Genomic DNA, 132550 nt, shown 5'->3' with positions numbered 1-132550 from the left:
ACAGTCCTCCTTCAACTTCCTACAAGTGCTCAACTTAGCTTATTTCCATACCATTTTATGAATTGCAATGTGGTGGCTATACCTCACGGGTACTTTCCCAAACGTAAACACAACCAGACCATGCATGGTGGACATGATGGAGTCAGAATGTCATAGCTGGACGCTGGAGTACATGTCCATTCAGAAAAGTTAACCATGGTTTTCCCCATTTGGATTGTGAGAAATTATTTCCTAATTGTTGTTAATTGTTGTTAATTGTTAATTGCGATCGAAGGTCACAGTTACAGTAACTATGGAATCGTGCATATGATATGTGTCGAGCACCATATATGGTGCCCAGGTCTCGTGACATCATCAGACATCATCAGGGATGAAGATGTGGAGAACCTGATGTCCTAGTAAATGCGACCTGCTGTCGCAGTTATATGGAGATCCCTGATGTCATCAATATTGCTCAGCAACTGATCACCTCAAACGCTTAGATCTCCATATATGGATAGAAGTTACCTGTTCTGACATTCCATATATTGATCCTTCCCCATCCATCCTTCCTCTTCGATGTCTAGAGTTCTCAACAGGCCCACCTGTCCATTCAAACTCTAGACGGGCCTGCCCCAAAGTTATTAGTGCAGCCGCACCCGGCAGCCGTTGAAAACTACAGTTCTCAACAGGCCCGTAAATTACGGCCCGGCCCTACCTGGGCCCTCATCAAACCCTGTAGTGTACACTCAAGAGAATGTCCCCGCTACCACCCTTAGATCTCCATATACTGTATGGAGCTCACCTGTTCTGACATTCCATATGTTGACCTGACCTCATCAAACCCTGTACACTCTGTACGCGTTTGGTTGGTTTTCACAACCAAGTGTCACTGTTGTGCAGCCTAACACATACACACACACACACACACACCTCACACACACATTAACTGTGATGATTTCGGGTGTGACAGTACAGTACAGTACAGCACAGTACAGTACAGTACAGTACAGTGACCCCCTGGGAACCCCCAAATGACAGGTAACCCTGTCATTTCTCGTCCGTTTCAGACGTGGGGTGGCTCGCTGGAACCGGGCTGGCACCTTGCATGGAGTTCCGGGGACGCCCACACAGAGTTGCACCACTTACTTCACACGGGTGTGATTTTATTTGGTTATTTGAGTATTATATAAGTGGTATAATTATGTAATATCTCATATAATTGCTCCTCACTAATGCTCATTATAGGATGGCACATTTCTGTGCTCTTTAGAGGTGTGCTCTTCAGAGGTAGGCGACAGTTCAGAATTTAGTCACTGTGTGTACACCTCGCTGATAGATTTTTATTTGTATCCCTGACACAAAAGAGGTAATGAAAAAGAAGAAGAAAAATAAAATGTGTATCATTATTGCCTTTTATTTTAAACATCGGTATCGGTATTGATATCAACCCAAAATGTTCAAATCCGTGCATCCCTCTCATACTGTCTCTGACTATATGGGTTATGAGTGCTGAACATGTCTATTGACCTCTTGCCCTGACATGACACATGCCAGAACAGAATGGGTGATGGTGAGAATGCAGAGAGAATGATGATGGAGGGGAGATCTCTTTCTCACAAAAACACAGAAAAATGATCTTGTTGAGTTATTGTCGATTAATTATCTAAGAACAATTATCTAGCTTTCGGTCTGTACAAAGCAGTATCAGTTTCGTAACCTGCGGTTCAACTCTCAGCTTCACTTTTGATTTTGAGCGACGGTGACAGTTAGCTGGAAGGTGATGTGTCAACAGTCCACGAGAAACAGAGACTGGTTTGGTGAAACACGTATTGAAAATATTTTAATATCTTATGCAGATATTAGTCATGATCTAGTCCAACTAGTCTAACTTATTGTTGCCAATTAAACATACGTTAGAAAACATCTTGGTCATTTGCCATTTCCAATGAAGCCAATAAAACTGTTTGTGCAAAAACAGCAGTAGTAATCAGGATTATGGGGAGATATTGTTGTCCAGACAGGATCCAATGAAGAGCTCAGATAAGGATCATCTGACAATATTATTTTCAAAAATTACCAGCAATCTCTCGCACACACACGTGCGTGACGTGCGTGTTTTTGGATGAGGAGTTTTTGGATTGTTTTTGGATGAGGAGGTATCCAGCATTACACTGAAACCTTGAACAATACTGTAGTTTAACAGAACATTCTTCTACTTAATAGCTATGTTATACAAGTAAAAGTTTTCTTTGTACTGTACTGATCTTACATTCAATAAATAGTACAGGAGGTTTACAGGGCATTTCTAATTTATTACATTACAACAATGAAAAGCCAAATAGATGGTAATTAGAGAAGGGAAGGCAGTGGCGTGCACAGATAGACACTAGGTGGTGCTAGAACACCTGCCCTTTGCAATCTAGACACTAGACAGCATATGTGCCCTTTAGATACAGTGTAAACTGTACAGTATGTGGACCATGGTGACATTGATCAATTGTTGATACCGGCCGGTTCCACGCGCTGCACAAGGTGCCCTTTTTTCACATGAGCACCTGCCCCTCTAAATGTCTGTGCACGCCACTGAGGGAAGGCCTGCCACCCATCTCATTAACTTGATTTATCACACAATATCATGAGAACAAAGAACCAACTTATTTTTTCTTCAGAAACCTGCAGCAGTTAGGATAGTCACTGGAATGCTGTAGCAGCAGTAATGGCTACATCTAGCCACCTTTTTCACCAACTCTTGCTTCTTCCGCTGTCAGTTTGTTGAACTCAGGAGTACTAAAGTCAGCCATATGCTCCATCAAATGATGTCCACTGTTTTATCACCAATACACCATAGTTTATTTTATTTATGCAGAAGAATATGTCTGTGGTTAACACAAGACAAATAGCGTGTCACCTTTTGTTCTATTCAATTAACACCCTTTAATTAATCTCAACAGTGAATTTTGAAGCCGTTATGCGCTGTGTTTAAAAAGTGATGTCGATTTGTGAAGATTATCTAGTTGAACAAATAAGCCATTGTTTGTTTTCCAACTGAAAAATTCCATTGGAAATCTGAGGGATGGACCCATAGCGGAAGTACTTCTGTGTTGGCCTACAAAACAACGTCATCACTTGAGTCGTCTATTTGGTTAGTCTGTAGCTCTCTTTGGGATAACAGGCCATTTTTAAGCCCTCTTTATTTTCTCTCTCCAATCTGTTTGAAGAGAGAAACCCCTTACGAGTCTTCATGTGACTATATGAAGGGCAGAATAACAGAAGATTAGATTAGTGCGTTAGTGAGTCAGGAAACAGGATGGGCCACTACTTCATGCAGCACGCACGCACCCAGCAGCACCATGAGGCAGAGCGTCCATGTGGGAAATCCATCAGCCCAGCAGAGACTGGCTGAACCAGCTCAGATCTTTTGAATAATGCAGTGTAATGACAAACACGATTCAGCGTGGGAAGATGTTACTACTGCTGTCGTACCAATCATGTCACCTCAAAAGACCTTTGTTTGAGGATTTTCTAAATTATATATCATATCGTTGCCATCGGGCAGAAACCTCTTATCTCCATATTGTAACTTTTTGTGTGTTTTCTTTATTAATACCCTACAACTTGATCACACTACAGCGTCACATAAAAGCATCAAAAGTAGCAGAACTGCACGAAGAGACGCGTTTGAGCTTGTAGATCTGCTACGTTTCAATTTGAATCCTGAAAAGTAGCAGTTTTGGACATGCAAGGTTTCTGCTCGACAGAGACGATATACAATGCTTCTTCAGTACTGTCTGTTATCATGATTTGCTTTTTAGCTTCAAGCTATTTTCAGATTTTGTCCATATGGTACCATATAATTAATTTATGAACAGATAAATACATTGTCTTGCAATTCTTAGTAGAAAAATTCACACCTGTGTGAACTGAGTGGTGCAACTCCCCTCTCTCTCTCCCCCCCTCCTCTCTCTCTCTCTCTCTCTCTCTCTCTCTCTCTCTCTCTCTCTCTCTCTCTCGTTAGCAGGCAACAGTGCAGCACTATCTCTCTCTCTCTGTTTCTGGCACAACATCGCCTCTACTGGTACTCATAGTCATACTGGTGCTCATTAACACACACATTAACGTCACATAGGTGAACACGGACATTGCTGTTCCTTGGAGTGGTTGCACCACTCAAAAAACACTGCTACTATTTGTCATATATATTTCTTCAATGTAGTGCAAATACACGTACACACGCACGCACGCGCACATGCATGCGCGCGCGCGCACACACACACACACACACACACACACACACACACACACACACACAAAAGCTTGTGACATCTAGAGAGAGTCGTATAGTGTTTTATGACCGCAGCAGACGTGTGGAACGGTGACACTGCATTGTCCGTGTGGCTGCAGGGCAGGACTGTACAACAGCCTTCACATCTGGTTACACAGACTGACCACTGTCTGGCTAATTACTCTGGCCACAGGACAGTCACCTCTGTGGCCCCTCGCCTTGTGACACTTTCACCTCCCATCCCCCCCTACAAAACGCTGAGAGTCTTTATTTGTCAACTAAAGTAATGGAAGAAAACATGCAAATGTTTTACTGAAGTAAAAGGATCGATATTGCAGTGTACGATATACTCTGTTACAAGTAGAAGTAGTAGTCCCTTATTAAAAATGTAGGAGTAAAAGTACAAAAGTATCTAAAGTACCAACAGTAAAAGTACTAATTGTGCAGAATGTCCAATTTCACAAGTTCAAAATGTATATGAAAAAGTACAAAGTAACAAGTAACTAAAGTTTTCATGTAATTGTAGCAGAGTATAATCCTCTGAGATGTAGTGTTTTCTGAGAAAAGTATTGAAAATTGGAAAACAATCCAGTACAAGTACAAATACATCAAAATGGTGGTACTTAAGTACAGTACTTGAGTTAATTGTGAACGCAGTGAGCACATACTATGAGACCTAGCAGATCATGTCTGTCCGTGTGTCTGTCTGTCTGTGTGTCTGTCTGTCCCGCTTTTGTGCCCATATATGGAGCTGAGTGATTTGACTCAGCCATAACCATATAAGGACTCCCCAAAGCAGCTATACGTCCAAATATGGAGTGTGTTGCATCAATCACAAACAAATCAGCTCCATATATGGGCACAAAAGCGGGACAGACAGTTGCGTTCGCTTCCCGCGTTTGCGCGTCTTACTGGTGTACTTACTTTACACACTGCTTTTTATTCAACTAAACTGAAAATCTGGCTCTGGCCTGAAACACGATGAGGAAACAGTACAGCAAACATCCCAAGCCTCTTCTTCGGTAACACACGGTAAAAAAATCACTGCCAGGCACACAACAGCCCTTGATAGACATTTACTGTAGTGAGTGACACTAAACCTCCCCTTAGGGTCCTATCAGTACATACATCAGCACAAGGCCTCGTTCAGACCTCCATCGCCTTATCACACAGCTATCAATCACATAATATGTAAACGTGTGATCTAATCAGAAGTCAATTGCGGTTTCCCTTATGTTATCTGTGCAGTCTGTGCTTTTATATGTGCCTACAAACACATGCATCACCCTAACGAGACCAAAATAAACCCCAGATAGTGCTGTTGTTTACACAGTGAAGTCAGACCTCTCTCTCTCTCTCTCTTGGCAGGTTTTAAGACGTTCACAAGTGTGCCGCTGTGCAAAGCTGAGTAATGCATGTTGCTTCATGGTAGCTACAGATCAAATATACAGGCTCAATGACAATTAACATCCCCATTCCTAGCTCAAAAACACACCGGCGTTTGATGTTCATAATTGCAAGCAAAGTTGAACCAACCCAGGATCTGGTTCTCATGGGACCATTTTGCTTTTCAACCTTTTGCAAATGACACTTGAAATAACACGTCAAGTTTTCTTCAGCGGAATGTGGTGTTATTGCAGCAATTTAGCTTAGCCTTCACTGTGCTTTGTCAAAGTCAGTGCATGCATGGGTGCTTTAGGTTCTGTTTAATAAATGACCTCAAAATGCATATTGAGCCATGCAGAGTGAACTTTATTATGTGCTTGGTGTTGCTAAAAACACATTTAAGCCGTACCTGCTGCCAAGATGCTTGACTTATGGCATATGGTCCCCATGAGTAGGCTGTCTGTGCAAGCTTAGTCTGCAACATAAATTGTAAAGCGTAATGTTGTTAATTGTTGTACATCCTATTATCTGCTCCCACTACACTTCCAATTGGGAAACAAAACAGAGAAGAAATGCTGTTGTGTATTTCTGTATGTTTCTTCTTCCCACGTGAACGAAAGAGAGAGAGAGGCCGGCTCTGCCAAACTAACTTCCCAGTACAGCTGTAAAGCTGCCTTTCATGTCGCAGACTCTGGGACTGTCTTTTGCGTGCTTGCAGCTGTACCTCACGCGTAGCATTACGCAGGGTGAAACCGCAGTCTTTAGTGTCAGTGAATATGCATCATCTGCGGTGGGACCTGCCCTGCGCTGCTGTCTCCAATTAGCCTCCCTAAGTTCATTATCACACCGGCATGCGGAACACGCCTTTGGCGGAATATGAGGGTGAACACTGAGCCCCTTTGTGTGTGCCCACCATACCTCCTCGGCTGCTCCAGACACAAACTCCCTAATGGAGTTGATGTGATCACATGGCGCTCTGGTTCTGCTGATGCTTGCTACCTCTGCTGGAGATTCTACAAAGCGTCCACTTTTAGAGTGGCCATAGCCGAGTGGGTATAGACTGGCCGTCTGGGAATCAGACGTTGGCTGGTTCAACACTCAGCTCGGCCCTGGGGTATGTGCAGAAGTTTCCCTGAGCAAGACACTTCCTGTAAACCCTAACTGCTCCCGGCGCCGTATCAATGGCATGCATTGCTCCTAATAGTTAGGGTGGGTAAATGCAGAGGACAAATTCCAGATTTGTGCAAATGCACATGGCTCCCTATAGCTCCCTCTCAACTTCTCCTGCCCTGTGTTGTCTCTCCACCCTCTGCCCTCTGGGGACAGTCTCTGGTCCACCACAGATGTGGAACTGCCCCACAGAATGGTATTTCACCACCAAAATAACTCCCCAAAAATGAGCTGTGGATACTGGATTCTGACAGTTAAATGATGTGTTGAATTCATGTGGTCAAATTACTCAAGAGATGCTATCTTTACCCCGCTTGGATTGTGTGTGTGTGTGTGTGTGTGTGTGTGTGCGTGTGCGTGCGTGCGTGCGTGCGTGCGTGCGTGCGTGGTTGCGTGCGTGCGTGCGTGCGAATGGGGGTTTCCCTTCACAGCTCTGGTTGAACAGCAATGCTTAAACTGGTAGAAGAACACGTAGGAAGAAATCCCAGCCAAACACTTATGCCACTTCAACCTGCAAGGTCAGTGTGTAATGCAGAATGCTGCTCAAATTAAAGGTTTATTACTGGTGCTTGGCAGATATAGGGGCATTGCTACTGTACTCCAAATCAGGATATAAGTGCACTATATACAGTCGACAATATTCATCTGCAGGGAGGGGAGTAGGGGGTAGTTAACCACTTGAAGCCCAGGCCAGTATATGTCTATTATTCTGGCGGGAACATTTGTCAAACATAACTGATCCACAAGCTCAAAATTCATCGCAACATGACAGTTTTGAGCTTGTAGATCGGCTGGAGATTTGGTGTAGCCTCTCCGAGTATACAGTACAGTTGTAACTCAAGTGCGTTTTGCTGAGACTGCAGGGTTTAAGTGGTTAATGCACCAAATAATTTGAGGAAATGCACCTCATAAAGAATGAACAGAAACAAGCACAGCATTTCCCTTGGAGGACTTTATGTCGGCTATTATTTTGAGTATTCCCATCGTCTTGTCACAGGTTCTACCTGTTCCAACAGCCGACCGACTGCACTGAAGAGGCTGTTAGTTGAAACATCTGGTTTGAGGTGATGCTCTTTGGTGCTTTAACGGCCTCGGCAAGGGGCCACATCAATGGCAGCGACGATAAATCTGAACAATGAGAGGGCCAGTAAAAGGAGTCAGCAGGGGTGCCACGGCGCAGGCCACAGGAAGTGTGCCTCCTCTTGACCCCTGACCCCTGAGGTGAGGTGTGCCCTTCAGCATGTTCTCCACAGTGTGGGACCCCTTTAACACCCACCTCTGGCTATACACTACATGGACAGTTTGGACACTGCCATCACAGTGTCCAGTCCCACGGGACGTGTCTGCTCATTTGGATAATGGACTGTACTCAATTGTGAGGTTGGCAGATTTTTACTCACAACCAATTAACATTTTGTTTTGCTTTTTGCCTTTATTAATTATCATAGTACAGTGAAGAGAGACCGGAAACACGAGGGTCAGGGATGATCTTGTCATGACAGAAATCTTTTGACTGCAGACATTTGAGGCAATCTCCAGCAGTGAAGTGAACCCAGGCAGGATTCAGTGGCCTCTGCTTCATATGCTTGCCATCCTCCATGCCATCAGAGAAAGAGATTCCCACTCCCACAGACATACTCTGTAAGTGAGCTGCAGAAGTCAACACTCTCTTAACTAACTCACATAAGGCTGTAACCAAGAACAAAAGAACCAAATGCAAGCAATGACCTGGGCAGCTACGTACATGTACAATAAAATACGCACATAGAAAATAAGAACAAAAGAAGAATAAAAGCACTCTCAGGCGGCTGTCACTAAACAACACTGGAGAGAATTAGTTTCTTACAAAAGTCAGATGACTGGGCCGGCCGAAGGCTCTTTCAATTTCAGGCAAAATAAAAGCAAACCTCTTCCAATTAGTTCTGAACAGATGCCACAGTTGTCGAGAGAAGATCAATAGGGTCGGTGGTGACAGCCTGGCATTTTACAACACAGGGACAGGGACGGTTTAGCCACCAGGACTTTCAGAATGCATGCCGATATCAAAGAGAATGAGAACACAGGGTCTTCTTAATCACTTTCACAAAATCAAAGAATCTGCATGTGTAGAACTGAAAGGGCCTGCAGCAGCCCCTTTGACCTCTGGACCCTGAGAGTAGCCCTCTGAACCGGCTGGTCAGTCTAATGCTGTGAAGAAGGGAGAGAGATGCTGAGGAGGATATTTACTACAGCCAAGCACTCTGATGATCCAGGTCTAGGTCTATATAAGGAGAGGACCGCGCAGCCATCGCAGTCTGCTAGGGTTGAAAGTATAAACAGCATAGTACCTTCTGCTACTTCTCTCCATGTGCAGACGTTTACAATGGCTTGTCCAAACAATAGCATGCAAGGAGGCTTTCCTTTCCACGTCCAATACCATATTTGGATAAATGTGACAGCTGTGGCTTATCATACTGTTTATGATGGAATGTGTCAAGCCGCGGGAGTGGGAATCATAAAATCAAACTGACAAAACGGAAAGAGCATAAAGTCAAGATATTCATCTTTATGCTCTTTAAATTTAAAACCGCAATTTAAATTTAGAACCATAGTATGGTTTCTCCACAGTTGTGTGTTGGGAGTGAATCTGTATTTTATGGGCAAACTCGGCCATAACATAAAACAAAGTGATCGCTATAGACTTCCTTGTACAGTCTGGGTCACCATATGTCTGGACTCTGGAGGGGTTGATATCGCAAGTGCTTTTGCCAAGGAATCCTATCCTGACTGCTGACTGTGTAAAAACTGTCTATCTCAGCTGGGGAAGCACCAAATGGCTTCCAATTCCCATCAGTTCCTCCATGTGGCCTGCACACCTGATGGTGTCTTCTCTTCAACACAGCGAAGTAATCACCCCCACACCACAGGCTGAGAGACGCCCGCAGCCCTCTCCAATCTGGATAATTGGCACCAGACCTCAAACTATAAAAGCGGGGACCGGCCAGTTCCCTCTATTCTGATCTCTTATGTTTTTCTGCCTACACATACATACATCATGTCGTAGAGCGAATAGGGGAAGGGGATCAACGTCACATGATTCCTTGTTTGACCAGCCGGCAAAAACCCGGATGTGTCCCGTTATTCTTTTTTCACAAGATCAGTGTTACCTACTACAATATTATGTGTTGCGCTGTGATGAAATAAAAATCCCATAGACAGCCAATTCAGCCAAAACAGAAAATTAAGTCCTCTCTAATTATATTAAACAATGTCAAAATCACCAACATTGCAGCTGTAGGGAAAGCTTGAATTATCCTCTTTCAATCTGTAAAGTGTTTGTTTCATAAAAATCCACCGTAAACATTTTATGAGCTACTTCCTGTCAAGAAATTCCTTGCATGTGATCTTTTTCTAAGTGCTGGAGTTTGGGAGTGTTTGTTGAATATCACTCAACGGCCCATGCATACCACCTGTTTTGAATGTGCACATAATGCAGGAGGCAGCAGGAGGTTGCTTTACTGATAACGAGCGCTTCCATACTCTGAAAATAATCATCTGCAAGGAAGTTCTTGACAGGAAGTAGCTCATAACATGTCTACGGTGGATTTTTATTAAACAAAAACTTTACAGATTGAAAGAGGATAATTCAAGCTTTCCCTACAGCTGCAATGTTGGTGATTTTGACGTTGTTTAATATAATTAGAGAGGACTTTTCTGTTTGGATGAATGGGTCTGTCTATGTTTAGTGTCACGGTGTCACCTAGGTATCACCTTGCTGGCATTAAAGATGGCTGCGGTCTGAATATGGAGAATAGTCCCACTTCTTGTCTATAAAAAAAATTAAATGCTAATTTCCAAAGGTGACCTGTGGTGTAATTAAGGTACATTAGCGGGTTGTTTCTCCAGCTCTGTGTGTGGCCCTATAGCTCTTCATGTTTACAGAGAGTGGCAGGGGTCTAGAGCCTGATGTTAAATGACAGCTATGACCAAACACTGGAGGGGCCTTGGCTCTGCTGGGCTACAAACATGGTTAGAAGGCTACTGTTGGAAATGGCACTTCAGTGCTGCTGAGCATTAAAATAACTAATTAATCAAAACAACAAACGTTGATACTGAGATGTAACAATCAAATTGAATGCATGAAGCTTTTCTTCAAGGCTCCTTAACAGTGACATTGCACAATTCTTCTGCTTTGATATACTGCTGATAGGAAAGAAACCAACCAACCCTTTGAACAACCATACTGTAAATGTAGTCGGTGAAATCATTATTAAAATCTTCTGTGTTCATGAACCCAAAGAAAGCAACAATGTTTTTCACGCTCTTTCTTTACACATTTCTTACACTGAGGACCGTACTGTCACTGTGTTCTAGTTTTTTCAGCCAGTAAATAGTTAATTATAACTCAATAGGGCCCGGCCCCTCACCTGACACACAGGTGTGAAGAATCGTTCAGTGCGGCCTCTCCCTGGACGCTAGCCCACATAACGTAGGTTACGTAGGTAACCACGGTTATGTGAGCGATTGGATCACTCCAATATATGATAGTTCCGTCCGCAGGCGGAGCGTCGAGCGGACTTACCGATGATCCCGTGCTAACAGCCACGGGAAAATGACGTGTGAGTGAGGCACCGCCTCCCGAGGTTACTTTGCTCGCACACGTCATTTCCCCTTCCTCGTACCCTTTCCGAGGCGCGATAGATCACCGCGACTATAATTGGAGTGATCCAATCGCTCACATAACCGTGGTTACCTACGTAACCTACGTTATGTAGCGCTATATTGGATCACTCCAATATATGATAGTACACTACCAGATCAGTCGGGGACCTATCAATGAGAACAAGAGCCAGGCCCTCCCGGTGGGAGTGGCCAGCCCCAGCTCAATCACAAAGAGGGGCCCACTGTCTCCGAAGGAGCAGAGGCCACCCCTAAAACGGCTTGTTCCAACCGGTTCTCAGGGACCACATTGACGCGGTAGAACCTGGTGAAGGTACTAGGCGACGTCCAGCTGGCTGAGGCACAGATGTCCGAAAGGGGGACACCCTTAAGCTGCGCCCAAGAAGTAGCCATGCCCCGAACCGAGTGCGCCACCACCGCGGGCGGCAGAACCTGCCCCGCCAAGTGGTAAGCACAGGCAATTGTATCAACAAGCCAATGTGAGAGTCTTTGCTTTGAGAGCCCTTGGCCCAAGACTCTATCACCATAGCATACGAAGAGCTGATCAGTCAGTCTGACCGCCTTCGTTCGCACGACGTAGGCGTCCAAAGCCCTCACCGGGCAGAGGACGTGAGGAGCCTCACCCGAGCCCTCCCCACTCAAGGGAGGGACATAGGCAGACAGGTGAAGATGCCGATTCACATGTCCCACAGACAGAACCTTCGGCAGAAAGGAAGAATTGGGTCGCAAAGTAATACTCGATTTACCGGGACCCATCTGGAGACACTCTGCGCTCGTAGAGAGCGCATGGAGCTCCCCAACCCTCTTTGCAGAGGTGACTGCCAAGAGAAACGCAGTCTTCCATGAAAGGTGCTGAAGAGAGGCAGTATCCAGGGGCTCGAAGGGAGGCTTCCCGAGTGCTGAGAGCACCAAGCCAAGGTCCCACGTGGGGACCTGAAGAGCCTTCACTGGGTGGAGGCGCCTTACTCCTTTCATAAAGCGTGACAGCAATGGATGGTTACCCAGCCGTCCGTCAAAGCCATCAGAATGGCATGCAGAGATAGCGGCCATATACACCCTTAGAGTGTTGGCCGCCCTGCCCTCGTCCAGCAGTGACTGCAGAAAGTGTAGCACAATCTGAACATCACAGTGCTCCGGGTCAGCACCACAGGTCGCGCACCAAGTGCGGAACCGGCGCCAACCAACCTGGTATGTTGCAACCGTAGACGGGGCTCTGGAACTCTGCAACTTATGTAGAACTCCCTCTGGGAGACCTAGACCCGACCACCTGCGCCTCTCAGGGGCCAAGCCCATAGCTGGAGGCGATCGGGGCGGGGGTGCCACAGGGCTCCCTGAGCCTGCGAAAGCAGGTCGGGCCTCTGAGGCAACTGCCACGGTGTCCCCGCGACCAGAGACAGTAGCACCCTGAACCAAGGGCGTCTCGGCCAGCGTGGGGCTATCAGAAGCAACCGATGTCCCTCCCCCTCGACTCTGTCCAGCGTAGCCTGGATCAGGGGGAAAGGAGGGAAGGCATAGAGCCGCGTCAGCGGCCAGTCGTGAGCCAAGGCATCCAGGCCCAGAGGCCCTGGAGGTTTTGCCAGTGAGAACCAACTGGGGCAGTGAGCGGTTTCCTGGGAGGCAGGCAGCTGTTCCACAGCTGTTGCACGACCTGAGGGTGGAGACGCCAGTCCCCCTCTCTCGGTCCGTCTCTGGACAGCATGTCCGCTGCAGAGTTCTGGACCCCCGGGACATACGTGGCCCGAAGAGATGGGAAGTGAGCCTGAGCCCAAACTAAGAGCTCCCGCGTCATCTCGTGGAGACGGCGGGATCTCAACCCAGCTTGATGGTTGATGTAGGCTACAACCGAGGTGTTGTCTGACCGCACCAACACATGCCGGCCTTCCAGATGCCGAAGCGCCAGGCACACAGCTCTGAGCTCCAGCACATTGATATGTTGGACAGACCATGGCGGACTCCAGCGGCCGCTGGCCGCCATGCCCCTGTACACAGCACCCCCAGGTGGAACCGGTGGAGAAAGGACAGAATACTTTCACTGCTCTGTCTGTCCTGGCTTGGCCGGCACCTTGGAGCGTAAAGACCAAGTGTGCAACATAGGAGCCCAGCAGCATGGCTGCATTTAAGGCGGGCCACAGCGGCCAGGACATTAACGTGCCGTTCAGGAGCTGGTGACTTGTCGACTCGTCGCAGGTCCCAGCAACCATCGTACTTCTCTACGGCGTCTGACAGCCGGAGTGCCCACAGCAGGGAGACTGCCACCGCCGGTGGGGTCTTGCCCATAACCTTCCACACTCACAGGTGGGAAGCGGCCATCCCGGTGCTGCACCGTCCCAGATGGGGGAGGCGATTGTCACCAGGGAAGGAGCCTTGTGGGTCGACGGCCTCTAGCCAGGATGCATAAAGCGAGCCAATAGAGCCCGTCAGGTCGCAGGCTCGACAGCGCAAGGGGAAAGGTTGACTACCTAGTCACCTCCCTACTAGGTCACGCCTAAATGTCGTCGGGATCGGACTCGAGCCCGCGACACGCTGTCGGGCCGGGATACCAGCCTAGATGCCTGGACCACAAGGCCGGCCCAGGCCAGAGTCCTGCCACCACTGGGTGTGCATGCTCTAGACCCAGGCAACAAAGCAGACACAGTGCCCGATGGGCTGTGGCCAGCTCTAAGCTAACAAGCAGCGAAGGCTACCGCCAAAGCTAGACTGTATAAACCTGCATCACACGTCGTATATCAGCCTTCGGCTCATACGGGTGACAGGACAGAAATATAATATGTACAGTATATTATATATAAAGCTTCATCGCACTTATTCAGGCGATAGGACAGAAGTATAATATACACCGTCACTGGTGTAATGTAACGTACACATACACATCAGACTTCACCACACACCGTATATCGGCCCTTGGCCTATACGGGTGACAGAAGTCAGATATATAGCATTTAAAGCTGCATCAAACACTGCATATCGACCCCTGGCGTATACGCATAATAGGGTAGAAGTATAATACATAGTTACTGTGTAACGTGCAATATACTGGCAGATAAACCTCAGCACCCACCGTATATTGGCCCTGGCCTATACGGGTGATAGTCTACAGACAACAGTCACCTGTCAGCTGTGCAACACAGGAACACATAAAGCTGTATCCCACACCGTACATTCGCCTGTGGCTTATACGGGTGATAAGACATTATATACCCGGTTACCTGTGTAACGTATATAATATACAATATATGCTATATCACACACCATATATTGGCCTAGCTTTAGCTCATATGGGTGACAGCACAGAAAGAGTTAAATATACAGATAAACAGTTACTATTGAACTCACAAATGTATAAAGCTTTATCACACCGTACGTTAGCCCGTGGCTTATACGGGTGACAAGACAGAGAATATTATATACCCAGTTACCCTGTAACGTATATAATATACAACATATGCTATATCACACACCATATATTGGCCTAGCTTCAGCTCATATGGGTGACAGGCAGCACAGAGAGATAAATATACAGATGAACAGTTACTATTGAACTTGCAAATGTATACATAAAGCTTTATCACACCGTATATTGGCCCTTGGCTCATACTGGTGACAGCACAGAAAATATTATATACGCAGACACCCGTGTACGTATAGAATATATAGTATAACCATATCACACACCGCATACTGGCCCTCGGCTCATACGGGTGATAGAATACCAACAAGAGTCAACTGTGCAACGTATAAATATACAAGGCTGTACTACACAGTATATTGGCCCTTGGCTCATACTGGTGACAGCACAGAAAACATCATATACGCAGACCTGTGTATAGAATATACAGCGTAGCTATATCACACACCGTATACTGGCCCTGGGCTCATACGGGTGATAGAATACCAACAGGAGTCAACTGTGCAACGTATAAATATACAAGGCTGTACTACACAGTATATTGGCCCTTGGCTCATACTGGTGACAGCACAGAAAACATCATATACGCAGACCTGTGTATATATAGAATATACAGCATAGCTATATCACACACCGTATACTGGCCCGGCCTGGGCTCATACGGGTGATAGAATACCAACAGGAGTCAACTGTGCAACGTATAAATATACAAGGCTGTACTACACAGTATATTGGCCCTTGGCTCATACTGGTGACAGCACAGAAAACATCATATACGCAGACCTGTGTATAGAATATACAGCGTAGCTATATCACACACCGTATACTGGCCCTGGGCTCATACGGGTGATAGAATACCAACAGGAGTCAACTGTGCAACGTATAAATATACAAGGCTGTACTACACAGTATATTGGCCCTTGGCTCATACTGGTGACAGCACAGAAAACATCATATACGCAGACCTGTGTATATATAGAATATACAGCATAGCTATATCACACACCGTATACTGGCCCGGCCTGGGCTCATACGGGTGATAGAATACCAACAGGAGTCAACTGTGCAACGTATAAATATACAAGGCTGTACTACACAGTATATTGGCCCTTGGCTCATACTGGTGACAGCACAGAAAACATTATATACGCAGAAGACCCATGTAATGACGTACGTATATACAATATAACTATATCACACACCGTATACTGGCGCTTAGCTCATACGGGTGATAGAATACCAACAAGAGTCAACTGTGCAACGTATAAATATACAAGGCTGTACCACCCAGTATATTGGCCCTTGGCTCATACTGGTGACAGCACAGAAGACATTATATACGCAGACCCATGTAATGATGTACGTATAGAATATACAATATAACTATATCACACACCGTATACTGGCGCTTAGCTCATACGGGTGATAGAATACCAACAAGAGACAACTGTGCGATGTATAAATATACAAGGCTGTATCACACGCCGTATATTGGCCCTCGGCTCATATGGGTGACAGCACACAAAGAGTTAAATGTACAGTTTCCATGTTAACTTCATAATATGTGTAAATAAGTATAATATACAGTCACTTAGTTGCAATGTATAGTATAGAGAAACTGTGTCACACCACTTAGTAGCCTTGGGCTTTACAGGGGTGACAGAATACAATTAACCAGTTGCTCATGAAACTTACAAATGTACAAAGCTTTATCACACATGATAAAAGCCATATGATATACAGACACTTGTGTTAATGATATAGTATAGGAAGACCTTATCACACACCGTTTATTAGCCTTTGGCTTTATACGGAGGGACAAGACAGGACAAAACAAGTAACAATACTTTGTGTAGTGCTTGTGCAACTGCAATGTGAATTAGCACCGCAGCCAACTGAGCTCTCGATCTCAGCTGTGCCTGGTGTACTGCGTCATGTGAGCGGTCGATTTAATACCCGCGCTATTCTGACGGATTTAAATCACCACAGCTCCTCACGGAGAGCGAGTCACAGTAACGAGACGGGGGGAGCAGAGAACGCGTGGCGTCTCCTTCTTCCCCTGGGAGACGAGTCACTATAGCTGCCCAGTGGGCTAGCGAGACACGCTGCGCACAGTCTATAGGGAAGGCGTCCGTTCCCGAAAGTGAGAGCCGGGAGGGTAGGGACCGGCAAAACAGACAGACAGTACAGTCAACGAAAGACAGCTAGTCCAACAAGGGCAACCTCCTGACGCCGCGGCACGGGCGACCGGCCCGTGCCACCGTAGCACGGTGGTGTTTTTAGCTAGTAGCTTCCAACACACTGATACAAGAAGGCAACTCTGAGAGGAGCCAAGCTGGCTGCTCAAAAGGAGTTATACGCTTCTTACGGTAAATACCTTAGTCCTTACCCATCGACGACGCCGAGGAAAGAAAAGAGGAAGGGGAAATGACGTGTGCGAGCAAAGTAACCTCGGGAGGCGGTGCCTCACTCACACGTCATTTTCCCGTGGCTGTTAGCACGGGATCATCGGTAAGTCCGCTCGACGCTCCGCCTGCGGACGGAACTATCATATATTGGAGTGATCCAATATAGCGCTACATAACCATGCATTGACGCAAGCTGGGACAAGATTCTGTGAGATGGGAAGACAAGATAGAAAGTGCAGAGTAAAGAACGTAATATTAATTTAACTCTGACTTGTACTAATGTAACCAAATGACCTGTAACGATAATGATGTGAGCATCCACACGGACAAATTATAATGTGACACTGCCACATAAATGTGTGCAGAAATGTATTTCCAGTCCTGGTATGAGTATTGAAAGAAAATGAAACATAACATACTGGGTGATAACAAGGGAATATATTGGTTGAAATATATATTGTTGAATATTTAACCCTGAAATGTTAGTGTACGGAAAATAAGTTTGATCATAGGGGGAGCTGTGGGGAAAAAGCATGTTAGCAATTGTTCCAGGAAGTGAGGTTACAGGTATCAGGAACATCTATAAAAGTGCGAAGCTTCAAAAGAGACTCTTTTAAGGCCATTACTAAACCATATCACAAATTGATAAACCACAGAGTAGTGGGGCCAGAAAACAGAAAAGTTTGGTCAATGAACATTTCTAAGGGTTTAGCTCTGAATCAATTCAGAGCTTTTGGACCAAGAGTACAAAGAGGTTGACTTGAAGGTTGGGTGAGGAATATAAATTTTTCCCCCTTTTTTTGGTCTGCAAATACAGTATAAAGAACTACTGATGCAGGTACAGGAGCATTTCTTTTTTTTTGTTCTTTAATGTAACTCTCTGAATGTGACGTAGAGCATCAGGCCCTGTACTTTGATTGAACTGACAGTGTTTCTATTGTTCATCAAATCGCTTTGAAACTGATGCCAACGATATCTTTGCTCACTGTCGTCGTTATTTTAGTTGTGGTGTAAGTTTTCTCTCTCACGCTTCAACGACATATTCATACTTACGCTTATAGTTATCATTATTTGTGTGGCCAGCCCATAAGGGTTCATTTTGTTACATTTGTATGCTCTTACAAATGGATAAATTGACACTGAGGACTTTACTGTGTGAGTGATGAGAAAAGGAGAAGAGAGTATAAATCTGAATCAACTGAATGAACTTGTGGACCTCTGTTTTTCTTGCTCCGTTATGTTTGCTTAAAAGTGCTTGAAATGTTATGCTTACATTTGCATTGCTATTCAAAACAATTCATTCAATGCATCAATGTGCATCACATGACGCGAGATAAGGACAATCAAACATCGTTGTGTTTTCATTGCAGCGCTAATAGTCGCGAAACCTGTATTTGCGTAAACAATAACCACTGAAAAAATATCAGAGCTTGCACTGACGGCTACAGAGCTCTTTGCATACACTTCACTGGGTCTCAGCTTCTTTGTTTATTTTGCTCCTAAGATTCAGTTCTGAAAAAAGTACTCAAATGTTTTTACTTAAGTAAAAGTATCAATACTGCAACATATAAATACATATAAAAGGCCAGAATTCAAAATGTACTTGAGTAAATGTACAAAAGTATTGGTATAAAAATTTATTTAAAGTAGCAAAAGTAGAAAATACTCTATTATGTAGATTGTAGAATGTCCCATTTCACAAGTTTTCACATTTTAAATGTATCGCAAGTTTTTAAGTATAAATAGCTCAAAATTGTATTTAAGTACAGTACTTAAGTAGGCCTAAATGTATTTAGTTACTTTACACCACTGCTAAGATTAGTCCCGTCCCGTCCCCCCCTCCCTCCGCCCTCATCTCCCACTGACCACAGAGAGCAGTTGTTCCAGATGGAGGTCAGTTCCCAAGGCCCAGAGCCGTGGTGAGAGGGAGCCAAACTGGCCAGCATGCTTCTTCACCCCTCTGCGTGTGTTTAATCACCGGGCCACGCCAAGGAAAACCTCCTCTTGCAACCCTCAACAAAGCATGCTGGTCTACCATAGTGGAGATCCTCATGTTCAAATATAGTCATGGAGGAATATTGGCGAGAGATGACGTGGGACCAAAAGGCACAACATACTTTTCCCAGCAGCCAGTTGCAGCACACACCCCTGCAGCAGCGCGGCAGCCAAGGAACAACGTGCCGTTTTGGTGGCGTGGCACATACTGCAGTGAATAACATCATCATCATCTATTTTTGGAAGATTTTGACAGTTAAAGTGAGAGTGGTTAAACTTATTTTTCATTTAACCAATTAACAAGAGATTGTGACTAAATAATAACTTTCCTGAAATTTCCGGAAATTTTCCGGTTTCTACCTGTCACAGCGTAATTGGAGTGAGACCTCTCTCCCACTGACCTCTGTTTTCAGACCTCCTTATATTTGGAGGCATGTGCACACCCTCGTCCTTTCCCACACTCACCAAGCAGATGCACTGCTTTCTCCTGTGGTCTCTTTCATGCCACACATGTACAGTATGACGTGTGTGTGTGTGTGTGTGTGTGTGTGTGTGTGTGTGTGTGACGTGTGTGTTCCCCCTCCCCCCATACACACACACCCCCAAGAGACAAGATGATTTATTTGTAGTCATTATTATGCTGTTATTGAACTACATATGGGGGTTGGGAGGACTTTTGCCCTCTTGAAAATCTCAAGTGTTCATGACCACCCATCTGACACAGTGACACCAGCCATTCGGCTGCTGTGTTAAACGGTCAGATTGTTGGGCCGTGTGCATGTATATATGTGTTACCAATTACCATTTTAATGATCAATCAATCGATTGTGTTCTGGCTTGGATCAATGGAACATGGGGCCGGGTCTGAACACAGAAGAGTTTGGCGTGTCTGTACAAAGTAGCATTATCCCTATCCGATCACATGATCAAAAAAATTAAATGATCGGAATCGGATGGGGGGCAAAATAAAACATTATTGGGACATCCATAGTATCAATATTATATCCATATAATCATATTAGACAGGATATTATACTATTATGATATGATATAAGTCTTCTATAAAAATATAAATATCAGAATGGAAAAAATCTGTATATCGGCAGATACTCAAATTAAATCAAATGATTGGAATCGGCTCGGGAGCAAAAAACTAACTAACCCTATAGAGCGTTGCAGTCCCTCCCCCTTTCAGAACGAGTGGCCCAGGAGATAAATCTCAATGCATTTTTCCCATAGGCATTTCTTAAAGTATTTATTTAAAGACGGTTACGCTGCGGACAAAGCCAACTCGGATCGTGACAAATCATGACAATGAACACAATGTTTTGGGCCGATCAAATAATTTATAAGAAGAAAAACAAAACAAATAGTGTTGTCTCCTGCCTTTATTTTCTTCTTTCTAATGATTTGATCGGCCCAAAATATTGTGTTCATTGTCATGATTTGTCACGATCCCAGTTGGCTTTGTCCGCGGCGTAACCGTCTTTAAATAAATACTTTAAGAAATGCCTATGAGGAAAATGAATGGCGATTTCTTTTCCGGGTCTCTCGAGGGGGCGGGACTGCGACGCTCTATAGTCCAAAGTTTATTTGGTAGGGAGAGAGATTTTTTTTAATTGTTTATTGGAAGTACGTAGCGGCTTTTAGAGTAACTTAACAGCTACCATATTGATTACTTTAACATGTGACTATGTTTGTGTTGGTGCTTTTAACACACTGGTGGAAAAATAAATGAATGATCCAGGGTATTAAAAGCACCACTTCCATCCCTGTTGGGGATGTACTCTGCTTCAGTGGCTCGAGACCGACAGGGCGAGCTGCAGTGTTGCCGGGCAGATTAGTTGAGCAAAATACCGAGTGGACGGGGTCTGACGTTCAGAACCAGTGTTGGGGTTTTACCCCCCCCCCCCTAATATTATTTTATATTAATGTTATATTATCATTCAAATCTTAATGTTTGGGGGCCCACTTGCAATATCCTCATGGCCCAGCAGTGGGCCCTGGCCCACAGGTTAGGAATCACTGTAAGTAGACAAAAACAGGAGCGAACATGTGGATTCTTTTTCAGCTTTTGTGTGAGTCCTTAATGGTTGTGGCAGATTACAGTACACCCACATCTGCCTCTGTTTCCCAAGACTGATCTCACCTGTCTGGTTTCTGGGACACTCATGGCTCATTAAGAACACCTGGAAGGTAAGGTGAGGCCTATAGCCCACCAACAGGGCAGGACAAAGACAACCAACTGAACAGCGGGACAGAGGGAAATGATGAGGGTAAAGGAAGGACCCTAACTGAGCTGGGGATTAAGCATAGTGAAATACAACACTAAAGGGGACAAGCTGGGAAACACCTATGAGTCTGGCACAACACAAACACAATGAACACAAATTAACGTGTGGGGGAGGAAAATACAATTCCAGCATTCCTTGTGATTTATAGGTTTCACTTAAGACAAATTAGTTCTTATCCTTCATTCAAGACTACTTGGAAGTCGTAAATGTCCAGAAAACCTAATTGAGCAGTGAGCACTTAGCATATCAGATTTCCAACTTTGACATTTGGGTGTTATCCTTATATCATCATTATTAAAATTGGCTAATAGGAGGGCAGCTAAGCCCCAACGATGGCGTGTGTTTTCTAACCTCAACTTGTCGTCATGGCATCAGCCACAAACAAATCAGTCATATGGGCACAAAAGGGGGCCCATATTGGCATATAGTGATGACATCAGATATGGATAAAAGGGACAAGAACTGACGTATAGAGATGTCCGGATGTCCAGAGCCACAAATCTGACCACTATGCCCATATGTGGTCATGCACATATGCTTGCCCCATGGGCCACGGTTGTATATTGCTTTAACTTTGAGAAACTGCAAGGCGCTTGACCTTTACACATTACTCATCGGATGTTTTACGACCCCTTCCCCTGCATCTCACAAGAGTTGTGACATACCCATGTGCAGTCAGATGCCCATGACCAGGGATCTGCCCCCCTGAGACATGACATGAAGTAAACAACAGTCTCCAGGGAAGTAACAGTGTGGCCCCTCTTGGACCCCACATCATTGTGGGGGGTCCCGGGCTGGCCCCGGGCCGGCACACTTCCCCTGACCCGGGGTTATCACCATGGTAATCCTGGCTACAGCCCCCGTGAGAAATGATGTTGGCTACTGGGTAATACCTGGTCAGTCTTCAACACTCAACACAAGCACTTCTGGTTGGATCTAATCTGTGATCTGTGTGAAGGGCTGAAGGCAACATGATCTAATCTGTGATCTGTGTGAAGGGCTGAAGGCAACATGATCTCAGCAAATGTACAATGGATACTAGTGTAGTAGTAAACTATACTAGTTGGTATATGTACCGGTATTAAACAATATAAACAACGTTTAACATTTGTTATTGATTGTACAAGACAATATTCTAACAATAGAAATCACCCTGTCATTCACCTTATGAGAGGGAACTTACCGACGCGACATCACATATGAATCAACAGACACCACAAGCTATGCATTCAAACAATGTAAAACATGAAATGTTCTCATTTATTCATTTCATAATTACAACCCAAAATTAAATCGCAAGGTTGCATTCTTGTTTTTGAGGGGCTTTGAATGCCATTGGCAGTGATTGGCCAGCTTTGAGTGTTTGTGTAAACAGAAACATTGCATAAAAACATTGAAGACAAAATTGAGGACGGAAATTGTGATTGGCCAGATTGAGATGATGTATTATGATGTATGAAGATAGGAGAGCCTGCTAGACCTTAGTAAAAGTCTATTCTCGAAGCTGGGAAGCGTCTCAGGACCCCAGCTTCTCTCTAAAATGCACTTTGTGCCATTTTAATTTTAATTTACAGCAATGTACCGGACAGAGTCATTTCTTCTACTACGGCATTTCCGGGTTTTGCCTGCGTCGATCTGGTTGGATTCATTTTATTTAATGACTAAAATAGTGATTAAATAAGATCGACACCAGCAATAAGCAGGCTCACAGGATAAACTCACAACGTGTTTTGCATAGTTTCAACCGCCCATGTGAACGCACCAGCAGGAACACACTGAAAGCCTGGTGACGCGAGGTTAGGAATGCACAGAGGCAAGCAGTGTTTTTTGATACAGTATGTGCCAGGCGAGTAGGTGATCTCCTCATGTAAACAAAGCCGTTAGACTGGTGGGGATGGGCAACAACGGACCGCATGGCAGCCCACTGAGCCCTGCAGTATCTTTTGCTGTCTGGGGAGTGGGGAGGGTTGGAGTTACTTGTTTTCAACGAAAATAAAAGCCTGGGTACCGAGGCTACTTCTGTTAAAATCAAACGGCACACCTGGCCATTTCAAACGGCACACTAAAGTGCCGCGGCACACAGTTTGGGAAACAAACTGTACTGTACTGTACTGTACTGTACTGTACTGTACTGTACTGTACTGTACTGTACTGTACTGTACTGTACTGTACTATGTGTGTGTGTGTGTGTGTGTGTGTGTGTGTGTGTGTGTGTGTGTGTGTGTGTATTAGGCTGCACAACAGTGACACTTGGTGATGAAAACCAACCAACGCTATTTTCGTGCTCGGACACAGCCAGAGACACACAAAGCTCTGTATAGGAGTGGTTGCACCATTCAAAAAGTGAGGACGCCAAAAGTGATTGGCCGGAATGTGATGATGTACTGTATATGTAGCAGATTCAAATGCCATCAATGCATTGAAAGTGACAAAATCAAGTTCAATCAGCGCGTTGAATGCTGCAGTAGACAACCATCTCCAGTGCGAAACGTTATATTGTGACGTTTTGGAGAAAATAGGGCCACCAGGGTGACGTGGTTAACAAACACAAACGGGGTACAAACTAAACAGAGAAAAAACATTATGTTTATATGGGTGTGAATGTGAATGTTTGTGCATGCATGGTTGACACTGAGAAACCCCTAACTGAGCAGGTTGGTGCCTCGCATGGTTTCCTCTGCCGTCTGTGTGTCAACATGTGTGTGTGTGTGTGTGTGTGTGTGTGTGTACATGATGAATGTAATCGCACAATGTAAAGCACTTTGGATAAAGTTGCTATATGAATGCACCATTGACCATGTAAAATGCTAAGTGTTGCATTCATATAGCGCCCTGTGGGCACTCTACAATGTACAATGCACGTGCAAAGATATGTGTGTGTCTCCTCACGTGCATTCAGCGCAACATTCAAAAGAAAAGCTATGTTTGGGTTGAGTCCAGGGTCAGTGAGGCTTCTCCTGACAGTTTTATATACCCAATAGATGACTGGCTGTTTGTACTCCGAGGCTCAGATATTAACTTCCTCGGTCTGAGGGTTTAAAAGCGTGCCGTGACGGCGTGTCCTGTTCTGTATTTATGTTGGGGGCCGTCGCTGCCCCATCTGCCCAGGGGCTCTGCATGGGACCCCCCCCCCACCACTGTACTGCTGAAGGATCGGATCGACTCCCCCGCCCAGTCAGGATCCCGTGTGTTGACATTTGAAAAGCCAAATAGCGCTCCGCAGTGAAACATGAGCAGCCAGCCAGGCGAAAGAAGGAAACACTGCAGATTGGTGGGGGGGAGGGAGAGAGAGAGAGAGAGAAATAATGAAGGAAATGCCCCACACCCCATTAGAAGAGGGGAGATGAGTTTCAAAGCTGCCCCCACCCACCTGCACCCTCCAGCACTTCCCTCCCTCCCTCCCTCCACCCCCTCCCTATCACAGAGAAGCTGAGTGGTTTCAGCTGGGTCTGGGATCACAGTCAACTGTCAGGGAAAATCTGTTTCCAATATGAGCGCTTCCTGTGAAGGCAGGAAACGTCTCTCTGTACAAAGCGGGTCTGTGAGGCAGAGAGGAGGAGCAGCCTTGTCTCTGCCGCACGCCTCTCTCTGCCCAGGAGCAGCCTTGTCTCTGCCGCACGCCTCTCTCTGCCCAGGAGGAGCCTGCCGTGCTTCACCACACACTGCACAGTCCAAGAGAACAGGAAGTCTTAAAACCTCTCATACCGACCACCCATCGGATGACAGATTTACTTACAGTTTATAGTAAGAAGAATGTGCATCAAGGGTGATAAAACTGGGACTGAGAAAAATCCTATTCCAGCCAGTACCCATGCTCTCTCTAGCATCAGCATCATAATCATCATCATATTGTAGCGAGCCCTCTTTATTCTGCCATCCCCTGTGAATTTCCCCATTGAAATATTAGTTTAGTTTAACATTAGAAATAAGATGTAAAATATAATCTTAACTACTTTCAACCTGGCGTCCCATATAGTTTGGGAATGTCATTATAGGTGAAAACTTTGCTATTCATTGCACAACTAAGTATATAGCGGGGCTTCAGTGATTAATTGTGCAGTTTAATCAGCAAGCACCATTAGACAAATGAGCGTCACGCCTAGTCACAGACATGCGCAGAGCAAGTTCTGTCAGGGAACTCAGTGCAGTTGTTGGCAGACGTCCATTGGGCCGCCTAGGCTACATATCCACATCAACTCATCCAATCACACAAGCTGCTGCTCATGCTTAAGGCCTATTCATAGTCTGGCTTTTCGGTGGTGAGGTGACCACCGCTCTGGTGGTGAGCTGACCATCGGAGCTGAAATAACGCTGAGCGGTGGTGAGTAAAAACAGAGAGAAGGGCTGGAGCGCATCTCGTGACGTCATGTTGTAGTTCGGTGGTCACCTAACCACCGAAAATCCAGACTATGTATGAGCCTTTATGCTGCCGCTCTCACCACTGCTGCTCACCCTCCACCGAGTCCACCACCCCAGCTACCACCTGTTGGTTTGGATCTGCTGTTTATGTACGGGGGGGGGGTCCCTATATGGTTGGGAGTACCTAAAAGCAGATCCAATTAATTGACACACAATAATTATTATATTGCTCATTTTATATACAATAAAAAATATATTCTATCCATTCATGAGTTGTCCTGACTGCAGTGCTGCAGTAGTGTGTGTGTGGGAGTATAAGCTCTATTGGAGCCTGATGGTAGAGAGATCATCACCACCACAGATATCCCCTGTGAATAGGGTCAGCTGGTATATGGTGTTTTGCTGATGCACGTCTTGATGTGGGTTGGAGTTATGTTCTTTTCCTAAAATTACCCACACTCACATTCCGTGTTTGAAAGCAGAGGACGATGTTTCAAATATCCTGTCAGGAAACTACACCTACGTGTCCACTATAAATTGAATCCCTTATTCCCCGATCCCAGTATATGTACCACAGTATCTTGAGTGCTATTTCTGATGTAAAAAGCAGTGGTGTAACACAATAAGCCCAGAGGACTCTCTGGTCATCTTGCACATCACAAAGCCAAACAGCCTTCAGGGCTTTAGCCCAGTGGTTTTCAACCCATTTCATATCAAGGCCCATTATTACTTGCACAAGCAGAGCGCGCAAGTAATGTGGTTTATCCGGCACTTCGATGCGTATGCCGTGGTATTGATTCTGAGAGTGACGTAATGAAGATATGTACCAATGCCGGGAGGACAATAAGCCCAGAGGACTCTCTGGTCATCTTGCACATCACAAAGCCAAACAGCCTTCAGGGCTTTAGCCCAGTGGTTTTCAACCCATTTCATATCAAGGCCCATTATTACTTGCACAAGCAGAGCGCGCAAGTAATGTGGTTTATCCGGCACTTCGATGCGTATGCCGTGGTATTGATTCTGAGAGTGACGTAATGAAGATATGTACCAATGCCGGGGTATAACTGGCTCTCGATGGTGACGTAATAAAGATATGTTTTTTGTTTTTTTTATCCCACGATTTTGTAACCCATTTTTCACCCGTGTCAATGATCTAGTGTGATCCTGGGCTCTACACACCCTCCGCCAACCTGGGGAGAGCAACGGACTTGAACTCATGCTTCATTCATGCATGAGTGTCCAGGTTGCTCCAGGGAGGAGTTTCCCTGGTTGGACGTAGCACGTGGAAGGAACAAACAGTTCCTTTCCCCTCCATCAGGCGCCCCGGCTGGCCAGGGAAGGCAGTTTAGAGACCAGGATTACTGCCTGTATTTTGTGAGGGTACCTACCCTAGGGGACACAGAGAGAACATGCAAACTCCACACAGAAAGGCCCTTTCGCCAACCCCGCCTCGGGTATGGGCACTGATGACGCGGAGGAGAGGACACAGCGTCCTGAGCGGGAATCAAACCCAGGACCTTCTAGCTGTGAGGCGACAGCACTACTGACTGTGCCACCGTGCCCCGTAATAAGTAATAAAGTTATGTTTCAGTGTCGGGTTGATTAACGGTAATGCCTCTATGCATACATGTATGTAATCTGAAACCTACATTTATTACATCACCATCGAAAGCCAGTTATATCCCGTCATTGATGCATATTTTCATTACGTTACACTCAAAATAAGTATACCACGGCATACGTATAAAACAGTTTCCCTCCCTGGTATACTACTTTTCAACTTACAACTTACGTTAACTGTTATCTAACCAATTTTGTTATAACTTTAGTATTTAATTCCAATGTTTTACAGAGAGGCGTACAGAAAACCTATGATAGAGTCATGGAGAGGTTTTACTGGCAGATCTCGATGGCAAGTAATTATGTCACCATTGACAGCCATGCAGTTGACAGTCGACAGTACTTTGCGCACTAGTAGGCCATTTATGGCCTACTTGTGTGCAACGCGCAAGTAGGCACTCGACAAAGTGCAGTTCTAGTTTATTCAGCATTTGAGCCACGGACCACCAATTGATGTAGCCTCTCAGACACAAAACTAAAGAAAAATTTGTTACCATTTTGTCCACAATTCCATCCATGCTGTATTATAATTTTTTACATTCTCTAATAGTGTAGACGTCTTGTAAATAAAGTAATGCAGATGTTTAACAATCATTTAGAGTGTATCTTGAGAGTGTATTTACGGGTCCATTTGGTTTCATTTTACACTCTCAAGAGTTGGTTACCAACTCTCCATCATTTTGCTGGGGACCACCTGGAACCCCCTCAAGGACCACTGGTGGTTCCCCTGACCACTGGTTGAAAACCACTGCTTTAGCCCATGGAGAAGGCCTTTTCACCATCTGCCATGCATGGGTGTAGCTACACTGGACTTCAGATAGTTTTATAATTAAATAGAATGATTCCACCATGAGCTGCAGAATTCCTACTCCATGCAGACTGACCTTCACTACACAATTACACCATTTACACACACAAAGAAGGCAACGCAAACACAAAGCATGCTTTATGTTCACAGTGCTTAATTGCATAGTTTGTGTAAACTTATTATATCCACATCGTATACATGTATACTTACTAATTTCTGCATTAAAATTCAACACACAGAAGTAGTCATTTGGGGCATGTTGGTAGATGACCAGATAATGTGTGTGACCCATGGTTCACCATGGTGAACCAGATAATGGTGACCAGATAATGTGTGTGACCCATGGTTCACCATGGTGAACCAGACAATGGTGACCAGATAATGTGTGTGACCCATGGTTCAAATCCAGCTGCAGACAGTGGTGGAAAGTACATCATTACATTTAAGTAGCCTACTCTACTTACTGTAAAATGTTGAGGTATCTTTACTTTACTGGAGTATTTACAGTATTTCCACAGTCAATGAAGTACTGTATATGACTTCAAGTGGTTAAATGAAACCACGTAAAAACATATCTTAATTTTGTATTTTCATGTAGAGTCTGTTATTAGTTTGTCTTACATGATGCACCTATAAGCGCAACATTATTGCGCGACGGTGTCACTTGACGAAGATAACGCATCCTGTGCAATGAAGTATAAGGATTTACATGAAACAGTCAAACAATCGGTGGCTGAATGCAGAGTTCTTCTACATGACAGATGGATTCGAGGGGCCTCATCCTGTTCATGTAAGACAATGCACCAAGGGAAGGAAGCCTTCTGATGGTCTTCAACAACATTGGTTGATGGACAGTGGGACACCCGTCATCACCGCCTCTGTCCTTCATTAGTAACAAGCCTGCGCCATTAGTGGTCCTTTTCTCTCACCTTGAGGTTTATGGCTTACAGCACTTTGCCGAGTAGTTAACCCTGAGGTCAAGTCCCCGTGGACCAACAAAAACCCCGGCTCCATCCGGACCCTCGTCCATTTAACCCCAGTGTGTGCCGTGTCACCACTGTCCACACAGAAAGAGATTGTGTTGTTTGTCACTCCTCTCTGTCTGCCATCGGAGTTGACCAACACAGTAAAACACACCTCCTTCTGCACTTAAGACAGCTCTGAACGTGAGAGCTCACATGGCTAACGAGCTGAGGGGCCGTGCTCAGCAGTATGTGAGTTGACCAGCTGACACTCTCAGCCTGGGCACAAGAGCAGACACAGACAGTGAACGTGATACACACATTCAACCACTTTCAACCTAGGCATGACATTTTTGGCAAACATTTTCTAAATTAACACATGCGTGCAATTTATGCAAAGTTTTGCATGCATGTTCCTACTAAGCCGATGACTGAATCAAAATTTCACATTGGCCTGTTATAGTGCCGCCAGCAGGTGGATTTTTGCAAAACATGTTTGGAACAAATTTCCCTCAAATCATAATCATCACAATAGCATACCTGACCTGGTGGGGGACCTGTGCTCTGAGGAGCACTTTTTCGAGTTTTATAATAAATTCACCTGTAACCAGATGGCTGACTACCAGGTAAGCAGTGATTCTCAAACCTTATTGTCAAGGAACCCATTTGACTCCCATCTGAAAAGGTTATGTGCCATGGATCCCCCAGAAGTGAAGATTTATGCTTAATTTCTTGTCATTTTCGATATTTTTCAAATATTTACAGAAATAGCATAATGTACACCTGTTACTTTTGGATAGGCAAGATATTTGGAGAAAGTGGTTAAAATGATTGTGATGAACTACTTTTTCATTAGAACCGATGATTTAAAGCAGTGGTTCTCAACCAGTGGTCCTCGAGGAGGTTCCAGGCCGGTGGTCCCCAGCTAAATGATGGAGAGTAGGACCAACTGGACCCTTATAGACCCTTATAGAACTCTTGAGAGTGTAAAATGTTCATCAAATGGTGGTCCGTGGCTCAAATGCAGAATAAATAATGGAATTAGCATTAGAATAAAAGATCCACTTCCTCAGTCGTTTTCTTTGTTTGGTTAGCCTAAACAAAATGTGGGAACATTGGCAGAAATGTGCAGACCTAAAAGCTCATGATGACATGATTCAATTTGTTTGTATGCCTCAACGCCCTTTTGTTCATTCATTCTGAACAGGCACAGTCTTTAAAATCAGAGTATAATACAAGTATAAAATAGGTCATTGTTAAAAATATTCTACATCTTTAAAGTAACTATAGTAACGAAAGCTGTCAAATAATTGAAAGTACACAGAGGTAACTCTTGAGATGTAGTGCATGCATTTATAAATGGAAACACTCAAGTAAAGTAAAAGTGTACTTAGTTACTTTCCACCGCTGGTTTTACAGTAAGACTTGGGTGAGTACCGTAGTTAGTGGCTGGCCATGGTGTCTGGGTGTAAACTGAGAGCCCTATTAGTGTGTTCTGGTCCTGTGCACTATGGACTGCTGCTTTTCTCCTGCTTCATTAAACACTTGGACAGCAGTCAGAGCCATTAAGTAAACATACTATTCTGCTACACAGAGAGAGAGAGAGAGAGAGAGAGAGAGAGTGAGAAGGGGTGGACAAAGTCAAAATATAGACACTCAAAATCAATTCCTCCAATATTACTCAACCACAAGTGAAATAGTTGCTATGATTTATAGTCAGTTCATAAAATATTAAAACATTTTACATCAACAACTTACATAGCAGCTTACAAACTGCTGCAGTAATATTCCAGCTTTATGGAGGCCCTTCTTATATCGTGACCTTTTCTGAGAGACTCTATATGGCTGGCGTTACATTCATAATAAAATGCTTAGCTCAAAGTACTTGTGTCAGATCTGTACTGTACAAAAAAATATACCAGTATTTTCTTTTTAATATCAATGACTCGTTACTGTCCACCACTGAGAGAGAGAGAGAGAGAGAGAGAGAGAGAGAGAGCACTCGTTCTATGTGGAGTGCAGTGTGGAATATCTTTACATAAAGTAGCAGTGTGCGTCCAGGCATGCTGTCAGCCAATAGGATCACATTTACTTTGGACAAATATCAAAAGGCTACCTAATTCTTATATAACGCACGGCTCATGGAAAGATGTAATAATAATAAAAATCCCCTTCACGCTCCAAACGAGAACAAAATGGGGCGGAAAGTGGGCTCCCCTGAAACATGTGTCTCTCAGTCTTTGCATGCATGCATGGGTCTGTGCATGTGCATATGCATGTGTGTGTCTTTGCATGTGTGTCATCGTGTGTGTGTGTGTGTGTGTGTGTGTGTGTGTGTGCATTCTGTGCAAGCACGCACGCACGCACGCACGCACGCACGCACACATACGAGTGTTGGACATTCATGTTCATTCACATGCGTACGCATCTCACTCCATCTGGTTCCTGCCCTCTGAGCACATGTCAGGTGAGTGCACACAGGATGCATGATGGGTAACTGAATACAGGCACAGACGAGGAGCTAACCGACATGTATCTGATCCTCTACACCGGGTCAAGAGACCAGGCCGGCAGGGGTCACACACACACACACACACACGCACACGCACACGCACACACACACACACACACACACACGCACACGCACACGCACACGCACACACACACACACGCACACGCACACGCACACGCACACACACAAACAAACACACTGGCTTCCTTCAGGAGGACCACCAAACACAACCTTACATGCTCTGTTGTTGGGTTACACGCCTGATTTATACTCAGTGGTACATGCGCGTGCATCGTTCTACAAGCTTACACACCGTTGCGGTACTACTCCGGCTTTACGGAGCCCCTTGGCATATTCATGACCTTTTCTGATAAGACAGGCTGCTACCTGGCGTTACACCTCCTAATCAAATTCTGAGCCCAAAGTACTTGAGGTATAGTAAGGGTGTCTGTGTCGGGGGTGGGTTGTGATTGATACGTAATGAGAGCCAGGTGAGTATTGGTCAGGAACCACACAAGCCTTGGTGCAAGGTCACTAGAGAGGTCATGGAGAGGGGTCAAGCCGGCCTCAGGGGGACGACGGGGCATGGCGGGCTGCAACACCAGGGGTCGGGTTTCAATTAAATCACAGCTCAAAGTGTCACAGCGATATATGAACAGCGCGCCGGCGAGCCGCGAGATGAAACTCCCAATCCATCTCTCAGATTAAAGCTCAAAGGAATCAAAGAATGCTCATATCTCTATCAAACACAGACATGACCTCCACTCTCTCTCTCTCATGTTCAATCTATCACAGTCCGTCACGCCAAGGACACATGTTCCCTCTTTCTTTTTTCACTCCGTCTCTTTCATCACACCCAGAGCACGGCCTGGACGGCCCCCAAACCTTCTCCCCAACGTCTCCTAAATTACATATTTTCGCTTCTCTTTGGATGCCTCTTTGAAATCCCCCCCACGCGCACACACACACACACACACACACACACACACATAGCCCACATCCTCCTTGAATATATGGACTTGTGTGGAACGTGTCAACTGATCGGTCTGCGTTATTATCTTTTTGTTTATTTTTACACAATGTACATTTTCTGTACAATATCTGTGGTCAGGGTTCTCAAACCACCCCCCCACCCCTTTTGTTTACTGAATGGCTGGAAAATGGAAATTGAGAGTTTACATAGTACCCATAGTGCATGCATAAACTTTCCTTAATGATTATACCTAGTTTCAGTATTCATTTATTTTCTCTATTATTAATTAAGGTTATGCAGTCAGTTTGTATTGGGGGGGAGGGTGCGGGGGCGAGGGTCGCGAGACATGGCCAAAGCATTTCCGGGGGTCCCCAGCCAAAAACGTTGAGAACCCCTGACATAGCAGATCTACAAGTTTTAGATCAGTTCGTAGCACCAGCGTGCACAACAAAGTACAAATCAGGATTGTTGCCACTGTGTGGATTCTGCTGTGACAGTGTAAATGGTCTGAGATTAAGACAACAAAGGAATGGAAGGGAGAGAGAAAGAGACAAACAGAGACAGCGAGAGAAACAAGAGAAGACATAAACAGACACACAGAGGCCGTATTGAGAAGGTGCTGAAATGTGGAGAAGAGCTTTCCTGATGGATGAGCTCCATTCTGCACGCACACATGTGGCCCAGATGGTGGGCAGGGTCAGGGGGAAGACTCTGCTGGAAGACGCTGGTGATGCTGACACAAGGACAATGGTGGAAAAAGTATTCACTCATGTTATCAATACTGCATGTAGAAGTAGGCCCGGCTGCTAAGAATTGGAAATGCTCAAGTACAAATAGCTAAACATTGTACTTAAGTAGGCTACAGTACTCAAGTAAATATACTTGTTACTTTCCACTACTAGAAGGTGATGATGTTGGCATGCTGATATATGACCAAAGTCTGAGGGTGCTGGTTAAATTCTTCATCAAGGCAAGTTCTGATTACATTCAGTTGTCCACCATGTATAATATAATAAGTATGCATTCATACAATATATAGGCCTAGACAAACAGTATCTGTATCTACTGCATATTCACAATTCACTTTTTGTTTTTCAATACGTCTGTGGTTTGATGGAGAGTTTGTGCACTGAGCTCAACTCAACACAACTATAATCAAGAAGAGGGTGGATTCGAGCTAACAAATGTTAAATCCACATGGGGTTGTTTTCACTGCGGGAGCTCTCATAATCATAGACAATAGATGTGAGTGCATAAGGTGCTCAAGTACTAGGAGGCTAGGACTGTAAAAGAAAGCTAGCCTATTCACAAAGGCTTGCTTGAGAGTCATTTGAACAGCTTGAACCCTATAGCGCTGATGCATTGTGAGCTTGAAGATCCTCTGTATTCGTATAAAGATTTGGTGTAGAGGGGAAACATGTAGAAGAAGGTGGAAGACCCACACACTGCCACTTGCTGGTTCAATGGTGTAGAGGGGAAACATGTAGGAGAAGGAGGGAGACCCGCACACTGCCACTTGCTGGTTCAATGGTGTAGAGGGGAAACATGTAGGAGAAGGTGGAAGACCCACACACTGCCACTTGCTGGTTCAAGAGCTTTTTATTTAAACGTTTCGGTCTTCCTCAGGCATGATTCGTCGCCTACGCACCTCATAAGTAAGTCGAGTGTGCGGAAGTCTTCTCTTCAATGGTGTAGAGGGGAAAAAAGGGCGGACAAATGAGTGTAGAGCCAACTCAGATCAAATGTATACTAAGGGAGTGTTTAAGTGGTTAAAGGGTTTTGGGTTAGAGAGACATTTTAACCATGGTAGAGAGATCGATACATCCTGAGTTGAATACAGATCTGTTGTAAAAGCCCTTGTTAATGACGGTAATAAATCAGCAGTAAACAGGTATACATCTGATGACTTAATGATGGCTTTATGTTGAGGCGGAGTAGGAGGGGAGAGAGGCATCACCACAGCATTTCTCTCATTGACTATTTATAGTCAACTGGTGATTAAGTGTCATGTATAAATTTATCTCAGGATCTTGATAGTGATGAAGTTCAGAAACATACTTTGGTTTTGATGTTGTTGCTAAATTTGGTAAGACATTTTGGCTGAATTGAAGGCTTACACCTGAATTAATTAGTATATCTGAATGCAGCACTGAAGCTTCATCACATCAGCATCTTTATGTGATTCAGTGGTTCTGAAACTGGGGTAAGGAGACCCCAGTTTGAGAACCATCTTTGTGCTCGATCAGCACAAAACAGATGCAGAGCAAGAGGAAGAGCCTATTTCACCCATAACAGATGCAGATGCAGAGCGAGAGGAAGAGCCTATTTCACCCATAACAGATGCAGATGCAGAGCGAGAGGAAGAGCCTATTTCACCCATAACAGATGCAGATGCAGAGCGAGAGGAAGAGCCTATTTCACCCATAACAGATGCAGAGCGAGAGAAAGAGGAAGAGCCTATTTCACCCATAACAGATGCAGATGCAGAGCGAGAGGAAGAGCCTATTTCACCCATAACAGATGCAGATTCAGAGCGAGAGGAAGAGCCTATTTCACCCACACAATAAGCCGGACCATTCTGAGTGAACCTGAACACGCTGATCAATTTTTGCGATGACAAAATATCACGACCATTAAATACTTTCCAGAAAACGTGGGGTGAGGACCGCACTGACCCTTCCCTGCCTTCCCATAGTCGGCTTTGGCTCCAGGGCTCCTAATGGGTCTGGGTCTGGGTGGGGTTAGGGGTGCCTGTGTGGAAGTCACTACATACAGCGGAGAAGTTAGACAGGCTGTCAGCTGAGTGTGCAGCAGGGCCCTGGCAGTCAGTCAGTTCGTCCTCTGGGGTCTGGAGGAGAGGAGTGGAGAATGGGGGAGTGGGTGAGATGTGCAACGGTTTCCTGTGTGTATTTCCTGTGTGTTTAATGTGGAGCTCAGGGCCAGGGCCTGTTTCCTGTGTGTGATGGGTGCCAGGCACAGGATTCAGACATGCAGACAACACAAAAAAAAACCAAGGCCCACCAATCTCAGTAACGGGTCCAATGGCCTAGCAGCTGGTGCTCTTATGTATATGGATGGACAGCCTCAAACGCTTTCACACGCACGGTCACAGGGGTTCAAAGTTTACAGGACGAACAGAAGAAGTCTCAGAGTCCTCTCTCTTTTTCACTCTGATTCTTTATCTTTATCTTAATGTTTAAGCAACACTCCTTTACTGGGCAGCATTCCATTGAATCTGCCTGGGGTCATATACCAGGTGTGTAGCCTTGGTATGAATACCACGACGAACCAGTACAATGACTATGTGAATACATAGCCTAAAATGTTACACTGAGTGACTGAGTATGATGTGGCTCATTTATGACGTGTGAGGGAGTTTGACACTAGCGTGCATGTCTCATTCAGGACGTCTCAGGGAACTGCACGTTTCTGTGTGTTTGGGGCATGTGCTGACGAGGGTCAACCCAGGAGCTCTGGTGACAAAAATCCCCACTTGAGCAAACAGACGATGTTTACTCAGTGTCAGGGAGCAGTGCACTCTGACACACAAGACACAAAAGACCACAACGGACAGAGGAGAGAAGTAGGATAAAGAGCGAGAGAATAGAGAGCAGAGGAAGACCGTGAGGGGAGAGAAACAGAGGCAGGCAGGTGGTGGTTCACCAAGACAAGCACAGACAAACACACTGAAACTGTGACGCACCGAACGGCTGCACTGAATTCTCTCAAGAGTGCACACGGCGCATGCACATTAAACAGCCACAGGTATCATTGTTGTGACGATATCATTTGTGGTCAATTTATCCACTCCAAAAGCAACAACAGGTGAGCCCCCGGTGGCTTAAGAGTAAGTGCATAGCTCATAAATAAGTATTTCTTCCCGCAGCTCGCCCCGGGTTTGAATCCGACCCGAGGCTCGTTGCTGCATGTCATCGTCTCTCTCATGCCATTCCCATCTCTCTTCCACTGTCACAAGGTAATGTATATACAGTACCTTGCTTCAGGGCAAATGAGCAAAGCTAAGCGCACACGTGAGTGAAGGCATACGATACACACACACACACACACACACACACACACACACACACACACACACACACACACACACACACACACACACACACACACACACACACACACACACACACACACACACACACACACACACACACACAGAGAGAGAGAGAGAGATATAGAGTCTGGCATTAGGGGTATATGTGGAGGTCAGCCAAGAGCCAGGGTTAAATCAGTCTATCAGACACAGACAGACTGGCCAGACTCAGGCCAGAAGGGAGGCTCCCACAAAAGAGAGGGGGTGCCAGTCTTCTGTCATCACCTGTCGGAGTAATAGTATATGCTGCACACGGCAGAAATAAACTCCTCTGTATGATAAAACAGAGAAGGAGCACCTTCGGGTTAGTGGCCAGAAGGTACAACCATGCCGGTTTTAGTCAAGTTATACTTGGTCCTCAGCTCTATATGACCCATCCAAACTACAGGAGCAGTGGGCAGCGAGCCACTGAGCAGCTGCCAGGACCAGCTGCAGCTCTGCATTGCTCAAGGGCAGGACAATGTCCCTGACATGCATGTCTCTTTATGGGATGAAACCCAATCGAACACGACACGGGGAGTGTGCAACCAGTTTCTGGTTCTCTCTCTTAAACAGAGTTAACCACTGAGTCAGTCTTGGATGTCTTACATAATGTAATGCTACTGTAACTGCTGACCACAAGTAATATATAATGGAATACAAAGTGCAGGCACTGCAGGGCCTTCAACACACAAGCCCATGGACAGTGAGATAAAGACAGATTGTTGACTTCATCCACAAGGATCTCATTTGTTTTGCCAAGGGATAAACCAATTAGATTTAGAACAGTAACACAAATGAATGTGTGCTGTGGAACTCTATCACTCAGCTACCTGGACAGCCAGCACACATAAGCACAGCCAAGGTACAGACCTCACCATAACCCCTATTATAGGAACCGAAATTACTGTAATATGTACCTGCCGCCACCACCACCAATAGGGGGTGAATTCAAGACTAAAGATAAAGATGCTATTCACATATAATTGAATAGAGAGCCAAACCCAAAGCTTTTACAGGCAAAACTAAATTCATGATATTTTCTTGGACCAGGGACATAACTTACGTACACATTACTATACCTCAAATGGATCCAATAACGGAGCTAGTTTCCCATTCCCAATGACATGTAGGAAAAGTGTTATTGAAGCAGTCTTTCCTTCTGTGTTGGACTCAGGGGGGCAGTCAGACAGTTAATAAATATGGTCATGAATACTTTTTCCTTCCAGTCACTAGTTTAAAGTCTCATTTCTAATGTCATAATATTCTTTTTGGAAAATTATGGTCCCATGTATAAAAAAAATGACCATAAAGTCGCGCATGTTCTGAGGGGCGTGGCTACCGTTACAGTCTATGAACGGGATTCCCCACCCACTCGAGTCAAAATAAAAACCAACGAAGAAGAAGGGGGGAAGTCCCGCCTCGTTGTCTGGGCCAGCCAATGGGCCAGCTGCATGGGCCTGGGCCCGGATCTTGAAAGATGGCTGCCTGCACACATAGAGACAGGCTTCATTTTACATTCATGTTAGACCCGCGGAACGCTTTGTCCATATTTTTTACAGTCTATGGTTGGACTATGGAGATCTCATTAAAGAACCTACAGCTTAAAGTAAACATCTGTTCTCCCATAACATTGGTCAATTTAAGTCTTTGATTGCAGACCTATACCCACAAATGTCTGCAACGGCTTTTAAAATTGTGTATCACACGTTAGCGGAAAGCTTCTGTTTTGTGAAAATGAAATTGTACTTTGACAACACTGATGCAAATGAGTGCAACTTCAACGTCTTTTTGAGAATAAATGTAGCACTGCCCCTTTAAGGGTAGTGCGTAGAATGGGTGACCAGGTAAATTGAGGCCTCATGTTTGGCCAGAAGCCTGATTTGAGTGTTAATGTAAATTGTTGGATACCCTGGAGGCATGAGGTGTACACAGCCTAGTACTTGGTAAGAAACTGAAACAAACTGATTGCTTTGATAATTCATTTTGATTATATGGGGATATATTCTAATTGGTGGCATTTTATATTCAATTTACGGAGTTCGGCAGGTGTGATGTCTTATGAGGGGGAGCTGGACGCTGCCGGAGTCTGTAAAGGGTAAAGGAATGGGTTTTAAGAGGGTTTTTGACGTAGGGACAATGTTAGCCTCATTATTAGGTCCTTTCCTGGGTTAACCATTCAGTGGGAGTATATAATTGACTCGGAATGTTTTGGTATTTTGTTGTATTTTAGTCATTTTGCTATATTTTGTATAATGTAATGGATTTGTATTGAGGGGTAACCAGATGTAATATGTGACCTATAGTAGGAGAACAACTAACCAACAACCTTTTCATTTTTCTGTTGAATAAACTTAAGACTTTTGTTACATCAAATTGGGGAACCGTACCTTGTAAAGTTGCATTGTCCAGCATATACAGTAGCCTATATGGTTAATGCTATATGGTTAAAGTGTTTGTAGGATCCCTCACTCCTACTTGTGAGGGTGGCGTAGTCCTTTCATAATAATAACCCTGCTACAGTAGGCTACATAAAGGTTTGACTGAATGAATGAAGATCTGAGTGGCACGTGCGTGAGTGCGTGCGTGTACAGGTTACATAGGGAAGTATGCATTATACTGCTTATTACAGACCATTGAATTCTATTCAAAGGCCTCTTGAGGTCACAAAGGTCCTCTAAACCATTGAACGGAATCACAAAGCCTTATTACATTTCTAAGAAGATATCTTTATATCCCCATTCAGAGCAGAATTCATTTATGAAAGGAAGGAAAGAAACATGTCTTGATGGGTGTGTATGTATTAGTCTTCAAAATAAAAAATGGATAACATCTATTGATCTGCTCTCACACAACACAGTGCAGTTGTAACAAAAGAACAGTGGAGGCTTAGCTGAGTGAGCTCTACAAGCCTGTGAATGCTATTATGAATGAGCACCACAACTCACTTGAACCCTAGCAAACATTCAGCAAAATTAGCAGATCTACAAGCTCGTAGCTTGTTGATCTGACTTTTTTTTGGCAGACATTTAGTACTAGCAGACCTTTAGAGCCCAATAGGGTTTAAGTGGGTTAACAGACTGAAGTTCTCAATAACATTAGGAGCCGTAGCGAACGGGAATTCCCTAATCCATGCCTTGCCTGATCTATTGCCGCACTTCCTGCGTGGTGACAAGAGGACAGGCCTGAACATGGAGTTGACAACTCAGTGACAACAACCACAGAAGGGCGGAATACAGATGACACTGGAAAGCTTCATCGCTGGTATACCTTCAGTGGAAAACTACAGTAAGACACAAAGGATGGTTGGTTACGTTTCATATTTAGTGCATTAGTTAAATGCAGTGCAGATCATTTTGAGACAGAGCTCATGTGACCAAACTTTGTCAGCTGACATTGGAACAACAAACACACGTCAGTGAGGCTCAGACTGAACAGAGGATAGTTTCAGAGGGTTTAAAATAAAAGGTCAAAGGGCTATTATTGCTTGACCACTGTCTTACATGAGAACAAAAGCTTGTCATTCCACTGAAAGCACTTAAATCCTATGCTGGGGTTAGAGAGTTGAACTTTGACATTTACAGCTGTGGTCAGCTAGGTACACTCACTACACTGCAAAATTCAGAGTAACAATTTAATCCAGAGTGTGAAAATGTACCTATTAAGTGTCAATTTGATTCTATTGTACACTACACGGTCTAGTGTTAATTGGTCAAAATGTGTCCATAGATTCAACACAGGGTGACATGAGACAGATCAAATTGTTCAAGCATTTGCTGCCATCTAGTGGTACTATGTAGTGAATGTGAATATGAATATGAATCTATTCTGAGTGACCAGTGTCTGCTCAATACAAACAAATGAAATGTTTTAGTCACCGAACAATGAAGATTGCATTACACCCCCAATGCCAACCTATTAGTAACCCTTTTGTGTTCAGATTACAGATGCAATGATTGAGATGCAAAAGACTGTACTGTACCTCTAATGTCACAGCTAGCTATAATGTCCATGAATATACTGGAATCAGGTGTTAAATATGTCCTCCTGGCTAACACTACATTAAGGGTATATATGCATCTATTATTGTAGTTCATGCATTTACAACCCCAGGAATGAACATGAGTTTAACTTCACAGTTCATTCAAATCAACTTCACAGTACGTTCATACAGGTATCTTAATGCATGAACACATTAATTCAAGCTTTAACTAAGGTAGATCACCATGATTGATCATGACTTCCTCTTAGCAGTTAACTAAATGGACTACTGAACAAAAGTCAACACACCACAGCACAAATGTATTAAGAGCTGTAGCCGTCACTGACTAAGCCTTAAGTAATTGTGGGCCTTTAAAAGGTGGTGGTGTGGATTGTTCTTTAGAAATATTTACCATAATTACCGCATTAAAACCCACTGGTCACAAATGTGACCGGTTTTGTTTACATTTCTGGCAGCTCTAAACGTTTTGTTGTTGGATTTAGCATAAAAAAAGAAGAAAATAAAAAAACGATGGGTTATAGCCCATGTTTTTTGAAATTTTGAAAAAAAAGTTATCCTCGTTTCTCATCATTTTGGACCATGGGCTATAGCCTATATCGTACGGCATACTATAGCGCGCCGTTTTTCATCATTTTTGATGATTTGACAAAAATTAAAAAATGAAAAAAACGATGGGTTATAGCCCATGTTTTTTGAAATTTTGAAAAAAAAGGTTAGCCTCGTTTCTCATCATTTTGGACCGTGGGCTTTAGCCCATATCGTACGGCATACTATGGCACGCCGTTTTTCATCATTTTTGAGGATTTGAAAAAAATGAAAAAATGAAAAAAACGATGGGTTATAGCCCATGTTTTTTGAAATTTTGGAAAAAAAAATCCAGGCCCATGAATTAGACTAGGCTACAGTACCAAGTTGGCCATACCACCCATAATCCGGCACTATTAGTCGACTAAATCAACTGTAGGTGGCTGTAAGAGGTCCGCTCATAATTCCGAATGTTAGGTTAGTGTGAGGTTAGGGATAGGGTTAGTTAATGATGTTGAGGCTTGTTTGAGGCGGTTTTAGATCTCTTCGTCCATTGTGGGTGAGATTAGGTCAATGCACTGCAGAGGATCATTTTGAGACCGATTTCATGTGACTAAAATGTGTCAGCTGACATTGTAACAACAAAAATACTGACTGACATGTGATGCTCAGACTGAACAGAGAACAGTTTCAGAAGGTATGAAATGAAAGGTCAAAGAGCTATTGCTTGACCATTTACATTTGACATTTACAGCTGTGGTCAGCTAGGTACACTGCAAAGAGTGACTTATTGAATCCAGAGAGTGTGAAAATGTATACCATTAAGTGTCCATTTGATTCTATTGTATACTACACTCTCTGAGTTAAGTTAACACTCATCGTATACATCGTATACCCCGCGTCCAAAACGGTCGAGAAATTAGTTGCTGTGTGGGGGATTTAGCAGAGAACACTCTCCCTCCCTCTCTCTCTCTCACTCTCACTCTCACTCACACATGCACAATCCACATTGTAATTAGCAGGCAACAGTGCAAAACTATCCCTCTCTCTGTTTCTAACACAACAGCGCCACGTTTGCCCCTATTAGTACCCTAAACAGGGACATAGGGATGGATGGACATAGGGACATTGCTGTTCCTTGGAGTGGCTGCACCACTGAGTCAAAGATGTATCCATGGATTCTACACAGGTATGAATGAGACAGATCAAATTGTTCAAGCAGTGTGTCTGCTGCCATCTAGTGGTATGTAATGAATCTAATCTTATGCATGGCTGAGTGATGTTATGTATGTTCAAAATACAATTCGAGGATTGTTTATGGACAGGCTGGAAGGGTGGTACAGATTTCTTGTCTTTCTTTCTTGACTCTTGTGGAGATGATGAGAAAATAGAAAATCTATGTTTTCCTTTTATGTCTGCAAATGCGAATGTGAATCTGTGTACTCTTTGAATAAAAATGTTAATAAAGTAGTACCTCAATTTGAACATAAATGCAGTACTTGTAAATATACTTAATTACTATACACCACTGCATCTAAATAGAATCACATTCACAATACAGGAAGAAGTGTAAATAGGTTTTCAATGTAATGGGTCCCGGGACCCAGGGTGGTCTTTTAGATGGGTCCCAGACTCCCAGCTACATTGTTCGAGTCCTACTTCAACAACGTTAGCGTATACTGAGTACAGTACTGAGTACATCCCAGGACCCCTGGATGGTGACATGATTGCGTCCTTTCTCAATTTAGTGAGTCTAAGGATGCAGGATGCAGGCTATTTGCTTCATTGTCAGTACAGTCGTTTCTTAAGAGAGAATATTGAAGAATCATCACTGTAATCCACTAATATCCAAAAGATGAAAGCAGATTATTAATTTGCCAATTTGACTAAATCAACTGTAGGTGGCTGTAAGAGGTCCGCTCATAATTCCGAATGTTAGGTTAGTGTGAGCTTAGGGATAGGGTTAGTTAATGATGTTGAGGCTTGTTTGAGGCGGTTTTAGATCTCTTCGTCCATTGTGGGTGAGATTAGGTCAATGCACTGCAGAGGATCATTTTGAGACCGATTTCATGTGACTAAAATGTGTCAGCTGACATTGTAACAACAAAAATACTGACTGACATGTGATGCTCAGACTGAACAGAGAACAGTTTCAGAAGGTATGAAATGAAAGGTCAAAGAGCTATTGCTTGACCATTGACATTTGACATTTACAGCTGTGGTCAGCTAGGTACACTGCAAAGAGTGACTTATTGAATCCAGAGAGTGTGAAAATGTATACCATTAAGTGTCCATTTGATTCTATTGTATACTACACTCTCTGAGTTAAGTTAACACTCATCGTATACATCGTATACCCCGCGTCCAAAACGGTCGAGAAATTAGTTGCTGTGTGGGGGATTTAGCAGAGAACACTCTCCCTCTCTCTCTCTCACTCTCACTCTCACTCACACATGCACAATCCACATTGTAATTAGCAGGCAACAGTGCAAAACTATCCCTCTCTCTGTTTCTAACACAACAGCGCCACGTTTGCCCCTATTAGTACCCTAAACAGGGACATAGGGATGGATGGACATAGGGACATTGCTGTTCCTTGGAGTGGCTGCACCACTGAGTCAAAGATGTATCCATGGATTCTACACAGGTATGAAGGAGACAGATCAAATTGTTCAAGCAGTGTGTCTGCTGCCATCTAGTGGTATGTAATGAATCTAATCTTATGCATGGCTGAGTGATGTTATGTATGTTCAAAATACAATTCGAGGATCGTTTATGGACAGGCTGGAAGGGTGGTACAGATTTCTTGTCTTTCTTTCTTGACTCTTGTGGAGATGATGAGAAAATAGAAAATCTATGTTTTCCTTTTATGTCTGCAAATGCGAATGTGAATCTGTGTACTCTTTGAATAAAAATGTTAATAAAGTAGTACCTCAATTTGAACATAAATGCAGTACTTGTAAATATACTTAATTACTATACACCACTGCATCTAAATAGAATCACATTCACAATACAGGAAGAAGTGTAAATAGGTTTTCAATGTAATGGGTCCCGGGACCCAGGGTGGTCTTTTAGATGGGTCCCAGACTCCCAGTTACATTGTTCGAGTCCTACTTCAACAACGTTAGCGTATACTGAGTACAGTACTGAGTACATCCCAGGACCCCTGGATGGTGACATGATTGCGTCCTTTCTCAATTTAGTGAGTCTAAGGATGCAGGATGCAGGCTATTTGCTTCATTGTCAGTACAGTCGTTTCTTAAGAGAGAATATTGAAGAATCATCACTGTAATCCACTAATATCCAAAAGATGAAAGCAGATTATTAATTTGCCAACTTTCCAGGATCATGTGACAAATTTCAGGCTGGTAGTTTTGGTTGCAAACCCACTTTGATACACTAGAGGACCTCAGAGAGATGCTTTGTTGACTCTTAACTCGCCTCTTACCTTAAATTATGGTAAATCAAAGATATGATGGACATTTTGTTACAACAGCCCAAACATCTGTCTGTGACGCAGTAATTGGAGAATTTACTCAATGCTTGACTAAAGATTAAAGAAAGGATTATACTGTCACTCAGTGTTGCCCCCAGGCTACAGTACAAACATTTCATCATTCTGTCTCTCTGGCACTTTTTAATTCACCTGCAAATACAATGAAAGTATAAGTCTGTATTGTAATTGTAGCTATGAGTTTGAGAAAATGGTCATAGTCTACACTCCGAGTATATACACTGATTTCTAGACAGATGAATAATTATGATTATGAATCCCAAATGTCACTGTGTTTTTGCTCTATTCCTAAAATTATAATGCAATGTGTGAACAACAAGTATAAAGCTGTTGATGATGAGGTCACAAGATGTTGTGGTGGTGGTAAAAAATGAGTTTAGATCAGCTAAATGGCCTGATATCAGCAAATGTATTGATGCCTGTTTATTTCACTTGGATTCCAAGGTTACAAAACACACAGACATAGACACATTAGCAAGCTCTAAAAATGTCTCTGTGTCAATCAAACCACACTGACTGCCAATCAGCATCAGCTCCCAGCCTCCTACTTTAAAGTTCCCAGACCCTGTTATTATAGAGTTAGCAAAAAGACTAGAAAGGTAATAGGGTATAATTTAAAAAGTCCTTGTAAAAACAAGGGCCACACCCAATATTTGTATGTGCAATATTCCTCATAAATGGGACCAGAAAAAATAAAGTGAGATCAAATGATTATCATAGGTGCATACTATTGCATATCTGCAATGTATCTGATGTAATGCAATGACACTGTTTTCACACAAGTCTGTAATTGTTACTTTTTGTAAGTAATGCGAGAATGGTGTTTCTACAGTGAAGATCAAGACATAGTTACACTGATACAAAGACAGGGCGGCTTTATAGGACATTTTATAGTCCGCAAACTAAGGCCACGCTTGTTTTTGGAAAGCTTTGAATCCATACCATTTATTCAATCCATAGGTTTTGCACGGTCGGGAAGCTTTGATAAAAGTGTCCGAACATCAGTCCAAGAACAACGCAGCCCATATTATTGAGGAAAAGAGAACCGGAGTCAAGCTGGTGAGTCATCAAAGAGAGTTTACCGTTGTCTACAGCAGATTGTTCTGGCATGTTAACCCAGTGTTATTAGAAACGCTCTACTTCAAATGTCAGCCGCAGCATGCCGTCTGTCTCCCATGATGTTTCCACTGTTATCACATGTCAGAGTGGGGACAACGCTGGGCAAAAAGTACTAAGAAATACAAAATGTGGCAACAAATGTGTAGGCAACATCCCAAAGGAGCTGTATGAGATTTATAGCTGGTGTTTGCAGAAGCCCCAGCACATCATCAGAGATGAGCTTCTCTCCCTCCAGGACCCAGAAGGGCTTCGTAGCCAAAGCTGAGCTCATCGCCCCAGCTACAATCTGTTCGCACTGCCGCTGTCAGAAAAAGCCATAAGGGCTGGTATTAATCCAGCCTGACAGCGTGTCGTGGGTTCGACTCCGGATCCCGACAATCTTCGTGTCACCCCCCATTGCTCTCCCCATTTCTTGGCAGCTTACTTTCAATCTATCAATAAAGGCAGAAACCCCCCCCCCCCCCTAGCCAAGAACTGATGCAATGTAGAATCCAGTCATGTACAGGGCAATGACTTTCTGGAACTCTCTACCAGTATGCATCACAGAAATTAAGCTTACAGGCATGTTAAGAAAAGACTAAAGCATTTTCTTACAACAACCTCGTTATTGGCTGCTTCTAGCCATTGGGACGGCAAAGCGGCCTCTGGGCAATGGGAAGCATAGATATATATACAGTATATGATGGGAAGGGCCCAAGGGGAGAGGCATATATCCCTGGCAGCCACGCAGAAGACTAACACACTGTCTGAGACAGTGCACGCAGCAGACAAGCATGATTATTGATCATTGATCACTCAGTCACACTCACAGCTTGACGCTGAAGACACGTTTGCAGATCAGCAGCGTCAGTCAGAGCATGGTCATGAAGTGCTTTGAGAGGCTAGTAACGGCACTGCTACTCTCTCCCCAGGACCTTGGACCCACTGCAGATTGCCTACCGTCAAACAGAACCACTAATGACACCATCTCCTAGGTTCTGCATGCCATCCTCTCACACCTTGACAACAAAGAGTGGAGGGGGTATGTTAGGCTGCTACTGTAACTGACTTTTTACACCACAATAACACAACTTAATAGTTCATACTTGATAGCTGTTACAGTACAATTTGTTACAGTATTGATATTGTGGTCCTGAAATCTGTTTCTTTCTTTATTCTTATCAACAGGTGTAAACAAAGTGGAAATTATTCGTCGTATAAGCGCCAATCATTTGCAGTTCTCAAAAAAATCGGAAAATAATAATGTTTCAAGTAGTTTATGCACTCCTAATCTTAGTTTTCAGAAGCTCTCGAGTCTCTGTCTTAATAACTTGCTCCTGTAATGGAGGTGCGAGGTGCAGCATTGCCGCGCCATTTGTCACCCAGACAGGTGGTATTTGGAGAGAAAGCTGGAGGCGGTTGTCTGAGGATCAGAAATGAGAGAGCCCTCCTGCTCGTCCTCTCCCTGTTCGTACTGCTGCAAGCAAGAGAGAACAAGGAGGGAGTCCAGGAATTCCAGCCTTCTGACATGCTAAACTCTCACCGTGTTCCTCGTGTCCCTGCGGCATGAACATGGCCTCTACAGGGTCAAGACCAAAGTGGACACAAGGATAAATCTAAGCTACTCTTCTCTCAGCTGTGGCTCCGTCTCAGGCATGAGGGGGGATTTGATTTCTGTCACCAGTGTGCACTCAGATGTGTAAACATTGTTGCAGAAAGCACATGAGAACTATAGGTACAATGGTGTGTTTATAAAGGTGAAAGGGAAAGTGGTTCTGTTCAGGACAAGCACTATACCTGTGGTGATGATCTCTGCCATCTGCGGCACCTTGTTCTCACTCCCCCCTCCCCGACATCCAGTTGGATCAGCCAGGTGTGTGGAATGGATCAACCAATGTTGCAGAGGATAGACAGGCTGCAGCTAATGACAACAGGCTGGAAGAGGAAGGGAGGAAAGAAGGAACTTGATGAAAGACATGTCTGGGTGTTGTTCAGCATTCTTTTCTAAATCTGGTGAAGCTCTGAATGAGATATAGACATACATACGTATCAGCTACTCAAAGGTCAAAGTAGCATCTTTGTGTACAATAATGCATAATCAAGTCAACAAGGTAATATTTATTTTGTGTAAAACTTTGAGCAAGCTAGTTTGCATCTCTTCCTAACCAGAACTAACATCTTGCTGGGCTTAGACCGATATTTGATATTATAGCAGTCAAAAGGGGGACATCAAAGAGGAAGGACGGGTACCCATTCCCCACGTGGGGAAGGAACAACTCTAATTAAGTGTTTGGGTCAGATGTAGAGTTGCTGTCCGGCTCCATATATGCAGATCTAGGTGAAGATCCAGTCTTCTCCATGTATGGCTATCCAAGGTTTGATGAGGTCAGTGTCATGATCTTCATACATGAAGACGGCCATATATGGAGTGTGTCACGCGGCGTGATGGACTGACAGCCATATATGGTGGCGTGACGTGTCACAAGGCATGAGGGACTGACGGCCATATAGACATCAGGAACACAATGTGACACATACAGTACATGTGTGCAGAAATGTATTTCCTGTCCTGGTATGAGTATTGAAAGAAAATGAAACATAACAAGGGAATATTAGTTAAAATATGGTCGAATATTTAACCCTGAAATGTTAGTGTACGGAAAGTAGACTAACATACTGGTAGTTAAATCATGGTCATTCATTTTCTGTTGACAAGGTTTGGGAGCTATGGGGTTAAAGGCATGTTAGCAATAGGTCCAGGAAGTGAGGTATCAGGAACATCTATAAAAGTACAGGAAGTGAGGTGGCCAGGAGTTCCATTTTAGTTATCAAAAAGAGTCTTTGGTGGTGGTGTTTTTTTGGTTTGTCAAAGACACTTTTTTAAATACTAAACCATAATCAGAAACTGGTAAACCACAGAGTAGTTGGGCTGGAAAACCTTGACATCTGAAGAAGAAAAGTTTGGTCAAGGAACATTTCTGAGGGTTTAGCTGATCTTTTGGACAAAGGGGAACGTTCTGTGGCCTCCTGACTTGAAGGTTGGGTGAGGAATATGCTTTTTCCCCTTTTTGAGCAATGCGTTACCTTTTTATGTGATGACTATGGATTACTTGATTTTACAATTTTTGGTTTGATTATTTTGGTTTTCTTTGGGATAATTAATTTGATACTTGGCTTGACTCATTGGAGACATTGAAAGGATCTTTACGTTGCAGGAACATTTTCATTTCATTCATTGAAACCTATTGATTGTTTTGTTCAATTGAACTGAATTATTATTTTGGTTGATCAAGTTAAAGTAAGATAAAGAATATTGCAATTTAACTTCAAAGGCAACAGTTTTGTGTTTTGCCTTTTGGTGTGCAATGCAGTTTGTATAGTAGTATAATTATGACTATATTATATTACTGATGCAGGTACAGGACCAGGCATTTACACTAAGGGTTGGTTACACCTGCAGGTAAATAAAACCTCCATCAGGTGAAGTCAGCTTTCAGGTTGCCAGGCCGGGCAAGTGCTCATTTGGGGCAGGACACATTAACATCAACACAAGATATCTGTCTAAACACCTGAGTGTGCATGGCCAGAGTCTTCTGGTCTGTGGAATGCAAAATAACAGCACCATTTACCTATAGTGTGCTGTTTTCACTGTTGCTACCTTCGATGTCGCGTGCATGCATCCGCCTGGGTGACAGCAGACTGCTGGGCGGATGGAGAAGGATCAACATATGGAATGTCAGAACAGGTCCGCATACAATGTTATTATTCAGATTGTTATACAGTAACAACACAAACAACAGCAATCATCAAGTCATGTCATGAAAGAGCAGAGACACATTTTACATTGACAATTCAATTTCCCCCTTTCACCATAAAATACCTCCTTGGAGCGGTGGATCTCCATTTAATTTTGTTCCTGGAGTGTGGGCAAATGATAACAACATGGCTCCAGATTTTGTTCTGTGCTTCGCTAAGGTAAATTTATGATGGGACATAAGAACATCTGCATGCATCATTTTTCTCAAATTATTCATGGATTTTATCCCCTGTCATAGGGGAGGCAGGATTAGGAATCAAGATGCCTGACTACTCTGCGTTTTCTGAGCAAAATGCCAATACTGTAGCAGGGTACTACCTAGCATTGCGTAGGTACATGTTGAAACAGTTTGGCCTCGCTGTGACATAATTTTGTCTGCCAAGTAGGCCTGATGTCATATTCATGTTCAAATACAGTATGGAGTTCACAGAGGAGATTGTGTGCACATCTTGTACCTGTATTTAGGCCAGGTGCTGGACATCAAAGCAAGAATCAACAAGAAGGTAAAACATCTGCTCACTGATTTAAAGCTCCCAAGACTTTGCCAGAGTTTCACATGGTTCCATTTTTGGCTCTCGGTTAGTATTAAATGTAAGTTTTAAATGTTAATATTAAACTGTAAAACGTTGCCCATGCCATTTCCCACATCATAAAACACTGCTATGCAAAGTTTCAGACCCCTTAACCCTCATCATCTTTTCTATAGACTACATAAAATCAACCTTCCGTGACATCATAGCCATATTCAGAATTGTTGAATTGTATTATGTTCTCTGCCATTTTTGCTTATCTGGATATATGCTGCAGCTGAGCCAGTCTGCATTTCTGTCACTGGGTGACTCCACAGGATGAAGCTGCACAGCACCACACACCCCTGTACAGACCCCTGTACCACACACCCCTGCTCTCCACAGCACCCCTGTACAGAAATACAGGTACTATAGTTAGGGCTGGTATGGTGGTCCTTGAAATGTTTGAGAACAACCAGTATTGTAATTGTATAGCAGGCGTGAAATCCTTCAAATCCACATGCCAGCTCTGACAGTGTGATAAAACTGTCAGATGTGATGACAGTTCCTCAATGTTGGATCCGATTCCTTCGATTCCTCCAGTTCTGAATCCCAACCCTAACTATAGTAGTATGGAAAGATGGACAGATCATCCCAAAACCTCTGGTCGTCGAGCTAATCTTCTAACCTTTAGCCTACTGTCAACGTGATGGACTGTGTATGTTAGCAGCAGCCTAACTGGCGTCGAGAGACATGTTACTTTGTCACAGTGAAGAGATACAGTATATGGAAGGGGCGGTGTTGTGGAATTGCAAACTGAGGGGTTAAACCAAGACTCATCTTGCCTCCCATTGTCACTAATGACCCACAGGTTTCAGCAGCAGTGTCAGTAGAACGAGGCGGTGATGGAATGTGATTTTATTAGTGCAGCATGGTTATGTTTTTAGTTTAGTTTGTTGACTGCTTCAAAAGAGCACAGTGTTCCACTCACTGCACACATCTGTCCAACACAGTTTCCGTCTCAATGTGTCTGTCTTTTTCTAAGTCTGTAACCCCCCACCCTCTCTCTCTCGCTCTCTCTCTCTCGTCCTATTTTTAAACTCAAATGCACAGAGGCACACACATGCATAAACACGCAGACACGCATGCATACGCACACGCACGCACGCATGCACGCACACCCACACACTTTTTGGGGGTCCCCAAATGACAGTGAAGTGAAAATTGAAAAAGAGTTAAATTAATAAAAGACCATTACATCAGACTATAGGTCTAAAAACTGGTCAAACATTGGCCAAATAATCAAATAATATAATGTATAAGAAAGACCTCTCAAATATGATTATTGGGGGGGGGGGGGCTTTACGGCTTGAAAAGTTTGAGAACCACTGCTTTAGGAGACCATGCATGTCCTGACAGTGATGGCATATTTTATCCCAAAACTAATCTTGCACGCATGTCTGTCAATGCAAAACTTATGACACTTACTTAAATCCATGTCAACTCCACCCCTAAAATACTTATCAATGGTAAGATGTCAGCCCCCACTGGAATTTAAGAGCTTCCCTAACTCTGAAGATGACATTATAGAAGAAGAAGAGAAAACTATAAATATAACTAAAACTAAAAAAAATAATATATATATATATATATATATATATATATATATATATATATATATATATATATATATATATATTATTATAATAATAATAATAGTAATACACGTAATAAAAATAATAAATAAATCAACTGCAGCAAAAACAGAGAAATTAGATTTTCATCTTTGATGATGTGTCTGGGATTGTATCACTGACTGAATGAAGGACTTTGTGGTGGACTCAAATGTTAATTTAAACCCAATTGTTTACACCCATAAGAACAACAGTTCAGCCTATACAATTTTCAGGGTATGCAATCTACTTGTGTTTTCCCTGTCTCGAAACAGCCCTCCTGTGCAAAATAGTGTGACCCTCTTCTATTGCACAGATATTTCACTTTCAAACATGTTTGGGTTCATTTTTACATCCATTTTATCAGACATGCCCCCTTCCTATACAAATCCATTGTAACTTAATCAAACTGCACCTGTCCTTGGTTCTGGTGACTGATATGATATTGTTCTTCTAATGGGTGAGGGCCGTGTTTCATTTGTTTTTTAATACAAAACTAATCAAATCCCAAAATATTAAAACAATATTGACAAAACTAATTGAAAAGACACTCACGTATTAGGACTATCAGTAACACTCTCCAGAACAAATGTTTTAAATGAGCCTAACATTTGAGTTTGAAGTTACAATCGAATCAATAGCCCTGGTCCAGTGCGTCAGCGTCAGTGAGAGACTCGCTGATGCACTGGAGGACCCAGATGAGATTAGACCAGGGCTAAAGTTACAATGCAGGGACGTGTCTGATACAATGAAAACATTGTTAAATCAGAGGATATGTTCTTGTTCCTGTCTGTTTCTGTGATTTTTGTCCTGTAATGTCTATTATTCTGTAATGTATTGTGTCCATGACGTTTTGCGTCATGGACGCAAAACAAATGTCAGTGTTGTATCGTATCGTATGTCGGTATCGTATCATATGAATAGGCCTATCAAATATCTAAATTGAATACTGAATGGCCAACAGCACGAGCACCAAGGACCGCCCCGCTCGATCCTGATTGGAGGAAGGCCCCCTCTATCCTGATTGGATGAAGGCCCACCACCAAAACCGAAACTAGGGTTTTTTGACCCCTGCAGTTCCAAGGACCCAGTGAGGCTCTCCAACGTTGACGCACTGGGCCCTAGTGGTAAGAGGAGGTACTGCATGCGGACCCGTGGAGGTATGAAGAGGAAACCCCGTGCAGCTGGGCTTTAACGTTGAGCGCGTTTGCACTTCCGCATTTTGGGCACCAAGTTTTGGCGCCGGTTTATACTCTATGTGCGGTTCACTGGGGATAGGGAGGAACTAATTATAATTATGGTCAGCACCATAGACATTATATAAAGGCTCAAGGCGGAGTCTCTGACGTAGTTTTCCCGGCAGCCATCTTGCTGAGGGGCTAGTACAGTACAGTATGTTCTATGGCAGCTCATAACTCGCTCAAATCTTGACGGATTTACAAACGGGTTGGTTTTATTACAAACATGATCAACGTGGCTATGATTCAGGATCTGCTTAATGTTATTTTTTATATGAACGTCATATAAAATCATAGTATCAAGTATGTGGACATCTCTGACGTTTATAACAAACCAAACCGTTTGAAAATTGGTTGAAAATGTAGCAAGTTATGGTTATTTAAAAAGTACCTGCCCCATAGACACAATGTTATGCTGCCCCTCGGTAAGATGGCCACGCTCTCCATTGGCCAGCAGCGCAGGTGAGCCATCTAGCCGTTCTTATGGTCAGACTCAGAACACTATTCTCGCAGATTACGGCCATCTTACCATAAGGTGATACCTAGGTGCAACTTCCAATGGCAGCCCATTCATCCAAACAGAAAATCTGATTGTATTAAACAACGTCAAACTCACCAACATTGCAGATGTATGGAAAGCTTGAATTATTCTCATTCTATCCTCAAAGTGTTTTCTTTCATAAAATTCCACTGTATACATGTTATGAGCTACTTTGTATCCTTGCAGGTGATTATTTTTCTAAGTGCTGGAGTTTGGAAGAGCTCGTTAGATATCACTCAACTGCTGTGTGTAGGCCTACCACCTGTTTTGAATTAGCACATAATGCAAGAGGCAGCAGGACATTGCTTTACTGAAAACGAGTGCTTCCAAACTCTGATGGAAACATGGCTGCGGTCTGCAAATGGTCAATAGTAGGGAGGATTATCGAAAATAAATAAATTAATTAATGAATTAAGTGAAATCAGTTAATGTACCTTTAATAACTGTCTGGGGTGCTCACAAAAACCTTAGTAGACTTTCAAATGAACCCAAACATGTCTGAAAGTGAAAATCCTTTAGCTCTTATATTGGTGTGTAATAGACTTTAATCCAAAGGCCAGCATGACAATTCAGTTATTCTAGTTAGTAATAAACTATATTTGTGAGGGAAATTCTCAGCAGGACTACAAATGCAACAAAGATGCTCCGAGGTTATACAGAGAACAATACGACATTCTAAACGAGCAGGAAATAGCCTAATTTGACATTTATTTCAGCTGTCTAAAACCAGTGACGCCACACAAGCCATATGAGTGATATGACCCAACTTGACTATGATTGAAGAGGGCTTTGTGGATCATAAATAAGTTAAAATGAATGAATGAAACTAAATCGTGTGTAACTTGGCCTACCTGAAAAGGTAACTGGAGATTCATGAGATGTTTTCGCGCCACAGGGCTGTGCTTGCAGGGGCAGGGAAGAAGATGGGAGGACCGAGGGAGAGAAGAGAACTCCGATGGAAAAAAGAGAAGAAAATAAAAAGGAAGAGCTTAGGAGTTAGGACTCCCCTTCAGGCATCCGAACATGTCTGGACTGTTCTGCAGCTTGTGTGCACTGCAGCCAACGCCAGCAGGGTTAACCTAACTAACTTGTGAATCGGAAAATAGCTTCTACAGTATCATCAGACACACTGCATGGTCTCCGGCTGCAGGTAATCAAGGATGTGCTAAACGGACCACCAGCACCACTTGTGACTATACGGAGAAGGACGTCGGGACTGAGAGTGAGAGGGCATTTCTTTCACCCCGACAGAGGACCCTTCATCACTTTCAATCATTTTTTGGATATGCTACAGGTGGAAAGGTCGAAACAAACACAAGCTGTGGTCCAGTGGAGTTAGTGCACCAGTAGTCTACAGGAACCGCAGGTAGGCTGCTATACCCACTGAGGTGGAGGGTGAGGGCAACTGGCAAGCATTTGGGCTCCCATGAGCACTTAATTCTTGTAAGTGTCACTTACTCCTGATCGCATTCTGTGTGGATTTATTGGTCTAGTTAAAGAGAGTTGCTGGAATGCTAGCATTGATTGAATTATACACGACGTCGTTAAGTGTTGCAAACTAGGTTGGCTGCGGTGAACCGTAGGCTATTCTCTCTCTCTACTGAATGGTAGGTATGTGAGTTTGTAGAGAGGGGGGTATTAGTTGTCTGTGTTTTAAATGGGCATGCTGGCACAAACCAAAACATTAAAGTCCGAATCACTGCTACACTAACTGACAGCTATGGGTTTTCATTCATTGTCAACTGTAATACAATAATCATCTACTATTGGACAGTCAGCTGTGAAAACATTACTGTTTAATCTGAATGTATTAACCATGAATAGACTAGACTTAAAATCACCAACTGAATGAACTGAAGCAAAACAATATTAATGTATTTTTAAGAAACACCCCAGGTATTTCAATATATTGTGACAGCTTTGCAGTCTCCCATGTCAAGCATGCTTTGCTGACCTCAGCTGACTTCACACCTATACTGCATACATTACTCTTGCTACAGTCCAGCATTAAGGTGACATTCTGCCATGATAGAAATGCACTGTCACAGAAGAGTTTGTATTGCTAAGTAGTATCGTGTGTGAAGAATCAAGATTCAAGAAGAGATGGTAATTTCATCCCTTTCCTCCCCTTGTCTGTTTATGTCTTCATGGTTTCAATCATTTGTTCCACTTCTGAAGGAACTCTTCTCTTTACTGTGGCTCCCACCCCCCACCTCATACTAACTGTTGTGGTTAGTGGTAGAAAGAAAACTTTGTAACTATTCTAGTCCTCTCCTGTTTTCAATAACCCCAACAGAGTTCAACTCTGTTCTCCCTTCCTCTCAGCATCTTCACCTCTGGGTGCAGCCCTACTGTAGCTTGTGGGTAGTTATGAGAAGGTAACCAGTTCGGCTGTCAAGGGTCCCTGAGAGACACTTAACCCCCAACTGCCCCCTCACCCTGAGCACATCAGCTTGGTGAAGCTGAAACTGAATATCTCCCATGGAATTAATAAAAACCATCACCACCTCACTTCTCATGCTATTACAATATGTGTTGTTATATCTGCCAGGCTGGAATTGCAGGGACGGGAGAGTTTGTTTTCACCCCTGCAGAGTGTGTGTGTGTGTGTGTGTGTGTGTGTGTGTGTGTGTGGGTGTGTGTGTGTGTGTGTGTGGTGCGTGCGTGCGTGCACAACTACTACAGTGGTCAGCGTCATATTTATTGTGCATGCTGTCGACAACAAGCCACGAAATCTGTCAGACACAATTATGCTAGTTTTGTGAATTATTAATAGCACTAGCAGCACTACCTTCCCGCCAGGCTATGGGATATGTGTCTGTGAGGCTATGGAGTGGAACTAGTCAATTGGGCGCATGCTGTTTGTGTGACTTACCGGTACACAGGCTGTACTGTCAAGTTAGTCATTGGTGTGTTTTGGCAAAGAAAACAGGCACTTACTCAATGCAATATTGATAATCTGGCCCAGATCATTAATTCAATGCGAGTCCCTGAGAAAGGTCATCTACCATGTTGAACATTATGTTGAATTTGAATGGATTTTAATTGAATCTGGTGGACCAGGTGCCATGCTGCTGGTCAAAAATCATGTAATCTTGTAGCCTAATAGGCTAATGTCCTCCCATTCTATCTATGAATCTCTGTCTGACCAACCGACTTAAAACAGGCTGTGTGTGTCGCCAACGACCAGAGAAAGTGTAGTAGAATGTGTCTAGCATCGAGTCATTTGGAATATGAAAAACTTCCCCAAATCCACCACTCTGTAACTCTTTACACTCCATTACTCAAACAATCATATCACAAAGTTCATATTTTTATTATAGCTTTACGCTCCACTATTACAATTACAGTATGCCTATAAGCGTAGTACAGATTCTAATATTCTAACATACCAAGGCATTTTCTACACCCAATGTTTACTGTAACAACAACATGCATACTTTATGGGCTGATGTAATCATTGGCACATCATCCCTGCCAATTTTATCATCTTCTGCCGTTTTCCCACTTGCATGTAAATCCAGTACAGATATTTTTCCTCACCACACACATTGCTGTGTTGTCACTGCTATTGTATCCTACTGACTCACATGCCAGTGAGGAGCCCCCACCGGGAGGACTACTCTTCCTGCCTAACACTCCCTGATGTAGGAGTACGTGCAATGATCAATGCAATGTCACCCTCCCCGCCCGGCTTCCCTCCCCCGAACACGAGCCAATTGTGTTTGCATAGACGCCCGACGAAGCCTGATGCACCACGGTGGATTCAAACACGCAACCTCTGTGCGTGTTCGTGGCAGTAAAGTGTGCATAGTGGGTTGAGGATACACTGAGGCCCCTTTTCCACCGGTTGGTTCCCAATGGGAACCGGTTCAGTTCTTTTTGGTTTTTAGTCCATGAGCCAGAGCTCCAAAATTGAAATGTTAATTATGAATTGAGCAGGTAAAACCATACCTATATTAGATTGTTATCACCATGAAACTTCCCCAATTGAGTACTTACACGAAGACAATGATTTATTGTATTACACATTTTACATTTTTAAATATGCAAATGAGGCATTATGTAGGAAAATATGCTAAATAATCGAAAATATGAAAAAGCTACTACTGTGGAAGGCTTATCATGTATTAATTTACTTGTATTGATCCTATAAACAATTTAATATAGGGTATAGTTTTCCCACCAATTTTGGAGCTCTTGCTCATGGACTAAAAACCAAAAAGAACTGAACCGGTTCCCATTGGGAACCAACCGGTGGAAAAGGGGTCTGAGAGTGAGCGTGTGTGACAACGAGGCTATCGAAACATAAACTGTTATTGAACAAAAATGCTTCATAAGCAATGTTACTAACTAAGAGATTAGCTGAAAATGATATATTTTCTTGTGTGCATAAGGAGTGGATGTGGGAGAATTACGACCACAGCAGAGAGTTAGATTAGCCGGTCTACAAGCCTGCAGATGCCTATTTCCTAGTCTTGATGAACTTTGCTCTCGCGGCGGCCATAGCATTCAATTCATTACCTGTTACATTCATCCAAGGAAGGAAATGTGGGAGTGGCTCTCCATTGCCTGTACATTATTTTATCCAGCAATGTAATGCTGTTCCAGTGGAAAAGGCATTTTACACAGGTCCAGGTGGACCACCCGGCCTGGTGGAGATACTGCTCAAAGGGCCCCGCTCAACGGTCCCCTTTCTCATTCCAGCCATGCTTTGCCATTATCGTGTGGGGGGGACCCTGGACTGCCTCCAGGCTCCAACTGTTTAATCCATGTAATGGTCTGCTGCTGGTTACTGTGTGTTTGATGTGAGATCGGCTCTGTTTTTTGTTGGGAGACAGCTTTGAAGTGATCCTCATCGTAGCTGTTATGTAATTTAATTTAATTTTCATGTTTAAATACTTATACAGTTATTGTTGGCGTGCCGTGTTTGATAGTGGTGCGCCTCAAATGACAGCTTTTGTATTAAAAGGGTTTTAGGCCATGAGCTTTAGAGTCAGGTGACTCTAACTAAAGGCCTTTTATTTCTTCTCTTTTCATGTCTTTGAATGAACAGAGGGTGATTCAACTGGTTTCCTATGAGTCAGGGAAATTCAGAAGAAGGAAAAAGAGAAATGATTTAAATGGTTTATTGTTGTTATTATTTATTATTACTATTATAATTTTGAAAGATCTTGTGCAATGTCTTTAATTTAACAAGATATTCCTTATCTTCTGATACTCTGATGTTTCATAGATGTCCCAATCTATAGGGGCTTGGAAGATTTCAAAATACTAATGCTAAAAATGTAGTCCCTTTGTTTGGTTTGGATGAGGACATTAAGTGAGGTCCATCCGTCCATGCTGAGAGGCGAGTTTACTCACCCTGTGGGCCAGAGGTCAGACGCTACTTGGTGATATTATGTTATTGTTTCTGACACCACCAGAGTACTGTTTTATTTTGTCCCTCTTATAATGTACCTTAAGCACAGAGTGCTAGTACTGCTGAATCTAAGACCTGTGTAGGTAATTCACTGTGACACCACCCCACTCTCTTTCATCCCCTCCAATCCCCTGTCCCCCTGTTCCTGTCTGTCCCTGGGCTGATGGCATGCTGCTGGGGGAGTCTGGCCCTTATACAATCTTCCACTCTGTCACAGTGCGGTTAACATTGGCCCACCGCCCCCCCTGGGAGAATGGCATCTCCACCAAGCCCACGGTTCTGGTATTCTGCCTGGGCTGTGCTCTCAGTAAAGTACAGTTCAGCTTGAGTGCAAGTCCCCCACAAAGGGTCTGTGCAGGGCTGCTCCGGTGCTCCCTACATGGGTTTCTCTCACTTTCACTTTCCTCGAGGCTCCAATTATGGCAATTTGAGGAAATAGCTGTTCTTAAGTACAATGTTCTTTAACATCTTGCTGACCCAGGTGGGCCGTTGTGGGTGTGGCCATAATTCCGTCATGCTTTTAAAGTTCCAGGTGTGGAGAGGCCACTCTTGGAATGTGCCAAGTAAGATATATGGGGGAGGTCCAAAATTAGCACTTTCCTTCAATAACATGGAAATGTATTTTAAGAGGTACATTACTTCTACATTAGAGTCTTCACAGTCTGTTCTTTATATTGCACTGTATATTATGTATATTTTAGAAGATTGACATTCAACCTTCAGCCTTACCAACATACACAAATCAATGTCTCCGCAATTCCTGTCTCTCTCCACTGTTCTGCCAGTAAAGGCTAAATAATGGCCAACACATGTGACAATTACTTTTTGGGGACATTTTTGCCTTTATTTAGAGCACAACAGAGAGAGACAGGAAATGCGTAGAGTAGGGAGATGACATACTGTACAGCAGCATCAGAGAATTGCGACCATGTGGTAGTGGTATGCACTAGACTGGATCCAGACCATAGACCCCGCCCACTCTCTGAGTGGACTGCGAAGCTTCAGTCTGATAATCAGGCTAGGTATTAGGTAACTATGCACCCTAACCATTGGGTTGCCACAGCATTGAATATTTAATTTAAAACAGACTCTCTGGACAGGGGCTGAGGACAATTCCTCAGCCCCTGTCCAGAGAGTCTGTGGTGCTTTTTTTTAACTTTTCGTTGTTGTTGCTTTTTGTTTCTCCATAATTCAATTTCACCTGCTAATTAATTGGCAGGTGTGGAGCCCCCACCTGGATGAGATTGTAGAGCGGACTCAGCGGAGCCTCCGTCCTACTCCTCCTGCCCAACACTCCCTACCGACAGGTGCTGCCCCAGCCTGTAGGATTACGTGCACCCTCTCCACCCGGCTTCCCTCCTCCCAAACGGGGGCCAATTGATATATAGACGCTTAACAAAGTCGGATGCATGGATTTGAACCCACAACCTCCGTGGTGGTTAGCACTGCAGGCACTTTACCACTGCGGCACCCAAGCGTCCCTTCAATTGGTGCTTTCATGTGTTTGTATGTGAGAGAGAGGGAGACCTTGTGTTCATGCATCTGTTGGGAAGTATAAGGAAGGGAGGAGAAAGCCAATTTTATATCCATTCTAAATAAACGCTTTCAGCATTTACTGTAGTGCTACTTTTAGTTTTCAGCTGGCTGGGTTTTTAATGGCAATTAAGACATTAATGCCTTTCAATTACATCTTTAAATTAGACTTTTCGTAACATCCTTAGACCAATCTAAATATGCTGTGGGTAGGTTGAGGTCTTAACACCTGGCCTGAATAACTAAAAAGGAAGCTTGGCATCAAAGATGCCGCATGCACCAGAAGCAGAACAAAACAACTTGAAAGTGAAGTGGGTTCACTTGCCTGGTATGCAATTGTACATAATTTCATTTTATAGGTGTGGATGTTTTTAAATGTGGACATTCACTCTGCCTCCAGCTGTGGAGAGGGGAAAAGGTCACTACAGTACATTTGGCATGCATTAAGTTTGGTGACGTGCAATGCATGTTTGGGACAATAATGGCTTTGTGGCTTCTGAATTATACCTCAGGGACAAACATTTCAATTCTAATTAGGAGTTTCTGTCATTTGGAAATGTCTGAAGTGGATGCCAGTTGTTTTCCTTTGACAAATTTAAATTAGACCAGACCAACTTCCTCATGTCTCAGCTTTTACTAATGCACATCATTAAAGTTTCCAAATGCTGGTATTACACAGGGATATGAGTCAAGAAATATTATAGACTCTATGATCAGGTGCACAGCCAAAACTGCTGTTAGAGGAACTTGAGGTCTCCATACTGTCCTGTCGGTAGCCAGTAGAGGAGGTGGTCTCACTAACCAACCTCTTATGCATCACAGCTGTTTATGTGCGTGTGTGTGCCACACAAGAGTATTACAACAGAATGAAGTCTGCACAGTGCTGCCTTTTTTTGCAAACATTATCAAGACGATCAGTCTTTGAGCGTCAAGCTCAACTCTCTCTCATGCTAGGGAGATCTGACTGAGGCCGCATTATGACAGTAAATCTGCTTTGGGCCACGGTTGTTATTCCAGTGGTGCCATGCAGGGCAAAACATGCACAACCTCCAGATGATGTTGATTTCCGATACAGACATACATCGTGCCAGTAAATAATTTCTGTCTGCTGTCATCATGCCACATCATCCGTACGCTAATGTATAGTAGATGTTTGATATGGTAAAGTTAAATAGTTCCTTGTGTTAGGGTTGCCATTGCTATACCTTTTCCATGTATAGGATTGCAGCAGATCAAGTGTTGCTGCTTTTGGTTTAGCATCTGTAAGCTATTTGATGTAGCAACTCTGCTCGTCTGCTGCACATATTTTTTTTCAGTTCAGCTGATGAAGTAGAGTAGAGTCAATGTTTTAATTAGCATTTATTGCACTGTAGGCTACTGTAGCCTGTAGATTCAGCCTGTGGAGATTCAGCATTTCCTCTGTCTTATTTTGTAAGAAAAGATGTTCATAGTGGTGTGTGCTGATTTTACCATCTTTTTTGTCTCTGCTGTCAGTGATTATATCAAATCAAACTTTATTTGTATAGCTGGAACACATTTCCAATGACCAAAGGGCTTCACAGAGCATATAACATGCAGAAATGAGAAATAAAATGAAGACAGAGGAAAACAAAAAGAAGAAAAACATGAAAATAAAACAACATATCAGTATATGCAGCACATCAAAGGTTGTAGGCCATGAGGAATTCTAAAACGGGAGGGAGCCGAGGACTGGGGTGATTATGGTCCCGCTTTTTCGTGCCAGTGAGGAGGCGAGCGGCAGCGTTTTGCACAAGCTGTTGACGACAGGTTATACATGGCTATAGCATCACCACCTGCTGCCAGGTGAGTCTCATCCTCTCATAGGTTTCCTTTTCATCATCAGAGCATGTGAACTTGAAGAAGCTGTCTCCCTTCAGGGCTGCTTTCCATGCAGATGACACAGTAGAAGGTCATATTGTCGTCGGCCCAAGCATTGCCCCCCAGGTCGCTGTTTCAGAGAATCCCTGCTCTGGTCGTGGGATAGGTCCACTGAGGCCTGGTCCCCTGACTCGATAATCAGCAGTGTCTGTATATTTGTACGTCTCTAAATCTTCTGATGAATTGAAAATGGTGGACCCTATTGTAAACAAGTGTAATTAATGCTTTATGGTGTCGTCCACAGTTAACAGTATTGCGTTGTGCTTGAAATGTACCTATTCTAGTTTCTACATACTGTTAATAAATACTGAAATCAATCAATCAAGTCTCACCTTCCACCTCGCCCTCCTCCAGGCCCTCCGATGCAGACGTGCACGTGGCCTCGTCCTCGCCGGTGCCCTTGTTCTGCGGCTCGCCACTGCTGTCCATCCCGCTTCAGCGGGATGGACATATTTGTCATGGAAATTGTGCTACAGTTTGTGCCAATGTTTTTTTTATTTTGTATAGAGGGACAGACAGTAGGCTGACAGGAAATGGGGGAGAGAGATGGGGGAGTGACATGCAGTAAAGGCAGTCGAACCTGCGGCACACTGCCAGACTCGGGCTACCGGCCAAGTTGCCTGGACCGCTGAGCCATGGCCCAGGCCACTCCCAGTACAAATTTAGAGGTTGTAGACATGCTGCTCTGTTGTTGTCTGGCTGATAGTCGCTAGCAGCGGCCTGCTTTTACTGTTTCAGCAGGATGCTAGTGAGGAGGGACTGGTGGTCGGATCGGGCTGAAACCAAATTTGGAGTCATATGTCATAGCTACGTCATATAGATGGATGACTGATGTCTCAGCTAGGCTGTCTGAGATGGACATTGGCTCCTGGTTTTGCTCCAATATCCAGCTTTTGGTGTGTGTCCACAAACGTTGTCCTACACAAATCCATTGACAATGAATGGAGAATTTTACGTCATAGTGTCTGAGCAAATTGATATACTGTAGGGCTATATCTTGCGCCACTCCTTATCCCTTATCCCTAAACTTATGTGCTATTTTTTACTATTTTGAAAAACCTTTTAAAATAGTTCAAACTAGAACTGCACTCTGCCGAGTGCATACTTGCTTGTTGCACACTAGTAGGCCATAAATGGCCTACTAGTGCGCAAGCAGAGCGCGCAAGTACTTTCGACCGCTGGAAAGTATCACATCTCAGTATCTCTGTGAAGGAACGTTTGAAATGTATAATCATTACGTGTAACTATTTGCTACCTAACTACTTTTTTACAGAAAAATGAATCATTGATATGTGATGAAAAAAAAAGGTATATAAACTGAATTAAAATATATTATACAGTATAATTATTTTATTACTTATTGTAAATTGTCAATTGTTTTAAATGTATTTCATTTTTGTAATTTATTTTTGTACTATAGTGATATTAATACTAAATCATGATCAGAGTAATATGTGTCTCTAACTTCAATTTCTGTAATAATACATTCAAATTTGTTGAAATATACATGATCTAAAATACTTCCGAAATCTGTAGTTGGATTTGTATTTAATTGTTTAAAGCCTAATCTTGACATGAAGGTCTTTATATTTATATCTTTTTCAGTATAATGGTCTTCATTGAAATCTCCTATTATCATAATTGTGGAAGTCGGAGATGATAGATACTTTACCATTTTCTTGAGAAATGTGTTTAATTCCGTAAGGTTTGTTTTAGGTGATCTGTACATAAGAATGATATATAGATCTTTATTTTTTACATGTATACATACGTGTTCTACTTTTTCTAATATCTCGATTTCTTTTTGAATTATTTCAATGGCAATATCTTCTTTTATAGCAAACATAACTCCCCCACCTATATCAGATTCTCTGTCATTCCTGATTGTTTTGTAATTGGTGTTCATTGTTTTTAATTTAAAAGTAATGTTATTATTTTTATTTAAGTGTGTTTCAGTAAAAGCTATTAGATCCAACATTTCGAGTTGGGAATCTGAGTTTATATCTTGTAAATGTGTTAGATAACCTCTGATGTTCAACAATCCAATTTTTAATGAATGTTTTAATGGTAATTGAGTTATCTTCCGTATATTTGGATTTTCTAGAGGTGATTCTCGTAATCGTATCATTTCTCTTTCTACATTCTTATCTACTTTGATCTTTTTAGGACTAAAATCAAGTATATATAGATCTCTTATCCTTTTCACTCGACTGAATGCTACATAGGCTTGTCCCGGGTTAAAACGTGAGCCCTTCATAGATACGACAATCTCTTGTATAGTTAAACCTTGAACCTTATGAATAGTTAATCCCCAAGCTAATGTCAACGGGAATTGAAACCTATTTGTTGATCCTGTTCTTCTGCCTCCATGGAAAATTATAGCTTCATGTCTGTATATTGGAACTGCTTCTGGGTAATTTTTATATTTACTATTAGACTTCGCATTAAGACCAACATCTTTGTCTTGGAATTTAACAAGTATTACTGTAACATAGGTGTCGTTTTTCTCAAAGTCAATATACTCGTTGTTCTAGTTACAACTACATACAGAGTATGTAGTTGTAATTTGATTAGCAGTATACTGTGGTTACTTGGTTCCAAAAAGTGAAGACAAGTTTTCTTCAACGGTAAATCTGTGCCTGGTTTGCTGGGACTAGTTACAACATTACGTCATCCTTGAGAGAGTACATGGTGTGTATATGACGTAATGTTGTAACTTGTAACTTGTAACTAGTCCCAGCAAACCAGGCACAGACTGTATGTAGTTGTTCTAGTTACAACTACATACAGAGTATGTAGTTGTAATTTGATTAGCAGTATACTGTGGTTACTTGGTTCCAAAAAATGAAGACAAGTTTTCTTCAACGGTAAATCTGTGCCTGGTTTGCTGGGACTAGTTACAACATTACGTCATCCTTGAGAGAGTACATGGTGTGTATATGACGTAATGTTGTAACTTGTAACTTGTAACTTGTAACATTACGTCATATACACACCATGTACTCTCTCAAGGATGACGTAATGTTGTAACTAGTCCCAGCAAACCAGGCACAGATTCACCGTTGAAGAAAACTTGGCTTCACTTCGAAGAGACCAAGCGAAACGATTACTTGCGCGCTCTGCTTGCGCAAGTAACTACATACAGAGTATGTAGTTGTAATTTGATTAGCAGTATACTGTGGTTACTTGGTTCCAAAAAGTGAAGACAAGTTTTCTTCAACGGTAAATCTGTGCCTGGTTTGCTGGGACTAGTTACAACATTATGTCATCCTTGAGAGAGTACATGGTGTGTATATGACGTAATGTTGTAACTTGTAACTTGTAACTAGTCCCAGCAAACCAGGCACAGACTGTATGTAGTTGTTCTAGTTACAACTACATACAGAGTATGTAGTTGTAATTTGATTAGCAGTATACTGTGGTTACTTGGTTCCAAAAACAAGTTACAAGTTACAAGTTACAACATTACGTCATATACACACCATGTACTCTCTCAAGGATGACGTAATGTTGTAACTAGTCCCAGCAAACCAGGCACAGATTTACCGTTGAAGAAAACTTGTCTTCACTTCGAAGAGACCAAGCGAAACGATTACTTGCGCGCTCTGCTTGCGCAAGTAATAGCCGATGTACAAGCTCACAACGTTTCGATGTAGACTATTTAAAAATGTTTTTCAAAATCATAAAAAATAAGGGTAGATAGAGCCCCTTGTGTCTATTTTACGTCATGATGAGGTACGATGATAAGAGCACCCCTCACTTCACACAGGTGTGATTTTTGATCAAATGCACAGCTTTGTTTGTATGTGTCTGTATGAGCATGGAATTTGCTCAGCTGATTGGCTGAGCATGGAATGTGATGCATGAAGAGCGCAATATGGAGTCATATTCTGTCATAGCTACGTCATAGATAACTGATGTCACAGGCTGTCTGAGATGGACATTGGCCACTGATTGGTTTTCTTCTGATTATTTGCCTTTGGTGTGTGATGTTTATTACGAAGAAGGCCTTTATATTTGTCCAAATCTTATTTCTTCATTCCTTGTACAACAGTATCTGTTGTCCTATTATTATTTTATTATTATTATTTGCAGAATCTCAATTAAATTGACTGTTTGCAGTTCCTTCCCCAACAAGAGAGCTGTGCTGCTGAAACGTAAGCAGAAGCTATTGGTACTACTGTGTATCTACCGCAGTGGTGTAAAGTAACAAAGTGCATTTACTTAAGTACTGTACTTAAGTACAATTTTGATGTATTTTCCAATACTTACATCTAATCGACTGTCGACTGTGGCTCAGGAGGTAGAGCAGGTGGTTCGAATTCTGGCTCCTCCTGTCTACATGTCGAAGTGTACTTGGCAAGACACTGAACACCAAATTGCTCCCGATGTGCTGGTTGGTACTGTACCTTGCATGGCTTCCGCCGCAATCGGTGTATGAATGTTTGTGTGAATGGGTGAATGTAATGCACAATCTATGTAAAGCGCCTTGGATAAAGGCGCTATATAAATGCACCATTTACCATTGATGGCAATACTTTTGTACTTTTACTCAAGTACAATTCCGGACTTTTACAGAGTATTTCTATATTGCAGGATTGATACTTTTCCTTATGTAAAACATTTGAGTACCTTTTCTACCACTGATCTACAGTGTAGAGACAAGAGACAGAAAACATACACAACACACTTCCCCAGGTGGAAAAACACATGGAAGTTGATAGTATGTGGTACAGTAGTTATTCTAGTTAACCATAAAGCTTTACATACATCTTGATGTGTGGCTGGGATGTGTGGCAGACTACTTTATTTGATGTGTGTGTGTGTGTGTGTGTGTGTGTGTGTGTGTGTGTGTGTGTGTGTGTGTGTGTGCGCGTGCGTGCGTGCGTGCGAGTGCTGTTATTCAGATGGTGCATGTCTATATGCATGTGTTGCACTCTGCCTCCTTGTGTTTAATTAGTGTAATTGGTTGCATCTTTAATGTTGCAATCAGCTTCAGATGTTGCCGTGCTCATACGAACACTGATAGAAGCGGCTGGCACGCTTGAAAACATTCAAGTGCGGTACGGTCAAATCAGTCAGAAGTATTACTGACACATATTTGTCATGGAAATTGTGCTACAGTTTGTGCCAGATTATAGGGAATTTAATTAGCAGAAATGTTAAGGAATTATTATTATGATAAACAGTCTGCATCCTGGGATGCAGTTGGTCTCACTCACCCAAGGGAAGTTTTAATATGAGAGATGAGGAGACGATTATAAATAGCTAACGCTAGCTGGTAGGCTGGCTTGGGATGACCTCGGGTACATCAGCATCGTGCCTAATAATCAGAGTCAGATTATCCATACTCCTATTATCCTGTTGCATGTGTCTTTCAGCTCCACTGAGAAGGAGATCTCTCTGTCAAATTCTCTCTGGCTCTCTCCCACTTTGTCTTGGCCCTGACACAGGCCCACACAGCTGGACTGCGCAGCGTGTGTTTGGTGTTACTGTTAGCACTGGCGTAATTTACCTAGGGTTGCTGGGTTATGTAAACCCATACGCAGGATTTAATTACAAGGGGGCCACCGGAAGAGGAGGGCTGAAGGAGAGTGAACAGGGCCGACATTCGGTTCAGATCCGGTCCGGTTTTGAGGGAACATACAGTAGGGCTGAGGGAATATGCAGTGCTGCTCCTGTTTACAGAACGTATCGTTCATCAGTGCACGATCTATGCACCACGTCTCTGTCTGTCTGTACGTACATGACAGCTGTAATGCACGTAACTTGAGAACCGTTCACCCCACGGAGTTCAAATTCCACACGAGTTCCACATCCCCACAGGGAGTGCAGTGCCCGATGTCGAGTCGGTCGGACCCACGGTTGTCCTGAACCCGCCATAGGGGGTATAGGGCTGGGATATGGTTGATTAGTAGGATTTATGGGTGTCGGATTATTGGGACGTCGTGTATAATGCTACACACCCGGCGCTATTTTGACTCCATTGAGAGATAGGATGTAGGAGAAGTAATTGGAAATGGTTCACTCCACTCCCTCACACACAACTCTGTCTCCATCTAATCATTTGGATTGAAAAAAAAACTAAACATTCCTTTGATACCACCACCTGTATTTTTCTTACCCCGCCCTGTGTGATGTTTTTTTCTCTCCCAAAATAATCCAAATGAACCTGAAAGGAACCTGGATTTGGAAACATTACTATTCAAATGTTATGCCTCTTATTCTAAACAAATTGCTTATTTAAAGTAAAGGTCTGAAATGTATTCATCTGGAAACCTATTGCTCAGGAAATGGTGTGCCATAGGGTAATCTGGATTATTAGTTATTTTATTTATGATCTGCCATTCTGTCTTTCAAACTTCTCTTTGTGTGCCCTATGTAAATACCTGCATGCATGGACAGGTGAATTGATAAATGTTTGTAACCCTACTTACTACTTAGTCTTATAAATTATTTCTGTTGTACAAGCATAGAGCAATGATTACAGGTGGTTTGCAAACATTTATACTTCCTCATCTCTTGAGCCAATGGCCCTCTCTGGTACTGCTGATAACTAAAGATGTCTAATCTTTTGAGACAGTTTACTAAAACACAGAAAAAATGTAAACCTGAGCTGAGGTGTAGGCCTATTCGTTTTTAAAGTTTGAAGCTGCCTCACTTTGAGCTGTAGAGATACTGTAGTAGTGTTTTTGTATGATCTATTCAGAAAACATTTTATTTGGTGAGATTGTAAATGGAAGTCAGAGTCCTGGTCACAGATTAATCGCAACTTCTGAAATGGACCATAATGGATATTGTTCTTTTGGTGGCGATGATGAAAAGACCCATAGTGTAATACTGTAAGTAGGGATGTGTTAACAATACATCAGTGTTGTTTCCTGGAGTCACTGGGTGTTTCGGGACACCCTCCTCCAGGCATGCCGACCGAGGCTGATCAGAACCTGCCTGTATCAAAGTGGCATGCTACTGATCCCACGGTCTCTTGGGGGCTTAGGGTGGCAGCCTGGCAGGTTATCTGTCGTCGACACTAGGAGGCTCTGGGCAGTGTGCCGGGCCTGGCTCCTCCTTTGTCTGACCAGAAGTGACTTCTGTGCGTTGTGTTGTCGCAGGGCATCAAACAGCTCTGCTCATTCTTCCATGATGGATTGTTAAACCATCCTTGCAGGTTTTACCACAGTCTGTAGCTTTTAGGTTCTTCCGCACAGCATAAGTGGTTTCTGCCAGCCCTCTCCATCACGTGTTTCCGTCTCTCCGGCCACCCTCTATCTTTCCAGATGTCGACACATTCTTCGAGGTCGACACCCTGGTTCCTGGTTGTCACTAGTACTCCCACTCCCAGAGTACAAACAATTCATCTACTGATGTAACAGTATTGTCGTTATGGTGACATCGCAATAAAAAAAGTCTCAATTTATTGTCATATTGTGGCCTGTGACTGCATCTTCCATATTCAGACTCAAATGTTATTGTTTGAATATATCGTGGACTTGTTATCATGATATTATGGTATGGTAACTTTTTTATGTAATTTTCCCTAGTGACAAACTTACAATCTATAGTTTTATTGTCAGGTTATCTTTGTTCTTTTACCCTATATAACTGGGGTCCCTAGACTAAATGTCTGCCCCCAGAATAGGGGCTAGGGTTCACGTAAATATTACATAACAGGCAGAAACATTCATGACATATGAAACGGAATACAAGGTCATGGATTATGGAAGTCATTAAATCAAAGTCAGTGGTGTAAGTGAGTGCATGTGTGGATCGGATGATATGGTGCAGTGGTGTAACTGTAAAGTCCCAAAAATGCAAACCAGACCAGGCGAGAGAGAGAGAGACTGATTAGTCATGCGATTATAAAGCCCAGGGAATCACCGGGCCCCCTGTTCCCAATTTAGTCCATGCCTGTCTGCTCCACCCAGCAGATATACCTGCCAAAACTGACTAGGGGAATCCTAGTAATGGAGGCTATGGGGTTTCAGGACCACATGTCTAGGACTCTACAGTAGTTTTCCAGGACAACGGCACTTAGCGAATGGCCATGTCATGTCAAAAAATCACAGTTGTGTATCCACACTTTTCCTGGGCTGTGTGTGCTCCAGTTCCTGTCAATTTGATCCAATGAAAGCCAATGAAACTGGTCAGATGACCAATGATATCCAATGAAATCAACAGGAACTGGAGCACACACAGCCCAGGAAAAGTGTGGATAGAGGGTATGCACGTGACATCATCACCATACCTGGAAGTTATGCGTGAACACCTACTGAGTGGCAAAAAACTACTTTCTGGCCATGACAGCCCATAACATCCAAACAGAAAAGTCCTATCTGATTGCTTTAAACAACGTTAAACTAATTTTGCCACTCACTTTGACAATCGATTTGCCCCTCACTTTATGCATGCTCATACCCTCGATATAGGCTCTCTGCTTTGTAGTCCTGCGTTTCAGAAGGGGGCATACCCGTTTCGTGTTCTGGTACAACATTAACTTTAACCATTTGATCAGTGTCTGCCGTGTCAATGGAGAATTGGGACTACAGGCACAGAGACGATACCTGTAGGCTACAGTATGCAACTCGGCCATCCATGAGTCAACAGCCTGCCATCACATCACTCTGTGTGGACAGTCGCTCGACTAACCCAATGATGAATATGTATTTTATAAATGAATGAATTAACTTTTATTTATTATTAACTTTATTTGAATATACTAGAGGTATATGCTGTGAATAATTGTTTTCTCTCTATTCCTGTATATACTGTGTATAATACTAGTTTCTTGTTGAAAATGCAAATGAAAACAGTTTAAATTGAAAAGGGGTCTGAAGATGATCTGAAGATGATGAGACTTCTGTTTCTGCCCAGGTTGTGAAGATGTGGAGCTGGGTTTTCCGTCTGGCTGTAGTCCTGCTGGCTTCAGTGAGACACACAGCAGCTCAGGGTAAAAACACCTGCTTCATTAACCAATACTTGTTCTCCACCATCACAATAGTCCTGAATTCTCACCCTACTGTTTGCGTGTGCGTTTGTGTGTTGTGTGCATGCCTGTGTGCGTGCCTGTGTGCGTGTACGTTTGTATTTCAGGCAGGTGTAATGTGCAAGCTGCAGACATTGTATTTCTGGTTGATGGCTCTTCCAGTATCGGTAGAGCAAACTTCGTCCAAGTGAAGGGATTCATGGCTGACATCATCAAACCTTTTGCGGGCTCTGTCAGTGAATCAGGGATACGCTTTGGGGCTGTGCAGTACAGTGATACGTCCAGGTGACTCAAGAGAGTTCACATTTGTTTATCTGTGAAGCGGCAACCTTTTTCCAGATGATGAGCTTTGCTAAAACAAATGCATGTTTTGCTCCTGCCAGGGTTGAGTTCACCTTCACCACCTACTTGAATGGTACAGAGCTCATTAGCGCTGTGGAGAACCTTAACTACAAAGGTGGAAATACACGCACCGGTGCTGGACTCAAGTATGTTGGTGACAACTTCTTCAACCCTGCGTCGAGTCGTGACGTCCCAAAAGTCAGTGAGAAAAAGGGCATGGGTTTTAAGGCTGCATGGTCATCGTTGTCTACGAATGTCGGTAGAGTATATTTACCGGTAATGTTTATTCTTCTTTCTCTGAACACTGTCACTCCTCTACCAGATCGCTATACTGATAACAGACGGAAGGTCACAGGATTCTGTACAGGAGCCGGCACAGAAGCTACGTAGTCAGGGAGTGCAAGTTATAGCTGTTGGTACGTGTCCCATGTTGCAGACATCAGTGTGATTGAAGGAAAAGTTGCCTATATTTGTCTGTATGTATGTATTTCTGTCTCCATCCATCCATCTTCAACCGTTTATCTAAAGTACCGGTATTTATTAAAAAAAAGAAAGCGCTATTTACAACAAGATAGTGTGGTGTCGCCATTGTTATTGTGATTCGTGAGGCTTTGTTCATAAACTGCGCACAAGTAACTCACAGTAAATACGTGTATTAGAATCCATATCTTGTTTATGTCGTGTCTATGCCGTCGTTAACATGTGTCTGTTTTTACAGGTATCAAGAGTGCCGATCCGAGGGAGTTGGCTCAGATAGCCAATGAGCCCAGCAGCGATTTCACCTCTTTTGTTGGGGATTTTAAGCTGCTAAACACACTACTTCCTCTTGTGGGCCCCAGGGTGTGCTCCAGTTCAGGAGGAGTCTATGCCAGCGATGGTATCACCACAATATAAACTCAATTAAATTTTACACAATAACATTTTGAGTTTGTATTGTAAACTAGTAGATTTCTGTTGTCTCTGTCTTGCCACATCTCTCATCACCCCTTCCCCTGTCTCCTTTACTGATAGAGGCATTTTCTGGTCCATCCAACCTCCATTTCATAAGCCAGACCTCTGAATCTCTGAGGTTCCGCTGGAGTCCTGCTGGAGGGCCTGTGAGTGGCTATGTGGTTCAGTACACGCCCCTCTCTGGACTGGGCCAGCCTATCACAGCAGAATTACAACAGGTGAGGGAAAAAAAACAAATCACACCCCAGTGTGAAGTGAGCAGTGCCTTTGATGTTTTATTTAAACTATATATAACTAGAAAGGTGCAATTCTGGGAAAAGTGTGGTTGCTCCATATATGGACATAAAGTTTATCTGCCATAAATAAATAATGTCGGGAAAATGAAAGTTTATCTACCATAAATAAAATAAATGAATGAATAAAAACACAAACACACAAAGTCACATTAGCACGATTAGCAGAAAAATATTTTGCCAGATATCTTTGCCAATACTGTCTCACACACAACTCATGTGAGTTTGAGGCATTACACTGAGTAACAACAGTATCAAAACACTTACAAATGATTTACACATTTGAAATAAAAATAAAGCATAAGGAAGCTATAAGTGTTATGCAATATACAATGAGGCTGGAATAGCAACATGATGATTCTATTATAGTGGACATTACGGTGGTTCTTGACTGGTGAGGTCCGGAATACCGGTGACCTAGATTCTTAACTATAAGTGATGGGGGCGATATTCTCAGGCCTGGAGAACACAGTAACAGCGCTGTAGGCTGAGTGTGAACTTGCTTAGTGGGAGGATCTTCACATGATGTTGCTACTCTAGACATTAAACTTTGGCAGAGATGAGTGAAATTCCCATCTGTGTGTGTGCTGGCTGGCTGTGGCTGGCAAGTCATTAACACTGCAAAAACATGCTGCACTCAACAGAGCTGCCTATCTTAAATGGCGAGGTGACCACCTCTTCACCATGGCGCTGCTCATAGTCCATCACCGTGCTCATAGCTCACTCCTACACACGGCCAACACTTCCTCAAAAGTTTTCCCTCTGCTTTCTCTCTACTGCCTATCTGCCTCTATTCTATTTGTTTCTGGTCCTTTTCTGTTTCTATTTCCTATTCTATTTACAGTATGTCGCTGTTTCTATTATTTCATTCCTTTGTTCTCCCGCTGGCCGCTGCCCTGTTTCGGGAGTTTGTTTGTTTTGACTTCGGGAGCTCAGCTCGCCACGGAGCAAAGAAAAGCAGTGCTGTCCTGTGTCCTGGCCGTGATGAGTGTGTGTGTGTGTGTGTGTGTGTGGGGGGGGGGACGGGACAGATGAACGGGGAGGCAGTGGAACGGAGGGAGCTACTTAACTCACGCTGTGCGGGCTATACTGCGAGCCCTCGAACCCCGCATTCCCGAGTCCACGTTCCTCTGTCTCCCCACACACACACACACAGCGCTGCCCGGCTATGCTCCATGATGGTTTTAGTTTTGCGAACTGAGCTGTCATTGCAACTATTATAAAGTATACTATAGCCAGCACAACATAACTTCTAGCTTCTAGACCAATCGATCACATTGCCGGGAGCGAGTCTCGGTGACGGTGACCACCGCTTCGGTGGTGTGAAAAAACAGAGAGAAGGGCTGGGGAGAGCGGTGGTTTTCTCTTAACTACAGCTCAGTGACGTCATGTTGTAGATTCCGGTGATAGTGGTGGTCACCTCATCATCGAAAACTGGACTATGAATAGGCCATAAGTCTCTAATCCTCTGTATTCTCTCTCAGGAGACGGTAGCTACTGGTCAGAGAACCCTCACGGCGCGGGACCTGAGGTCTGGTACAGACTACTTGGTGACTGTCATCGCTCAGTACCCCAACAGTGTTGGGGAGTCTGTCTCTGCAAAGCAACGCACTAGTGAGTGTGGGGAAGCTACGGAATATTTTCATTACTAGGGGAAGATTCACTTACCTCCCGATTCGAGACGATCTCGATACTTTGGGTGCTGAATCAATTTATATTGCAAATCTTATTGCGATTCTGCGATTCAACTATTGTCCGCCACAGCTTACTTTGCTTTTTTTAAATAATAGAACATTTATAAACAATTCTATAATAATAATACTCTTCAATGCAGCCAGATCAGGACAGTCTTTCTGACATGAAAAAAATATTTTATGCGATATTTGAGTGAATCGATAGTTTACCCCCACCCAAATTATTTACCCTGCAAAAATACTGAAAGACAACAACCCTTATCTATCACCCCCTGAAACACCTGTGGGGTATACCCGATTCCCTCCCCCGTTTCACCTCTCTCTCTCTGTCTCTCTGTCTCTCTCTCTCTCTCTCTCTCTCTCTCTCTCTCTCTCTCTCTCTCTCTATCTTCGCCATCACTAATCATTTTGTCAGGGTCCTTGCCAGGGGTGTCCAGTCTGCGTCTGGTGCAATCAGACTTCTTCTCTCTTTCGGTGGCCTGGGAGCGACCATCATCTCCCTTCCAGGGCTACAGACTCACCTATGGACCTCGAGGTCAGGCACACATGTCCGTCTCTCCCTGTTCCTTGTCTGTCAGGCACACATATCCGTGTCTGTCTGTCTGTCTGTCTTTCTGTCTGTCTGTCTGTCTGTCTGTCTGTCTGTCTGTCTGTCTGTCTGTCTGTCTGTCTGTCTCTGTCTGTCTGTCTGTCGTTTGACTCTCTTCAACTCAAGCTCAAACTCAGTTTGCTATGAGAGTCTCTCTGCATTTATGCCCTAGCTCTCACTCCTCCATGTGACTAAAACATCTGACACACAACCATGTATGGGGCAGCATGGAGGGATAGAGGGAGAAAGAAAAGGAGGGTTAATTAGTGCAAAAGGGTAATAACCTGGTTGATGCAAGTTGGAAACATTTCTCAAATCTATTGAGTAGGGGAAGCTTCTGTTTCAGCTTACGCGCCCCTCAGGCTGTGAATGGGAAGATTTAGTGCCCAAAGTATTACCTCAGAAATCAAATACCAATCGCCCAGCCCTCATCAGCTGCTGCGTGGTAGACGGAGGATTTGGCAGAACTTCAGTGAATCCTCAGTGTTAGTTGGACTCAGAGAGTATATAAATGTAACCAAATGGACCTCCACCTGTGTTATACCAGTTATAAATGGATCAATTAATGCTGAGGCTTTTACTGTTTGTAGTGAATCATGGTGTAAAAGAGTAAAGACGGCTTGGGGTGGTTGATACCACCATGATTCATCCAGGAAAAATGTTCCCTGAGGACATTGATATATAGACAGCTTATCCCACTGCATGGCAGTCATGGCAGACAGTAATGGCAGGGAGGTCCTGTGTGTCATTTCAGGACAAGACATGGCATGAGTGCCAGTCTCATAGTGAGGTTCTCCTCTAGTGCATGTGTGTGTTTATCTTAATTGGGTCCGTCTGTATTCTGCGAGGAGTGGTGTATTTATAATTGCTAGCAAGTGCGCATCTTTCACACATCATAAATCAAACGAACTCATGGGCAGATACATACGCACACATGCAAGCACACACATGCATACACATGCAAGCACTCACATGCATACACGTGAGTTCCTATACCTTTTTCATGAAGCTCAAGCTCAATTAAGCTTTAAGGCCTCACTCACACATATCGTCCAGTAAATAAAGTAAAAGATTCCTCTCAGGTTGGACAAAATTGGATTCTCTGAACTGATTCTGACAGGACATTAGGTCTACTAGCCAGGATAAAAAATCTACCCTAATCGGCTCACTGCTAATACCCTAAATGTGCCTTAATCCAAGATTGCCCTATTGATAACCTATTATAAGGCATTACTTTGTAAATTTCATTATGCTTTAAGTAGCATGTGACGTGTCAAACTATGGGGTTTTCATGATTTTGACTTTTATCTGAATACTGATGCCGAACACATGTGTCCACTCACATCTAGTGCATTAAAATAATGACACAAATTATATTATTGTAAGGCTAAAATGATGATATTTATAGTTTTTCTGGTGTAGGCTATTCATGTCCTGATGAGGGTAAAACGCCTGTGGTTTCTGAGGCTGCTATGATGAGGGTGATTAGATGTCCTGACAAGGTTGTGGTTGTTGTTGCGAGTCTATTTTGTTCCATTTGTACACTCTTGATTTCACTGTTGTAGCACATGAAATACAGCAGTGCATTGCATATAGCTGACATAAATTCTATACTGTTTATTAACATGTATTATTAACATTTTTCCGTCAGCTAAATTAAAAACGAATTTCTTGCAAAAATGAGGGGGTGAGTGTTTGGATTTTGAATACAACTTTCAGCTCTTTATGTATGTCTTTATGACAACTAAATTGTGTCATAAAAATACACTAGCAATAGCTGCACTCGGTATGGACAAATTAAGCTGTAGCTTCAAATCCATAAGTATTGTATACATAGTATAGTATACATAAATGTCCTGGTTGTCCAGGACATTTATGTTATGGATTTGAAGACTGCCCCCCAATGGGGTGGGTTTTCCCGTCCCCCAAGTATGTGGTAGAGCACGGTATATACTTTGTGAATATTGTACATGTGACAATTGTGAATATTGTACAGGTGACGTGACTGTTGACTTGTCTGTTTCTTATTTGTACGCTGCTCTTGTTCCTGTGGTGTGATTTACATGGTGGGAAGAATAGGTCAACCTGCGGCCCAGCTATTGGAGCAGACTCTTTCTGCAGATTCCACGTCTATCACCTTGGAGAGGCTTCAGCCAGACACAGAGTATGTCGTCAGCCTTTATCCCCTGTCCCCCCGAAACTCTCCGTCTCCCTCCACCCTCAACGCACGCACACGTGAGTACACCGTCCTTCCTCCTCTTTAGTGCTGTGTTCGTACTTGCTACCTTAACCCTCACAGGTGACCAGAGAATGTGATGACGCCTAATACATGGCCTTAGACATGGCCTTAGACATGTTTTGAATCATGATGAGTCATGTGGCCTACTGTAATCGAAGTGCGAAGTGGAGGGTGAGGGACGCGTGATTATGAATCCCACCAACATTAGTGTCACGATGACCTGTGTCTGTTTGGCTCCTGGCAGGCGTTGTTTTACTGAGGTTAGGGTTAGGAAGGATTTGGTTTAGGCTAGTCTCTCAAGAATTTTCCCTTTTTTTGCTGATGGGTTCCCAGATTTGGTTTAGACATAGTTTAGGTGTTAGGTTACTGGTTTAAGGACTAGGTTAGGTTTAGGCATTCAGTTGCAAAATGAGAATAATTTGTCAATCACAGCGACTACTGGCCAATAACAGCGGGGTTTGCCTAGAACTGTGGTGGGATCCATAATAACGCGTGAGGGACATGGTGATAGGGGCCGCCTGCCGAGAGTCTCCACACCATAGATATTTTAAAAAATCACCCCTGTGTGAAGTGAGGGGCGCTCTTATCATCGTACATCATCATGCATCATCTCATACTGGCCAATCAGAATGCCTGTTGCCACAAATTTACGTCATATTTGGTGGACATTTGACCTAATTTCTCCTTTCATTGTCGATGGCAAATGAGACGTGCGGGGACAAGATGACGTAAATCTTCCCTTAATTTTCAATGGCATTTAATGTTTGTGTTGTGGACATTTTACGTCATATTTGTGACGTGGTGAGAGCAGGGGAGGACCTGGTGAGACGTAGGAGGGGCCCGGACAGGAGTCAACCCACAGAGCCTAGTCCCTACACATGCCAGAATTGTACCTCCCAGGCCCGGCAGAGTAGTTCCGGAGTGGATCCAACGGATTGTGTGGCCCTGGTCTTTCCCTAGTGGGTCTGATCGAGGGTAGCTACTGGGACGTAAGTCGGGACTTGATCACCCCGGCTGGGTCACCCGAGTGAGGGGCATGATTTTCGCGAGACCCGAAACCCTGATGACCTTGGGATACAACACTGAGGATACGTCCCAACTAGCAGATCATGTCTGTCCCGCTTTTGTGCCCATATATGGAGCTGAGTGATTTGTGTCACCATGACTCAGCCATAACCATATAAGGAGTCCCCAAAGCAGCTATACGTCCAAAACCCAAATATGTACGAGCTGCGTTCGCTTCCCGCATTTGCGCGTCTTACTGGTTTTATATTTGTATAGAGGGACAGACAGTAGGCTAACAGGAAATGGGGAGAGAGATGGGAGGGTGACATGCAGTAAAGGCCGTCGGGATCGGGAGTCGAACCCGCGGCTGCACACTGCCAGACTTGGACTACCGGCCAAGGTGCCTGAACCGCTGAGCCACGGCCCAGGCCAATCCAAGGGATCTTTATTGGCATGAGAAAACAGACATTTACATTGCCTCTGATTGGGCTACCGAACGTCCCCTTCCGTTACACACGCAGAAGCTTTACAAGCTTCCGCTTTGCTTCCACTATGCTTCGCAAGGAATCTCGGGAAAGTTTTGCCTTCAACAGAGACACACGCCCCAGAGGGGCATTACCTTTATTTGTCAATGTTGCACACACCTGGGCCCGTTGTGGAATCAAGGGAACAGAGTGTTTAAGTGGTGTGTGTAGACCTAGAGCAGGATCACTTATTCACTTTACCGACTGAGATACTATGTATGCACAGTATGCACGCATGTTTGTATGCACAGTATGTATGTTTGTATGCACATTATATGTAACTATGTTTGTATGCACAGTCTGTCTGTATGTCAGTATCATGACAATATGGTAACCCATTGACAAAAGAAAATCTGTCTCGAGAGATTAGCATCACGATGACATGGGTGGTCATGCATGCATGTGTTGTTTTTTAAAGCTGTGTGTGTGTGTGTTTGTGCGTGCGTCAGTGCGTCTGGAGGCGGTGCAGCAGCTGACAGTGGAGACAGAGTCGGAGGGCAGTGTGCGTGTGAGATGGAGGGGCGTCCGTTCAGCCAGATCTTACCGTCTGGTCTACGGACCCTTTACAGGTCAGATCTTTTTAAACTAAACTTGAAACTGCATAATGAGTAATTTTGAATTCCAGACTTTTCACTTGTTAACAGAGTACTTCTATATTGCAGTATTGGTACATTTACTTAAGTAAAAAAAAATGTACTTCATCCACCACAGATAAACATGCGTAACTGCTACAGTCATGTCAATGAATAGAAATAAAATAGAAAGTATTCTATAAAAACATTTACATATTTTATAAAATCTCATCAACATATTCGTCTGTCTGTCTTGTCTCGATGACCCTCTCTGTGCTGAAAGGTCGAGATGTGGACACCGTGGAGGTCAACGGTAACAGTGAGTCTCACACGCTGGCCAACATCCAGGTGGACACCGAGTACATCGTCACCATCATTCCTCTCTACGAGGCCAACATCGAGGGCCCCGTGGCAACGGCCCGCTTCAAGATTGGTAGGTCGACGAAATGTTTGAGGCGCCTCAAAAAATGCCCTATGCCCAGCTTTGTGTGTTTGTGTGAATCATAACGATGATTTGATTGACTGACCACCCCATAGCGATGATTTGATTGGCTGAGCATAGTACATATTGAGGATAAAAAAGTGAGTGCAGACGTGAAGACGCCAATTGTGATTGGCCGGAATGTGATGATGTATGATGATAAGAGCGCCCCTCACTTCACACGCGTGTGATTATTGAGTCTCCTCCCACCGAGTGGTTAAGAAACTGTTGGACGACCAAAAACACTAGTGGGGGTTCCTGTGTTACGTTACAGTAAAATCGGTGACCTATGAATACGGTTTAGACGGAAGCAACAGCTGTACCTATTTGAAATAGTCTCTCGCACGGGCTGCGGGCCCTGGAGCTTAAACTCTACTACATTCCATTGTTAATCCAGGCCTGGTTATGTGCTTCGTTGCTGCTTGTGGATCTTATACGGTAGATGTTATGAGGTTGCTTGCTGCTTGTGGATCTTGCGTTTCAGGTGCTCCTTGTAGGCCAGGATGTCCTTGTTCCACTTGGAGATGGTCTGGTTCTCGCACACCCAGATCTCCTTCGCCACCTGCTGGATGAGCCTGAAGTCGTGGCTGACCAGCACCACGCCACCCTCAAACTGGTTGATGGCGTTGGCCAGCGTGTCGATGGTCTCGATGTCCAGGTGGTTGGTGGGCTCGTCCAGGAACAGCATGTGCGGGTGCTGCCAGGCCAGCCAGGCGAAGCACACCCGGCACTTCTGTCCGTCCGACAGGCTCCCGATGGGGCTGACCTGCTGCTTCCCAGTCAGGCCGTAGCGGCCCACAATCTTCCTCATCTCCGCCATTTCCTTGACCTCCGGGTACCACTTCATCATGTATTCCAGTGGGGACAGCTCCAGCTCCAGCTGCTCCGTCAGGTGCTGGTGGTAGCGGCCGATCTTCACGTGGGAGTGTGTGCGGATCATGCCGTCGGTGGGCAGCAGGTCTCCCATCAGCAGTTTGAGCAGCGTGGACTTGCCCGCACCGTTGGGTCCGACCAGAGCCACACGGGTGTCCAGGTCGATACCGAACTCCAGGTCCTTGTAGATGTGCGGGGCGTCGTCGGCGTACCTAAAGCTCACGTTCTGGACCATGATGACGGGGGGCGGGATCTTCCCGCAGGGGGGGAAGTAGAAAGACAGCGTCTTGTCGGCGGAGACACGCTCCGTCAGGCCCGACGACACCATCTTCTGCAGCGTCTTCTCCTTGCTCTGGGCCTGCCGCGCCAGCTTGGCGGAGCCGTGGCCGAACTTGGCGATGTACGACTTCATGTGCGCAATCTCGTTCTGCTCCCGGGTGAAGCTCTTCATCTGGTTCTCCTCCAGCTCCTCGCGCGTCTTCACGTACTGGTCGTAGTTGCCTGTGTAGTCCTTCAGCTTCTGCTGGTGCAGGTGGATGATGTTGGTACACACGCCGTTCAGGAAGTCCTGCGAGTGCGACACCAGCACCAGGATGCGCGTGAAGCCACGCAGCTCCTCCTCCAGCCACACGCAGGCGTCCAGGTCCAGGTGGTTGGTGGGCTCGTCGAGGAGCAGCATGAAGGGCCTGATGAAGAGCGCACGTGCCAGAGCCACGCGCATCCTCCAGCCGCCGCTGAAGTCCGCCATTCTCTTCCGCTGCTCGGCGGCGCCGAAGCCCAGGCCATGCAGGATGCGGGAGGCGCGCGCCTCGGCCCGGCCGGCGTCCAGCTCCTCCAACCGCTCGTACAGCTCCGCCAGCCGATCGCACTCCGAGTCGTCGGTGGCGAGCCTCTCCGTCTCCCTCTCCAGTGCCACCCGCTGCTCGTCCACCTCCATCACGCACTCCAGTGGCGTCTTGTCGCTGGGCGGCATCTCCCGTGTCAGGTGGTAGATGTCGATGTGCTCCGGCACGGGGAGCTCGCGGCGGCTCACGGCCGACAGCAGCATGGACTTGCCGGTGCCGTTGAGGCCGATGAGGCCATAGCGGCGGCCGGCGTTCAGCTCCAGACGCGTGTCCGTCAGCAGCTCCTGGCCGTGGAAGGTGAGCGACAGGCTGGCGATGTGCACGTCCTTGCTGTCGGTGTGCGAGGCCAGCACGCCCGTCACCGAGAGTGCATCCTCGGGCGCCGCCGCAGCCAGGTGGCACTGGTCCAGCTCCTTGGCCAGGCTGTCCACTCCGTTCCTCTTCACGGCGCCGTTCTCTGCGGTGCGCTGGCGGGCCTTGACCTCCTTCCTAGTTGGCTTCTTTGGCATCGCTAACCACGTCTAAGCACACACCACTAGAGGGAGCACTTCTCAGAGCACACAGACAGACACTCCACTCGGCTGCTATTTAAAGTATGACGCTCTGGTCGGCCGTTTTTATAAGACGTGATGATGTCACCACACCACCCGTGCCCAAATATGGTGTTGTTAACCCTGGCCAAGAGCACGTTGCCACGGTGATTAATTACTGACAACAGAAGTAACAGCCGTGATGTGGCACTAGAGCAGGGGTCTTCAACAGGGGGTCCGGGGCCCCTAGGCGGTCCTCAGAGTTACTATAGGGGGGCTGCCAAATCTTTGTGTGATTGGAACATTTTTGAGGGGCGCTAGCCCCTCAAAAATATATGCACAGCTCTTTGTATGTAGAATGTGATGATCTGATTGGCTGAGTACGGATGTGATGTGTGGTGATGTATGATGATAAGAGCACCCCTCACTTCACACAAGTGTGATTTTTCTTTTAGGTTTTATGACCTCAATTACACCCAAACAACCTGAACGTTGAACATTGAGTGGATTTTCGGTTTTGTGGTGGTTTTCGGAAGCCTTTTGAGCTGCAATGAAAAATTGCCTGCAGATGTCACTGTTGTGGAATTTTGCCTGTCAATCATAGCCTCTGATTTGTGGAGGGTCGACAGATTTGTGATAGCTAAAATAATAACATTAAGAAATAAGGGGAAAAATGCGTTTCCATGTGACCTGTCCATGACTCTATAAGCACTCTGGATTAAGAAATATCCGCTGAACTCTTAATGGATAAGCCTTCATGATGTAAAACTGTTTTGTTGGATTCCAGCATTTAGCCAATGCCATATGTGGGTGGACAAGTTTACGTCGCTTGTAGATCTGCTATTTTCACTAGTTTGGATCCCGGGCAAACGTCTAATCTCTCTTTTGGGTCTTGGCCTGAAACGTTTGGGAACCACTGCCCTACGGCACCTCACCTCCAACACCGGCACACAACGAGTCCCCACACACCAAATACAGTACATAGAGACTCTCTCTGGAAATGATCAATTCCCCCATTCACTCCGTGCCTCACACGAATCCGCCACAAATCGACACAAAGTCTCGTGATAAATATAGAAAGAATGCTTCTGGAAAGGAATTCTTTCCTTATTACTTTGTATCTGCCATGGCCTGCCAACCATGCCGCAGGAAGGGGAGAGGGGAATGGAAATTTGAGATAGACAGGGAGGGCCAAGAAACATCTTTGTTGTTGTGTTCCGTCTCCTCTGAAAAGTCGACACATGTTACTGTTTAGTTCTGTTGTAGGAACATCGCGAGCACACCTACACCCTCATTATACAGATATACACGCACTGCATCTGCCTCCTGTGAGTATAACGCCACTCACTCAGTGGGATCTGTGGTACTTGGGTTTGTGTTTGAGGCTGAGTCACAAGCCGGGCCACTGCCGCTAGAAGGAGTATCTGATGTGTGGAGGAAAGCTCTCTAGGTTCGTATCCTGCCAGAGATGTTGGATGTATACAATACACACCACACTCTTAAACTTTACTTACTTAGGCTTTTCTCTCCTGTTTGTTTCTGCATAAACCAGTGCAGTTGCTTGCACAGCTCTTTGTAATGTCTGATGTTGTTCCTGCGTGTGTTGAGATGTGTCTGACAACAGTGATTCATGCTTCTGGAATACATTGTCAGGATAAAAGGCTACAGCTGAAGGACTTTGTCAAAGCAAATACCAGAATACAGCATTTCTACAATGCATGCTGTTTCAATGATATTTTCAAATGAATCCTTCTGTAAGATAATTATACAGCTCATTTAAACTCCTATTCGCATGTGACACATTTTTTTAAGTCTTTGGAAAATATTTCACATTCTGTCTGTTTGGGAATCTATTTATTTTTGAGTGGTGCAACCACTCCTAGAACCAGCGATGTCCGTCCATCCCTATGTCCGTCCCTATGTATGTTTAGGGTACCAACAGGGGGAGCTGTTGCAACACTTAGTTCAGACATGTCTGATTTTCTGCTCCTCTTGGCTGCTAGTAGAAGTGTCCTTGAAAAAGGACCTCCCGATGAGCATGTTCGTACTTTGCATGGTTTCCTTCTCCGTAGGTGTGCGAATGGGTGGATGTGACATACATTGTAAAGGCCTTTGGAAAAAGGCGCAATATAAAGGCATTCCATTGTGTTCATCATCTTTTGAACTTTTTCTTTCGCCAGTGGTGTGATCTCGTTACCACACCATCCACACGCTATCAATGTGTTTTGGACTCATTGGGAATCTCATTCATGTTCTTTCAAGTCAGGACAAATTTGAACTCATAACCTCTGCAGTGAGAGTCTCTCTACTGGATTACTCTGAGTCATATTGTGTCTCTGAGAGAGGTACAAACTAGACAAAGACTATCCTTGGATCAGAAGCAAGAACCTTTGTATTGGAAGACATAATGTGCCAGCTAAATCTTTAACCACTCAAGCCTTATTTAAAAATGTGCGCATGACTGTGTTACTGATCTATACAGGTGTACAAGCCTCGCATGGATGACGTGTTATGAGCTTGTTTTCTTAACATGACAATATCACTGAGCTCCCTCTGTACAAGTGATGTCCTCCATGGTGCCTCCGGCTAGGCCGAGAGCTCCAATGAACACAATTGGCTGTGTTCGACCAGTTGTGGGAAGACAAGACATTGGTGGTTAGATTTGGGCCTGCTTTGTTCTTTGTCGTTGCACGCACTAGTGACTCCTAGTTCAACAGGGAACGGAACTGGGAAGGATAATGACTCTTGAGTTCCTTTGGATGAGTTACTATCTCCTGATGAGACTCCTCACTGTCAGGTGGTAGGAAGCAGCTGGCGATTATACAGTATGTGTGTCAGAGGAGACATGTGGTTATTTGCCCATTTCAAGGTCTTATGACCACGTCATTCATCTACAATTACAGTGTTCACCATCTTTTGAACTTTCTCCTTTACTATTGGGAATCTCGCTTATATTCTTTGAAGTTCTTCAACACATACTGTTACTGTATCTTTCGTGCTACACAGAGACTGAAATCTAGTGTGACTAATGTGTGTGTTTTATGAAGAGGACGGGTTAGAGTTTGATGCTGTTTGAATCTCTTTATTGCTGTTTGTTTTTACAATGACATCACAAGTGATCTATATGAACATTCTCACACGTATGTATGAATGAGATGCGATGATGTTAAAAGAATATCTGATGTGATGTCTGTATCCTACCATGTTGTGCTTTCCCCAGAGCGACAGGAGCAGCAGATCCTTAGGGCCGCCACCTCGGGTCCCTCCACCATCCGCCTCACCTGGAAACTCATCCAGGCCTCCAGAGGATACCGGCTGGAATGGAAGCAGGGAGAAGGTCGGTTGTTACATTCACGTGTGTAACTTTGACACCACCCACCCGCCGTATTCCTGCTGAGAACAGTGAAACATGTTTGATGTCGTCCCTGACTTCAGGAGGCCGTGTGCAGAGCCAGTCCTTCCCCAGAGGCACCACCGCCTATGAGCTGACGGGCCTTCTGCCGAGTACAGAGTACATCATCACCCTCTACACCCTGTATGATGGCCGTGAGGAGGCCACACCTGTGTCCACCACATCCTCAGGTCAGGGACATGGCCAGTGGGGGCTCAGTATAGTTCTTGACTGTACATATAATAATAATAATAATAATAATAATAATAATTTCAAGCACCTTTCATGACATAAAATGCAGCTCAAAGTGCTTTACAGAGCAAAAGAAAAGAAAAAGCATAAAACAACATTAGAATAATAGCAACAACATTAAAATAATAGCAAAAAGGCAATCAGGCAAAACAGTGAGGGCAACAACACAAAAAATTGAGGGGTGCTCTTATCATCGTACATCATCCATTCATTGTCAATGGGAATTTAATCAATCTTTGTGTAGGACAAAAATCAACTAAAAGCAAGAGTGAAGGTCTTGATCTGTGATTTAAAGCTGTCTACAGAGGCTGCCTGTGGAATGGGAGTTTATTCCAAGCCGTTGGCCCGTAGAATATGCAATCTTGGAATCCATTTTCTACAGAATATTTATTTTTTAATCTTAAAAATAAAGAAGTAAAGGGTTAGCTAGTGGTTTCCAAGATTGGTACATACGTAGTTTACGTACAGTACGTATATTTATCGGTATGCAATTCTGTCATCATGGAATGCTTGTCCCTTTTGGCGTTGCAGTGGAGCAGCCGGTGGGGAGTGTCTCCAACCTGCGAGTGGTAGAGTCTCTGGGCAGCACTGTGAGACTGGGCTGGACTGGAGTGGCTGGGGCCACACAGTACCGCATCCTGCTGCTCAACACAGAGGGTACGCTGAATGTTGTTTTATAACAGTACCACATCCTGCTGCTCAACACAGAGGGTACGCTGAATGTTGTTTTATAACAGTACCACATCCTGCTGCTCAACACAGAGGGTACGCTGAATGTTGTTTTATAACAGTACCACATCCTGCTGCTCAACACAGAGGGTACCTGAATGTTGTTTTATAACAGTACCACATCCTGCTGCTCAACACAGAGGGTACCTGAATGTTGTTTTTTATAACAGTACCACATCCTGCTGCTGTTATATTATCATTAGAACCTTAGTGTTTTACCAATTATTTGGGGATTATCCTCACAGCCTACAGGTTGGGAATCTGCATTCCCAATGAGTTGGGATGATGAGTGTGAATGTTCATGTCTGATGTGTGTTTGGTCTCACCTCAGCGAGGACAGAGGAAACCCGCAACATTCCCGGAAACCAGACGACCCTTGACCTCAGAGACCTGACGGTGGGAGTGTCTTATGGCGTCAGCGTGACAGCGCTGGTGGGGGCAAATGCTGGGGACCCAGTCACTGTGTACATCAAACCAGGTGAGGTGACCAATCGCAATGAAGGAAGCATTGTTTGCCAGTTTGGCAGATGGCTCAATCTTTCTGCCAGCTTGGTTACTGTCCAGTTCCTTTGGAATTAATAACTTGCCAGACAATATCAAACATGATTACTGATGATTATCATTTGAGATAACAAACCTGTTATCTCAAGTGAACAGGGATATAAAAAAGAAGAAAAACAAACATAACCAATGGATGGAGGGAAGAGGCTCTTGTTACAGATACACACATGGAAGCCAAATGTAGCAAGAATGATGGAAACAAACAAACTTAACTGATGACCTAGGATGAAATCCTGCCAATAAAACCTTTCTCCCGTGTCTCCCAATGTATACTGTGCCCTCAACATAACTCTTTGGCCGTCGCTGATAGAAAAGAAACAAAACTATCGTGGGACCATGCCAACATTCTGAACTGTTTGACACATGGTTCTTGTGTGCAATTAATTCCAGAGCAAGTTGCTGGGCGCCTGACTAACCTGAGAGTGACAAACCTAAACAGTCGGAGAATTCGAATTGCCTGGACAGGTGTTGCTGCGGCAACAGGTTACCGTGTTACCTGGAGACAAGGCACCAGTAAGTGGTGTGTCTTGCATCAGTTGCATGCACACTTTCTGTATTTGTTTAGTAGTGCAATTTTCACTTTTGTATCTTATATTTGATGTTGTCTTACATTTCAAAGAGAAGAACACAAATGTTGTCCTCTGTGTTAGGCGGGGAGCAGTCCCGCGTGCTGGGGGCGGACGCCTCGTCATTCACCCTTGAGAGTCTGCGGCCGGACGAGGCTCTGGTGATTGGTGTCACACCTGTGGTTGGCCAACGTCTCGGGGAAGTGGTCACTATCACCTCCAGAACTAACGCCAATGGAGGTTTGTAGGATTGATTGATTGAGCATGACGGACATGCAAACGGCACGAGTTCAGTCATACACTTGGTCTAAAAGGATTTACACAAAAAGGTCCTAGCTGGACTTGTTTCCATTGAGGTACTATGTATTCAATTCATCAGCATAACATAAAAATAACACCAAAATCAATATCATCACAAAGGTAAGACACTGAATGTATGAGGAGAAAAAATGGGTGGAGGGGTGATCACCTTTCTAAGGCAGAGCTGAATTTACCGATTTTCTGTTCTGTTTTAAAGGAAGCCAGTGAACCACATTTTTTAAGGGATGGGATCTGGGCATTCCACACTTGTGTGGCAGTGTTGTTTAAGGAGAATTGACCCATGTTTGCTCTACAGGTGGTCAGTGGTCAGGGGCCATCTCTGGCCTTCGTGTTGTGGACGTGACTAGCGGGAGGCTACGCATCACGTGGGCACCGGTCTCCAGATCAACTGGCTATAAGATTATGTGGCGCCGTGAGGATGGTAGGCAAAGATGAGCATGATCACAAATGAAACACTTTTCACTAACAAAAGAGGCAGCCTTGTCAATATCAATATGGGAAAAAATTATGACAGGCCAACAAAAGAATTATGGCTAGATTTGGTTCTTCATGAAATACAATCAGCACATGCTTCTCCCCTCGTGGGTATTTTTATTGGTAACGTTTTGAGATAGAAGGCTCTCCCTCAGACCTCTGAGGTTGAGCCTTCTGATATGATATGCATGTCATTATTGTTTAATCTAGCTCCACTTCTCCAGGTTCGTGTACAGATTGAAAAGGTTGCGTTTTGTTTATTTTGGGGTGCAGGGGTGGAGGCAACCGAGAACGTGGGTGCTGAAGTGACTTCCTATAGCATTGATGGCCTGCAGGCTGACTCTGCCTACGGGGTGTCAGTGTCCTCACTGAGTGGCTCTCGAGAAGGAAACCCTGCCGTGGTGAATATCAGGACAGGTACTATGCACCATCACACTCTAACACGCACGCACGCACGCACGCACACACACACACACACACACACACACACACACACACACACACACACACACTGTGACACACATCATCATCACTCTTGTCCAGAGCTTTTCCTTGGATGTGAACTGTTTGAACAGCCACAAGTCTTTACTGTCAGGCAGAAACATTGTATCTCCATACTTTATTTGTGTGGCAAGCAGACTATAGTTATAGTAGCTAATTGGCTACTATAACTATCGCTATGTTTTACAATCGTTTATAAAGACATCATAAAGTCAAGGAGTCACGTGACATTGTAATTGGCTGACAATATTAGTGGGAGGGGCCTATTTAAGCTACTGTGGCAACCACACTTTTCTAGTTATTATTATTTTAGAGTGGTGTCCGTGTTGTGGTGTCAGAACAGGCCAGATCCATGTATGGAGATATAGAGGTGATCAGGGCCAGAGCAGAGGCTTTTGTGCTGGTCCTGGACAACTGTGAATGTATGCCCCACCCAGTTATTAGTTTTTTCTAAAGCATTTCCAAATGAGGCTTTTGTGCTGGTTCTGGAATCTGGACAACCGGAAATGCAGCGTATCCGTTCCACCCATCTCATCTGTCTGTGTCCCTTTTATGCCCATATATGGACATTTCTGTATGTGTCTCTCTGTGTTCATTTATTCCTATATATGGAGTTCTGTGTCAGGCATGCCCACATTTGGAGTAGTGTGGATAGATAAATGATTTAAAGTTTGAAAAAGTGACTGTACATCTGGCAGAATGGAACTATACAGTAATCACGAGTGGAGGATGCTATTATATAACTGTATGCTGTACAGGTGTCTAGGTACAATGCTGGCCTATAAATGAACATTAGATGACAGTCGTATGACAGTGTTTCATAAAAAGTAACGCAAATAGCTGATCACAATGCGTGTTGTGATCTTTTAGATAATTTACCTGACATGCCCACAGGGAGTGGGACGCAATGTTGAAAGTGGATAAATCTGTAACCAGTGGCATCATTTAAGCAAAAGCTAAGGAATGGCAAGTTCACGACGCATGCACGCTCCGAAATATTTGGTCATTTTTGGACATATTTGGTTATTTGCCTCTTTTTTGGGCCTATTTTCCTCATGTGCGGTTATTTGTTTTGTTATTTGCGGTTATGAGTGCCAAGGTATGTCAGCTGCCATAGCTTTCCATACCCAAATGACGTCAATGCTTGTAACTAAATAAATAACTACATTGGATCCATTGGAACACAGGTTATTTTTTCCATTTCCTTACGTACAGGGTGGAAACATACAGGTTTCCACCCGACAGCGAAGAAAGAAAAATATATTCATGTACAGTTACAGTACAGGCTACCGGTTTTGGTAATAATCAATAAACCCGATATAGCTATGTGCATAACGCTTGGGACAATTAGCCTGACCTGTTCTGTTTCTCCGTAGAGCCCAGTCAAGTTGCAGTTGGAACTGTGACGTCCTTACAAATTCAGGAGGCCCACGGAGAGGTCGTCAGGGTCACCTGGGTCGGCGTGCAGGGAGCAACGGCCTATCGTGTGGCTTGGAAGCGAACGGATGGTACGCCTCTGGCCTGACGGAGAAAGATTTCATCAGAATAACCTCTTTGCTTTCTATATTGCAATGCCTCATATACTGTATTTACAGTGTTACATGGTACTGTACACTCACTGACTTTAAGCAGTCACACTGCATTTTTACTTATATCTCATGCATTGAGAGAGAAGTACTACCGTAGCAGACAACCCGCAGCACTCCAGGTTCAAACAAAATCCTTATAGGTGCAAGGCTCGAAAATATACGTTGATATGAAGAAAATGCCAGCACTCATTATATGTCCTTTTACAAGACTTTATTTACCTCTGAGACTGAAAACGTACGCGTTTCGGCCTGTCTGGCCTTCCTCAGCGTTTGTCAATATCTTATGCATTAACATTATTATTACTAGATCAGTACAGGGACACTGCACTCGAGCACAGTGTAAATTGAGAACGATGTACAGTAACTTACAGTAGGAATGCATGCCTCACCCCGTTATGCAATAATCATTGTCCCTGTTGTCAGATTGCTCACTGTAGCCATTAGACGTCAGAGTACCCAGTACTCAGGAGTGATGCACGCCGGCATACATTGTACACAGCCCGTTGCAAAAAAAACTGCTTAGATCTGGGGTGAAAAATGCTGTGTGCAAGTTCAGATTTAGTGGTTAAACCACTGCGGAGAAACATTTATAATGGATGCAGACAGACAGAGGTTTCCTCATTGTACAGTAGGATATACATTATATAAAAGAGATTCTACCCACAAGGTATTTTCTGAAGAAAAAGAATAATGATGAGAAGGAGGGAGAAAAAGTGTTTTATGGTAGTCAGCTTATAGGGTCATCACTGTTCCTACTGTGTGCTGCTGCCGCGGCAGGTGGAGAAGAGAGGAGTCAGCTGGTTGGAGGAGATGTGACGCTAGTGGACCTGAACCAGTTGGACCCAGGGGCCCAGTACGAGGTGAAGGTCATGGCTCTAGTCCAGAACAGGGAGGGATCCCCTGTGTCTGTCAGAGTCACCACAGGTAATGTAAACCAACCTTCCTACTGTCAGACATTCAGTATGGGTAGACGACACCGTACAACAATGTGTGCTCATTTAACAATAAATTGGCCCTTTCAAATCCATTTCCACACTGTGTAGTGTGCGGTTATTGAAGTGTGCGTATAAAACACGTGCATTATGTTGAAAAAAAAAACGTGTGTGTTTTCCCCATTTCCCTGACTCTGTTTGTTCATGCAGCTGGTCCCCTGACTCCCACACAGACTGTCACCAATTTGCGGGTGGCAGAGGTTACACAGAATTCTGCACTGCTCGGATGGTTACCACTGGCTGGTGCCAGAGGATACATCCTACGTTGGAGAGAGGAGCGAGGTGAGACACTTCATTGCAAATAACGGAATAATACACACACGCACGCACGCACGCACGCACGCACACACATCACATGTCACGCCCACCTAAAACACCATGTTTGCCTACCTTGCCATGTACACACTCCAGGTCAGATTGGCCTTACAATTTGCATAGTGGTGTGATATGATCCAGGGAAAGTCATGGCCAGGTCATGGAAATTACAATTTTGGCATTTAGCACAGATGCTCATCCAGAGTCCAGACTCTAGAGTGACTTACGAGTGCAAGATCAGAGGAAATACCATGAACCCTATTCAACAAATAACAGGGTAAAAAAAACTATAATGAAAACAACAACAATTTAGTGCATCAAATAAACTATAGGAGTAGTACACCAGGTCAAAACTAAAACAACCTGCTATCTAAATAAGTAGGCCACAGTTTATCTAAATAACACATCATTATGTGTTGAAAGTAGCAACATACTGTATCTGCATAGTGTAAGTATGGCAGGTATCAAAACAGGCTACAAGAAGGGATACAAGGAAAGTGTGCTAGGAGTTGAGGTAGAGTCTGAAGGGGGTGAGTTTTCAGAGTGACACATGCTTGGGAGCCAGGAGAGAGATGCTTGGACTGGAGTATTGGCCAGGGTGTTTGTATGGGATGAACACATGTCCTGTGTTAGCTGATGAGTGATAAGGGGCGTGGGGGTGGATCATGTCCTGAAGGTAAGGGGGGAATAATCCCACTGTAGATTAGTATCATCATCACATGTGTTTTCAATCTCATTCATGCAGACAGTTTAAACGGAGAACATTACTCGCTCTGCTCTTTTTTTGCCACTGTTTGTATCCCATTGAAAATATAAAGCAGAAGGAATAGCTGAGAGTGGTCTGAGGAGATTAGAATCCAGGCATGGTTTATGTAAAGGTTTACATACAGTAACAAGACTACAGAATCTCTCTGTTGCCAGTATTATATAGATGTCCGTAGTTATGGGAGTCTAGCCAGTAGCAAAAATCTCTGGACATGGTCACAAGAGGAAAGTTTGACCAAGATTGAACAGGAAGATTCTTGTCAAGAAAGATCAAAGTAAAACTTAAAAAATGTTTCAAGTCACTGTCTGTATGAAAACGGGCTCCATGGTAGCAGAAGGACTGCTCTACTTCTAGAACGGAATGCCCAAATCCTTTTTGACATGCCACAGTCCTTCTGGAACATTGTACAGTACAATGTCCTAAAAGGATTGTGGTATTTGAGGTTTTTGGTAAATCATGTTCACAGAACTGACAGAAGACAAGATCAGGATTTAAAAATAAAAAAACAGTTAAAACTCTGTGTGAAACATGGCTCAGTTATGGTTCAGGGTTGCTTTGCAGACTTAGGCCCTCATTTATCAATGGAGTGTAAATTCTGCCTTAAATCCGAGTGTGGGTTTTAGCATATGCTCACGTTGGCACAGCATTTATGAAGTGATCATAAACAGCTGATCCTTGCGTAATTTCGGTCTTGGCGTTGATAAATGTGACCGCTGAAATCAATCTGGTACAGCCTATAAAATCCTAGAGGGGTACAAAATCCAATCTGGGTGGGCATTGCCCCATTTCCTCCCTGTAGAGCCGCCACTGATTCCTGATAGGCCACGCGTCTCCAAAAATCCTGCATGTATGTGCTCATGCAAAACACTGTTATGTGGATATGACATACCTTTACATTACTTAATTTTTTTCACATGAATAATATTTATTAGTTTTATATTTTAGGAGTGAATACATAATCATGCATAGGCCCATTTTTGGCTGTACACCGCCTTGATAAATGAGGGCAGTCACTGGGTGCTAAACCTATTCAGTGAGAAATAAAGAATAATGGATGTTATACTTCTGTTAGATTCAACTTTAAGCTATATGATGCAACTTTCAACTACCTAACTGGGATTTAAACCCAGGCCCTCTGTGCAAGTGCTGAACATTAATACTACTGAACTAATACCTTCAGTTCAGGCAGTGCCACAACTAGTACTGGTCAAACCAGACCACAGGATATAAATGTCTCAATAGAAGAGAAGGCTATAGGGAGATCAATTTACAATCACCACAATTGTATAGTACCGTTTACAGTAGGTCACATTAACATACTTTACCATACAGATTGGACAAAGTAACATTTTATTAACTAAAAGACTTGTTAGTTGCTCTGGATAAGAATGTTTATTGAATTCAATAAACAATGTAAACTTATGGTAATAATCAGAATGTGAGTGAGTGCAGAGAGAACCGTGTAGGGCCTCTTTACTGTAGTATATATCTGTGTATGTTTCTTTGTCTTACTGTAAGTGTTTGTATTATTAAGACACAGGGCAAGGCCAGTCCGTCACGCTCCCTGCTTCAGCCAGCTCCTACCGGGTGACCGGGCTTCGTCTGGGTCTTCGTTACCGCTTCACAATACAGCCTACGTTTGACAGTGGACTGGGAGCTGAGGCCTCCGTGGAGGAACGCACTGGTAATGCACTGCCACATTTCGGTACTTTATCTGCATGGGTTCTTTCCTTATAACAGCCCCCTCCACCCCCCGGAGATAATATTAACCACCATACGCATTTATCTCTGTACAGTGTGTGTGGGTGGTCGGCTGGATGTTGTGTTCCTGGTTCCGGCCTCTCAGGACCGGGCAAGCTTGAGGGAACCTCTGCTGGCCCTTCTGACCAGTGCGGCTGGGTCGCTCTCCACCATCGGACCAAGCGACTCACAGGTGCAGTTTGGGAGCAAGCATGAACACTGTTGAGAAACTACAGACTATTTTATACAGTATTAGTGCATTCCATCTTTGTTAAATATTGGCTATTTAAGAAGAACAATTTAAAGCTGATCGGGTGATCGGAAATTGGCTCCAATCTCATGATCACACTCAGAGGTGTGAAAGACTGTGAGAGTGTCGAGCGGCCAAGGCAACAAATGAATAGAGACCAGTCCAGGGGACCTTCAATAAGGCTTTATTTCTCAATCACTTTGACATGTCATATGCATAACAACCTGTCATATCTCGGGTTCAAGACAACTGACTGCTTTTTATAGGGCAGTCCATTACCTGGTTAGCCCATACCATTCCCCATGGGTAACCATAACCATATTCCCCATTCTTAGAATCACACAATGCCATTTTATATAAACTTACTCCCTGTATATGCACCCTCAATACCCATTTACAATTAGTAGTTAGCATAGAATATATACACAACACATACAGGATTACATTAATTGTAGTCCATCCCAATCCCCCCCTGCTATCCATTTCCCACTTGGTCCCTCCCGGAACTATAAGAGGGGTGCCTATACCCAGAGGGAACTCATTTGCCCGAACACCACCCTGAGAGGAGGATGAGAGTAAACAGAGGTAAGTTTAGACATCAGAGATTTACATTCTTTCTTTACAAGTCTTCTCATTATACTGGTCAATTAGAAAGTCTGCTGTCCTATTTATTCCTAAACTAATGTGCCTTATATCTGCTCATTTGTAGGTGTATGAGGAGATCCACCACTTCAGAGAATCACCGACAACTCAGTGTCCCCCCCTTAACTTCAATAAATGCATTTGTTACAATTTGTGTCCTTATTTACATTATACATTATACATAGAATTGTGTTAGCATCTGCATTAGGTATAGTGACGGCGTCCGCCGTCACAAAGACACCTATGATAAACAAAGGAAATGCAACCCCTGCTATACATGATAAAAACGTGATCGGGACATCCCTAGCTGCTACAGTATAAACAATAGTATGTCAAAATTTAATGATTTTATTTTTTTTGTATGAATTTCAGACATGGGTAAAACGCTCCAAAAGAATGTAGTGTCTGTGACACATCATGCATTCAAAGATTGTATTGAATGCAGATTGTGGCCCCTAGATGTGTCACAGAGAGGGAGCGTTTTACACACTGAATACAAAAAAAAGAGGTCATTAACATTCTGACATATTATTGCTTATAGCAGCTTTAATGCAAACTCACTTGCACTCATTCTGTTTTTTCAGAGAAGATTAACATTAATTTGTTCTACAAGCGCAAACTTTAGATAATGGACGATTTACTTTTCTGGCAAGTGGACATGACCTTTGGGCAAGTAGAAAATTACCTGTACTTGACTGACGGGCAAGTGCCTTTGAGACTTTAGTCAACCCCTGTATTCTTGTTCTATTCTGGCTAGATTGTGATAGTGATGTCCTTTGTGCCTCCTGTTGTCTTCAGGTGGGAGTCGTAGTCTACAGTTCCAGACCCAAAGTTTGGTTCCTGCTTAATCGCCACAGCAACTCTCAAACACTGCTTGAAGAGATCCTATCCACACCCTTTGATGATAGTCCAGGGAATAACATAGGTCAGTGTCATTCGTCTATGTCTGTGTTTTTTACCCCACAAACTTAAACATAATGACCATGTTTATTTTTTGTTATTTTGTGGAAGTGATTAGGTTGGCTCTCTTTAGATATGTAACACTGTGGCTCCCCCTTCAGGGGAAGCACTGACATTCACTCGACAGTTCCTGCTGACCACCACATCTGGACGGAGACCCAGGGTTCCTGGTGCCGTGGTCATCATCTCCGACAGCAGATCCTCAGACAACATCACTCTCCCAGCAAGTGCTGTCAAAGCCGCAGGTAGGTTGCTACTGCGTAACCCGACACATTATGACTGTCACAGATGACTCTTGCTATTTAGATTGATTGTGTTTTGTATTTTGTATAAATAAGCACTATAGAAATAAAATTTGAATGAAAGAGTTTTCCTCATTTCTGGATGGATCCTCAGGTCAAATGCTAGTCGCAGATAATTAGGATTAGCAGAGCAGATTTCTGGTTGAGGTTGCTCATTGTAGGTTGCTCTACGTTGTTATCACAGAAGTATCTAATTGTCTCTGGTATTTATAATTTTTTATTGTTAACCCCCCCCTCATTTAGCCACCTCCATTTGCCCCTAACAAACCCACGTGCAAATTCAAATACACTTTAGTCTACCTTTGAGTTTATACTGAGTTCCTTGAGTGTAGTGTTTTGTTCATACAATATCTCATGAAAACATTCCTGCCTTTTCTTCTCACAAAACAACATCTCTTCTTTTCTCCATGTGCCCAGCAGGTGCAGTGACAGTCCTGGCAGTGGGTCTGGGTCGGGCGGACCGTGAGGAACTGCGCCAGTCGGTGACAGATGGCAGCACCCAGAACCTCTTGCATACTGCTGATGCAGCACAGCTGGGCACCCTGCATTCTGACCTGGCAGACCTGCTCTGTGGCATTGCTAGGATTCCAGAGGTAGGGACAAAACAGGACATGTTGATGAAGGAAGAAGTAAAAGTTCATGTCATGTCTGAAACATGGATTTTATTTTGTATCATCCATATCATTTGAAAGTACTAGGAAATTAGGAGATTTAACTAGAAGAAACATAATTTTGTTTTTTTCTGCTGCTGCAGTTGGAAAGAATGACAAATAAAGCAATCTTGATCTTAATCTTGATCTTGAAATAGTTTTTAAAATCCTCATGTGCTTTTTTTCACTGTTTTTTTTTGTTATTACTGTTCAACATAAATCTTTAGCACGCCATTTGGGAACCCCTAACTGCTCCCAATGTGCAGAACCTTGCATGGTTGCCTCTGCCATCGGTGTATGAATGGGTGAACGTGATGCACATTATAAAGCACTTTGGATAATAAAGGCACTCTAGGAATGCAGACTATTTAACATTTATATGGTTCCATTTGGAGAGCTTATAACTGAGATCACAATTTCTCTAAACAAATGAAAATAAGGTACAAAGAAGCTGTACTTGTAAAAGAGGGTTTGGGGACAGTCAAATAGCTAATCAATAAGAACAAAGATTGACATTGAACACATTATTAAACTTGAACACACATGAATGTCATGGAGGACTCATGCAGGAGTCTGAATATCTGAATAAAAAACATTTGGGGAAATCAAAAATGAAGGGGTTTCTCAAAATGTTGATGTTCCTTCATGCATCTGATTTGTTTGTTTGTGATATGTTTTCAGATAATCCCTGGGACAGAACGGTGTACTGTGCAGTGTCCTCGGGTATGTACACAGTGGTGGAACAAGTGTTTGTCATGGGGCAACCCGTGCCCTAGAGACAGAGATAAACTGTGCATAGCATTCATCAGCAAATCAGAGAGGCAGATGTCGAAAGCAATGATTCATTTCCATTTTGTAATCCTGGGCTCTACACTCCCTCTGCCAACCTGGGGAGAGCAACGGATTGACCTCATGCTTCCTTCAGTGCATGAGTAGTCCAAGCCGCTTCTTTTCACCTGACAGGGGGGGAGTTTATTTTTTTAAATAATCTGGGGATCCCCCAAAATGATTGAGAACAGGTTGAGAAGCCCTGAAGTAGGTTACACAGCAGCAGATTGATATATTTCATAGTGTTGTTAAATATATCAATCCAGTATACAGTAGGTGGCAGTATACACCTAGACACATTGTGGTGTGACCCCAATAAAAGTTCCTTAACTTCCTGATTTATTCCTAATTTCTGTTATTTGGTGCTTTGTTTTGACAATGTGTTATTTCATTTAGCATTATTATTTTTTCCCCGGGCCTGCACTGTGAACAATTATGCACGTGTGGAAGTAATTAAAATACAAAAGCCAGCATGTGTGGACCTTTTCACAGTATTTTTTTACTTAAGTAAAAGTGTGAATAACGCATTGTAGAAATAATCCTCCTCTATAGATAGATTGCGTATTTTCAAATAGCCAAAGTGACGTGAGTAATGTATGTAGAAGTACAGTAATTACCTCTTGAGATATAGCGAGTAGAAGTAAAGAATTGAAATTAGAAAATACTTTAGTAAAGTAAAAGTACTACAAAATTGTAGTTAAGTGCAGTACTTGAGTAAATATACTTTATAAATAAATTTAAATTTACTTTACACCACTGTATGTACATCACAGTACATGTACAGTATGTACATCACACTGATTGTCATCATTAAAGAAAATCATATATCCGACTGGAGGCATCCAGGCCCAACACACTGAACCTGTGTTGGGTCTGGATGCATCCAGACCCAACACACTGAACCTGTGTTGGGTCTGGAGGCCTCCAGACCCAACACACTGAACCTGTGTTGGGTCTGGATGCATCCAGGCCCAACACACTGAACCTGTGTTGGGTCTGGAGGCCTCCAGACCCAACACACTGAACCTGTGTTGGGTCTGGATGCATCCAGGCCCAACACACTGAACCTGTGTTGGGTCTGGAGGCCTCCAGTCGGATATATGATTTTTTTCTTACTGCATCTAATACCCTTGAAGCTCGTTCAATCTCGTCACTTTTTCTCCATCTCTCCTCTAAATATTGTATGATCTCTCTTATTTCCCTCAGGGTTCGAAGGGGGATTATGGAGAGAAGGTACAGTGTGCAAAATGTGTCTCATTATTCTTCTACTTGCCTGTAGTAATCTGATGGGTCTGGGAGATTAATCTGATGGGTTTCTGCTGTAATGGTTTATCTGTATTGCACTCTGTAGCACTCTACCAAAACAGAACAACAGAACAAAAATGTGTTATCTCCAATCCTGTATTTTGTTCAATCCTCTAGGGTGAGAGAGGCAGAGATGCTGCTGATGGACGCAAAGGAGAGCCTGTGAGTCTTTTGATACCAGACTGGAAGCAGTACAGTGACAGATTTTGCCTTCATTTTACTTATAGATTAGTACATTGATGTAGACACAGTATGGTTCCAATTAGGGCTGTCAGTTCACCTCTATAATCCAATTCGAATTTCATTGCTTAATTATTTGTAATTTTCGAATATATTCGAATATTTACATTGTATTTTAGCTCATATTTAGCCTATAATAATACACAGAATAACAAGGTTTTGACGATGCACGTTCTGTCCACTAGAGGGCCCCCCCTTCCAAACGACAAAGCAGTACTTTCAGAACATGTAATAATGGTTTTCGGCACAAAATAGCGTTTAAACTGTTGTTTTATTGAGCACAGTGCACTCAGCACGGTAAGATTGTTGTCTGTCTATAGTGCAAATGCATTTTACAGTGAACGTTGTATACTTCTGATACAGTATAGTCTGAGTAGTGAGTAGGCTAGTCAGGAATCATGAACTTTTTCTTTTTTCTTTTTAAACGGAATGCTGTCACGATGAACAGGCCATCATTAGTAAATAGCAATGAAGATATATAGAGATGCCTATATTTTGCGCTAAAGTAATTGTTGAATAACACATAAATGTAGGTTTTAAGGCTAGAATGGCATTGTAGTGGACTATAGTGAGAGGCGAGATTGTCTTTCCTTCATTGCGGGACTGCAGGACTAGTCTGGAGATATAGTCGTGGATGATCAGCTTCAGACAGTCAGTGTTTTGGTTCGTACCTGGAGTTTTGCATTATCTCCGCTGTGCACAGCAGCACAGGGGAACTGTCTTTAATATATCCATGGTCGTTTTCAGTTGCTTTCCATGTGCAACACAAAAGTAGCCTACCATGTGTTTGTTTTGGTAATAGCCTACTGCAGGCGCAGCCATGCTGATTCACGTAATCGCGTAGGACAAAATGAAACCAGCCGGACCAACGTTAATGGTTTAATGCACGTAGGACCCGCATTTTCAAACTGTCCACAATATGCGACAGACTCGACGGTACTAATAAAACATGCGAGTGATTCTTCTTAGTTGCAGCGCGCTGTGCGACTGCGTGTGTGCATGCGTGCAGAGGAGGGAGGAGGTGACGAGGCGCGCGTGTGACCGTGTGTGCGTGCGTGCAGATGGGAGATTTCACAGCGGTAGATTCGTTACTCAATACATTTAGTGAGCGGATAAAATAACATAAAACAAAATAAAAATATTAAATAGAATTAATAAATGATAAAAGCTCCATTCGAATGGCAATTTTAGCTTTCGAATATATATATATTTTTTAATATTCGAATTTCTTTCATATTATGAAATTCGTTCTGACAGCCCTAGTTCCAATATATATGTGTGTGTGTGTGTGTGTGTGTGTGTGTGTGTGTGTGCGCGTGCGCGCTGCAGGGCCGTGATGGTTTTCCTGGGAGGGAGGGTCCAGCGGGCCCAGAAGGGCGACCAGGCACCCCAGGCCGAAGTGAGGGCCCTTCAGTTGGCGTCCGAGGAGAGAAGGGGGAGAGGGTAAATGAGTGTCACTAATGCCACAGCAATGTCATATAATTAGCTTGTACAATACATGCTGAACTATTGGCTAATGTGGCGTTGGTTGTGTGTCTATAGGGTTTCCCTGGTATTGATGGGAGTCCTGGGTTACCAGGCAGACCAGGATCCACTGGCTCCGCAGGAGTCCCTGTGAGTAGGACTTGTAGTGATTCCCAACCTGTGGACCGGGCCCACTGGTGGGCCGTGAGGATGTTGCAAATGCATGTGGGCAAAACATAATTGGCAAAACAATACGATACCTATCAATCAATCAATCAATCAGTCTTGTCAAAACTCGACTATTGTAACTCCCTCCTTACTGGCCTACCAGCATGTGCACTTAAGCCTCTCCAGCTGATCCAAAATGCCGCAGCTCACATGTCTCCCCCCTGCTCCGCTCCCTCCACTGGCTCCCGGTCGCTGCCCGCACAGAATACAAAACTCTGATGCTGGCATTCAAAGCAACCAAAGGTATGGCTCCCCCATATCTTGCAAGTATGATCGAACCCTACAAACCCTCCCGCGCACTCAGATCAGCCAACGCAGGGAAGCTGGAAGTACCCTCACTAAAAACGCCGGGACAACGCTCCACACGTCCCAAACTCTTCTACCTTCTGGCTCCAAAACTGTGGAATGCACTTCCCATTGCATCATGGCCCATAGCACTTACCCTACCCCCTTAGATAGCATTTCTGTAGACTTAGATAGCATTTGATACAGACTTATAGCATGTTATGTAGACAGCACTATAATTGCATTGTATGTAGTCATAGCACGTCATAGTACATATGTATAGCATAGTAGTATATATACATAGTTTATATGTATAGTTTCATTATATTCCACTGTTACTTTCTTAGCTTACGCATGTTTCATGATTAATGTTTTTATGTGATGTATTCCCATGCTTTTTTTGTTCTTGCTTAATGTAAGTCGCTCTGGATTAAGAGCGTCTGCTAAATGCCTAAATTGTAAATTGTAGTCAAACTCTATTGACAGCCGTAGCCAAAAGAAGTCATACAAACAATTTAAAAACATACAAAACAATTCATAAATACAGGAGGAAGGTTTTATATATATATATATATATATATCTTGCAACCTTCCTCAGTCTTCAGCCTGAGGAAAGTCAGCAAGTGGCAGTGTGCGGGTCTCCCTCCTTCTCCTACAATACATCTACTGCATTGGCTATTCAAAAAGAGCAGAAATGCAATCTCAGTTTGTACATCTGGTATTTGAACATTTTTGAAATTCCTTGAAAGTGTGAGAACTACTCATTTAGAAGACATTTGTAGAATCAGGCTCTGGTCCTACTGGGTTAAGGTGGGGGCCTGGTCCAGAGGTTGGCAACTGCTATGATATAGTAATCTCATATTTATTTCATACATGTCTTGTGCACGTCTTGTGAGCATAAATATGATTTGTCACCTCCAGGGTACACAAGGCCTACCGGGCATCAGAGGAGACACTGTGAGTCATCTTCAACATATTATGCACAGAAACACTCCCATATCATGCTAATATTAATGTGTTACTTCATCTGTGATTTCATGCAGAACTAGCCGCAAGCAACTCTTCTATTCTATTTTTAATATCTGGCATCTAGAGTTGCGATACTAACCCTTGGCAGTCCATACATGTACATCCAAACAGAAAGGTCCTATCTGATTGTATTAAACGGTGTTAAACTCACCAACATTGCAGCTGTATGGAAAGCTTGGATTAACATCATTGAATCTACGAAGTTTTTGTTTCATAAACATCCACTGTACATACATGTTATGAGCTACTTTCAGCAGGTGTAGGTGATTTATTTGTGTGTGTGTGTGTGTGTGTGTTGTGTGTGTGTGTGTGTGTGTGTGTGTGTGTGTGTGTGTGTGTGTTCGATTTTGACGTGTTCGTTGGAAAACGAGCACTTCCAACACTTGTCTACGGTGGATTTTTATCAAACAAAAACCGTGCAGATACAGTAGAAAGAGGATAATTCATGCTTTCCGTAAAGCTGCAACGTTGGACTTTTCTGTTTCGATGTATGGGCTGTCAAGGGTTGGTCTTAAAGTTAGGATGTAAGAGTTGCTTGTGGCTAACCAGGACCATTGTTGCTGGGTGAGCATCTGTGTTGTGTGATGATTTCTATTGTTCTAGGGTGAAGCAGGGGTGCCGGGAGCAGGAGGGTCAAGGGGGGACAAAGGTGAAAGGGTGAGTTGAATATAGTTGACAAATCTGTGGTTGCATACTGTACATACGTACAAAGAGAGAATGTTCTGCTGAGTGCTGCATTATGAACTTGTCTGCGTCACCTTGTCACTGACAAACTTATTATTTCAAGTATGTCTGGCATGAGAAACTGAACAATATTTGTATTTTATTAAATGTGGACTCAAATAAAGTAATTGAAATGTATGTGTGTGTGTGTGTGTGTGTGTGTGTGTGTGTGTGTGTGTGTGTGTATTCCAGGGTGACCCAGGCCCTGGAGTATCAGGAGGCGGTCTTCCAGGGAGGAAGGGAGAGCCAGGGATCCCAGGAATATCGGTAAGTGAGTGACATGTGCACACTAGGGCTGTTTTAAGTTGCCACTTAATGGCCAGGAAAATGCTTAGCAATAATGCCACGGCTTTTGGAAAGATATTAAAACTATTAATGGGTCTAAAGCAGTACTGCCTTGCAACATGGAAAGTGTGTCTAGTGCAGATAATATAACTGAACTTTGAGGCAGCACTATGCTACTTTGTTTAACTGTGTCAGTAACGAACCCTACTGTATAAGCAATCTAGAAGAGGAAGGGGTACTATTCAGTCCTCATGAGAATCTGAGATACACCAAGCTATAAGGCACTAGCTGATGGTGTACTGCCAGACTCCTTGCTTACAGTGGTTCTAGTGCCTGTCATTAGACAAGGCTGGCAAGGTATGGACAGTTATAGACCCATCGCCCTAGCCAGCGTACTGTCTAAAGTGCTAGAAAGGTTACTACTAGACAGGCTAAGTAAATTTTATATACACCACAGACAATCAATTTTGCTTTAAAGCTAAACACGGTACAGACTTGTGTGTATATATATGCATTAAAAGAAGCAGTAGACTCATACAGAAGTCACGGCTCTACCATGCTGTTTTATCAATGCGTCCTGTGCTTTTGATAAAATCAATCACCACAAGCTCTTTGTCAAACTCAAGCAGAGGGGTGTGCCTGGATGCATCATATGTATCCTGGCATACTGGTATGTCAAACAGAGTACTGGTATTCAGGTGAAATTGGGGAACAGCCTATCCTCCCCCTTTAGTGTAGGCAAGGGGGTACGGCATGGGGGGCTGCTGTCCCCCGCCCTCTTCAATTTGTTTATGGATGACCTACTGTATCTAGGCTGCTGGGAGGGTGTACGACTGGCTGCATGATAGGTAATACTTTGACTAACCATTTTATGTATGCTGATGATTTGGCCATTGTATTAGTAGTGCAGGGTTCCAACAGCTACTTAACATATGCTCAGCATATGGGGTGAAGTTTGATGTCATATACAATGCAAAAATGAGTGTGATTTTGATCTGCATGACCAAAGAGGACCAGAAACAAAATTTTCCAGTGTTCCACTTGTCAGGTCATAGCCCCACTGTGTGCAGCAGTTGTAAATATTTGGGGCACATCATTCATGATAAGATGGAAGATGATGCTGACATGTACAGACAGCGCAGAATGTTCTATGCACAAGCTAACATGTTAGTCAGGAAATTCCACTATTGCTCTGAAATGTCAAAGTGAATTTATTTAAAGCCTACTGCACCCCGCTGTATACAGCCCCCTTATGTGTGAATAATAAAAAAGAAAGCAATGATGCTCTCAGGATTCTCCTGAAGAAGCCTAGGGGTGGCAGTGCTAGTCAGCTATTCTGTGACTCTGGTCTAACCACCTTCCAGGCTCTTTTGAGAAACCTCATGTTTAGTTTTAAAGGCAGACTTGATGGGTCTCATAATGAAGTCCTTAATGTGTTGACCAATCCGAGGTATAGCACAGTAAGATACTGATCTTGTGGAAGCACTGGTATGCGTGCCTCCTATAGTCTTTTTACTAGGGCTTTTTTAGATTTGTATTCTTGTATCTTTTAAGTTTTTGGTAGTTTGAAAATGTATGGAAATATTTCAACATGGAAACAAATATGACGATTATGCAATTTTATTTGTTATTATCTTAAATAATAAATAGCAGATATATGAGCTTATAGCACATCAGTTCGTGCCACACTATGAGCTTGTAGATCTGCTATTTTTTTATCTTGAAAATTTGTGGAAATCTTTGAATACATACCGTACATTTTAAATAAAGCAAACATTTTTAACTCAAATCTTTGCTTCTGGAGGTCCCTGACCTGACATAAAATATTTTGAGATGGGGTCTGTAGCCAAATACATATCATTTTGGGGATCCTTGACATGAATAAGTTTAAGAACCACGGCAATAGATCATACCACCAACATAGGCTACTGTTCCTATTGAACCATTAGCCAGTTGAGATGTCTTTGTGTCTGGAGCTCCATGCCATCCGTGTTCCAATAATGAGTGATTTGAAGGTGGTAACATGCAGTGCTGCGCCAACATCAATGTAAATCAATGGTTTCTGTGTCAGGATAAAGACAGACCTTTTTGGAACGTTATCAATGCAATTACTGATACAGCACGTCCATGGGGTCTGTGTCTGAGGACTGTGTGACTCCACAGGCGTGCCGAGACACCGGCCCCGCTTCACATGATCAAAGCAGTCTTGTACCATAGGACTCCATTGACTCAGACTAGATTGGAACCTCTTGTTTCAGCCTCTGCCTGTGTGGGCAATGGAGTAGCTCAACAGAGATGTAATCTAATTTGCAGAGCAGTGGACAGAGTTATGTCAGGAAAGTACGTCCTAACGGAGATTTATTTTCTATTTTGTCAATTTAGCGCACCCTTTCTAGTTTATTAAGGTTTTTCCATTGATTTATTGATTGATTGAATGCATGTCATTCTTTATTTCAGAGGTCCATGTCACATATCAAATGACAATCACAACGGATTGATTGAATGATTTATTGACAAAAATGCATATAACCATTTGTACATATCTGTTAAAAGATAAAAAACACTTCAGAAACTTATTTTCATGAGTGCAAATGTGTGTAAACTGAGAGCCATGTTTCTTACATACAGAACAATAAAATCAATAATAAATACATTAATACAATATCAACATACTAGACAAGTAATAACAAAGAACAACATGGGTACAGTGAATAGAACCTGTTACAACTAAACTAGTTGATGTTTAAGTCCAGCTGCTATTCAGCCAGCTCCTTTGTTTAAAAAGCATACCGGTATGTTGTTTTTGAGACTTGATGTTTTGTTGGTATGCTAATTACTTTGCAGCGGTTAATTGATTTCTTTGCACTCTATTTTCATGATCACTGTCATTTGTGATAGCAATAGGCATTTGCCTAATTGCTATTTAAATTTTTAACTAGCTTCCAGCTTTTTTGCGGGGGGGAAATCTGTCACGTCATAAATCCTACTCTTGATTAGTAATCTGGCATCTGTTTAAATAACATGCTTAAATTACGTTCTTAACATTGTGGTAAAACAAACTACAGTATACAGTATGTCTGCATGGTAGCCATATCTTCGGTCAACCGTTCCACATCAATCCAGGTGTCAAGAAGGGGTACAAGGAGAGTGAAGTGCTAGGGGATGAGATGGACTCTGAAGAGATGAGTCTTCAGGTGGAAATTGGGAGTGAGTCTGCAGTTCTAACTGCAATAGGGATTTTGTTTCACAGTTTGGGAGCCAGGAGAGAGAAGAGTCTGGTAAGTGTTGAGCGTTGTCCCGGTTGTTTTTAGGGAAGGCTCAGACAGCTTTCCTGTGTAAGCTGATCTGAGTGAGCGGTATGATTGGATCAGGCTGAAAGTATTGGGGATGGCGTGCCTTTGGTTGCCTTGTAGACAGCCTGTACAACATCAGTGTTTTGTAGCCTACTCAGTGCGGGCTAGCAAGAGGGAGCCAATAGAGGGAGTGGAAAAGGGGGGAGATAAGAAAATGTTGTCTGGTTGAAGACCTGCCCTGGATAGTTCAATTTGGAATCAAGGACATACAGTAAAAATGAATGACCCATGGGTGTTATCAAAAGCAGAGGCATGGGTTTTGTTAGTCTGGTCGGGGTTGTCTTGCCCTGGATAGTTGTAGTTGAATGAAACCCTAATATATGTTGACAATGTAATGTTTCTAATTGTACCACACAGCCCGCAGCAACCCTGTGCATAATCAAAGTTGCATGTTGAAACCTGTTTGTTTGCGATAATGGTTCGTTAGAACATTGAGAGTGGTGGTCTCATAAATTCTTTGCGTTTTAATTGAATCAGTGTTTCGCTAGGCAAGCTGGCTTTTCTAATTCATAAAATACTTATTTATAGAGCCTATGCGCGTGACATCATCATCATACCCGGAAGTTATGCGGGAACGCCTGAGTGGCAAAAACTACTTTCTGGCCTTCACAGCCCCTACATCCAATCAGATGTCCTATCTGAATGTATTAAACAACGTTAAACGACCTTAAACTCACTGGGTGCAGGTCTTTTTTCCGACAGCATATTGATCCGAAACCTCAATCCTAACCTAACCCTAACCGCAAGCACGGGAGCAGCGTATGTCGGACCATCGCTTTTTCGCATCGCAGCGAATGTCCCCCCGCTGCGGATCGGATCGTTGCCCCGTCGGCTAGAATGCTGTCCGAAAAAAGGCCGCCTCCCAAACTCACTTTGCCACTCGATTTGCCATTCACTTTATGCATGCGCATACCCTCTATAGAAAGCGAAAGAGATCAACCTGGCCTGATGAAGACCAGTTGGTCGAAACATGTTGGCTATTTAGACTTTTTTGTAAATTAATAAAGTACCCAAATTTTATGCCCTCTTTTTCCCCATATTTTATTGAAGTTGTGTTCAGTCACATGTTCTCAATATCATTATGTAGCATTGCGTGGAAACGAGAGTATGTGATAATCTCTCAATTATCATATTTTTCCCACCTCACATGTGCTTCATTATGTTGTTTTTTGAAGTCTTAAATGTGTGACGATCTTTCAATCTATCTATAATTAGTAAATTACAATAATAATTTCTCCACCTCACATGTGCTGCACATTATTGTTTATTTAAGTCTTAAATGTGGGCAAACTGAAGTCAAAATTTGGCTTGATGTTTAAAGCATTGGCATTCTTTCAAGTTTATTTTGCAGCAGGCAACTTTTTGTACAAACGGGGAATGACGGAATGACCAATATGGACATCAAACTAGCGAACATCTCGTGGTGGCCACTGGCGAGCATCCATCCAGTCAGCCTTACTTGTACTTTCGTGCATGAATAAATACCATTGTTTCACAGTGGCCTCAGAGCGGTTTCCATCATATGAAAGATACACGATATGAAGTAAATGAGCCTAATGACCCGTTTCTGTGTTCTGTGCCCAGGGTATGCTGGGACGTCCAGGGAGTGATGGGGCCAAAGGCTTTCCTGGAGCAGCAGGAACACCAGGACTGGATGGCCGTCCAGGAATACCCGGAACGCCAGGCCTCTCCACCAAGGTTTGCTACTCCTGTCTTGAGCACTTAAACCCCATATAGATTGTGACCAGAGTCCCCCTGGCCTAGGGGTCCAGGCCTGGAATTTCATCATTTTAGGGGCAAAGTCACTTGGCCTTTGGTCATGTCAATTATTTGAGGGCTCAAAGGCCAAATGCCAGGGCAGCAAGAGCATCAAATAAATGTAGTCTACAGAAATTAAGGATTATAGAGTATTTTATTTTTAATACATAGTTTAACAATGAGTGACAATTAGGGTATTCATAAATTCCAAATATTCTTTTATAAAAACTCCTGAATCAAAAAGGTGTATACACCCTGGACTAATCAGAGTATCTGGAGTCATTGGGGATGCGGAAGGAGAGTTAAGATTTTTTTCTTTTTAAATATATGTTTATTGGTAGTAGTTTTCAACAATGTAGTACAGTTTGAACATACCATTTTTTTTCTCCCTCACCCCAACCCTCCCCCCACAGTTATCGTCATCATTAAACAATATAAAAAAATAACAATAACAATTGAGTACAGACATACAAAAACAACCATTTATATTTGACATATAATATGAACAATAATAATTTAAGCACAGATAGCAAAAACAATATAAATAACAAAATATAAAATAAAATAAAACAAAACAAATACAATTATGAGTTGGGTTATTTGAGTTCAAAAGAGTTACAAGTTATGTTGGAAAGTATTGTGTTGAATCGGAACGTTGTCATACAGCACCCTCTATACAGAGTTCTATCGTTATGAGGAAGCAAAAAAAACACATAGTATTGGTTCAATTAGTCTGTCGGAACTAAGTACCCTCAGAAGTAGGTAATGAATAGTTAGTTGCCAGCTAGAAAAGAACCTTTCTGTTGAACCTATCCTTAAGCCACATAGCTATAGAAGGGGGAGTTGGGGATTTCCACCCCAACAATATTCTACGTCTTGCTATCAGTGAGGCAAATGCTACCATATTAGACTGTTTCTGGGTTAGAAGTTCAAAATTTGATGGTACACCAAAAATAGCGATCTGGGGTGACGGTTTCTCAGGGTAGGAGGGAAATTGATTTTTAACAAAGTCTCTAACTTGAAAGTATCGGAAGAGATTATTGTGGGGTAGATCATATTTGGTACGAATTTTCTCAAAACTACTAAATACATTTCTCTCATAGAGATCTGAGAATTTGACAAGACCTTTATCTTTCCACTGTTTGAAAGCTAAGTCTGATATAGAGGGAGGGAATAGGTGACAATTTATAGAGCCATCCTTACATTTAAAGTGGGAGCTTAACTGTGACCAAATCTTAATGGTGGCAATCACTACTGGGTTTTGGGTAAATTTAGATGGTGATAGGGGTAATTTAGAGAAGAGTACTACTGGGAGTACATTGAGTGGCATGATTTAAATTCTAGTACACGCCAGTCAGTTAGAGGGGAGTGGAACCAGTAGGCCATTTTCTGAACATTGGCTGACCAATAATAATAAGTGAAATTGGGTAGAGCTAACCCCCCATCATCACGGCTCCTCTGTAGAACAGAATTTTTAATTCTGGGCTGTTTACCTCCCCAAATAAATGCTGAAATCATCTGATCTAAAGACTTAAAAAAGGATTTAGGCAAGAATAGTGGAATACATTGAAAGAGGTAAGAGAAGAGAGTTAAGAATTAAGAGGAATTCAGAATATCAGTGAAATATACTTGTGTCTACAAACCATTTTGACAGAAAAGAGGCAGAGGAGAAAACTGTTAAATCAGCCGGTGCACTGGGGCAGTGCAGACTAGAGTCTGCAGACAGGGAACCGAGGCCACTGTGGCTTCAGGGCACATCAGTTTTAGAGGGCATGAGGCCAAACTCATGGCATAGCAGCCATGGCCTTCATGAAATTCCTGCCCTGCAGGGGTCTATACACTTTGTCACGTTGTCACGCATTTTGAGCTTGTAGATCAGCCTTTTTGCCAAATGTTTGCATATTACTGTATGACATGCCCAGACGTTAGGGTTAAAGTGGCTGCTAGGAATGCAGCACACTGCATTTATACATGTAAAATGCATGTTCACATTCTACATGACTGCTATCTAAAACATCTCCAGGCTGATGTGTCACCATACAAATACCACCCAAACCACAAAAATGAGGCACGTATTGTCCTCTTTCAATCCCATTAGGAGAACTTTGTATCAATGCGTATCCGGCATTTGACTGACACTATACGTTTCCTATGTTTTTAGATGCGTTCCCTCTTTATTCTAACCAGAAGTCTGCTATGATTTGTTCAGAATTATACTTATAGCTGTTGTGATAATAGATGGAGAACTTAAGGTTATGAAATGTATATATACTTGATAGATTTCACAGCAGCCCACACATCTTCTGAACAGCTTCCATTAATTTTATTGGCCAGATGGTGGTAGTATTGAGTCACTGCATTTTTCAGAGGCAATTAAAGCCCTGCTGTACTGGTTGAGGTAAAAAAAAAAAAAAAAAAAAAAACTTTTTAAGAAGGTCTGTAGTCTCTTTGGGATAGCTGTAAGGTCTATTTTGAACTTTTAAAGGGAATATTCAGGCTTTCAGTCTGTAATAAGCTTGGGGACTACCGATGGAAAGTAGCTTTTGCTAAATCCAGCATATTTACACTTGCTCATGTGTATGCATTACACTCGTCTAGTATTCATCAATGTGCACTGTCCTGACCAAATAAATAAATAAGGTAAAGTAGAGTGTTTCTGATCCAGCAGCTTTGTTTGAGATATTAAACACAGTTTTCAACTTTGCTAGTGTTGTGTTCATCCATGAGCCTAAAACAGTTTATCTGAAAACTCTCATGCAGAAGAATGAATTATTATTATTATTATAATAATTATTATTATTAAGGACTTTGGGGCGGGCCCGTCTAGAGTTTGAATGGACAGGTATCAGTCAAAAGGGAGACATCTAAGAGGAAGGACTGGTGAGGAGGATCAACATATGGAATGTCAGAACAGGTTAGCTCCATATATGTATAGATCTAAGGGTTTGATGAGGTCAGATCAACATGGTCTCCGTGAGGTGTGATGTAGAGTTGCTGGCCGGCTCCATATATGCAGATATGCGGTGATGATCCGGTCTTCTCCTTGTATGGCTATCCAGGGTTTGATGAGGTCAGTGTCGTGATCTTCATATATGGAGTGTGTCACGAGGTGTGACTGATGGACGGACTGACTGACATGAAGGGTGACTGACATGAAATGCAGGTTTTCATAGTAAACTGCGACCTACAGTCGCAATTATCATTTTTACTATAGCCGGGTCCAAAGTTAACCTATGGCACAATGGGGTAGATGTCACTTGATTGGAAGTAGTACAGTAATGGGCTGTTGCTATATAGGGCAATCTTCTGGACTGTGTATGTTGATGATGTTGCCTGGGATACGGTCAGTGTACTTTTCATGAGTCCTAGAGCTCAGATGACTACTAGTGTTACTTCATATCCCACATCCTGCTGATTTCAATCTCCAGGTCTTTGTATTTGGACAGCTTTTCTTTTTATTTAAATTTTAAATTACCTGATTGGCCCAGATTTCCGATCACGTGATCGGATCAGGACAACCGTAGCGTAATTATTATATTAGTAGTAGTAGTAGAGATTTTCATTCCAATTATCCTACATCAACATTGCTAATGGAAAGCAAAAGTGAGCAGCAATTACTGCTTGCAGTGACTTGACATTTAAAATGTCAGTGCTTTTGTATAGCTTTAAAGGACTCTTAGCCATTCATTTTTCAGCTCTTCTGCAGATAAAGTTGAGAAGCACTCTATCATTTCCATCACTCTCCTTGATCGTTCTGTTCAGTCCGTTTCCCTGACAACCGCTATCTCCACTTGTTAGCTGATGATAGTGAGAAGGCCTTCATGTCCTGACATTTTGAGCAATTTGAGGCAACATGTACTTTATGTCTGCCTACTGTATGTGTTGAATGTCACGTGTGTCATAACGGGTGGATATCGGGTGGAAAGCATGTATGTCCAAAAAACTTGACTTTTCAGGAAATGGGGGAAAAAATAACCTGTGTTCATATTAAGATATTACTGTTTCAGATCCAAAATGGGCTAGCCACCTCGTATTTAGAGCCTTACAACCCAGTCAGAGCCCTAAGGTAGTTGTTCCAAAACTTGTTAGGCCGTGACCCAAAAGAGAACTCTTTGCCCAGGACCCAATCTTGTGAAAATAGCAGATCTACAAGCTCACATGGAATCACTCATTATGGAATTTCCTAAATTTTTCTTTGATTTCTTCATAAATTACTGAAAAAATATAGAATTTTGTTTTCAATTAATGAAAATGTTTGCTTTTTTGGGAATGTTTTTTTTTTTAATGTTTTGATATAATACTAATTAAAAACCAAATGTATGTTCAAAATAATAAATCACCAGGAAGTGATGGGTTCCCTGTGGAGTGGTACAAAATGTTCAGAGAAGAGTTGATACCTATGCTGGTAGCATCCTTTAATTGGACCCTAAACAAACATAAAATACCACCATCTTGGTCCGAAGCAATAATCTTGATACCAAAGCCAGGAAGGGATAAAGAGCAATGTGGGAGCTATAGACCCATATCCATTTTGAATGTGGACTACAACATTTACACCAAGATTATATCTAGGACGTTAGCGGACATAGCCAACGAGCTTTTGGACGAGGACCAGACAGGCTTCATAGTCAGTCGCCAACTCATGACAATGTAAGGAGAACTATACACGTTGTAGATCAAGCACAGAGGACTAAAACAAGCACTCTATTAGTGAGTGTTGATGCAGAGGCTGCCTATGATAGGGTCAATTGGAGGTTCCTTTACGCTGTATTGACAAGATTTGGGTTCAATAAGAAAGCATTACAATGTGTAAAAAAATTATACCAACAACCTACGGCTAGAATTAAAGTGAATGGGAGCTTGTCTGGGAAATTCAACCTACAACGATCGACTAGGCAAGGATGCTGTCTTTCGCCTGCCCTACGTTGTTCGCGTTTATTTATTTTTTGTACGTCTGTGGTGTTATGTGTATTGTAAGTTTGTTTTTTCTGTCTTGTCTTGAAAACCAATAAAAATTAAAAAAAAAAAAATGTAGGAAACCAAAAATAAAGGGACCCACAAAAATGTACAAATGGGTCCCGAGTATACGGGTCCTCTCGTGTACAGTTTACCTGCCATAGTTTTTGGGGTGAAGTTAACCTTTTGTTCAGAGCCTATAAATGACTGGTACGTGGGGTAGTGGGACAATGTTTGAATGACGAAGATACTGTATGTCTGGAGGACTCAACAGTATGTTGGCTAAGAATTCTTCAGTCTCAAGTGAATAGACAGGTGTTGTTCCCTTCAGCATTACATTCACAATAACATTACTTATGTCATTTCTTCTTGTTTAAATATATTTATTTTTACTAAACTGTCCATCTCTGTCTTTTTCTCTCCCTTCTTCTCTGCAGGGCGACAAGGGCAGCCTAGGCGAGAGGGTGAGTCAGGGCCTCGGGAGCCTGTCCTGCTCTCACGAGTCACGACACATACTTTATGTCCCGAGGAGCAGAGTGAGCATAATGATTCTCACCCAGCCTCTTATCTCTCCGTGCTGACAGGGACCTCCAGGAGTCGGCAGCGGGGTGGCTGTGAAGGGCGAGAAGGGAGACTCTGTAAGCTTTTGACAATCACTGACATGCTGACATGTATGTATTGCTGATGGTGTGTGTGTGTGTGTGTGTGTGTGTGTGTGTGTGTGTGTGTGTGTGTGTGTGTGTGTGTGTGTGTGTGTGTGTGTGCGCGCGCGCGTGCGTACATTTTGTGATGGCATGCTTTGCATTGAGTCAAGTCAAGTGCTTCCCTATTATCAGAGTGCTGCAGGAGCAGCAGGAGCTCAAGGTCCCAGGGGGCTCCCAGGACTGCAGGGCATCAAAGGAGACAAGGTAGGTAGATGCAGTTTTTTTTATGTGTGGCATTCTTGGGTATGAATCTGTGTGTCAACTTTTATTGTAAGGGACAGATGGGTGGGCGGTACGGATGCAGGGGGTATGGTGAGGCGGCTAGGAATGAGGGAGGAAGAGGTGCTGGTCCAGGATGGGCGATATGACATTTCTGGCCGATATCCATATCAGATATAATTAATTGCAGATAACCGATCGATACGATATGATCTCATTCTGTATTAAATAATAATAATAATTTAGTCCATTCTGAAAAGAGCATATGAACACAGAATTCTTTATTCCAAAACTAGGGATGCACCGCTATTGAAATGTTGGCCCATATCCCAACATAAACAGCTTGAAATTGAATGTAGTATTTTTATTTAAAGATGTTCCAACTTGTTGGCCCTTTTGAAAGCCTCCTCAGGAAAAGCCTTCATCATCACAAAAGTACGGAGTGGCCATTGAGAGAGAAAAAAATATAAATGCTAAATTGAGCATGCAAGTTACTACTGTAGCTCGAGATCTCGAGTGACTAACTTAAGCTACTACAAGTTACTACAAAAGGATTTTTCAGGCTTTTCTTTTTAATTAATCAACATTGGCTAAAACCGATTTATAATTTTTATGTTGGTTCGATACCGATATAGCATTTTAAGGCCAACATCTTCCGATATCGATAAGATGACGATTGCCCGTGTGTGTGTGTGTGTGTGTGTGTGTGTGTGTGTGTGTGTGTGTGTGTGTGTGTGTGTGTGTGTGTGTGTGTGTGTGTGTGTGTGTGTGTGTGTGTGTGTGTGTGTGTGTGTGTGTTTATGGCTGTTCTTCAGGGGGGGAGCGGCGAAGGGTTAGCCGGACCCCCAGGGAGTGCTGGAGGACCTGGGGACAGGGTAATTATACACTCTTTTCCTTTTTGTATTCTACAGAATTATTTTCAGTTTAAGATCTTGATTATGCATGGTGCACATACTGTACACACTTTAAAAGTCCCAATATGCTTGTGTCTTGTAGGGCCTTCGAGGGCCTCCTGGATTAATTGGAAGCAAGGTAAAAGACTGAACCCAAACTGGGAAAAGTATCCGTGTCATTTTAGAATTTTGCGTTTGCACGCAGCACGGCACAAAGTGACACACTGCGAGCTTGTACATCTGCTATTATTATTTTTGTGAAGTCTTGAAAGTGCGAGTACTGCCGATTTAGAAGACATTTTGTGGAAACGGCCTCAGGTCGATGACATCTTTGACAGTCGATGACCTGTCACTCTCTGCATCCTGCTAGGGTGATCGAGGGCAGCCAGGCGAGGCTGGATCACAGGGAGACAGGGTGAGTTATATTGACCAGGTTTACCACAGCCAGACCAACCGCGTGTATGTGCAACGTTATTTGTCCATCTGCGTACCTGTTTCTAACAGACCAAAACACTTGGCTGCATCTTTGTAGGGGGAGCGGGGACCTGCGGGGGAAACCGGGGGGAGAGTGAGTACAAAATGTCCCTGACTTTATGATTGTCTCGAGTTTGATCACCCTCCCAACATACTTTTCAAACTTTGAAATTGTTCTGATATATTATATCGTGGCCATGTCTCTCAGGGGGACTCGGGGAAGCCAGGCCTCGCCGGGACATCTGGGCTGAGGGTGAGTGACAAAATGACAGACTGGCCTGTCTGTAGATGCTTGCAGGAATCATATGGATCCAGGGGTGGAAAACGTTTACTTAAGTAAAAGTATCAATACTGAAATTTAGAAATTGCTGTATTGATCTGAAAGTAAAAGTAAAAATCTGAAATTAAAAATGTACTTGAGTAAAAGAACCAAAGTATTGGTATCACAATGTACTTTAAGTACCAAAGTAGAAAGTACTCATTATGCATCACAAGTTTTCAAATGTACAGTAGAAAAATCTTTTTGAAAATACGCTTTAATTTGTCGTCTATTTTCAAATAGCTGAAGGGGTCATGTATGTTTTGTATTAATAATCAAAATCTACAAAGTAACTAGTTACTAATGTTTTAAAATAAATGTAGTGGAGGAAAAGTACAATATTTAGATCTGACATGTAGTGGAGTAGAAGTAAAAGTATTGGAAATTGGAAATACTCAAGTAAAGTACAAATACTTCAGAATTGTACTTAAGTACAGTGCTTAAGTTTTTAATTTTTTATATTTTTGTATTATTATTCAAGTATTTTTATTGAAGTTTGTACATAATACAGGACAGACAACAGATACATGACAGATACAGGACAAACCAACAACACCAGTACTCAACATTCATATATAAAATATAAAAGTCTGAAATACAAAAAAAACACATAACTATCAACTATAACTGAAATAAAAATTTAAAAAATACAAAACAATTGGGTAAATAAAAATTAAAAGGGGGGGGGGGGTGGCCAATGACTACGTAGAAAATACTACCGCAAAGTAGGTTAAGTACAGTGCTTAAGTAAATGTAGTTTACCACCACTGGGTTTAGGTTTTATTTATTTATTTTTGTATTGTTTAAACATTTGTCGCGCGGTCTATTATAGATGCATAGCTTATTCCCACTTTCATTTGTCGCCAGGGTTTGTCGGGGCCCAGTGGACCACCAGGGGAAAAGGTGAGACAGATTCAATCAGACTGTAATCATTGGACAAGCAGCAGGTCTATAACAACATGCCTCAGTCTCATAATTTAGCATGCCATGCTGAATGCCTAAACGCAGATGAATGCACACAAAACCGCTCTGTCTGTTTCCAGGGAAACAACGGAGAAAAAGGAGAGCCTGGCAGAAGTGTGAGTTCTCACACTTTATCATCTTTGGAGATCTATAATGATATCAACCTGTCGTCCCATTGCATTTATTATGACTCTATACCCTCCACGGTAATCTCGCTTCTGTGATGAATATGATGATGATATATTATTTGACACATCCAGGGGCCGGGTCTTGGTGGGAAGAAAGGGGAACAGGTAGGCCACCCATTTTTCTCTTCAAACAAATGTACCATAGTATGTTAATTTAACAGTGGTATAGAGTGCGCTTCATCTCCACACCCTGCTTTGGTGTATACTAGTCTTTCTCCTTCTCTCATTCCACAGGGAGAGCCGGGCCTGCCGGGTGCTGATGGACTTCCAGGAGAAAAGGGTGGACCAGCGCAGAAAGGAGAAAGAGTGAGTCGTTACCCGCAGAGATACAGTATGATGCTCTACAGAATGTGATCTCTGTGTTAAATACAATCCAATTTATTTATATAGCACATTTCATAAACACAAGGTTTCCAAAGTGCCACACAAAAGAAAATACATAAAAACAGTCAGGACAAGTAATAACAAAAGATTATCCAAACTAGATACAATGGAGTTTTCTTTTCTTTTCAACATACAACACAGACAAAGTCCTCAGTGCTAATGTGTATTTTCCTAGTTGTTCCCTAATGGTGATATGTTATTATATTATATATTGTGTTACTTCTTTAAGTGTTTTCTGTTTCAGTTAGCGTCTAGTCATGTACTGGAATCACTGCTCTATACAGTGGTAAAATAAAATGATATTTTAAATAATATATTTAGGATGCCCCAGACTTAGAACATGCATGAGACAAGAACATCTTGCGAGCAGGATCTGCACGCTCTTTAGCATTGACTTTTGTTTCAACCCGAAAACGTGACATTTCGGGATGTATGCTCTTCATCAGACCTCCACAAACACCAGCTGTGGTGTCAAACAGTGCTCAGCAAAGTTATTGCACTGATGATAGTAATGGACTGAAATGTTCACTGCTTTTTATTAATGTCTTTGCACTTGAGCACGGACGACACCACAGTCACAGACATTTTCAATTAAAGGCAGCATTTTTGCATTGATCTCAGCTAGGACCGTTTTTTTTATAGCCTAGGGCCATTGGCATGTAGCTGATCCATAGTAGCATATGATTCACATCATTTGAATACTCCATTCAGTGTCCTCTCATGCCCTGTGGATAGGAGCATTGTCATGCTGGAGTATCACCTTTTCTCATATCTGTAGTGCAGTGCCTGATGTCGATATAGTCACTGTTTCTATTGAAACACTATCCTGTTAAGTAGTGTTTGTGACCGAAGCTCCTGCCATCTGTGCCCCAATAACAAACCCTTTATTGTAACTTACAGTAAATATTTGTCTCTTGCCATCTTGATCCAAAATTGAGGTCAACTGGGCCTGCTCAGCATTAGTATATCTGCCAGGCAGAGACAAAGCCCTGGGGAACCAAAATGGTAAGTTAAGTGTCAAACTGTTTCAAACATTATAATAAATATTCTGCTGGTTGGGTTTGTGGGCTATGAGCTGACCACCCAAGTATCCCCGGTCAGAGAGAGTATGTGACACCAAGGTATATTCTCAACAAGGTCAGGTTTATTATCTCCTTAATCCATGGTTTCTACAAGCAAGATATAAGAAATGGAATACATATTAGCTATAGCATGACAATAAAGTAGATCAAATATAGTTCAGAACATGGCAACAGAATGGATATATATATCAACAGGTAGACTGTGCATTTATACATATGTGAACAATCATAGTAGGCAAGGTGATCAACATAGCATAGAATACATTAAGTCAATAAAGAACATAAAGGCTTACTTCGGTCAAGTACGCATGGCTGGAGTAATGGGTAGACTCAGTGAGGTCTGCAGGTGCTGCATGTTGCCTGTGTGAAGGCTGGAGACTGAGTGAGGAGTGTGGGGTGAGTTGCTGGTTATATGTGGCACACCTAGACTGTGATTGGCTAGTGAGTTGAGTGGTGTAATGGCAAACACACATGTGTGATTGTGGATGCAGGGAAATAGGGAATGTCCACCAGAGGCTGCCAGTCAGACAGCAGATAATTCACAACAGCCGCCCCCACGGTAGCTCAGCTACTGTGAATATAGAGAATTGTCTTTGCTGTTGAGGTGGCAGTGAGTGTAGTGCAGGGACAACCGGTGTAGTGTGCTGGGATGGACACAAAATGTTCAGTTGTTAGTTCGGGGGTAGAACGTTGTCTGGGAAGAGGGCGACATTCAGCCGCCCCATGGGATACAAACTTGGGGCTGGTGAGGGGAGGCATTCGGCCGCCCCGTGTTGACCAGGTATTTGGGTTGGTGATAGGAGGTTACCTCAGGCGGACGGCCTGGAGGCTGGGTAGGAGCGGGACTGGCCGCCCCAGTCAGGAACGACGGACGCAGGTGGTGACCCGGTGGTTGGGTCCACCCAGGGGACTGCAGCCGTCGACGCGACCACTCTGGCGGGCGACCGCTGTAGGGGAGCCAGACTGGAAACCGCCGACGCTGGCGAGGCCGTACTGGAGGGTCTGTAGGATACCTGGAGGAGTGGAGCCACAAGGGAGACCGGTGCTTTCGGCGGGGCCGCACCGGAGGTCGCTGATGCAGGTAGGACCAGGCAGGAAGTAGTGCGGCAGGTTGGCTTGGCTCAGAAGGCGGATCTGCTGCATCCTGTGCACGTGGACCTGTAGTGGCTGTGGGCCCCCGGACTGGAGGCTCTAGAAGGGGTACTAGGCAAGGCGATGACCGCGCCGGACTGGATGGCGTTGGACACGCTGGATTGGGGGGCGTTGGACACGCCGGGTGTGGAGGCGATGCGCACGCCGGGGCTGGAGGCGATGCACACGCCAGGGCTGGAGGCGATGCACACGCCAGGGCTGGAGGCGATGCACACGCCAGGGCTGGAGGCGCCGAGGCTGGAGGAGCCAGGGCTGGAGGCGCAGAGGCTGGAGGAGCCAGGGCTGGAGGCGCCGAGGCTGGAGGCGCCGAGGCTGGAGGCGCCGAGGCTGGAGGCGCCAGGACCGGAGGCGCCATGACTGGAGGCGCCAGGACCGGAGGCGCCAGGACTGGAGGTGCAGCAGGAGGCACCAGGACTGGAGGTGCAGCAGGAGGCACCAGGACTGGAGGTGCGGCAGAAGGCACCAGGACTGGAGGTGCTGGAACAGGTGGAGGACTGAGCTGGTTGAGTGGCAGAAATGGCTGAGAATAGGCCGGGCTTAGCTGGGGAAGAGTAGGGTGTGAATGCACCACCTGAACCGGTGTGCATATGACCACCATGATCTGCTTCTGTGCAGTCAAATGGTGATGGGGAGGTGCTCCCCCTTGTTCTCCATGTTGGAGCTGATCACACACCAGCCATGTGCTGATGTGTTTTAACAATGTTCGTCGTTCCCCGTCTCTCCTATCAAGCTCCGTCATTCTGCTCTTCATGAGTTCCAGTTGATAGTTGTACTCAGTTTCAGCTTTCCTCATGGATTCTACCACGGTGGGTAGATCCTGGATGGACCTCAATGTCACCCTTGGGTAGTCAGCTAATCCGGCTCGAAGGACCATAATAAATATTCTGCTGGTTGGGTTTGTGGGCTATGAGCTGACCACCCAAGTATCCCCGGTCAGAGAGAGTATGTGACACCAAGGTATATTCTCAACAAGGTCAGGTTTATTATCTCCTTAATCCATGGTTTCTACAAGCAAGATATAAGAAATGGAATACATATTAGCTATAGCATGACAATAAAGTAGATCAAATATAGTTCAGAACATGGCAACAGAATGGATATATATATCAACAGGTAGACTGTGCATTTATACATATGTGAACAATCATAGTAGGCAAGGTGATCAACATAGCATAGAATACATTAAGTCAATAAAGAACATAAAGGCTTACTTCGGTCAAGTACGCATGGCTGGAGTAATGGGTAGACTCAGTGAGGTCTGCAGGTGCTGCATGTTGCCTGTGTGAAGGCTGGAGACTGAGTGAGGAGTGTGGGGTGAGTTGCTGGTTATATGTGGCACACCTAGACTGTGATTGGCTAGTGAGTTGAGTGGTGTAATGGCAAACACACATGTGTGATTGTGGATGCAGGGAAATAGGGAATGTCCACCAGAGGCTGCCAGTCAGACAGCAGATAATTCACAACAATTAGTTGGGTCTCCAGGGCTATATCTCTGCTTGGCAGAGATATCGTTTGTTTCTAGGTCATTACTTACTACAGCATAGTATGTTGAATTCCAAGGTTGAGGAATATAGTGCAAACACAGAGTTTCTATTTAATTAACGTATTATCTGAAAATAATAAATAAACACAACTAATGTTTCAATCACTGGCAATCCAAGCCCTCCAGTTGTCATAGAATAATGCATGCTACTGTATGGTGGCAATTTGTGCCAGTCATTTACCTCTGCTTTGTGCATTCCTTCTTTTTGATGATGTAGCCCATGAGATTGTACTGTTTTTAACAGAATTTTCACTGAAAATGACAGCAGACAATAGGCTCAGACTGAGACATTTAAAATCCCTTAATACAGGTTTCATGAAGGACATTCAGAGAGCCCATCACTTTTCTGCATATACGCAGGAATTTGTGAAAAGTTTTCTGTGTATGTTCTGATGTCAGTCTCATGCTGAGGAGGTGTTTGTTCAGTCTCCTCTTGAAGGAATGCACACTACTTGATGTGATGTCTCTAACAACAGCAGGGTTTCCATTCAGGTCCTGGGTATTCAATTCATAGTCATTACAAAAAATAATAAAAAAGAAGAAGGGGGTTGCAAAGAGGTGGGGGGGTAGTCACTTGACTAATATAAGGGAGGAGCGATCATTTCCTCTCCTCGGCCTGCTGAAAGGTGGATTTTCAGGCCTTTTTTAAAGGACGCTAATTTTCATTTTTGATGCCATAATGCTTTTACGGCATGGTCCTTATCCACACCAATGAACTACGGTATGGTCCTTATCCACACCAATGAACTACGGCATGGTCCTTATCCACACCAATGAACTTCATAAACTTTTTCTGGACGGGCCAAATGCGGCCCGCGGAGCGCCCCCCTAGTGGCCCTTGGGATAATTTACCCCCCCTCCTTTCTCTGAGAAAGTTACAGGTATGATGTGTGCGATATATAAAGTGCTAGATTATCATAATGACAGTAATCCTAAATTATATTCTATCATATTCAAGGGCTTTTGGATAGAAATTAAACAGACTCCTGCAGTGTGTGTGTGTGTGTGTGTGTGTGTGTGTGTGTGTGTGTGTGTGCGTGTGCGTGCGCACGCGCGTGTGTTTTCAGCTAGTGCTCATTGACGCTCGTTCTGTCAAATAGGTCTATTCTAAGGTATAGCATATACCACCCTGTGCTCATACTGTGCACAAATGTATTAGCCTATATAAATCTTTGTGTTTGAACACAAAATGCATTTGTTGAATCCAAAAGAAACCGTGACGCACGCTGAGCGGCCCTCCACACACAATCATTCTACAGTTGTGGCCCGACCTAATCTAGTTGAATACCCCTGTCATAGAACATCCATCTGCGCACTGAGCTTGATTTTAGTGCTCCCAAAGAAGAGATCTCGACAAGATGCATTCTTCTTTCTGGGCTCAAAGGTGACCTTCCAGTCCCTTACAAAGGATAATTATAGTAGCGCCCAGGGGTGTTCTACAGTATGCGCCACAGAGCAAAATGCTAGGCACAGAACCACAACACATACAGAATTACAGATTACTCTTGAGTGAAAACTGAGAAGATTAAGGTTTCGGAGCGTTTGAGTCACAGCAATGACAGATTCATTGCAATGCAGTAGTGGTTGCATATTCTCTGGTAGACTACTCAGGACAAGAGTATCCGTTTAGGACTTAATAAAGATTTAGATTTGGAATCCTGAGATTACCCAAGTGCCTTAGCGAGTGTGCAAATGAGTGGCAATTAAGTGATCAATTATCTTTAGTATGGTCTTTTATGAGGTTAAGATTAATATTGCATAATTTGAAGAGGAGGGGTTAAGGAACCCATTGGTGAAAAGTGCATTGAGATATCTTTAATCATGCATTTCCCATGATGCTTTGAGACATTAGCAGTACTTCCTGACCCATAGCAAGGAACTTAAATAAGAAGGGCGGGAAGTGCTGGACACTCGCAACGATTTCAACTGTAGTCATTCAGGAACATAAAAGAACATCACAGGTTGTTTTCTGATCGTTATCATTGTCAGACTGGCAATCATGGACAGTCTCACGATACTTTGTGCACTTTAGATACCTCTTCTATAAAATGATACATTGTTGTGAGGGCTGTGATCCCAGCCCCACAGTGAGATAAGACTCTAACCCACACTCACATTTGCATTCTACTCTAAACCTCTAGTATTGACATTTGCAATGATATATATATTATATTATATATATTATATTATATTATAATACATAAAACACAATCAGTATTTGAAAATGGCTTGGTGACAATATGCACTGTTGTACTAATGTTCTGTTCTTTATTTAGTTAATGGCAACATATGGGGCAGGGGGTGGAGTCAGCTGTGATGCAGAGGACCATACCAACGCACTTGATTGAGAAGGGGGGAATTGGGAATTGTTTAGGGATTCCAGTTGGCTCTAATTGCTGTCCACCCCTTTGTGAATTTATTGGTTTGGTCCACCACTATATAAGTCTCCCTCATGTGTCATTTGAACAGGTCTGTTGGTTGGTTGAGTTCATTTCCTGTTTGGTTCCACATTATTCTCATTTAAGTTATTTTCATTTAAGTTATGTTATGTTGACCTCAAGGGCCCTACCACTTCAGTTGCTGAAACTTTTGTTAATTATTTGTTACTTTTGACATTAAAACAAACTTTGAGTTTGAAAACCTGTGTCATCCTTAAGCTTTGACTGCTCGGTCCCTCACAATTGTACACATCGAAAAGCAACAGAACAGAAAGCAATATTTTCCTGGAAGAAAGAATCAACCAAATTGTATTATTAATTTCTGTCTGTCTGTCACATTTACTCACTGCAAGGGTTCACCAGGGTCAGGAACTCCAGGCCAGGTTGGGGCTAAAGGAGAACCAGGAGAACGGGTAATACCAGAATAATATCAAAACACTGCTTTTAAATAGAATATATGTACCATGTATCATCTTCTCAGATCATTTATGCTCCGTTGTACAAGACAAATATGTCTTAGTATCTAGTATCAATTACGCTTTCATGTTTTAGAGCCAATATATTTTACTATATTCCTAACAATAGTCTCCATTATTCATGAACTGTTTCTTTGTGCTGCCTGCCAGTGTAAGTCATGCCCTGAAAACATCTAAAATGACACTGTGTAAACATACAAACATGTGCTCCTTCCTCCAGGGGCTTGCTGGCATAAGTGGAAGGCCGGGTGGCAAGGTGAGAGACATGCCTAAAGCTGTTTTTAATCGTTTTCTTTTTATCCCTTTAGTTTTAATAGTCCTTTGGTTGCTGCTCATGTATCATAAACATTAACGATGTTGAAGCATGCAACTTGTTCCAGGCGTCGTCAGTGCTTGTTGCATTATTCCTTTGTTTCAGGGGGATCTAGGTGAACCAGGAGAGAGAGCGGAGAACGGGCGACCAGGAATCCCAGGAAAGATTGGTCTCTCTGGGAAACAGGTCTGAGATACTCAGTGTCCTCCTTGCTGATAAAAAGTAACTACTAACATTCACACAATCTTCAACAGCAATTCAGTATGGCAAGATCTTTACCAGAAGTATTCCTCTCTCTGTGCTGCAACAAAAGTGTCTATTTTGGTCACCTTTCTAAATCCCTAAAACACCTCCGCTACCCGTTACATTATGTTTGTGTTAGGGCGTTACAATAATGAAACCAATCACTGTGCCCCATGCCATTGCCTTTAAGAGATCCCTTATCCCGTTGCCCGTTATGCCCAGTGCTACGGTATATTGCTTCATAGCCTTACGGTCTATGCGTTGCTGCTCATGCGGTGCTGCCTTGAGGTCTCACTTATGCTGCCCCCCCACCCCTCCTGCCGTTTTTTTTTTTTCTCTCCACAGAGCCAAGAGCACTCATCTTTTCATTGAGTCACAACTCGCTCAGATCTCTTTTTAACATTTCAAAGCTGTATGATCGAAATTCGAGCTTTCATTTGGTGATTTATATCGTGCGTGTAGGCCGTCTCTACAAAACGAAAATGAAATCGGATTAAACCCCATTTGCTGCGCTGTGATGAAACTGAACGAGCACAATGGCTGGCACAAGTTAAATAACTTATTTGACTAGACAGTGACAGGCACTCACTTCTGCTGATTATAGGAAAATTACAAAGAGATGCTTAGGAGAATAAGGAGAGTTGAAGCAGCGCAGCCTGACTCCGTGGACATCTCCATTGCAGCGGCGCTCAGTGCCGCTCTATACCAAACTAATTTGGCATAGGGCTTATGGGTGCTTTTAAACTCCACTATGCGCCTTCCCAAATGTGTGTGACCAAAATAGCAATTATGGGGAAAGCGTGCCAACACGCCCATGACCACACCTCGAGGTGCAAATACCGGTGTTGGCATAAAAGATAGCGGGTGACGCTGGACCAAAATACTATTAAGGGACAGAGCAAGCTCCTATACTCGTAATTTTCGGGCAGCGGCTGACTTGCTGGCTGCGTCACGGGTAACGGCGGCGACGGAAATTGAGCCCTGTGGGTTCGACAACATCATCCTATACATACAGTTCTAACCTTGCCCTGCTAAGCAATAAGCAGCCTGACATGTGGTTTCTCTCCAACATCATTCTGGTTCCTACGGCTGTGGACCTTTCGAAGCCAGACGACAACCGAATGATCCTGAATCGGATATGGCATGCCATCGACCCTCAGTTGAGGGAGAACCAAAATGTTTTTGAGAGGGGAGAACTACCGTGGTCCAAATCTTGGCCCTAGGGGGAATCATCAAGGAGGTTAAAAGGAACAATCTGGCCGCCATGTTGTGCTTTAGCGACTTCAAAAAGGCATTTGACTCGATCCACAGAGGCACGGTGATGTAGATCCTTGAGGCCTAATGTCCCTCCCAACTTTCTCCGGGCAATAGAGCCCATGTATGGCCAGGAGCTCCTGAACAGAGTGGAGTCCAGTGTGCCATGGCTGGCCTCTGACTGAACATCCCGTCAGAGGTGGAAGCTCTGATGGGAACAGGAGGCACTGCTCTGAAGGAAGTGACAAGTCAAGTACCTGGGCTCATCAACTCAACTAAACAAGATCTTAAAGATGGTGTGCCGTGATTTTTTTCCACCCTAAAACATGATCATCTGTTATATAAGGAGGTATAATCTTTTCAAAAAAGTCTACAGTATTTGTTTAAATGTTTTTTTTGTGGGCATGCCCACCAGTTCATTAAGTATGCCTGGTTTGCCTGGTGGGTGGTGGTGGGTGGTGATCCACCTGAACTGATGCCGCACCCACAGCTGTATATGTATGATAAAGGGGGAGGGGTTAGAGGAGGGGCTAATAGTGTGGTGTCACTATATTACTGTTTATTTCATTGGCCCGTTTGACTGTCAAGGGTTCAGCCTCCAGGAAGAAACCCTAAATACAAAGTTAATACGCCATTGCACATAAAAACGACTCCAGGGTGTCTAATGAAGTACTGTCACCTCATAGACACATGAAAAACTGGAGAAATGAGTGAGGAAAGCACTTGCAAGTGAGGAAAGCACTTGCATGAAGGGCCCTGAACGGCATGGCCAGCGTATGTAACTCCAACCTCCCCGCCAAACCAAACTCGGCTTCTCTATGCAATGGTAGTCTGTTCTATACGGCAGTGAATGCTGGACTCTGAAGCCAACCCTGCATAAGTCTCTAGATGGCTGCTACACCAGAATACTGCATGCAAGAGTACTCATGTAACATGTGTACTCTTGCTGATGTTAAGTACTGTAACATTGTTACCAACCAGAACCTGTATGATGGAATGCCAAGGGTGAGCCAGAAAATAGCAGCCAGGAGAATGAGACTAGCAGGACACTGCCAACAACACCAAGAGCTGCCAGCCAGCAAAGTAGTGCTGTGGGAACCATCACACGGGCACCGGTCACAAGGACATCCCACATTAACATATGTAGATCTACTCAAAAAAGATACAGGAGAGCAAAGCACCAACAAGCTGGTCAGATGTATGGAGAACCGGGATGACTGGAAGCAACGATTAAGGGCTCATCTGAGGACGACAGAGAGAGAGAGAGAGAGAGAATAGACCTACATCCTTCTCAATCATCACTTAATGACCCACTAGAAGGGTGTAATGATGCTGAGACCCTCACGTTTTGTCTTATTCAACTTTGTTCAGGATCAACCTTGAGGCAGTATACTGCATTATGCACTATTCGTTTGATATTTTGACGTTGAGCCCGGGAGGACTATAGGGCCATCTTTGAATGTTGTATGTTTACAAACTGCATCTTACTTGTTACCTAATAGTGTTTTGATTTAGTTTTAGTCAGTCTTTCTCCATTTTGTTTTAGTAAACTAAAGTAAAAACTTAAACATTTTACTCATCTAAAATATTTGAGTTTATTTTAGTCGAGTAGTAGCAAAAAAACATTTTGTCAGCAAAAGGCTTTGATGGCATCGTATTGTTTTCGTTTATTCTGTTTTCGTCAGTGAAAAGGTTAGTCGACACATTTTTCGTCATAGTTTTAGTAGACAAAATTAACACTGTTTCCTAATAATCAAAATATGACCCATTGCTTTTACTGTGTGCATGTGTTGCTATTTATATAATTATCTAGCCAGTGTGTAATGCCTTCTTCTTGTTTCTTCAAATCTGCTTTTCAATCCCACGACGCCACTTTAGAGGTATTAAACTAATGCAATTTCTTTGTTCATTACTGCTAGCACAGAGATATGTCTGACACTGTAGAATGATCTCAGCTTCTGTTCTGTTGAACATTTCACCAATGGGCCAGGCGTCCATATGCTAGATTTACTCTTTGAAACTTTAATCCTACCAAGATCCCAACCAAGCTCTCAAATGAAGTGAATGATTTATGTTTTATTTTTACAGGGGGAGAGAGGAGAGAAGGGTGATGACGGCATTCCTGTAAGGATCAAACTCATCCTTTATTTTTTATCCATCCCTCTATCTTAAACTCGTATATCAGTTCCAACCAGCAGCCATCAATGGCAAGACTTTGCCTAGTCAATTTTAGATGTTTTTGTTTTTAATCTTAATTAGAACATAAGACCCAATTACTGAATGTCAGTCTTCAGGTTTTCCACAGAATATGTATGACACTGATTTACTATGACCCTATACAGTACATGGCACATTAGGAGTCCACTAGGACAGTGATTCACAAACCTTTTATTTTCAAGGAACCCCATAACTTGTTGTATTACAGACCTGTAATACCATTTGTATGTCCATGGCATGGGACAGAAATGTCCACCACAAGCCAGCATGGCGATGACCCCTGATTCCAACTTGTTGCTGGTTTTGGTTGTCGGAGAAAAACGAAGACATTGGTTGAATTCATAGCCTAGTCATGCCTCAGCCACTGCATGTTTGCCTGGAAATGTAGTTGTTGGATGCGACTGTTCTCATCATCATATACTAACTCGTGATTTCTCCTGTTCTCACTTTGTTACACCACCAGGGGGAGTCTGGTCTACCAGGGAAGACTGGAGAAAGAGGACTCAGGGTAACTTAAAAAGTGTTTAATTTAAGTTGAATAATGTTAATTTTCTATGACGTCTTCATCTTTTTTGTCCTTGTTAGTTTAATGTACTATTATTATTTACCGGTAGTTTTTTCCATTCTATGCATAAGCACGGCTGTAAAGAAATATCTAGTTTGTTGCAATACAAAATCAATTAAGGGGACATTTGTATTGGCTTCATCCAGGGACTAGCTGGTCAGTCTGGACGGGCGGGCGAGAAAGGAGACCTAGGAGACCCGGGCGAACATGGCCGCAATGTGAGACACACGTATTAATCACTGTATTGCGGACAGCTGTTCAATATGGCCTCGGTGGCATTGTGAGCACAAACAGTGTGATCTGCCCGCATCAGCATCCTTATTGATCTGCATGTCCATTCACAGGGCAGCCCAGGACTTGCCGGCACAAGGGGAGAGAAAGGGGACCAGGTTTGCTGTTTTCTGTCTATTCACCAGTGGTGGAAAAAGTACTCGCAAAAGTATCAATACTGCAATACAGAAATACTCTGTTACAAGTAAAAGTCCGGAATTAAAATAAATACTTGAGTAAAAGTGCAAAAGTATTGGTATCAAAATGTACTTAAAGTGCAGAATGTCCCATTTAAAAAATTCAAATTTATAAAACTCTATTGAAAATAGGAGATCTGACAAGCTCACAATACGAGCTTGTAGATCAGCTATTTTCAGATGGCCAAAATGTATATGTAGGTTTAAGTGGTTAATGTATGTGTCGTAATAATAATCCAAATCTCCAAAGTAACTAGTAACTAAAGTTTTCAAATAAGTAGCAGAGTAAAAGTACAATATTTGGATTCGAGATGTAGTGGAGTAGAAGTAAAAGTACAAAGTACAAATACCTCAGAATTGTACGTAAGTACAGTACTTAAGTAAATGTACTTAGTTACTTTCCACCACTGTGTAAAGTGTGTATTCACTTAAGTGATTGAATCTAGTGTCATTCAACTACTTCTCTCCACATTGTATTTGACATTACTGAATACATTTTTTTTTTTCCCCAAAGGGAGCTCAAGGTCTCCCAGGACCTCCAGGGAAGGTGGTAAGTCTGCAATGCACGTGTTTCGCATATATTTAAAATGATGTGTGTTCTAATGACGGTTGTATCAATTAGTCTTGTTCTAATTGCATTACGGTTATCAGCAGCATATGGCAAGTGTGGCCATCAAATGAAGTTGCAAGCATCAGGATTTGACAGCACAGGGAAATTGGTGTACATTTTAATATAATCTTCCACCTACAGTAGCTATACTTGTACTCTCTCCAAGTCTGTCTTTCTCAGTTACTGTTAATGTCCTCTTCAGGCTGACATCAAGGGACTGCCGGTTCAAGTCAGAGGGGAGAAGGTATGTTCAGTACAGTACTGTTCCTATTGATTTTAATACTAGCAGCAGTAGAGAGAGAGACCATTCCTGTCTGAGTATGTACATTTAAATTGCCTTTGATTTACAGTAGGATGGGTTCATCATTTTGCAGATTCCTTCTGTATGTGCAGAAACGTACAATTAGCCATATAATATAATCAAGGTACATGAGAGAAACTGACAAAACCTTTGTCTGTGTGCCTTACCGCTGACGTCACATCATGTTTCCGCCAGGGCGATGATGGTGACCCAGGAGAGCATGGGGCCAAAGGGCAGAAGGGCGAGGCAGCGACTACTGGACCCCCAGGGCTACAAGTGAGATGTGGCCTTTTCTGTATTTTCAAGTCATGCGAGTATGCGTTGATCTCACCGTATACTGTATGAGTAAGCCTGTATATCACTGTATACTACTGGTTCTCAATGTTGTGTCACCAGGGGGTCCAAACTGGACCCCATGTGGGTCCATGTGGTTCCATTTGTGCACTCTCAGAATTAAAGTCACACTGAGAAATGTATAGTGTAGATTGGGATTCCCAAACATAATTAAAAAACGATTCCATTTGTACCCTCCCCGAGTAACACACCCTTAAGGGTCCATTTGGATCCCTGGTATCGTCAACCATGTATCGTGATGCGTATCGTATCGCTGTTAAATGTATCTACTGTATGTATCTCACTGTATAATACCATGTTGTTAGATAAGATGATGTCATGATGTTTTTTGTTTGTTCCCCATGCGTGTTAAGGGCAGTCAAGGCCAACGTGGACTTGCAGGGGAAAGAGTGAGTATTTGACCTCAAAATGTGTGTTGTACATTAATTTGTCCTCATAATGTGCGTGTAGGGCCACAGTGCCTCCGGTTACAGCTACATGACGTGGTTGGGGGAACATGCCATCCTGTCCAAATGGCACTCAGGGGCTAGACACACCAGGTAGCAATTAATCTAGACAGCCTTAACTCACATCTCCTCACAGGAGGAGGAGAACCAGAGGTAGTCAGGCGACAGCCTGTAAGGCAAAGCCAGTATATGACCTTGGTCAACTCATATGAGCTCGGTCAACTGCCGTTATTATTCCTGATTGGGTGTCATCCAAAATCCATTCGGTATGTGCTGAGTTGGGCCGTTTGGGCGTGGTTTCCACACCAATTAAATTCGGCACACTAAATGGCACTGTTGACTTACAGACAAGTTGAAATAAGTTTTCATCCTTTTAGAGCATATCTGCGTGCGACGTGGCAGAGGTCATGTTAGGCTGGTAATTATACTAGACATCCTGCTGGTAACAAAATAATAATGGAGAAAAAAACACAGTGCTCTCTCTCTGTCTCTCTGTCTCTCTGTCTCTCTCTCTCTCTCTCTCTCTCACTCACACACTCACACTCACACTCACACTCACACTCACACACACACACACACACACACACACACAATGTCACCTTTTAACTCTTGAGTTTGGCATGTTCTGTGTGGAACTGTTAAGAAAACAAGGTCAAATTCAAGCTATGCAATGTCAGTTTGTCCTACTTCAAATAAAAAAACAATGCACATGCATTTGAAGATGAAGCATCCAACAGAGATGCCTAAAGACATTCTGGCTGCTAATTTAAATCTGTCTGTCTTTGTTTCTTTCTTCTGTATCCAACAATCGATTGATCCGATATAATACTAACCTTGGTGGTTTATACAAACGTTTTAATAGTGGACTGCTCCCTTGCGTGAAGATGA

The 132550-nt window shown here is 43.3% G+C and overlaps 2 protein-coding genes across 2 annotated transcripts; one reads left to right on the top strand and one right to left on the bottom strand.

Moving 5' to 3' along the window:
- Positions 1–54837: 54837 nt before the first annotated feature.
- Positions 54838–118127, top strand: LOC308333335 (collagen alpha-1(VII) chain-like; the record flags this gene model as incomplete). The annotated part of the gene is made up of 47 exons (XM_080789683.1): positions 54838–55193; positions 71553–71628; positions 71772–71949; positions 72048–72204; positions 72329–72422; positions 72725–72883; positions 73018–73175; positions 74735–74864; positions 75360–75479; positions 77613–77768; positions 79751–79870; positions 80157–80306; positions 85823–85939; positions 86038–86184; positions 86777–86902; positions 87306–87452; positions 87926–88048; positions 88186–88341; positions 88718–88843; positions 89170–89313; positions 90774–90905; positions 91764–91910; positions 92129–92260; positions 94594–94743; positions 94856–94992; positions 96490–96616; positions 96753–96896; positions 97374–97546; positions 98285–98326; positions 99638–99664; positions 99854–99898; positions 101306–101419; positions 101519–101590; positions 102875–102910; positions 103586–103639; positions 103898–103972; positions 108928–109041; positions 114495–114521; positions 114642–114695; positions 114894–114965; positions 115796–115855; positions 115977–116012; positions 116244–116288; positions 116406–116441; positions 116556–116600; positions 117675–117745; positions 118052–118127. The coding sequence occupies exons 2-47, from the start codon at positions 71562–71564 to the stop codon at positions 118125–118127; spliced, it is 4818 nt and encodes a 1605-aa protein (XP_080645809.1). The 5' UTR covers positions 54838–55193; positions 71553–71561.
- LOC308325784 (ATP-binding cassette sub-family F member 2-like) lies at positions 80800–82581 on the bottom strand (the record flags this gene model as incomplete). Its single annotated transcript, XM_080778476.1, has 1 exon — positions 80800–82581. The coding sequence occupies one exon, from the start codon at positions 82579–82581 to the stop codon at positions 80800–80802; it is 1782 nt and encodes a 593-aa protein (XP_080634602.1).
- Positions 118128–132550: the final 14423 nt, after the last annotated feature.

The sequence above is a fragment of the Protomyctophum bolini genome, assembly GCF_963924005.1.
Source record: "Protomyctophum bolini genome assembly, chromosome: 2".
In the NCBI taxonomy this organism is placed as follows: Eukaryota; Metazoa; Chordata; class Actinopteri; order Myctophiformes; family Myctophidae; genus Protomyctophum; species Protomyctophum bolini.
The sequence above is the reverse complement of the archived record's forward strand: the minus strand, read 5'-3'. Positions and strand labels throughout refer to the sequence as shown.